General features: G+C 38.5%; 7 protein-coding genes, 1 long non-coding RNA gene and 3 pseudogenes across 25 annotated transcripts; 4 read left to right on the forward strand and 7 right to left on the reverse strand.

The window, feature by feature from the left end:
* Positions 1 to 1583: 1583 nt before the first annotated feature.
* LOC144665699 (myotubularin-related protein 9-like) lies at positions 1584 to 14123 on the reverse strand. The gene is made up of 14 exons (XM_078526990.1): positions 13869 to 14123; positions 12868 to 13027; positions 12591 to 12742; positions 11696 to 11824; positions 11158 to 11314; positions 10180 to 10284; positions 9645 to 9770; positions 8773 to 8875; positions 7917 to 8055; positions 6966 to 7050; positions 5986 to 6055; positions 5309 to 5408; positions 4093 to 4220; positions 1584 to 3475 (listed from the first exon to the last, which is right to left on the reverse strand). Exons 1-14 carry the CDS (start codon positions 14013 to 14015, stop codon positions 3388 to 3390), a joined length of 1689 nt encoding a protein of 562 aa, XP_078383116.1. The 5' UTR covers positions 14016 to 14123; the 3' UTR covers positions 1584 to 3387.
* Positions 14124 to 14146: 23 nt separating this feature from the next.
* Positions 14147 to 17914, forward strand: LOC144665836 (ubiquinol-cytochrome c reductase complex assembly factor 2-like). The gene is made up of 4 exons (XM_078527124.1): positions 14147 to 14332; positions 15431 to 15496; positions 16704 to 16785; positions 17347 to 17914. Exons 1-4 carry the CDS (start codon positions 14180 to 14182, stop codon positions 17415 to 17417), a joined length of 372 nt encoding a protein of 123 aa, XP_078383250.1. The 5' UTR covers positions 14147 to 14179; the 3' UTR covers positions 17418 to 17914.
* A 476-nt stretch (positions 17915 to 18390) lies between these two features.
* On the reverse strand, positions 18391 to 22001 carry LOC144665688 (protein fem-1 homolog B-like). The gene has a single exon (XM_078526976.1). The coding sequence runs from the start codon at positions 21790 to 21792 to the stop codon at positions 19846 to 19848; it is 1947 nt and encodes a 648-aa protein (XP_078383102.1). The 5' UTR covers positions 21793 to 22001; the 3' UTR covers positions 18391 to 19845.
* A 5225-nt stretch (positions 22002 to 27226) lies between these two features.
* Positions 27227 to 30346, forward strand: LOC144665691 (protein fem-1 homolog B pseudogene; annotated as a pseudogene). Its single transcript, XR_013573001.1, has 2 exons — positions 27227 to 29717; positions 30296 to 30346. The product of XR_013573001.1 is annotated as a protein fem-1 homolog B pseudogene (transcript).
* A 1003-nt stretch (positions 30347 to 31349) lies between these two features.
* On the reverse strand, positions 31350 to 38720 carry LOC144665736 (galactosylgalactosylxylosylprotein 3-beta-glucuronosyltransferase 3-like; annotated as a pseudogene). The gene is made up of 5 exons (XR_013573009.1): positions 38683 to 38720; positions 35679 to 35784; positions 34250 to 34861; positions 32986 to 33279; positions 31350 to 32662 (listed from the first exon to the last, which is right to left on the reverse strand). The product of XR_013573009.1 is annotated as a galactosylgalactosylxylosylprotein 3-beta-glucuronosyltransferase 3-like (transcript).
* A 3061-nt stretch (positions 38721 to 41781) lies between these two features.
* LOC144665728 (galactosylgalactosylxylosylprotein 3-beta-glucuronosyltransferase 3-like) lies at positions 41782 to 47834 on the forward strand. Its single transcript, XM_078527023.1, has 5 exons — positions 41782 to 41951; positions 43155 to 43357; positions 45081 to 45700; positions 46192 to 46485; positions 47548 to 47834. Exons 2-5 carry the CDS (start codon positions 43204 to 43206, stop codon positions 47650 to 47652), a joined length of 1173 nt encoding a protein of 390 aa, XP_078383149.1. The 5' UTR covers positions 41782 to 41951; positions 43155 to 43203; the 3' UTR covers positions 47653 to 47834.
* Positions 47835 to 47989: 155 nt separating this feature from the next.
* LOC144665666 (uncharacterized) lies at positions 47990 to 66325 on the reverse strand. Of its 3 annotated transcripts, none has more exons than XM_078526947.1 (9): positions 65932 to 66325; positions 58344 to 58521; positions 55497 to 55722; positions 54895 to 55209; positions 54539 to 54580; positions 51951 to 52049; positions 51291 to 51389; positions 50913 to 51011; positions 47990 to 50099 (listed from the first exon to the last, which is right to left on the reverse strand). In XM_078526947.1, the coding sequence occupies exons 1-9, from the start codon at positions 66269 to 66271 to the stop codon at positions 48768 to 48770; spliced, it is 2730 nt and encodes a 909-aa protein (XP_078383073.1). In that variant the 5' UTR covers positions 66272 to 66325; the 3' UTR covers positions 47990 to 48767. The 3 variants fall into 3 exon arrangements, with proteins under 3 accessions (XP_078383073.1, XP_078383071.1, XP_078383072.1); XM_078526945.1 differs by having other exon boundaries at positions 64711 to 66074; XM_078526946.1 differs by lacking the exon at positions 54539 to 54580 and having other exon boundaries at positions 64711 to 66074.
* An 11596-nt stretch (positions 66326 to 77921) lies between these two features.
* Positions 77922 to 83318, forward strand: LOC144665838 (uncharacterized). The gene is made up of 7 exons (XM_078527126.1): positions 77922 to 78181; positions 78779 to 78826; positions 78941 to 79152; positions 80103 to 80192; positions 81103 to 81418; positions 81546 to 81836; positions 82774 to 83318. The coding sequence occupies exons 1-7, from the start codon at positions 78055 to 78057 to the stop codon at positions 83142 to 83144; spliced, it is 1455 nt and encodes a 484-aa protein (XP_078383252.1). The 5' UTR covers positions 77922 to 78054; the 3' UTR covers positions 83145 to 83318.
* Positions 83319 to 87422: 4104 nt separating this feature from the next.
* Positions 87423 to 116139, reverse strand: LOC144664916 (uncharacterized). The gene is made up of 9 exons (XM_078526117.1): positions 116091 to 116139; positions 115584 to 115927; positions 94627 to 94801; positions 93801 to 93848; positions 91388 to 91599; positions 89873 to 89962; positions 88966 to 89281; positions 88569 to 88859; positions 87423 to 87778 (listed from the first exon to the last, which is right to left on the reverse strand). Exons 1-9 carry the CDS (start codon positions 116137 to 116139, stop codon positions 87423 to 87425), a joined length of 1881 nt encoding a protein of 626 aa, XP_078382243.1.
* Positions 92182 to 93269, reverse strand: LOC144666563 (uncharacterized; annotated as a pseudogene).
* Positions 116140 to 120745: 4606 nt separating the features above from the next.
* Positions 120746 to 131219, reverse strand: LOC144665827 (uncharacterized). Of its 14 annotated transcripts, none has more exons than XR_013573060.1 (12): positions 129803 to 131219; positions 129518 to 129630; positions 128859 to 128959; positions 128571 to 128679; positions 128111 to 128234; positions 124985 to 125074; positions 124525 to 124686; positions 124049 to 124124; positions 123566 to 123688; positions 122640 to 122728; positions 122349 to 122505; positions 120746 to 121943 (listed from the first exon to the last, which is right to left on the reverse strand). It is a non-coding gene; the product is annotated as an uncharacterized LOC144665827 (long non-coding RNA). The 14 variants fall into 14 exon arrangements; XR_013573059.1 differs by having other exon boundaries at positions 122640 to 122738; positions 124525 to 124640; positions 124983 to 125074; positions 129803 to 131216; XR_013573056.1 differs by having other exon boundaries at positions 122640 to 122738; positions 129803 to 131206.
* Positions 131220 to 144179: the final 12960 nt, after the last annotated feature.

The following is a 144179-nucleotide window of genomic DNA, read 5'->3' on the forward strand; positions in this document are numbered from 1 at the left end:
CGCTATTTGTATTTTATTTCTGGTGAAATTGAAATGGCCAAGAAACAAGAGCGTTTATGAGAGTCCAGCTAGTCAAGGGCCCGGAGGTCAAGGGAGATCGCACGACCACGAGCAGTTGTCAGAGACACGAAGCCTTGGTCAATCAGTGGGTCGAATGGCAAATGAATGTTCTTAAAGATCGCTTTTCAGAAATCGAATATCTTTTTCAGACTAAGTAAATGGCTGTTAGAGACGATAATGTCGTCTAGACGACTTTAGCGTCTAAGACGTTAAAGGCGTCTGGTATAAAAATGGGACGCATTTAGTAGACAGCTTTTCAGAAAAAAGAAAAAAACGACTGGGTTCGACACTCGGAGGACACTGGACACGAAGACGTAAAGCCATCAGACGTCAAAGGCGTCTGTATGTCTTATTTACTGTTTTTATACTAGCTAACGACGTCCCCGTTTTTATACTAGACGGCTTTAACATCTGAGACGTTAAAGCTGTCCGATAAGAGCGTCGTTCAGACGCTCTTACGAAAAGACGTTAAAGCCATCAGACGTTAAAGGCGTCTGTCTTATTTACCGTTTATATACTAGACGTTAATGTCGTCTCGAGACAGCTTTAACGTCTAAGTCAGCTTTAACGTCTCCAGCTTAAAAACGGCCAATGTCAAAAAACAAACTGTTACAGGGGATCCCCGGGGCGATCCCCAAAGAAAAGTTTGCGCAACCTTGCTGGGATCTCCTCGCAAAGATACTACTAAAACGTAAAAAAGCCTTGTTCGCAGTTGCATCTCGTCATGTTGTATGGCAAATTAATCAACTTTTTAAACTTTAGCAGAGGAAGACCGAGAACAAACCAAATCTGTAGTTGCAGAATGAAGTGCTTAAACCGGGTTACGGAATCCGGAAGTCCAGTCACATATACACATATTTGCCATCGGATTCCCATACAAGCATTGTAATTTCTGACGGTCTTCTACCCGCCAAGATGGCGGTAAGGTCTATTCAGTTTTACCATGAGCCATTTTCATTCATCATTCTCGTACTTTTCATTTTTTGCCTCTTATTTACCAAAATAGAAACATTATCATAAAGTACAGTAAAAAAAAAATAATAATAACTGGGGATGGGCTCCTGCCGGAAAGCTCCGCTTTTAGGCTTGCCTAAATGCCGTTATTTTCCCATCAATAAGGCCTCTGAGGATTTGTTCTTTATGACAAAATTTTACTCTGACTACACACAGGGTTCTTACCCTTTTCACAAACAATTTTCCAGGATTCAGATTGATTTTTCCAAGGCTCCAAAATTCACATTAACCCTTTCACTCCCCAGATCTCAATATCATTTCTCCTTACTGTGTGCCATACATTTCTTATAATGCTTGTTCTGAGAATTCTGCTGTACCAACCCTGTTAACACACTTATGTAGTCCAGTTCTGGTCTCTTCACGCTACGCTCCCCAGAGCGTACGTTGCGTGACAATGTGAGGGACAAAACTGTTATAGGCTTATGTCGACCTTGAAGGGCTTGAAATATAGAATTTAAACCGCCTAGGATAAACCTAGTTAGGTCAGGCAATAAATATTAAAGAACAAGTTAAGAAAACGCTAATGTATATTTCATATTTCAATTTGTACCAGAGATCTTTTTAACTATAAAAGTTAATTCTATATAAATTATTTACTCTTTCCCAGCTCTAAAACGGGACATTTTTTTCATAACTAGAAATTACTATTGTGCTGAAGTATATACATTTTAGAATGAAAAGTTGAAGATGGCGACAACTGAAACCGAGAACCTGTATTCCGCGATCTAAGTTAAGCATCCTTGAACCTAACCTACAACAACTCTCCGCTAAAAAATTTTTTCGACACTTAAGATGGAAATTTCATCTACAAACCTCTAGGTACTTTGAACTACACAGATAAGGCCAATGTGCCAGCTTGTTGGAAAGGTGGTACTATTGTGTGGATGGCTGTATAATGGATAACGCCGATCCCGCCGGCAAACTTATTTCTCCTTTTAGGTACTTTATATTTAGCATAGTAAAAGGTCTTTTTTTTCTTTAGCGCAATCTTCTGAAGAATTTTGATACCCTTCCTGTAATTAAATAAAAGCGACACCAAAAGTACACGTAGACATTTGGTGAGACAAAATCCCGGGGGGGGGGGGGGTACTCCCATATGTGGCCTATATAGGTATGTGCCGCCCGATAGGGTATGGTTTTTGAGGTTCTCGGTCCTTAAATAGGGTATCATTTTCGCTCCTTTTGGCAATGTGTTCTCGGTGTGATCTTTAGATAGGGTACCTAAATTCTATAAGCTAAAATAAACGCCCAGCTAAACGAAACAAAGATATCTTAAAACTGAATTTTCTGTTCAGGTATTAGAAAAGCGATTGTATAAAGATTTGTGTCTTGCCGTGCGCGGTTAGCCGTTATTTGGGTCGTCACGGAACGCTTCTCCTCCCCTTGAATAGGGTGTCATTTTTCGGTTTTGGGTCTTAAAAAGGGTATCAATTTTCGCCTTTTTTATCCTTAAATAGGGTCAGGGTTTAAGAACCTTGACGGCACACCCTTATCCGAAATTTATGGGAGTACCCCCCCCCCCCGGAGGACAAAATAGTCAACATGTTTATAACTAGAAACAGAAGTCTATAGAGACTTCTGCTAGAGACCTAGCTTCAGATTCAAGTACGACTTTCACTGCGAGATTTGAATGCAAATCCGCATTAAATTATGTCCACGAAATGACGTCCACGTACCAGAACCCACAGGTCTCTAATGACTACTCGAATTGTAACTACCTCCAGTTTGTGCCCCGAAAGCTAACAAATCTTGTCAATGTGGAAATTATTAATAGCTAACGTGTCAACCCTCTCTATTTCGTTAAAATTCCTAAGCGAAAATGAGCAACTTTAAAATATCGATCTATGTGATGTCAGAATCGTCATCAATATTATTTTTAAAAGTATACCTATCTATTCCCGCGGAAAAAAATGGGTTCTGTTACTTACAATGAACTAGGTTTTTCTCACTTGTAACGCAACGCCGTCATTACGAAATGAATAAAGTAAGTTGTAACATGCTGCAATTCTTGACCACCCTCGCACTTCTCCCCCCCCCCCCCCCACCCACCCCTAATGCATAGGGACTGCATACACGTAAAAGTTACTGAGAAAACTTTGTCTCTTATAATTCTTTCCTTGTGTACCATTTTCTCTCTACTTCAATACTAATCATTAACAATACCCTCACAGCTAGCAGGGAAAAATTCTAACTCAAGAAAACTCTCTAAAAATTCTTATTCAAGCCGCCCCAAATTCGCCAGGGTGTGCAAAGCCCTAAGCAGTAGGTGTACAGATGTGTGCTACCAGCCAGCATGCTCGCCGCTTTCTAGTTTCACGATCCTTGTTTTTCTCTCTTTTCTTGTTCCTCAAGCCATTTTCGTCTCTCCTCGAGAACTTTAGCTTGAAGTTCGGCGTACTCTCTGAAACGGAAAAAAAGAAGAATGTCCCTGTTCTGACATGTTCGTTTGCTTGAAAAAGTATACTTCCGTATGTAGATCTCATTTCAAGTAAAAACAAGACATTTTATAAAACCAAGATGTTACGATGTCCACGGATTCGCGCAGTTTAGTAATTCTGAGTCAAGTCAGAAAGATTTAGCTAAACTTGGTTAATAAATCGAATCACACTTTCTTTTCAGTAATCCGTCTGAACCTTGTTCTTTTGACAATCAATTCTTTCTGCACCTTCCTCCTCAGTATTCTTTCATGTTTTTCTAGATACTTTAACTAGCGTTAAATGGGTTTTATCGATTCTGTGATCAGTTTGTCTGTAACAAAAACACTTCAGATAATGTGAGACTCGTTTGGCATGGAACTCTCATGCACTCTCATCGACTCTCATGTGCTCTCATCGACATGGAACTCTCATGCGCTCTCATCGACTTTGAACGTGTTCAAATCAGTTTTCATGACAGTCGATGAGAGTTTTCTCGTTTAGCCCGAGTTGAAGACAGTCGATGAGAGTTGACGAAAATTCTCATGAGAGTCAACTCTCATCAACTCTCATCCTCGTTTGGCCCAGGCTTTAGTTGTGTTACCTCCTTAGTGATATAGCTTTGCTCTTTAGGTCAGTGTTTATCTCTTGTATTCTGCGTACTTCTTCCCATAAAATATCTTCATTTTTGTTGGATTCCCTCCATTTGAGAAATAAGCCCGGCCACAATACCTATGAGAAAAAAAAATATAATACCAGTTCTCCATAATTACTTAAAATGTTGCACTGGGGGAAATATCTCAAGTTGAATCTCTATTCTCATCACACGTCTACTTAAAGGCGCTCTAGAATGGCAAGGGGAAATAAGATTTGGATCGTGCTTGGGGATTACAGTAAACTCGCCGATACCCAAACAATGAAGTACGACTGGAGACTGTTCTATCAGCTAAGTTAAATAACTGGCACGCGATGCATGCAGAAGCGATGGCGTTTCACGAGGGGTCTAATAATTTGAGGAAAACTTAAAGTAAATAATAGTAGCTGACACCTTGTGTGTCGAAATGACTGTTATCCAACTGCATCTTACATTTTTTTAACATAAGAAGCAATGTTAGTGATTGTATAAATAGTATAGTCCGAGGATCTATGGAATTAAATAAATGAATTTTTAATATGAATTCACAGACCAAGGTGCAAATAATACATTTTCTCGTAATTGCCAATAACAACATTACTTTTTTTTTTTATTTTTTTTAGATTTCCTATTTTCCAACAAAGAGTAGGAAAACCGAGGTCACTCTCTTGCTCACAGCGGTTAAAAAACTGCCCAACACATAAAATAATCCGCATTCGCTAATTCCGACGGGCAAGAACGACCGACGGAAAAGGAGTCGCCCGCTGGAGCGCAGCGCACCCGACGATTTTTTCGCGGCGCGCGGCGAGACCGGCGGAAAGCGATCACGCCATCGCTTAAAAAGCCAGAAGCTGAATTTTTTCCGAAAAAGAAAAGAATAATTTCGCGAGAAACGAACTGACTCTTGAGTAATTTTTCGGAAGGCATTTCCCATTAGATGGTTTCGATTTCCATTAATTGATTGGTCTGGTAAAGAATTCGGTGATTTTCACTGATACAGGGCATTACAGTGAACAGCAAGCGAAATGCACGCGTTACTTAACTAGGACATCATTGTTCTGAACTTAGGATCGTAGCGTGATCATACAATCATACAGCAAAAAATAAAGCATGTGCTGATGTGCTTTACTATCCTAACATGTCCATAACACTAGCACACAGTAAGAAACAAAGCAATAGAACTTACAAGACTTTGCGACGCTACGGATGGCCACAGAACAGAGCTGTTCGGCTCGTACATAGGGTTTAGCAGCGGCTTCAGAATATCTGGCTGGTTAAGATATGACCTGCAGAAAGCAGAAAAATAATTATGGAGGTTATAGCCCTGAGAGCAGTGTATTTTTTCGCCGTGTGGGTTTCAGGCACATTCAGAGACAAAGCTGATGTTTCGAGCGTTGGCCCGTCGTCGGAGTAAACTGAGTTCCTCTGACGATAGGCTAACGCTGGAAACATCAGCATTTTTCGAAATTCAGGGTTTGTACACTTTTTCAGGCCAAATTTAATGACTATTCAAGGGCTTTCCAGGACCCTTCTTGGAAATTTCAAGGACTTTTTTTTCATGAAATTTACCCCAAATCGACGATTTCCAGTCTGTTGCGCCGTTGATGTGCTTGCTGAAGAACTAAAAAAATCGCTTATTTTGGAGGTCTTCTCGTTGCCTTGATCTGAAGCCTTTTGACGTTCAATAAAAAAATCAAGGACTTTCAAGGACCGAAAACCAATTTCAAGTACTTTTAAGGCCTTGAAATCGAACTCCTGAAATTCAAGGGTTTTCAAGACGCGTTCGTACCCTGGAAATTTGAAACTAGAAAGTATGCATGCATGCTGGCTATCAAAATAACAATACAGTGATATACAACTTACCACAGAGAAATTGTCTTGGATTTCAGCTTTGCTGCTTGCCTTTCACCCTCGTTGTTACACAGAAATGTTCCTGCAACGACAAAATACCATAGTCAAAGACAGTACGTTTAAAGGTGGCATTGTTCTATTATTTCCTCAAGTTTCTACGCAACCCTAAATCGTTTCCATAGGTTTGGAGTCAGGCTTTCAGCCAGGATTTAAAAAGTGGGAGTCCAAATTTTTATAAGGCCTGACTTTGTCCCCATAAGAGGGCCTGAAGAGCATGCAAGGTGTTTTTCTGCAGTAATGAGTGCAAAGGTATCTAACTATTTCCAAATTTCCTTAAAAAACCTCTGTATACAGTTTTTCATATTAATTTTCTCTGAAAAGTGGCCGTCGATAGGGCTCCTGGACTCCCACCAAAATAGCCTTTTTGGAGTACATGGAGTTTAATTAAACTTTCATAATTTTGATGACGTTTTGCAATGTTTCTGTTTTGTTTTTCATTATGAGGGGAGCGTGGGATAGGGAATTTTAAATAGGGCAAGATTAGAATGTTGAGGTATTAATTCGCAGATGGACATCAAACTACAATAAACTGCTACCAACCCAGAGTTTTCTTCTGTGGGAATAGTCTAATATTGGTGATGTATATTAACCGTTTCATTTTTATTAATTTTATTCCTCCTTTAACTCATATCTCATTTTACACTTGCTGGATGTAAAGAAAGGTTATACTAGGGTTAAAGGCATAAGTATTTTTAAAGTAAACAACAGCCGAATTCAAATTACATGTACGTCTCAACAAAAACAGTCTTACAAACTTATAAACATTACATTGTATACTTGCCAAATCCCTTCTTATTTAATTCCTTCAACCTTTGCCCCCAATTTTAGCAGAAGCATTTCCCTGCTTCCTTGTTTTGCTTCTCAAAATTCAGGACTGTTTGCAGTCAAGGGTCAAATGCACAACCGAATCAAATACATATACATGCACTTACCAAATTGCGAGTAATATGCATGCTCAAACAGTGTTATAAGAAAACGGTCATTGAACTCAAAAGAGCATGGGAACTGCTGGTAAATCTGTTAATAAACAAAAACCAAGATTAACAGAAAATTACATGCAGTTATGCAGTTCATGTTGATTACTATAACAAGTGAAGTTTTTGGTTTAAATGCAGTTTAGGCCATAACTTTCTTCATAACCATGATATATTTGTTTATTAAATACCTTATTATAGGAATATAACGAAGCATTTTAACAAAATTTACACGTAATAATATTTATGCGAATTTAAGAAAAGTCCTGGTTAGATGCTTATAGTAAACGTGTTAACATAAATAAAATTAACGCAAATTTTTGAAATTCGCCTTAATAACATGGGCCCAAGTATGGGGCCCAAGTATTCCAAATCAAGACAACCTTCCCAAGATAATCAGTCCTTTACTCTTGTTCTCAGGATCAATGATGTCAAGCTTAATAAAAAATATTAATACTGTCTTGATGTGCCACCTAATTTCCACAACTAACATTTATTAAAACAATGTAAAATCATAGGTGAAGTTTGCATCGAGACTAGTAGCCCATACAGGCCAGGGCTTATCCAGGTTTCTTGACCATGAAGTGACTAGAAGTATTTTTACTCCCCACTGGATGGGATGCTAGTCCATTGCAGGGTTACCTTCAGCATTAAATTCGCTGGTAACTATTTAATATACACCTGGGTGTAGAGAGACACTGTGAGAGTAAAGTGTCTTGCCCAAGAACACAACACATTTTTTTTTTTAGAACACAACACAATGACCCCGGCCAGGGCTTGAACTCAAACTGCTCAATCCAGAGTCCAGCCTGCTTATCATATTCATAAGGCCACCATACCTTTCATAGAGAAATCATAAGAGGAATAAAACATTTGAGCATGGGATGAAAATGTAATGGCTCAACTGACCTGCCAAACACAGTCAAGGAAGAGAAGAAAAACTGCCCCTTGTCCCTTGTATCTTGTGGGAGACACACCCACTTTCACACAGCGCTCAGCAAATGGATGACCACCACGTAACCACTCCCTGTCAATCAGCTCCTCAAACCTGGAATGCATGGCCAGTAGAAAGTCTCCATTAGCCCTAGCTTAAGTTTACTAGAGAATACACAGTCGAACCCCTATCAAGTGCCCACCCCTATGAAGCGGCCAGTTCTCATAATGTAGCCCTGAAAGTGTTGTCAGTATGGAGTAACTAAAACCCTTATTTAGTGACCACCTTTCGGCCGTCCCAGTGAGGACTTTCACCTCTATTAAGCAGCCACTGAGAATTTAATACACGTAGTTTGGCTTTGTTTTTAACAACCTGATGACTGGTAAAAGTTCAAAATAGGAATTGACTAGTACATAACTGATAAAAACATTCAAACACACGGCTATTATCATCTTGATGGGATTCCATTGTCACTTAGCTAAGTGATGATCTTTTCATTTCTTGGAATTAAGGTAATGTTTCTTACATGCCTTATGACCAATTCTGAGGAACTTCTATTAGGCAGAAATACCTTCCTTCTTCTCTTGTCGTAACAAAAGATTATTTAGGCTTAACACCAGCTACAGTACTTTGAGTTTTGAGCCGCGCACTATTCAGTGATAATTTTATGGCCAACTATGTGTTAAACAAAATAATAATGCTCAACTGGCCGCCTACTTTTTATATTTTAGCCATCTACTTTTACTAAAACTTCATGAGAACCATGGATGTCACATGAAATTACTGGGCACGTCCTCTGAATTAGTATGTCACAGCTACAGTAAGCCTCACCCTTTGGTTGTTCTACAGTAGGGATCCAACAGGACCTGTGCTAATGATGTGACTTGTAATGTAGCATCAGTTCCAGCATCGCCATGTACCAACACAGTTGTTCCTAACATTGTAACAACACTGCACATCAGTCCATTAAACTACAGTGCAATCCTGATTTCTCAAACCTCCAAGGGAAACAGAGACTGGGTCAAGTAATGGGAGAGTTTGAGAAATCATGGGTAACATTGCAGTGTTCAACTGAGGCAAGTGAAGTGACTTTTGGTTCAGTTACTGCCAGATTGGAGAATTGAGGGTTCAAGAAATAGAGATTCCAGTAATAGACTTGACAGCACACTATCTTAACATGCATACAGATGTACATGTTTAGTTGTAAGAGAACCTAAGTCTGGTTTTGTAAAATATGTCATTTTGAACTTGATACTCAAGTCATTGAGAGTGAAGGAATTCTAACATACATAAAGACGTACATACACTTGCTTTCCCCAGTTGTTCTACTAGTGTAAACATAAATTAATAGCCTGCTAGTAAACGGGCATTTAGTGAACATAATAAATTGTTGTCACTGCAACACAGATGTCTCTCTTACATGAGATCAATGAGTGCACAAGAAGACACATTTGTTTACTTGTGCAGGCTAACTCGCAGAATGAAGAAAGAAAGTTCCTAATTTTAGTGATGTTTTTTTGTTATAATTAGTAGATTTTTGGTGGCTTTTGTCTACCTTCATCGGAGTGAAAACAATTTTTTACACTGAGAAAAGGTGAAAAACAGAAGCAACTTATGAGTTAAAAAACAATTTAAAATATGTCTCCTACAAATCGCAATATTGGTTCCAGTATATGTAGCTACACTTTTTAACTTATAAGTACCTTGTGTGTCCAAACACTGGGCAATAAAACAAGCTGTGGATAATACACTTTGAACATAATCCAACCAAGAACTTGACTCCAGTTTAGACAGCCATGAATTCATGCTAAGCTTCGGATCCAAACTGCCTGTAGATACAAAAGATTATACTCAATGGATTAGTATTTTATTAATAACCCCCTTAGAAAGATCAACCCTTACTAATGTGCACCAGATGTCTCACTAAAGGGAATCCTTTAATAAAGACCTAATGTGCATCATGGCCTCCTCCCATCCCATTCTATTCCATCCCATCCACATTATACGATCCTATTTCAGTGCTACACAATACCATTGCTGCTTGACAAAGTTTTGATAAGTTTTGGCAACTTTTTTACAACTTTTTTAATGGATTAAGTTTTAAATGGCCAATCAAGATGCTAGTAGTGAGGTAGTTGGAGTTTACAGTTGTCAGAGAGCAGAGCAGATACTCCAAGAGCTTATAACCTTGAATTTTTATTTATAATATAAAAATTCCCACATTTCTACACTCTGTACCTTCAGCAAGTTTTGCAATGCTGTCATTAAGTGCTGGGTATCTCTCAATATTCTGATGAACTCTTTTCCACTGAGGGTAATTAGATTCTGGTTCCACTCCTCCACCTGTGCAAACAAACAAATAAACACACAAACAAGATCACAAGCATATTCTATTTAGGATGAGCACCAAAGGAACACAGCTTAGTGTCAATAATTTTATTATGGAAGTGTCTGGATTATCTACAAATTGTGGAGGTACATTATAAAATTAATTCTGAATCACTAGATTTCTCAAGGACAAGACGAGCTGTCTGCAATACACATTAACAACAGCTGTACTGGAGGTGTCAGTGGACTATGAATTAATACTGAAAATAACTCACAAGCTTCCAGAATCGAGCCCAGGATTAAAAAAGGCAGGATTTTTATAAGGCCTGACTTTGTCCCCATAGGAGGGCCTGAGGAGCATGCAAGATGTTTTTCTGCAGTTATGAGTGCAAAGGTATATAAAGATTTCCAAATTTTCTTAAAAAACCTGTGTATACAGTTATTCATTATTAATTTTCTCTGAAAAGTGGCCGTCCAAAGGACTCCTGGACTCTCACCTGGCTAAAAGCCTGATCGAGCCTTCAACAAAAGTTCCCGATTTTGTTTCACCCGGTCCAAAAAATGTAAAATTAAATACTAATTGTAATTTATTTACCCACAAAGCACACAAGAGCTCTCAGGAGCTTGCTAGAAAATGTATATGTGCCAAGGATAAGAAACAACAACAACGTGATACAACATACATAATTATGCTGGGTCCTAATTTTGAACCCAGGCCACACAAGTGAGAGACAAGTGCTCTTGTGGCTGCACAGCCCCACTCCCCTAACATCAATACAATTAACACCTTGTGTTCAAGTTGTCACTGTCATCAACTTCTCACCATCAGTACTGCATGCACTTGATATGTTACTAAGCAACACAAAATGTATGACAGTTATGTTGTACCTTTACTCCTACTATTCATGGCTGCAGCTTGTGACCTGGTGTCAATGATGATTCCCTTGGAATCACCTCCTAAGGTAGCATTTACCAACTTTTCATCTTCACGACTTCTTTTACTTCCAATAGAAGTTAATGGCTGGCCACATCGCAGTAGCACAACCTGCATGTAGTGCATAAAATGTATCTTTGAGTATCGTTCAGTGTACATGTGTAGTGTACATGTGGTGGTTTCAATTTATCTTTGGTTTACTTTTTTTTTAATTTTTCATTGTCTCATATTTATTATCATAATCTCAGACAAAAGGAAATAAAAAAATCAAACTGATTTTCTACTTTTTTTAAAAAAAAGCTCTTACTTTTTTATCTCGAAATTTCTTCTTTGATTAGCCAAAAAAGTGAGATCTGTGATGATCTAAATGCTGCATTAAGGAATTCTGGATTTATGTACTCTTGTAACACATGCTGTTTAAGTCAATGGGAGTGCTTGTTAAACTAATTAAAATAACATGTCATCAAGTACATTGTAAACCTGTATCCTTACCCCATTTCTCTTGTGATAATAGCTAAGGACTGGAAACCTTCCAGACTGTCTAAACTGAGCTGACGCTTTCAAAGTATCATCTGAAATTTTAACTGGTACAACAACTCTGGCTGGGTAGCTGGGACACAACTGAAACAACAACAAAGGAAACTAATTAAAATTTCAATACTCTGGCAAGGTAGAAGAGATATAACCACAACTACAACATAAATTGTAATACCGTAAGTACTGCAGAAGACAACACTTAATATCTATCAATTTATATAATTTTATTTCTGTGTATGCAGTACAACTTAGGTCCCAGAAGAGAAAGGTAAAGGATTAGTGTGGGGTTGCATGCATGCAGCAGGGCTTGAAAAAAGTGCCCTGTGGTTGTCTGGGTCAAGTAGATTTTCCCTGCTAGGCAAGGGAACAGGCAAAGTTGTCTGCTGTTAGTAAAAATAAAGACTTATAGTAAGACAAGCACTGCCGAGGACAACCAAAATTGAGAGCTGCTTGTCTGAAGAGCAAGCTCATATATTCAAGTTTTCTTTGAGCCCTGGTTAGCAAAACTACCCAGAACTGTAGACCAAAATCAATATCTAATTAACTAAAACTCATCACCAATAGATGAGTTGGTGGCTAGTTGGGAGCGCAGGGGAGAAGGGGGGACCCGGGAGAAGGGAAAAAAAAGGGGGGGGAACTTAATCATTGTTTAGAGTGACCAGAGTGAAGAGTCCTAAGCTGCCAGGCACATATTAGGGAGTTATTGACATGTAGGGATTAGTTTCTCACAGACCAAAACCCCAGATAATAAAAGACGGAGGAGAATGCAGAAAAACAGCTAGAGGTAATCAGTTAAATGGAACTGGTGAGAGTCAGAGCAATAAAGTGGCACATTAGTCTGTGTACATACCTCGTAATTACTGTTCACATGACTAATTCTCCAGCCTTGAGTAATAGCACACAGTTTGGAGAATTCCATCTCCGTACTGAACAGATCCCAGCCATCTTCCTCAATGGCTCTTAGATGCCGGTAAAAGAAAGGGTACCTCAAATGTGTATTTTCTGGGAATGAAACAACTATGGTGTGAATTTACAAGACATAAAGTTTAAAATTATAAGCTTTACAATAAATAAAATTGAATAACCTTAACCCAATTGGAGCTACATATACATGTATGATGTCTTACCAATTGTTGACAGTACTTCAATGGATGATGCCACATTTAGTGCCTCCTCAATGTTGCTAAACTTCAGTTTCACCAAATCAAAGTTCTTACAACAAAGAGTGAGTGTCGCTTGTTGACCCCTTGCTTTTTTCTCAACATGCTCCACTGCTGAGTGCAAAAGCTAAAGGAAATGGAAGATATTAGACATAAAAATTATTACATATACAGCTAGGTAATACATGTACATACATGTATGTTTAAATCTTTGCAGAGTTTCCACGGGTACTCACTTTTGGACAAGTTCCTATTTTTTTAAGTATATTCTACCACACTCAGACCCTGTTTGTAGGTCTGGTTTCCTAGACAACTCTTTGAATAAACTGCTATTTTTCTAATTAACAATTAGACTACGAGCCCGAGTTTTCTATGAGCAAATAGCCAACGAGGCGCAGCCGAGTTGACTATCGCTCATAGAAAACGAGGGCGAGTAGTCTAATTGTTTTAGTAGATACTCTAAGCCATTGCAGTCCAAAAACTACAATATTGTGCACTTTGAAGACAAAAATCAAGAAAATTTACCGCTTAAAGAACTACTCGCGCGCAACTGTTTTCTATCGGTGAATAGAAAACAGTGAGAGAACCAATCAGATTCGCGCATTTCCGATAGAACACAACTGAGTTTCTACTAATAACATATAGATTTTGTTCAAACAGCATTCTCATCCTCATGAATCTCCAACAGAACATAACGAACAAATATCAACAGGAGGAAATGTGTAATATGCAGTGTACATGTAGTTGATTGGCCCTCCCCCCTCCCCCCCCCCCCCCACCACCACCCCATCAATGCGTTCTATTCTCTTGAGGCGGGCACACGTCACCATAATCCAACGACATTCTGAATGGTCTGTAATGGTCTTCATTCAATATAATGACATGAGATGAATTCTACGAAAATTAAAACTAAATTGAACAGCACACAATAAGATTTTGGCAGTGAATGTTATTTGTTGGTGACTTACGATCAACTCATCCCTGTGCTCCGTTCGAGAAGAAAAGATCAGGTGATGACCTGTCACACACAACGTTCCTTCCAGATAAGCACGCCCTCTGCGCCTCAGAGAAACCTTGTCAATGTTCGGCGATTTGATATACTCCACAAATTCCATGAGGGAGGAAGGTTTGCATTGATAAGGAGAAGGAGGAAACTTCAAAAACAACTCAAAACTCGACTACATCTTTCAAGTCGAGCTTCGACTGCAAATAGCCAAGCAACCAAGCTTTACGAGCCTGTTGCGAGCGCACTGCCAGCGGAGTTATTCATCGATTCAAGATGGCGTCAAGGAGCGCTTTGGCTCCAAAACTTTACAAGAGGTTTTTACAAGTTTGTGAGCAATGGCCAGTTGACCAAAACCGTTTAGGGAGAGATCTTGGAGAGCATCTCAAAGGAAACCTCGTACCACGCATAAAAAATGATCAAATAGACGTGAGTTCAAGTTATTTCTTCTATCATCTTGCAGCTTATGTAACACCATGCATATTTAACTCTTTAATAAGCCAAATGATCGACATAGTTTTCTCTCATATTACACCAGTGTTACGCCTGATTTACTTATCAATGTTTTCCGCGTTGGCTTTTGCATGAGGGCGTAAAGGCAGCGAACTTTGGGGCAGTTACCGTAAACACTACCTCTATTGTTATTCAGGGCTAGGGGCATGTTGTCACCTGTTATCTATTGTTTTAAGAACCAATGAATTCACTCGTTCCGAGAGGCAGTGGGCGCCCCAATGGGCCTTATGCATGATAACGTCATATGCTCAAATTTCACCAGCAAGCCTTGTTTATGCGAATTATTTCTAACCCTCCGTCACCTTTATGCAATTTTCACGTGGGTATTCTTTTCATTTGTGCTGCTTTGTGGATTCATTCATAATAAAATTTACATGTTTGCACTTCAGAAGCGAGGCTTGGTGGTGAAACTGGCCAGTCTGATGTAAACACACATAAGGGCTGTAAGCGCCCACTTCTGAATAAGCGCCCCCCCCCCTTCGAATGTGTTTTTGTCAATAAGCGCCCCTATTCCAATAAGCGCCCCATACTAATAACCTCCCCCATTTTTATAAGCGCCCCTATTGTGGATAACTGTTCCTACTGAAGTCAGCAACATTGAATAGATAAACTCAAGAACATTCACCGTACCGCACCTGCATACATTTGTACTGTATTTTACTGTATTTTTACTGCTAAAATAAACAATTCTTTTAAAAGTAACTGAACTTTCAACAATTTGTAACTCTTACAGTGTCTGTCATTGCTAGTTATCTTTAAATAATATTTATTATAGTTTTGTTTTGAACATTTGGTTGTTTCTCAAAAATTAAATAAGTGCCCTGTCCCGAATAAGCGCCCTGGGTCGAATAAGCGCCCTCCCTCGAGGTGCCAAAAGTAAATAAGCGCCCCGGGTGCTAAATCGAATCATTACGGTACATTAATTGATCTTTATAATAAATGTTAAGATTAGTTAAACAAGTACAGTCCACTTTTGTTTTTTAATTGTAATATTTTTTATATATTTTTCTACAGCCTAAAGAGGCCGAAAAAATGCTTGACAGTCTTATAAAGATAAGCACAAACTACTACAGAAACAAGGTATTGTAAACATAAGTTCTTTAACAGCCCTCCGAGTTTTTTTTTTCTTAAGTGGCCATTTGGCCACCAACTGCTCATGTTTGGTCCCCAGTGAACAATTATAGTCGCTAAGCTCACGCTCACGCTTCCAATCCTTCTTCTCAATTTCAGCCGCCAGGCTGGCAACTTCGGCACCAATGGAGTGTGTTTGTGGCGCCATGTTGGAGGAGTGAAACAATAAAAGATATTTACACAAAAATGATTTTTCCCAAAGGAAAATCACTCTATTGTTTCACTCCTCCAATATGACCGCCATGAACACACTCTTTAGATTCGCCACATCCAAAATTTTAGTCGCCATGGCGACTAAAATGGTCTTAATCTGGAGGGTTGTTTAAGCTTTACAAATGAAGTCTAATCCATGCCAATCATTCAATCAATCATTCACTTCCCACCTACTACCTACATCACTTGTTTCAGCAAGTACTTATTTATTATTCATACAAATTGTCACAAGCCCTCATAATTATTGTCAGAAAGTAATTATTATCCGTCATCGTACATAAAAGATATCCTGTGATATACATAGCTTACCAAGATGTGTCCGAAGTCTTGCAAAGTTCTGCAAAACCAAAGTATCTAAGGCTGTAAAATAGTTTTCGTTGTCAATTTCTTGAATAATAATAAAAACTTACCCTGCTCAATCTTGCATGATATCATCTGATTATAGCCAACTCAGGCTACAGCCACATTGGCTTAGTATCAGCAGCAGGATAATTGTTATATATACATAGTTTGTGCTGCATAACCACAGTACTTTTAGCTGTGAATATTTTGTATTGACAATAATTGAATACTACAACTGTAATAACGTAGTATTAATAATACATAACATTCTTCTTAATCTTGTGGTTAGTGGAATATTGTCTGATTTAGCCAACTCAACCTTTGGTCTTCTCTGCTAAGCATCAGGCAATAATCCATGTGAATTTGCAGGATCAATATATTGTTCAGTATTTGTACTCTAAGAAATCAGTTAAACATATTATTATTTTCTCCTGAGTGCACGCGAAGTGAAACACAGTTGAAAGTTTAGAAACAAATGCATATTGTTATAGATTTACATAGTTTTTTGTTGGTAAAATTAAATAATTTATTTTTATCAAATTTGGTAATTATTATTTAAATGTACAATTTCTCTTTACAATTAATTTATTTTACTCTATAGTACCCCCGCATAAAAGAAACAGCCTTCACTGGAGATAATTTACAGACATGTAAGGCAGCAGCTTCATTCTATTTGTCATCAGGTAATGTATTATAGAAATATGGATTATAATGTTGTTATACTTTTTAGCTGCTTAAACATAAAAAATATTTTAATTACACATTTTACTTAGTAAACAAAGCTTGTTCAGTCTGTAAATGTGGGACCGCTGTTTGTGTTCAGACCTCAAAGTATAGGTACTTATAGTCTACAACACTGAACTCGGTCAAAATTTCTCTCAGATGGTTTTTAGTTTCTCCTCACTATATAAGAAACTTTAATTCTGAACTGAAACAGAAAGAGGCTGTGCATGTTGAGACTGCTGAGCTCTTGAGAACTTAAGATACCCATACATCTCATGATAATTACACCTCCACAGAGATCTATGTAGTCCCAGATTGGTTGCAATTGCTAAAAAAATGAACAAAAAATCCAATCCAATAACAATGGATGGACTCTAAAGCGCTGTATCATCAACATAGAATTATTAGGGTTCTACATGTAATCAGGTACACCTCTTAGGTGGGGGAAGATTTCAGTGTAAAAACAGGGATATCTCTACTCAGGTTACATTACTGTACTTTGTTTTTGTTTTCTTAACCAGATATGCAGAAGAAATCAAAAGAGCAAACTTGGTGGGAGAAATTAATTCGAAAAAATTCACCTAGCAGTTAAAGGGACACTTCAGCTGGTCTGCCTGTCCTACATGTACAGTGACGCCAAACTACTCCATGTTAATGGACAAATTGTCACTTTTGCAGATGTTTTTCTCTGTACCAATTCATTTGTATACAGTGTGTACGCATCAGGGGCATTTGTAGACACCTTTTGTACAGAAGCCTTACTGTATGCCACCACTATTTTTATGGAGATGCAAATAATTATTTTGAGCTGACTGTACCTAAACTGCAGCCAACAAAGAAATTAAGGGGAAAAACTCTAGGATATACACATGTATCTGATGCGATTTTTTTAAAAACTACAAATGGAAGCAACATTTTACAATGTGTTTATCACAATAAAAATTATTTTTATTTTGATCAGTGATATTGTACATGTATGCCTTCAAACACAAAGATCTGTGAAGTAATTATTTAATAAACAGAAATTGAAAGTTGAAGAGTACATTTTCTTAAAATTTTGGTCATCCGTCAAGTGACTCTCTTACAGGGCTCACACAGAAACCCATAAGGGTTGAAACGTGTAACTCCCTATGATTCGCATTGTACAAAGCGAAGTAAGTACCATATTTGGAAAATCACGAGAAACATTTAACCAATCAAACTTACTATAATCCACAGCGCGCGCTAGCTCGCGCTGGATGGCGTAATCTTGTTTTTAAACAAGCTTGGTTGAATAAAGTTAAATTTGGTTAAATTCTCCTGTTTCATCTTCTTGAAGTAGTTTGGAGAACTTCGCTTCGATACACTTAATGTATTTCTTTAGTTTCTGTATGACATTTACGGCGTTTAGGTCAAAATTCAAGCAACTTACCGCAAAACCACAAATTATGTTGCGTATGTCATTACGTGTATAAAGCATTCGCGTACAAATTCTCCGTGTTTCCAAATATGGTACTTAGCAAAATGAATATTCAAACGCTGTGCGCGCGCGTTACACGTTTCAACCCTTATGGGTTTCTGGCTCACATTAATTTAAGGTGGATCAACACAGTTTCCGTGTGCTGCATGCTATTTGGATTCAATGCTGACATGAGTCTGAGTGCATGTGAGTCCAAGCGATCTGCTGTTTTATTGATACATGCTTTCTAACAAACCAGTCATTAGAATTTAAAGAAATTTTAAGTACCAGTATTTTTAAATACTCAGCAACTTATACATTTTTTTGTTTTACTTTTGCACTACCGGTAAAATTGATATCCCTGGGCTAACATTTTCAAACCAATTAAAGGGTATGTGTCACAAGCGCCATGCCTGTTGTTATGTTTAAAGGAACAGACTTATGTTACGTTTTCAAACTTGTCAGCAAGCATTGCCAGCCACTGTTTTGGTAAAAAAGTAAATTAAAATCAAATTACATTAGAATAGATATGATCAAACTGCAGTGTGACCTCAATAACACATTACACCACATTACTACTTTGTTGTAACTTATGCTACATTCTTTTACATTAGGTTTACAGATTAATAAAATTGTCTGTACTTCTCTCGGCTGCCAGAACTGAATGAATACAGTCAAACCTGTATTAAGGAGAACTCTTTATTTACATAAATTATGAAGCTGTCAGTGATTAAGATCCTGGGTCCAATTGCATAAAAGAACTTAAGCTTACACGTGTAAGTAGAATTTTGAGCATCTTTTCTCTGTGTCCTTTGGAATTTTTACACACAAGCATTGTGTTTCTCATACACCTTTGTCCACCTTTGGTTGATTTATTTATAATAGTGTGAAAGAAGACCAATGGGAACACAGGGAATGGTTGCAGAAAATCCCTCTATATGACTGGGTCTTGATAATTGCACGACTCAATTTCTTATTACTGAAACCTACCTAAACCTTTATTCACTGGTCACCTCTTTCTCCCATAACCTTAATTAACATTACTGTGAACTGATTGCCCAGTTGTTTGATGGGTAAACTTGTATTTAAAAGGAAACTTACATTACAAGGCTGACTACAAATAAACTAGGTTTACAGCAAGGCGCCAAAAAGTGTGACCACTTTTAATTTATTCACATTCTTCCGCGAGATTTAATCCAATCAGAAGTCAACTGGAACCTGTCCTTGGCTTCTGATTGGATGGTGGTTGCGCGAAAGAATGTGAATTAATTAAAGGTGGTCACACTTTTGGGCGCCTTGCTGTAAGTGTAAACTAAACCTATTATTTTTTCTGATATACTGGAAAAGTTTAAGTAGAACAAGTGCAGAACTTTATGATATTAACTTTAGCTAAGTAATACAATTTCAGTGGAGTAGCAATACAATCAAAGTACCATTTAATCAAATTCTGTTTAACATTTTAAATTTCTAATAGAGACAGAATAATGAAAATGACATAACTCAATTATTGTCTCAAAGAAAGCAGTTCATTGTATGCACATGTAGAGTGTACCTTGTGACATTCTTTTTTTAACACAGCCCTCTAATGTAAGCTAATGAATTTTTCAACTGTCTTGGGAACTACACCAAAATAAGACAGTCCAAATTTTCTTACAGCTCTGGCGGCAATACACTTTAACTCCAGTCTGCTTTTCACAGAAAGGATCCTGCGTGCCTCATCAGTTTCAGCGATATCCATAGCTGTTTTGCCTTCACTGTTGACTAGGTCCTCATGGACTCCTCCATCTAACAAGGTTTCCAACACATCCCTTAAGATTTGTAATCCTCCAGTACTGGGTTTAAAAGTCACAGCCAAATGAAGAGGAGTGTTGCCCTTGTTATTGACAGCATTGACATATCCACCAGCATTGATAATAAGCTTCATTGTCTCAACGCAAGGGAATTTACACACATCTCGGACATAATGTTCCTCTGTAGGGGTTTTGGACCAAACAGCCAAATGTAGCATGGTATTTCCATCAGTAGTACGAGGGTTTAAACGTAGAAACCTTTCAATGAGATCAAATACACAAGAGTTTTCCTTCTTTCTTGAATCCTGGACTTTGGCAAATATTGTCAAAAGGTACAATGCCCGATAGACCACATTCTCTAGTTCTTCACGGAGTAACTTAGCTTCATGTTCACCTTTTAACTTTTTGGACTGTACTTTATCTGTCAGTCGCTCATATTCACAGATGGCCCTTTCAAATACTTCTTCAATGTACTTCTGTCTCGGAAGACAATTTCTCTGCACCATGTGACAAAAGAAATCTGCAAATATCTTCAAGTCATCTGTGATTGGCTGATTACATCGCTGGCCTATCTCCATAGCATGCCCCCACAAACCAATGCATAGGTCAAAGTTCCCTGAGTCAGCAAACACCGCACCACGGTATCTGATTGGAAAGCGAAGTTCTGTGTTGTCGGTCCCAAGGATTCTTTCCCTGATTATAAGACCCTCCATGTGGATGGTATGATCATCACCTTCTAACAAGGCAAGTTCTGCAAGAGTTTGACTCTCTTTTCTATTCTGGTAAACTTCAAGAGGTTCCATCTGTTTTTTAAGAAGTGGATGTGAGTGGTCTTGAAACCTTTCTTCCATGCCACGTTTCATGTAGGAAAATGCCTTGTCAATGTCATAAACATCAGGCTCGTTAGCGATAGTGGCACCAAGGAGCTCTAGTCCTTCAATCCTCTGTTCCTTTGTACATTCTGGTCTCTTTATAAAATACTCAACCATTTCAATCTTGCAATCATTACTTGCTAAAAGGAGTGGTGTTAAACGTTGAATGTTTGGCAACTGGGACACTCCAAGAGCCAGCAGCTTATTGGCAATCTCAAAGTGTCCCCGTTCAACAGCATAATGAAGGACGGTGTTGCCTTGTTTGTCTTGGAGATCCATGTTTGCGTTGCGTTCGATAAGGTAGGTGACAACATTTATATGCCCATTGTAGCATGCTACCATCAGAGGGGTGTTCTCAAAGTTGTTACGAGCATTTACATCGGCCCCGTTCTCAACTAAACACCTCACAATATCAAGGCGTCCATCGTAAGCAGCCGCTCTCAAAGGAGTCGAATTTGTTATAGTTCTTCCGTCGACGTCCGCGTTTCGTTCGATTAACAGTTCCACAACATCAAGATGTCCAGTAGCAGCAGCGGCCCACAAAGGTGTACAACCCTCAATAACTTGATCGTCAACTTTCACAGTTCCTCGAGCTTCGATGTCCGCTTTGTATCTTAGAAGCATCTTCACAGAATCCAAGTTTCCATTGCGAGCGGCGATGATTAAAGGAGTGGTAATTTGGTCGCCATCTTTGGTTTTTGTTTCTAATGCGGTGCTTCTTTCGTTAATACTCATCCGTTGAAGAACATCACTGAGAACGACAACTGAGCCATCACGGGCAGCTTCATAAATTTTAGGCTTTGGATTGAGCATTTCACGCCATGATTGACCATCCATTGTACAAAGAAGCTTCCTAAAAATAGGCATGCGACAAGGAAGCGTTCGGATCCCTCAAGGAAAGTGAAACGACTTCGTATTGGTCGTACTTATCAAGAAAGAAGCTACGAGTCAAATTATAACTTCTTCGATAAAAATAGTCTTAACTTCTAAGTGTAGATCATCAAAACAACCGTTTCAAATGGTTTGATCGTCAATTTTCACCTGAAATGTTGAGACAAAGAAAGCACCCGCCATCTTTCATGAATCATACTGGCCTCCAGTCCTCCACGTCTTTTTCCCCCTACTACCTCAGGTCTCCCAACCTCATGATGTCCGATACATGATGTCCTAGTTAACTCTAGATAATTGGAGGTAGCATATTCGATCTTTTATGCTACCTCCAATTATCTAGAGTTAACTAGGAGAGTTTATGGTAGGAGAACATTAGCTAAATTACGTATTAGCAATCATAAGTTAATGATCGAACTAGGCAGATATAACAATACGCCCAGACATAATAGGCTCTGCCCGGTCTGTGACTGTAATAAAACCGAAGATGAAATTCATTTTCTCTTTTATTGTTCCAAATATGCAACAATAAGAGATAACTTTTACAAGACAATACAGCCTATCATCTTAAATGTCAGCCAACTACCAGTGCCTGACTTGATTTTAGAATTAATGAATTCTCCCGATCATTTTGTGACCATGCAATTGATTAAATTTATATCATCTTGTTTTGATTTACGTAACAAAATACTATCAATGTAATTAATTTTATATGAATCTTTTTTGTTTTTTACTATATATTATTATTTTATTATTTTTATTCTTATTATTACTAAATAAGTTTACGCTTTTGCAATATTGTAACAAATTTACAGTCATGCAAATAAAGCTTGTTGTTGTTGGTTGGCATCATACAGTTTAGCGTGAAACACGATCGCCCCTAAGAACGACTGCGTGGGAGGCTACATACAGTTATGATCAGTTATAATGTAACGGAACCTGGCTCTCGAGAAGAATACAGGTAAAATTATCCAACAAGCCAGAGACTGCTGCCCTTGCTCTGGTTCTACTCTCTGACGAACGCACCAAGGAGAGAGGCTCGAACGCACTAAGGAGAGAGGCTCGAACGCACCAAGGAGAGAGGCTCGAAAGCACCAAGGAGAGAGGCTCGAACGCACTAAGGAGAGAGGCTCGAAAGCACCAAGGAGAGAGGCTCGAAAGCACCAAGGAGAGAGGCTCGAACGCACCAAGGAGAGAGGCTCGAACGCACTAAGGAGAGAGGCTCGAAAGCACCAAGGAGAGAGGCTCGAACGCACTAAGGAGAGAGGCTCGAAAGCACCAAGGAGAGAGGCTCGAACGCACTAAGGAGAGAGGCTCGAAAGCACCAAGGAGAGAGGCTCGAACGCACTAAGGAGAGAGGCTCGAACGCACCAAGGAGAGAGGCTCGAACGCACTAAGGAGAGAGGCTCGAACGCACTAAGGAGAGAGGCTCGAACGCACCAAGGAGAGAGGCTCGAACGCACCAAGGAGAGAGGCTCGAACGCACTAAGGAGAGAGGCTCGAAAGCACCAAGGAGAGAGGCTCGAACGTACCCAGGAGAGTAACCTGCGATCAGGCGCTCTTTTTTCTCTTTTCGAACCTATGGGAAACACTCGCTAAGATATATCGGACCTATGCTGTGGAATCGAGTCCCAACTAACTAAAAAACTTACCGTCTCTGCAATCTTTTAAAAGACAGATCACTTCAACTAACCTTCCACTGAAAATTGAACACGGATGCGAAAACTGCGTTTTATGTAGTACATGATTTATTTTAAATACGAATTAGGCTATCCCAATAAAATGTTTCGTTTCCCATCGCCCGACCGACCCATTTTTTTCGAAATGCAAAAAAAAAAAAAAAATTCAGATTCACTAGTCAAAGAGTCAAGTACTTTAATTTTCAAGCACATGACTTTGTTTTATTGACAACATTTTGTATGATGTGATGTCCTTGTCTTTAATTAAACATCGATACTAAGTTTTTCAAAGGCTGTTTCGTGCCAAAGACATTAACGATTGTTCCAACAGTCTCAACTGAACCAAAATCTTTCGGTTCTGCATCTCCTGGCTTCTTAAAAGAACCCAGACCCCTTAATTAAGGTGTTCTTCATTCTTTTTTTTTTTTTTCGCCCGACCGACCGACCCACCATCACAAGAGACGGGGCGATGGGAAACGAAACATTTTATTGGTACGGCCATAACTTATTTTAAAATTGTTATTCAAATTATTTGTAAATAGCGTAGTTAAATTTTAGTTTGTTTTTATTGTAAATATTAATTTTAAGTCATTTTATTTTTGCCAACGAGGCAGCCGAGCCAAGAGGCGAGGCTGACTCGGCGGCAGAATCATAGAGCCGTGCGTGTATAGCCGAAAAAATCTCGCCTTGTGCGTAAGGGACTATTTTTTAACCATATTTGGGTGTAAGTTAACCCCATATTTGGGTTGTATTGTTCTTCCCAACTGGTTTCCAGTCTCTCACTCCTTGCTAAAGAGCAAATGACCAAAATGGCGTCCACGCGGCTAGCTGTTAAAATTTTCAATGTGGTTATTCACCCCCTTTTACGATAAATACACCTTTAAGAACTCTAAATGGAAAGAGAATACCCTACAGAATATTCGACCGCCGAAAAAATGAACATCAAGGTCTTCAAAGCGATGAAATAATCTTTAGATTTTGGAGTCCTTTGATTTACGAAGAGAGACCTGAAAATCAAAAGCGGACTGCTGACTTCAAATGGAGTTTTCTTGACTTACGAGAATGCTGAAGTCGGGTAAATGCTACCTTTTAGTGTTGATTGTGTTTATAGTAATTGTTTGAATACCAAATCAAATACCGTTTATATTTCATTTGGCACGCATGACCACGCATTTTCGCTCCGCGCAATACAAAGCGACGCTCACTAAAATTACTGCATGTCATACACGCAAGAAAGTCAAAAGTTTTTTGCTTCTAACGGCAAATGTAATTTTTACTTGAAAAATTTTGTCTCCAAATTTTCCTTGACCGTTTATGTTTTGTTTTCTGTTCATATTTTTGCTTGGGAATCGAGTTTTGTGTAACTGAACATGACACTTCGCATGCGAGACTGAAATCTGACCCGTCCATGCTGGATGACTGTCTCTGATTACTGTAAAGCGTCTTAGCAGTTTTGATTTTGGGAGTTGATTTATGAGAAGTTCTTTCTTGAAATGTAGCCTGCGTGGCAGGCGTAATAAGGGGAGGGTTTTTCCCCTCTCTCACTTTTTCTTCCCAACTCCCCCCTCCCTTCCCTTTCGACGCCTGCTACGCAGGCTACTTGAAATGCAACTATTCCTTTTGTGTTCGGAAACACTTTAACCATCGCGTGTTGTAATTTAAAAAGAGTGATTAAACCTCATTTAGTGCCCACATTTTGTGACATTTTTAACGTTGAAAAAATTAAAAGATTTTGTCAAGAGTTATCAATCTATGGTCATCTATCAAACCCGTAGCCTGCGTAGCAGACATCTGTGTACGTTTTTTTTTTAGTGCGTTTAAAAGAGTGCGCGATCGCGGGGAATACGCGCGCTGGAAACAACGGCGCCTGCTACGCAGGCTATCAAACCTGTGTCATTTATGAGCACCAGAGAAATGGCACTTTTTTCGCATATTACCTAAAATACAATTTACCATATTTTGGTCATTTCAAACAAATATAGTTCTATCGAAAACCATTCAGTATCTGTTCTTATGAACAAACATGAGTATTTCACTCGTTGGCAATTACCGATAGGTACAACAAGTTATTATTTTTATTTATTAGAGTGTTTCACTCTCGGCTAGACGTTTCTGGCCGTGGACAATTTGAGCGCTAGTGTTCAGTTTAATCAGGGAGGCATAATGTATCGGTCAATTCCAAAACCGCCCATCCCCCCCCCCCCCTGGGGAAATCCCCGGGCATTTGACTTTTTCGAAAAATTCTGGTCAAATTCCCCACTATGTGGAATTAAGAGGTCAAATGCCCCACGACTTAGGGCTTCACAGCTTCAATTAAGGTGGTCAAATTCCCCACCCTTTTCAGATTTGAAAGAAAAAAGTGATAAGCTACAACAAAGCGAAGAAAACATCGATGTTTACTTTCGCTCCGTATAGCTTGAAATCGCTCTTTCTAGCTCTGCTAATACGTTATCTGCGAAAGGTTTCTTAAAATATCTTATTGATATAAACACATTAAGAATATTCCCTTCTGACAAAAGATCCACACTTACATGTTTTTTGATAAAGGCAAAAGGATACTGTAACAAAAACAGAGGTGGAATCGCGGAATAACACGAGTACAGTGAACATTCGTAGTCTTAGAGAATGAACGGATGATGAAATCCTTTAATCTGAGAGCGATGACTCTTGTTTCTTCGATGGTCAAATGCCCGGCCTGGCGGGCGAAGTTTTCGGGAGTTTTGGGTCAAATTCCCCGCTATACGGAGCTAACCTAGAGTCAAATGCCCGGGGTATGCCCGGGAGGGGGATGGGCGGTTTTGGAATTGACTGATACATGAGAAGTCTTGATCTATTGCTTTATCCTGGAGAGAGTGACAGTATTCTGATTTTAGTTACCCATAAGTATGTCCTACGTAATGCTAACTGCAACCGATGTAACTTATTATCGCACACCCTATGAATTCATGTGAACATTGAGTGCCTACAAACTGCGAGTTATCGTGGTACGATAACTTCACTCGTACGATCAGTTCAACATAGCGAGCGACTAATTGTATCGACGGCTGTGGCTGATAAATAAACGCAAGCCATGATTTACTGTACTGAAGATTATTAAGGGAAAAAATCAGAATAAATATAAAGATATGGGATTGGATACAGCATTGAGATTGAGACGCAACGCAACCGGATATTATTTTGCCAAAGCTATTAAGTTTGAGCGTCAGTAACCGTCAAAGAGAAACAATTATGAAGCCAGGACATTTGAAAGTTTGTTTTTATGCTAAAACCAGACAGTCAACATTTATGGATAATAAAAATTGGCTAATCAGGCTAGCTTCAGTTGATTATTCAGATTTTGATTATTCTTACACTTCTCAGCCGGCAAAGTGAAACTTTACACCTTTACAGAGAACTGAGAACTTGAGAACTGGAGCTGGAATCCCGCTACTGTTTTGGGGGTGCTATACTGAGTAGCCACGCTTGATGAGGTCCATGCATGCAACTTCCTGTTTCCTCTGAAAAACCGGATAGGACAAAAGAGCTTGAAGGAATCATGCATAACTTGATAGACATGTAGACGGCTCATTGTTTGGATATAACGCAACAGCTTTTATGGTTTTCAAGACATATACGAGCAGAAATCAAAACATCTTGCTGATGACAGATCAAGAGACGGGTAGAAGTCATGCATGTACAAGCCATGTTTTGGCAAACTTCTGACAAAAAGTAGGTTAAGTATAAAACACATCTGTACCGTGACGACTGGATTTGTGAAAGTTTGCATTTCAAATTCACAAAGGTTATGACCTCGAAGGATAGCTGATAAGCAGCTTTCTAGGAAACAATAGACTTGTAGGCATTTCAGGCATTTATATTGACAAAATCAGTCACAGTTCGAATGAAATCTAAAGTTTTTCACAAAGTTTCCGTGTAAAATGGGTAATAATCACTCAAATAGCGAATATCCTAACCCCGAAACTAAAGTTCACGAAGCTGCCCGTGATGGCTCGGTTGTTGTTCTCAGTGATGTTCTTCAGCGGATGAGCATTAACGAAAGAAGCACCGCGTTAGAAACGAAAACCAAAGATGGCGACCAAATTACCACTCCTTTAATCATCGCAGCTCGCAATGGAAACTTGGATTCTGTGAAGATGCTTCTAAGATACAAAGCAGATATCGAGGCTCGAGGAACTGTGAAAGTTGACGATCAAGTTATTGAGGGTTGTACGCCTTTGTGGACCGCTGCTGGTACTGGACATCTTGATGTTGTGGAACTGTTAATCGCGAAGAACGCGGAAGTCGACGGAAGAACCAAGACTAACTCGACTCCTTTGAGAGCGGCTGCTTATGATGGACGCCTTGATATTGTAAAGTGTTTAGTTGAGAACGGGGCCGATGTAAATGCACGTAACAATGTTGGAGAAACCCCTCTGATGGTGGCATGCTACAATGGGCATATTAATGTTGTCACCTACCTTATCGGAAGCGGTGCAAATATAGATATCCAGAGCAAAAAAGGCAACAGTTCTCTTCACGAGGCTCTTTACAAGAATCACGTTCACATTGCTAAAGAACTGTTGGCTCTTGGAGCATCACAGGTGCAAAATGCTCAAGGTTTAACACCACTCCTCTTAGCTAGTAATAAAGGTCAAGTTGAAATGGTGGAGTATTTTATAAATAGACCAGAATGTACAAAGGAACAGAGGATTGAAGGGCTTGAGCTTCTTGGTGCCACTATTGCTAACGAGCCTGATGTTTATGACATTGATAAGGCATTTTCCTACATAAAACGTGGCATGGAAGAAAGGTTTCAAGACCACTCACATCCACTGCTCAAAAAACAAATGGAACCTCTTGAAGTTTATCAGAATAGAAAAGAGAGTCAAACTCTTGAGGAACTTGCCTTGTTAGAAGGTGATGACCATGCCATCCACATGGAGGGTCTTATAATCAGAGAGAGGATCCTTGGGACCGACAATACAGAGCTTCGCTTTCCAATCAAATACCGTAGTGCAGTTTTGGCTGACTCAGAGAAATACGATCTTTGCATTGGTTTGTGGGGACATGCAATGGAGATAAACCAGCGTTGCAATCAGCCAATTACAGATGATTTAGATTTTTTCGCAGCGTTATTTGGCGAGATGTTGGAAAAAAATTGTCTTTTGAGACCGATGTGTATAGGAATGTTTGAAAAACTGGTTTTAGAATGTGAGAGACTGACAGAAGAATCGCCATCCAGTCCAGGGGCCACGGAACGTGAAGTTATTTCTCTTAAAGAGGAACAAGAAAGATTAATTTATTGTGCTTTATATTTTTTATTGATATACACCAAAGTCCACATTCCAGACAATAGAGACGACACAAGCATTTCCTATTTAACTCAAAGATTTCTTTCCTTGAACCCTCGCACTCATGATGGAAATACGCTTCTACACTTGGCTGCGTGGTACAAAACTGAAATTAAAGACGACCATGTGCGACGTGTGTGCAAGCTTCCATGTGTTGAGACAATAAAGCTAATTATACACACAGGGTGTAATGTGAACGCCATTAACAACAAAGGAGACACTCCTCTTCACTTAGCTGTGGCTTTTAAACCCAACAACGAAGGCCGACAGGTTTTAAGAGATATTTTGGAGACCTTGTTAGATGGAGGAGTCCATGAAGACCTGGTCAACAGTGAAGGCAAAACAGCTATGGATATCGCTGAAACTGATGAAGCACGCAGGATCCTTTCTGTGAAGAGCAGACTAGAGTTAAAGTGCATTGCCGCCAGAGCTGTAAAACAATTTGGACTGTCTTATCGTGGTGAAGTTCCCATAACTGTTGAAAAGTTCATTAGTCTGCATTAGGATTGTTAAACAAAAAAGGACACTTGTATTATTGGGAGAAGCTTCGCTTCTTGGAAGCATTTCCTGCCATTTTGAAGACATTTTTATGTAAATATTCTTTGAATTATCGTGACTTGTTTTAAAAGGTCGCGCAGGACCCTTGCAGTCATTATTTATGTATTTATTTAAAGAGTATGCACGAACTGCGACGACTGAAGCCGAAAACAAACGACATATTCATGATATTGGCTGCGGTCACATCTGGACTGCTAACTATAGTTAACACGGCGTTAACTATATTTTGCTATTTCGGGAATGTGACCGCTTCTCCGTTCACCCTAACTATAGTTAGAAAATTTACGCCTCGCTGATCCAAAACAATACACACTAACTATAGTTATACCCAAACAGGGTTCATGGGTTAGTCTTAAAGGAGAAGTTCACTCCAGAATGGCCATTTATTTTTTTTACGCCAATAAAAAGTTTACACAAAGATATGTTTTTCACCAAAATTTCAGCCTCCAAAGTTCACTATAACCCTACGAAATCTTTCCCAAAACTCGACAACTGAACGCCGCCATCTTGGAGCTGGTAATGTATGCGTGACGTCAAAGAGCTCAGCCTGAAGTTTGGCGGGAAAATTTTTATTGTCAAAACTCCTTGTTTTTTTTTAATTTTTTGGAGCTCTGTTTGAGCAAAATGGAGCTGCACAAACAGGCGTTTTGACAAACAAATCCGCTACGAAAAAACAAGGAGTTTCGAGTATTTAAATTTCCCCGCCAACTTTAGGCTGAGCTCTTTGACGTCACGCATACATTACCAGCTCCAAGATGGCGGCGTTCAGTTGTCAAATTTTGGGAAAGATTTCGCAGGGTTATAGCGCACGTTGGAGGCTGAAATTTTGGTGAATAACATATCTTTGTGTAAACGTTTTTTTGGCGTAAAGAAAATAAATGGCCATTCTGGATCGGAGTGAACTTCTCCTTTAAGTTTACAAACGAAAAACCAATCAGAATGCGACAATTCTTTTCGCACGTGCAAGATGGACATAAGTATGCAAAACAAAGCATGAAGGAATGGAGAAAAAGAAAAACAACATGCCAAGAAATTTAAAGTACATATCACCAGTGTTAGCAAAAATAACGCTTGAATTCTTCGGCTTCTAGCATCCTTACTTCATTTTATTTTCTTCAACGCCGAGATGCCGTGCAAAAATAGAAAAAATAGAAGAACAACTAGACACAGATCAACAACAAGGGCTGTCATGAACTAATTTAAATTTGAAATTATTCAAAAGCTAATCAGAACTAACTATAGTTGTAGCACGTTTCAAAGCTTAGATTTCACATTTCTACTCTCTTTAAAGCCATAAACTCCAAGCAGTTTTTGAAATCGAAAATTTCGTTCTTGTCAGAACACAAAAGAGGTTATGATTTATCACTAGGTTATATAATCATTTAATCCGGTGTGCTGTTCTAGCTGAAAACTTGGACACAAAATCGCATTATCTGCAGTTAAACTTTTAAGAGCTTCTTACATCACAGTCAACAGTCATCTCTCAGTAAAAGGACAATCATGATGTAATTCCATCATCCCCTAATATCCTTGATAATTTTTTTAGAGGAATCGATATTCAAAATTTAGCGAATTAAAGCTTTTCAAGATAGCACCCCGTCAGGAAATTTGGCTAATGAATTTATTAATGAGCAAGGGTCCTGCACGACCTTAAAACACATCAAAACAGTCTCGATATATATTACTGGATCCGTATAACCAAAGATAAACTATTGTTTTTGCCCAAGCTTGTTTGGTACTTATGTTGAAATATTGACTTTTTCGTTCATTGGCGAACCGAGATTGATTTGTCCGCTATGAACCCAAAAATGAACAATGTCAACATTTCTACATCTGCACCGAACAAGCTTTATCAAAAAAGATTTTTCTTTTATAATAACAAGGAAAAATTTCTCACACCGGGAGAAACTGCCAAAGTGCCCAGTGTTTATGAGAAAAATTATTACCAATGAATGAGACACAGTTGGAAATTGAATGTCAATTTATTTGTGCTGTCAATTACTTTCATTTCTATAGCTGTTAAAAAAATTAAACAAATAATAAGTTAAAATTTTTTTCTTCATCAAAGATGCTTTTTTAATTGCTTGTTTTCTAGAGTTGCGCGCATCAGGAGAACAAAAAGTTCCAGTGTTTTGAGAGACGAAATGAAGGTATTGTTAAGAATAGGTGCAGATATAGCATGTGCGAACATCGTCAACATCACTAGTCGAACAGCATCCAGTGAACTACATCAAAACTAACGAGGGCCGAATTCTGTTTCTCGCAGACTAACGTACATCGCTGCCAGGCTTGTAAGGATACTTAAAATTTTAGCTTTTAGTTGCTGTTACAATGTAAACACGCGCTGCTTTCCGCTCATTTTTCAGCGACCATACATTCAGAAACCATCAGAGCAAATGCTGCATTATATTACCGCTGCCAAACAGACACAAGCCTTAATACATGATTAACAATGGTTAAATGCATGATTCTGTGCCAAGTGATGGTAACCGCTGCAACAAGCATGACGCCCTTAGGATTGCTAATTGCAAAGGTGGTGAAAGTTTTGTCGCCACTTAGTCAGCGGAAATTTTCCGTTTTTGGACAAACTAGGTAGTCTCTTTAATTGTCTTTCACCTTTCCTACACGCCCCAACTAGGTCGGACAGTTTGATTGTGCGGCACACTCTCCCCCTCTCCGGGCGGCCTTTGAATTCTCTTGCAATACATACTTTACTTGTTATTTTTTTTTTTGTATTCTTAAGGAAGAGGATATTTTAGCCTCAAATACCGAATGATTCCTGGAATTCTTTTAACGACGCAAATTAGAAAATAAAAAAATGCTGTAGCCTAAGACGAGCCATGGCCTAAAGCTTACCCATATTTACAAAATAATTTTTTACTATACGTCGTGTCTGTAAATGTCTTTCTGTAAATTATTATTTCTGCGAAACACGAGTGGTTAACCCTTGACTGAATTCCTGGCTAAGCTAAAGAAAGCTGTCACATGAGCGACTTAGTGATAATTGAACTGGAGACCGTTGGAATACAGTCTGAGATGTGAGCCATTACAGCTACTGTATCTTCCCAGCATATCGGCAGCCTGTTTTTCAAGGCCAGAGTTTGCTGACCAAACCTCGTGGAATGTCACAGATTTGAATAAGAAGCTCAATAATTTGACATTGACCAGTTGCATTGGCTATGTCTCTACTTCGGGATTTGAAGGTTTTCCTTTCTTGATGAGTTGTTTTTCTCCATTGATGTTAACGATCGGCGTCTCCGTCCTCGTGTGCCACACATATATCTAGAAGGTAATGATAAGAAAGATATCACAGGCACATCATTATTTCTTTGTTCATCATGAGGTGCGATGAGGTGCACTAAGCCTACATACCAGGCGCACTAGTTATCTTAAAGTTGAGTGCATGACCACTATCAATAACATTTACTTAAAGGAAAGACATGACAGAAAACTTGATTGTTAGGAAACCAGAGGACGAAGATTCCTTTTCAACCCCTTGCGTTGGTGCTTCGAAATCTACGTTCAAATTTTAATTGGAGCTAGTTGTCCCTTAGTGGCCTCCCTGCCCAACAGACCGCGGTGCACTTTATCCCTACGTTGCTTACCTTTAAACAATTTCCCGCCTTCGGTTCCATCTCCTCCATAGTTGTGACCTGTTCTAAGAACGACGTCTCCAGGAAACCCGGTCTGACATCAGGATCAAAGCGAGCAGTTGGTCTATCCACCAGCAGCTTTCTCAAGTTTATCGCAAAAGCTGCCATATCAATTGGAAAAGTCCTAAATGGTTTCCAGTTTGTGTGGAATCCGACCACGTGACCATGTTTGCAGATGGGTCCAGCCCACCTCGCCGCTCCAGTGAATGCTACAGGCCACACTCCAACTGTCTGTATACCCCGCATCTGGTGAAGAAAAAAAAATCCTGTTACCGTGGACTGCAGTAATGAATGAATGAATGAATGAATGAATGACTTTATTATCGTCAAAAATGTTAGCTGAGGGGAAAAGTCCCCTCACTTTGTGGACACCTGACTAACTTTCCCTATCATGTACACTACATAATTAGAAAAGTTAAAAGAATAAAAAAGGAAAAGTATCTTTTGTGAAAAAAGAATACATGGCGAAAAGAAATACATGGCTAAAAAAAGACAATACATGGCTAAAAAAAGACAATACATGGCTAAAAAAGAATACATGGTAAAAAAAGACTATATACATGGCTAAAAAAGACATATACATGGCTAAAAAAAGATATATACATGGCTAAAAAAAGACTAATATACATGACTATATAATGGACGGCGGTTGTACATAGACAAAAAATGGCAGGTACTCGATCGGATCATCTCTTCCAAACCGCAAGGCTATCAAAAACAGTCTTCAATTTTCCCATACTATCAAAGGACGGAATCCACTAGAGATATAAATTTTACTTCAAAGCTATTATAATATTTGCCATTTATTGTAACGAGAAAGTGGTCTTATCGATAGAGGGATTTTCACTTTAGAGTTTGCTTTAGCATTACTGCACTTATTGATTGATTTAAAATCTCGCGCCACTTTCTTAATCAGTTACAAGTAAAACCAAAACCAATCATAACTCGCTCACACAGAGGTTTTCCTGCGCTTCATGCAGAATACATGTATTTGCTTGGATTTTTTATTGGTAGACTGAATTGCCCGTGTCCTTTGTGATTAGACAGAGTGAGTACTTTGGTACTGTTTTGGTTTTGGTTTTACGACACTCATCGAAAATCGCTTTAATCATGGCCAATTTAGATCACTTTACCATGAAGTTAGTTTTGCTCAATCCATGACAAAATATATACTGAACTTATAATTAATTTAAACCGTTTTGAAGTGCAATCTTACCTCTTCAAATATTCTAATGTCGTAAGTATTATCATCATCAGCGAAGTAAACCACTCCTTTTGTTTCATTAGCTTTCACATTCGTGCGCAGCCAATCAAGTGCTATGTTCCGTTGCTCCACACCTCTAGACTTAGTCCACCGCGGTTTATTTCTCGATCTTCTCATCTCCACTGGAGTTCGTATATTCAAATGAGTGTACTTAAGACCGCAGTTTGTTAAAAACCTTTTTACGAGGTTTGTCTTTTCGTGCGAATCCTCGACAACTATCCAGTGAAAATTTTTCACGTGTTTCAAAGTTTGCGCTAAACGCGTAAGTTCAGCTTTTTGTAGAAAACGTCTGTATGTTGGAGTTATGGCATAAATGGTAGGTAGCTTTGGATCCCAGCCAGCCTTCTGAAAAGCAATTCTTTCTTCCAAATCTTTTAATTTGGCCTGAAGTTCTTGTTGAAGTAGTTTCTGATCTTCAATTCTAGTTTTACTTGACAGCGAAACCTGATCCTTAGTTTCACTAAATTGTGTGTGGACATTGGCAGCGAAAGAGGACTGTGGTAGGTACTGTATGTGAAGGATTTCTTTTGAGCAGTCGAGAATCGTACTGACTTATGTACAGAGCTGGGGAGACAAAAGGTCACAGTCAGTAAACTCATACCCTTTTAAAGAACTGAGAACCTCAAAAACCATACCAATACGCTGTAGCTTTGAAAGTCATTGTTACAGCATTTGTACAAATTGCACTAGTCAGTGGGAATAATCATTCACTGATCCTACTGGCTTAATGAGGCCCTACTACCCTCTCAGAGAATCATCCGCTTTTTATATAATTTAAAGACCAGTGTAATGCTACTCCTTCTGCAAAGCTGAACAAGATTCTAATATAAATGAATACAGACAGGTTGCCCTAAAATTTTGCGATTCGGATTTCTTAGATGTGTCAATTGACGCTTCCCATTACTATAGCTGCAGTGATCTTGATTCAAACAGGTAGCTCATCCGCATGTTTGCTGTTTGTATAGTGTTCAAGACATTCATGATATGGTAGGAAGCATGCTTGCAAGGAAACATGCTTGCAAGCCACTGCATGTGTTAAGCCGTCTCCGACCTATTTCGTTCCCTCGAAAATAAAAAAAAGGGACAGGAGACGGCTGCACTAGACCGCACATGATTTCCTTACTTTGTCTGAAAGAACACTGACCTCGGAGATTTAGTCATGAGTTGGCAGTAAAGCCGGAATAAAGTACGCAAATCAGTACTCGTATTCATAATTGCCAACAGCTAACAAACGAACATTCAATTAATTCTCTTACGTCTGTGATCTAAAGAGCTTCAAATTATTTTTTTTATGTTATTTTAATTCTCAAATACCTTTACATAGCTGGGAAACGCCATGGAAAAGTAGTCAGTTGCAGCTAAATTCGCTTTTTCGGCTTACCTTTAATACTTGTGTTTTCTAAAACTTGTTGTAGAATCTTCGTTATGATTCCAATTCCAAACAGAACTCCAAGAAAAGCTACATATTTGATAACACCACGAAACATCTGCAAATTCAATAGAAATCACGAGATTAGTACGGTTTTTTTGCAAGTAAAATGTCGAGTAAACTGGAGTATGTTACGAAAATAATCGACTGCATGAGTATCATTATCGCAGTTAGTTGAGTTGTAACTGGCCGCAGTCTGTGAATCAAGGCCACTTTGCCAAACATTTGTTGTTTAGTTAGGCCAAAGATCCAGTTCAAGCTAATATTTCCGCTAGATGATCTTTAGAGCTCATCTTGGTGTTTACAACAATGAACATTATAAAAATGGCGAAGTAAACACACAAATTTCCGACCCACATAACCGGTGCTTATCCCGCTTAAAAGAAACAGCGCCCGGCTGGTATATGGCAATTTTGTATGTCCTGTAGCTTGCTATAATCGTGCTTGATTATCTTTCAGTAGAAAGAGAAAAAACACCAAAAGTGGCGAAAACAAAGAAATATTAACTTAAAAGAAAAACATAATAATTAGAAGATTTAAAATTTTACCAGCATGGCAATTTTGATTTGTTGACATCCTGTCACAAAATCATGTCGACATTTGATGAACTGAAATGCACTTCACCCTTTTAATTAATCCTGTACTCCTTCTCCAAACAACTTGTTCTATTTTGGCATTTAAATTTGGAAATACGACATGGAAGTGAGAAAAGAGAACGTTCGATAATCAGCTGGAACAGCTATGTTGCTTCTTCTGCTGGCGGGTTGGATGCTAGTGCAACGCCAGGTTACCCCTTGGAACAGCCGGACCTACAGTACACACGCCTGACTATCAATTGACCGATTCCTTGGTGGAGAGAGGCACTGTGAGAGTAAAGTGCTCTTTATCCAAGAACACAACACGTTATGCAACCTAGCTTTCTTGTAAATGACGCGGTAAACTAAACCGGGTCAAGGGTTTTTCTTACGTTGCTGTACTCAACAGTGTGGTCAACTATATTAAATTTTATTCAAGAACTGAATCAATGGAGTGTAAGGATTATTATTCGTTAGCTTCAGTTTTAAGGTTCGTTGTTTAAAGGCTGTGCAACAACGAAAATGGCGGATGCACTGGTTAAAGGGTTTGATATTTTCTAGACTACGAGCGGTCCTTATCGAGCGATCGAGCGAGAAAAGAAATAAAATCGAGAGGAATATGGGCTAGCAAACTGCTTGTAGTGTTGACATTGTAGTGATCTAACTATGTCAATGGTACAGTCGTTTCATAAACATTCCTGCCTGTTCCAGGCTCTCGGTTTGTGGGGAGAGCGAAAAAAGCGTGAAAGCGAGGAAAAATAGGGGCGACGGAGGCTTGCTCGCCCGCGTTTTTTGCTCTCCCGCAACTACCGAGAGCCTGGAATTTCGAACAGGTTACGTACGAACATTTCAAGACTGAATACAAAAAACATCATAAACACAGCAGAAATGATTACAGACAAGCCATTTGTGAGTACTGGAAACCGTCCCAATTTTACTGATTTCTGATCAGAAACCGATGTAACTTCCCCCCTTTTTAAAGTCAATAAAAGACTCGCATCTCAAAGATGGTCCTAATCTTACCAAAGAGGTCTGAGAAAACGTTAATAAACTCATTGCAGTTGACCGTTCAGTTTGCCAGGCGTGTAAAATCAGCGTTTAAACTATTATAATATTAGAAAACTGACAATAACATGAATTCACGCGGCGGAGTTAAAACATTCAGTTAAACTAACAAGCGAGACAAACAGAGAACTCAAGCGTAGAACAAGTTAATAACGCGTTAATTACCGTCTCGTTGAAGACTCCAAAGCGTAGCATTATGATCATTGAAGTATCAAAGAAAAGAACACTTTCGCGCTATGTTGATCTATTCTCCTTTTCTTATTGGCGATGTCATTTTAAACAAAGATGTAAAAGATCAACAAAGCGTTGTTACCTACCATTAAAAAAGTCGTTGTATAACGTAATATTTCCCTATGTCCGCACAATAATTTTCAGTATTTCTTCGGATGTTTCCTTCGTGCGAACGTTAATTGACTGATGGTATTTTTGTCTTTATCCTTGCGATTATTTTAGTTTCGCAGGAGCCTTTGATATGTTCGTCATCAGCTGAGAGCACATGGGTTTTCTTTCTTTTAGCAGGCACCAATCACATTTGTAAAACAACCTGTCAGCTAGCTCCATTTAAACCGGTACCAGTATCGCCTTTATACCTTTTAACAGCGGACAGCGGATTTTTTTTTCAACGCGAGAATCCAGGCACTTAAAATAAGACAAATGTTTGAAATATTTTTTTAAAACGAGTTCTTTTTTTCGTTCTAAATAATCAAAAAGCATTATAGCAAGACACCGAGGAACCCCGTGTCAGTTCTCATTTGTAAACAAATTTAGCTAATTTAAAGTATACAAATGACAGCTTTATGGTTTTACCGACTAAACCCGGCCCATTGAATCCATTTGGTTGGTTTGAGCGAAGAAATTTTCAGAAGTCTGTCTAAACTAAGATCTCTTTAAAAAGATCTCTAAACTTCTTACCGCTCTTAGAAGGCGTAAAATTAAATTCAAATTCTTCTCCATGACGACAGATACCAAATCTAATTAATTGTTTTGATCGTATATATATTGATCTCCTAGCTTTGGTTACCTAGCGCCAAGTCTTCTGTTAGTGCATGTCAGATTCAGCTCGACATAAGAATCTTAATTTACGCTACCATCCGTTTACTTGCTGATAAATAACTATTTCCTAGCTTCATAATTATTATGGAAAATACTTGCTGTTAAAACTGATCACATTAGTAAGCGGCAGGGTCGTAGATATCTAATCAGTCAAAACACTTGAACACAATGTCCAGCGCTGCGAAAGGGCGACTAAATCGGACGTCTCGACATAAAGTGCAAAAATCCAGACGGAAAAAGATGTTCAAAAAACTTCCACATACCGGCAACTCCATAACCGCGGACAGCCGCTCTGTCGAGAGAAAAGGAATAAAAGCGCGCATGCGCAGCCTATAAGCAACCGTGTTTGATTACAGTGTTTTTTCATGATCTCATATCCGGGCCTTTCTCGGCGTTCAAACGGTCTCTTGTTTCTGCTTGTTTACAGCGGCCCTGTATTATAAGAATTAGAAATTTGGTCATATTTGATTATTATGGTGTATTTTGGCAAAAATTGAACATTGGCTTGCCAGAGAATTTTAATTTTCAAAACAACCACCCTTCGGCTAAAAAAAACTACAACGAGCCTCCTTAAGTGGCGGATTTTGTACCTTGTTCACTGATGATTTGAAGGGGTCAGAAAATTAATAAAATGGGGGTTTTGATATTAAAAGAAATTACAAATCGGTTAAGTACTAGGCCAATAACGGTATTCCAGCATCTTTCCAGCTCTTCTACTTTGACGGGTCATTACTACAAATCTTTATCAGCTGATTCTACAATAATGGTATGAAATTAATGCCCAATGATTGGCTGAATATGTTGTGACTATTTTCATGCCGTCAGTGGTTACTATACAACAATATAACACTGTCAAAAATACCCTAAATTGTGGCTTTCTGTGCTTATAGACTTCAACAACAACTGGTGACGTCCTATTTTATAGTATGCGACCATTGTTCAGACATGTTAGAGATGACAACTTCCTGCAAAGTATAAATATAAAATTCATACGAAGGGTATCAGAGCCACCTTATATATTTGAAAATTTCTGTCCCTTCTGTCGTTTGCAAAGTCTGAGGTGATTGGACTAAGCAAACCTATTGAAGCGACAGAGGCGACAGAGACGATCGGGGCGATCATATGAGTACCAGCCTTAAGCAATAACAAGAGGAAAAAATGACAAGCGAAAACTACATAACTAGCAAGCGAGGATCCTCACTTGCTAGTTATCGCCCCGGTGTTGTTGTTTGGTAAGGTACTAAAGGCGCCGTACATTTCCTCGTGCTAGGTTTTACCATAATTTGTGACCGTCTGTTGGGTTTGCTTAAATATTGTGTTTTTATACTTTTATCATTTTATATTTATATTTTAGCAGGATAGTTTAGGCAGGGCGACGACGACGCCGACAGTGGCGAGCCAGGACCAATGGGAGTGCGGGAGCCAAGCGCCGAGAGGAAGGAAGGGGAGACGAAGAAGTGAAAATGGCCAGACAAGGTGGCGAACGCCAGCACCAGCCAACTTGACGGTCAACACAAATCTCAGTTGATGCACAAAATGGTATGAAATTAATGCCCAATAATAAAGTTATCGAACATGATTGCATAACGAGGATTCCCGACAGTTAAAGGTAAAAGTACTTCTTCTCAATACTCGGTTTTACATTCCAAGGCCTTTTTTTGTGTGAGCACTCACTCTCTCAGCCTTTTCGGTATCATGAACAAAGTTAAAGGGCAGTTTCTAAGGTAAAACTATTCTTTAATAACAGTTTTTCGCAAAGGAACCAAGGTCAAATGCGGGTAAGAAACCATATTTTTGAGGCAGTTAATCTCGGTTTGATACTAAATACTGAATAATCATGAATAATTATCTTGGCAAAATTTCCATTTAATCTTATACTTCATTATGCAATCATGCATACAATTCTTTGTTCAAAGAATACAACTGAAAGCCCAAACCACCCAAACAGTTATACTTCGCACTTGCCACTAGCACATATTGTTCTGACTGATCTGACTATAACTTTATTTTGTTTAAGTTACATAAAACTGTATTAAACAATCCTGTAGATACAAGTAAATTGATAACAACGGTGTAATTTAGACTAAGAGAAACACGAAAGGAATGATTAAGGGCCTGATTACATGGAGAATTTCAGCCCGGGCTGAACACTTTTAAAACTGAATAATTATCGTGGCCGCCATTTTCTTTCGTTGAAAACCATCACTCCGCATCCGTAAGCTCATTTTCAGCCCGGGCTGAAATTGAAAACGCGATTACATAAGGTTTTTCACCCCGTTTGCCTGGGCTGTAATTCGGCTTGGGATGAAACTATTCTCATGTAATCGCAAATGTCTTTTTAAGGGCCCACTGAGCGGACGGCGCGGAAGGACAGATGACGTCTCAAAGGAATTAGCCCGGGAGGGGAATAGAAACGAACCAAATTGCCGCGACACATGAAGTTGACTGCGACATCGTAGCTATCGACCCTGTACAAGCAATCGTTGAAGTGGAATTTCCAGGCAATAATGTCATTTGACCTCCCAGACGAAAGGGAAGCCAAAAGGTGCGCCGGCGGGCTGAAGTGATGGGCCGGACCGAACGGGAACGGAACGGAGGCGGCCCGCCCCAATGAACACCAAAAATTACAAAGAAAATAGAAGGAGCCGAATCTCGGAACGGGCCAACCCGGTCAACCGGGATCATATGAAGAGGCCCTAAGAAGATTTGTTCAGGAAGCCGGGCTGAAATCTCAGCCCGGCAAACCGGGCTGAAATTTGCCATGTAATCAGACCCTAAGAAAAGATTGCATGGCTATGTTTGGCCATATATGTAATAATTGACAAACGTCTGAAAATCAAAGTGTTGCAGGTTTTGAATGCATCGTTAGAAACAGGGATGATTTCGACCTGTTTCCTTTCAAAGTTAACCCCACAACTAAATTTGCACGATTTCTCTAGTTTTATCACTAACGATGCTCGAGAAAAGAATTTTTTATTTCAGATCATGTGATACTCTCCAGACAGTTGTTCTTTTGTCAATCTGGAATTTATTCACTCATTTCCACGCGAATTTGTTTAAAGTTGAAAGAAGTTACTCTCAAGGGTGACATCACGTGGTGTGAAATGGGTCAACAAACAAACGAAGCTAAAGAGGTCTATTAGTGACGCCAGAAGAGATCGCCCCAGACTCCCAACATTGACAAACGAGGGGGGGGGGGGGGGGGGGAGCTCTTAAAACTGTGGTATAAAACTGAAAGCTTATCCGAATAACGCACGCGCAGTAAATACTAGAGGTCTTTCCGGTTGTACCTGCCCGAACGACTGATTATAGACTTTTACACTAGCAGGTGGTCCTTTGAGACCAAGTCCTGCTTTGAGAAACAAAGGCTGGACATGAAGCGTGCATTTGAATGTCGCTGTTAAAGAAAAAATTCATTCAGTTGAATGGATATGTTATGTTTTCGTATCGTTAATAGGGTCATAAATTCCAGAAGTCCGCATTTACACCGATGACTTGTGGTATAACACTGGACAAGTCACCACATCACTAGGTGAGTGAATTTATTTGGATACAAACAGTGTTATATTTTTGATGTTAATCACCTCTCTTCGCAAGCTTAGATACTGTGTTGATCTTGTCGATCCGGCATAAAGAAAGATCGGGCTCTTTTATGATAACATCTTTATTTGTCGATCCGATGACTTAAGTCACAATTTTTATTCCACTGGTATTTAGTTTCTCGTGGTTAGTGAAGTTAGCATACACTGTTCACAATAATATCATCATCACTATACTTCTAGATGTCAAGAGCAATAAATATCATAAGTTATAGCCAACAACTTATTGTTATTAAAATCAACAACGCGCATAAAGCCTTTTTACTTCCGGTTTGACCAGCAGTACATGTGGGAGAGAGGGGAGGTACTCTTCGAAATTTTGGGTGGGGTGTGTGATGCGCTTCCTAAAATCCATATCCTATTTCCAGTAAACCACTTCTTCTATGGACCCTCTCTTTACCTTCGTTACAAACGCTTTCTCCATTTTTTTCCAAGCCAAGGGGTATTGTTTTGACCTGTTGTGTATTGTTTGAAGAGCCAATAACCGGCCTTTTTCCAAGTGGTAGTAGGCGACCCTCTATTTCAGATCAAAATATACGATTCTCCCTACCTTGTTTCTTACCTGATCTGAAAATCGATACTCTATTCCAGACCCGATCCTACCCAGGAACTACTTTGGTTTGTGTAATCAGTTGATATGACATACAGATGAATAGTTTCTTCCAAAAAATTATACCTACACTTGCCCTTTTTCAGGCCAAAATTGTCAAAATCCGTACCCGAGAGACCAAAACGGCTCGAAAACCATAGCCTTTTGGTACCACACATACTAATACAACTTATGTTCGAAATATCTTTTAGGTGTACAGCCGTCGGTTCATTAATCATAGGAAACCCCCGAGGGGTTACTCAAAAAAGTTTTATACGGGGAGGCTCCTCCCGGAGCTACAACCCCTTACCTTTTACATACCATTTTGACAGAAATTGTACCCCTTTCGTATACCTTTCACTGAAAAAAGGTACCCCTTTCATATACCTGAAAGACATGGCATAGACTTAGAACACGACGTTTTCTGGAAGCGTCCCCAATTAGTTTCTCTGGAGCTAAACCCATTTAACACTCAAATTAAGGGTTTAAATTCTCTTTTTACCTACTTTCCAAATTGTATTCCCCTAATTTCCCGTTTGATTTTCAGTGCCAAATGCTATGATACTCTTCAATTCAAGCTCAATGCGGCCCAAATAATGAATCGAATACGATGTACCAAACTGCTATTACTTATAGTGTTCGTCAGCTTGTTCGCATATCTTATGCTCAAAGACGAGCCGATGTGCACATCTGTGGCCGCGTCTCACGGTCGAATAACTTCGCGAGAAATTGGCAGTATGTTGTTCGAAGGTGAGTACAAATGTGATTTTATTAAGTAAACATCTAGGAACGATTTGCCGGAGTATCTTTTTCCGTAAGTTGGCGTCAAGCGCTAAGTTGCTAGGCCACTACTTTGTAGTCAATGCATTTGTTGACCTTGTTTTATTACGATAAGCCTCGATATTTTCGTTATGTTACACTGTCACGTGTTGTGATGTAGGTTAATGCTATAAGCACTATTTCACGAACCTGGCTTAATTTCAAACACGTTTTGAGCACATGCATGTAGCACGTAAAAGCTCTATTACCCCCCCCCCCCCCTCTAACAAGCCATCCTCTGGAAATCCAAGTTTGTTTAATAAGCCCCCCCCCCCCACTATTTAGTCCCCTCCCCCACTCCCGAGATGGCAGATCATGACTGATCATATGGTAACTTTGGGCTTTTATACTTTTTCATGCACATACACTGTACGATAGTCGAATCTTTTCAGTTATTGTTACTTTTGTGCGAAAATGTGTCACTAAACAGCATTAAAACGTTAGATTGTTTTTATTTCTTTAAGCAGAATTTGGAATAAAATGCTAATGGGGAGGGCGGGGGGTATTTTCTTGCGGGTTAGTTATACATTTTGCAACCAATAAACAGAAGCACCGCGTACAGTATGTGGCCCTAAATCCGGACAGCCCTTGGTCCGGACACTTTCGGTTCATCGTGAATTTTTCCGATAGGAAATACAGTTTTGATAAAACCGAACCTTTCCAAAGATTTCTTGATCTGTTTGCTGTCTTAACCTCGCTAGAAGGCTTTCCTGCTGGCGGTGAAGTCGAGAATTTTAAGTGGACGTGAAGGTAGGTGAAGTTTGTTTTGGCGCCTCAAATTAACTGGTTTTCTTTACATTCCTGTATATCCGAATTGAGCAGGTTAAAAGAGGTAATTTTTGGTAGAATTGTTGTATATGAAATATTCTTCCGACAAGTGCAAAAAATTTGATTGACCGCTTGAGTTTCCGTCCAAAGTAACAAATAAGTAATTTTCCTGTCTAGGTCCTTGGTCAAGACCCTGACGGCAACCAAATATAACTTCAAACTTCTGAAGGTGGCAAGCTAAATAATACTGAAAGAAAACGAGTCTAACACAATTAACACCTTTCGTTTGAGTTCTAAGGCATTAATAAACTTAATTTTACAACAGTAAAACTAAAACGAGAAGTTTTAATTCAAACTTTGCAAATCACGCTTATCAATGTGATAAGCGTTATAGTTAAAATTCACTGTACTTCTTGATAAGATGAAATACAACTCTCTTCCCTAAAATTTTTATTTCATTTTTCTGAATTTCACTAAAACATATTAAAAATGTGCAAGGAGCTTCTTTAGATTAGATTTTGAACAATTGTTGCGTTAATTTTGCGTGCTGTCCGGACTGAGGACCCGCTGTACGGACCAAGGGCCGTCAAACCGAACCACCGTTTTCGATATTACAGGGAAATCAAGTAAGCACAGAAGCTGTTATCTTTTCACATTTTAGCTGGATGGCACGGTAACGTACAGGACAAATCTCAGCTCTCTGCTCTTCTTCTAAGCTGAGAAATTCACGTTCGCGTCTTTTTCGTCCGGACCAAGGGCCACATACTGTACGTTTGCTTCTTTAGGGAGCACGCAAATTATTACATTAGGTATTCTCAGTGTGGTAGCTTTCAATTTCAATATTTAGCAATTATGATGAAAACTTTATTTGTTTTTTACATCACAGATTCAGGAAATGATACAGAGGAACCTTTGAAAAAGACAAAAGAAACAAAAACACAAAACAATTTTGAATCAAGAAAAGAGCTGCAGAGAATGAAGGAAAAACAACAGAAACTTCTCAAGTATTTGATAAAAGCAAAGAAGACTGAAGAGGAGCTGAAACGCAATCTCATTCAGTTATCTCGCGATCTTCGAACAAATAAACAAATTAACAATAAACTACAAAGGTCCAACGCACGCGAGGATTTTAACTTGCCCACAGTTTTTGTTATCACCCCTACGTTTAAACGCTTTGTACAGAAAGCCGAACTTACGCGAGTCTCTCAAGCTTTGAAGCCCGTCGAAAATCTTCACTGGATTGTGGTCGAGGACTCCATCAACAAAACAGACTTAGTAGCTAACTTCCTGAGGAATTCAGGGTTAAAGTTTACTCATCTTAACGTTAGGACCCCTGACATGCTGCGACGCCATCGAAACGAAATACGAAGGCTAAAACCCCGTGGGGTGGTACAGAGGAATCTTGGTATTCAATGGTTAAGAGAAAACATTGATCCCCACAGGACTACTGGAGTGGTTTATTTTGCAGATGATGACAACACATACGATAGTCGAATCTTTGACGAGGTAATGTGACTAACTTTTTTGAACGTAGATTTAACATTGCTTAAATTCAAGTGGGGGATAGGAAATCCTAAACTGCATTAAAAAGAAAAAAAAAACTGTAATTTCGATAAATTTTAACAGAAGGAGTCAAAAATTGTTTTATCTTGAGAATCGCAGATATCTTTTACAAAAATCCTTCTCTCGATCTGGTATGGTGTGCTTTGCTAGTCAAGATCTTTTATTTTGCCTTTTCAGTAGGAGAACATGTACGTTATCGTACGTTATTCCTCAGACGCTTATGAAAGCCAAATAGTGTAAAATGACAAAGAGCTGATGTCTATGGTTTCCAATGCAATAAGTAGCCAAAACAATAAGAACACTAACTTTTAGTTTCTGTCGAGTTCAGTCAATAATTAGCTCGGAGCTTCGCCCCTTGGCAAATGTCAGCCACCAAACAGCCTCGAGCTCGCGGTTGTATTATTGTTATTACAATAGTTCTTATTTATCTTTAGATGCGCTGGATACAAGGTGTTGGTGTTTGGCCAGTGGCATTCACTGGCGCCGTTCGTTGGGCGGGTCCCGTGTGTAAGAATGGTCAGGTCGTTGGTTTCCATGCCAAGTGGGGTCTGTTTCGTCCATTTCCTATCGACATGGCTGCATTCGCTGTGAATATCAACAAGTTGTTAGTTGAGTTCCCCAAAGCTAAGTTCCTGGCACCAAAGAAAGCAGGGATGCTAGAATCTTCTTTACTAAGTCAAATAACAACAAGGAAAGAGTTGGAGCCTGTTACGCCCAATTGTAGCAAGGTAAGAGTGTTAGTAAATAGTGTTATTCATTTTGGCATGGACCCTCTCAGGCCCAAGAGAGAATTTCTTGTTATTTCTTTTGAGGGGCCAGTGAAGGGGTAAAATGGGAACTGGGATTTGGGTAAATTTTCACTGGGAAAATGAGATTTGGGTCACTGGGACTTCACAAACAAATAAACAATGGAACTAGAAATAAGACTTGACAAATCGGAAAACAATAGGCTGTGAAATGGGATTTGGGCAAAATTTGGGCTAGGAAATGGGATTTGGTACCCCCCCCCCCCCCTTCAGGATCCTCTCTTTTCATATATTCTTTGAAATAAAAAGAGAATTTAATGGTGCATCCAGATATCCCCTGTTGAATATGCCAGTCTTTATTGTAATCGAGTCTTCTTTACGATAATGTTTAAATATTTGTCTAAATAATGTAAAACGTAAGCAAGCACGAAAAAAGCCACGGGATGTTTGCACGCACGCGCAGTACTTTAGGGATTCTGATTGTGATTTGACATCCTTCAAGAGAGAATATAAGAAGGAAGTAGTTACGCTTCAGGGACCAGTTTAATGAAGTTCTCTTTAGTTAAAATGCATCCTTAGTAATGTTTGTTTACAACAAGCTTTTGTATTCCAAAACTACTTAGGATTCATGTTTTAAGCTAAGAAGGCCTCGCGAATCCGGCCCTTGGTGCTTATGCTTGCATTGCTCCAGTAAGGTGTTTTGCACTCATGTCTTCGTCGTGCGAAAGGGAGAAAACCTATCAATATAGTAGAAATTTCGAGGGATTCGCTCTCCTGACAGCTGCCGGGGGAAGTAAGGTAAAGTCTGTGTTCGAGCCAACTGGCCCAACAGGCTGGAACGCATCTCGGTTTCAGTAGCATGAAACGACTAGTCCATTGCAGGGCTACCCCCAGCATTACATTTGCCCATGCCCATTTACAACCTGGGTAGAGAAAGCCACTATGACCCCGATCCAGACCGCTCGCTAGGGTGTCCCTCTCTGGAGGAGATCCTGTCAATATTGTGTTTGGTAATTTTATTCTCTGTTTGTGATCTCTCATTAGGTGTATGTATGGCACACGAGAACGGAAACACCAAAAGACAGCATTGTGGGGGAAAGACAACTGACAAAAGAAGGGAGGCCCTCGGATAAAAGCATCGAGACGTAACCAGGACTACACACAAGCCTCAAACTGTTAAATAAGATGGTTCTTGTTACTAATTTACCATACCTTATTAACTGTCATTTTCTGATGGGGACTTGGAGGCCTACGAAGATTTTTCCATGCTGATTATTCAGTCCAGTAATTCTCAATGCCTAACATGGTGTACTTAGAATTGTTATGGCAAATGGCAAATAACGCGGGAAAACAAACAAACAAACGCAAAGGAGCTTACAACAAAAGGTCATAGTGAAACGTTAGCATGTTAGCTATTAAGTTATGATTTCTTGGAAACTCTGAACACGGATTGAAGCAGCGATACAGCATAGTTCGAAAACAGAAATATCGTATCATTGACATTTTATTCACGCCCTAGGATTAATTAGTCCTTGAAGGGGCGACTAGCAGTCACATTAAACAAGTAAAGAATTATTTAAGAAAACATTGCGATAGTCTCTTTCAGTTAACTTGGCTTTAATTGTACAATGTCCTTACACCTATCCACAGTGCTGAGTAAGAAAATATGTCAAGATGCTCACAATTGAAATCAAGAAACTATATTGAACATGGGGGGAGTTTTTACTTTCAAAAATACGCAACCGAAATGGAGTCTGGTCGTCATTTGACTAGTTATATCAATAATAGTTGTTTTAGTAGCTTAACATCCTGGAATTCAATGGGAAGATCAACTACACATTAATTGGTTTTGTCTTCATACTTTTTGGCAGTCAATATTAACTTGTCCAATACAACAATTGAAATAATCAGTCAAGAACCTCAACTCTGGTGGCAGAAACGTTTCAAACATAGTTAAAATGGATTAGTGGAATGGCACTTTTCCAAAGCGGAACAGCTTCGGTCCATTTCCATGCAAAAGATGAATTGGTCGTGTAAGTTCGTTCTTATAGAATTTTGTTTTCATACAACTAATCAGCGAGCCGAACTTAATTTAATATTGCCGGATGCCATTTTAACTTTCTGTGCCTCTTCTTATCTTTCCACTCTTTCTTTTATGTATGCTTTTCTTAGCACAAGTATCCAGAATATAAGAATTTTCAATCAGTATTGCAGCACCAGTTTGTATTAGAATCAGCAAACGTTTTTGATGGTGTTTATCAGTTTCATAATCTTTTTACCAATGTATTCCAAAGTTTTTTGAGTGAACTTCTCTTCAACTTAAGCAACTCTTCAATTTCAGTTTCTTCATTTAATTGAGCCAGGTCAGCCGCATCTCTTCCATCCATTGTGGTTAAGTTGACGTCAGCTTTGAGCTCAACAAGCTTTAAGACAAGTTTTATCTTTCCACGAATCGCCGCCATCTGCAAAGACGTGAAACCATCTCCGTCGCGAGTATCAATGTCTGCACTGTGCTTCACAAGAAGCTCGATAATTTCAAGGTTTTCATTGTTCATTTCGCAAGCGACATCAAGAGGTGTCTTGCCTTGCACATCCTTCTGAAACCCGATCGATTTGTCCACAATTTCTGCAATTTTCCTCTCTGGAGGATTCTCTCCCCATCCTGATTCAACAACTGTTCCAAAGTCCGCTACGTCGAGTTTGCCTCCGTTTGTCCGTTTATGAAACAGACCCAGTAACGGTTTCTCCACCATGACATAGTGCCAGGCCGGCCTTCCTTTGTCCTTTCCACGAACAAGAAATAATCTTTCTTTTGGATCGTGCTTGTTGCGAATCGTCACATCAGCACCGTTTTCTAGCAAAACTTCTACTAAGTGTTTGTGTCCATTTTGAACTGCCAGATGAAGTGGTGTTTTACCGCTGTTGGTCTGCAAGTTAACGTTGCATCCTGACTCAATCAAAAGCTTTGAAATGGTAATAAATCCTTTCTTTGCTGAGACATGAAGTGCTGCATCACTCGAGTCACATTGAACATCTGGATCCACTCCTGTCTCAGTAAGAAGGCGGACGGCCATGCAGTTGTTCCAGTAAGACGCCATTATTAAAGGCGTGCACTGGTCTTCTCGTTGAAAATTTGCGTCAGCTCCAAGATCAAGAAGTGTCTTAAAAAACACACTGGAGGATCGCAGGCTCGCCCATAGCAGAGGTGTGCGACTTCCATTTGCCGTGATGTTTACATCCGTGCCGTAATGCAAAACCAGCTCAACAGCCATTTCTGCATCATTGTTGTCAGAACATTTGTGCAGCTCTGTTAAAGTGGCGGCTTTCTCTGCATGTTTCTCGTACAACTGTTTAATGTTGGCGTGACCATTTTTGTACAAGCTAAAAAGGATATTACTAGCGGTTTTTCCTGAAAAAATCTTCGCATTACTTTGCGTTGATACCTTATCCATCTCCATTAAGAAATTGTCAAGGTATACGCTGGCAGCAAGAACTGTGTTATAATCCCCTTCGTACACAGAGGCTTGTAGAAGATTGAAGCCAGATCTCTGGTCAACTGCCAGGAATGCCATTTTTGAAAGCGACTGAAGACTGAGCTACAATGAATTCATAAAAATATTAAGTAACCATACAAAGCTGTGCAATTGTTAAAGGTACGGGTGTGCTTCTATAGGAGTAGTTACCAAGGAATTGACAATTGTCAAGCACATAATCTGTTGGTATATTTTTGGCGCAATATAAGAACAGAGTTGTGGCGACCAATAGCAAATTGTATTTTAGTACAGTGTCCTTAACTTTTCAGCTAACAGAAGCATAACAGGTAATGGTAGTACTGAATTCGGTTTGAAGACTGGTAAACTCTGGGACCGAGTTGCCGAGTTAGGTGACTTTCATCCGTGCACACTTGAACTGGTCAGATTTCTTATACAGCAACTAGTGTATAAACGGTATCACATCCCAATTTGTACCATTTTATTACTTTTCTCCCCAACAACCATGGATAAACTTAATATTCATCAAACAATCGTAAGCCGTAATGACACTTGTGGCATCTAGAGTATGACACTTGGTGTGGAATGTTAGGCAGGGGCGTAGCCAGCTTTTTGAAAAGTTGTAGGCCTTTCTATTTCAGCTTGAAAGCGTTTTAGCCTGAAGTTTTGTTATCGTCAAAATACGAGCGGGTCGAAAGGTTTGTAGGCCCGGGCCAACAGGCCTATAGGCTGGCTACGCTCCTGTTAGGTATGAATGTATCGATGTCTAAACTGTAAAACAAAGATTGGGTTTGACGTCTGCTTTAAGCCGTACAAAAAAGAACGTTAAGAAAACCCTTCAGTTATAGCAAAACGATCTGGTTGTAGATATCTGTCTCTAGTAGTACTAGCAATAATTGTATAACACTGTATCCATACCGGCTGTTGATAGGTTGGATTTGCACCGAACCTAAGAAGAAGCTGTACTATTGATTGATGGTTGTGACGTTCAGCCTTTTGAAGAGGTGTTTTCTGAAACTTGAATAGCAAGAATTTTAATTTTCCAAAAGTTAAACCACATTAAATTTTGATTCTGTACAGCTACGCAGTTCCACACAGTTTGTCCTTGGTGAAAGCCTCTCTCAAATAAGTAATCACTGACACGGCGTTGTGTGATAAAAAAAATTTGTAAGAAATTGAATAACATCCCTTAAATGGTCTAGCGCGTTCTCGCTACCACACAAGCATGAAGATGATTAAATATTTCATTAATTTGAGAAGCGATGAACGAGTGACCTTAATAAAGAATTAACTTACTCTGTCTACAGCATTGGCATTTGCGCCGTGTTCTAACAACAATTGGGCAACAGACTCGTGTCCATACCAAGCTGCTAGGTGAAGGGGCGTCAGTGAAAACTGCAAAAGAGACATGCCAATTAAGAACAGGACGCTTTTACTTATTTAAATAGTTTTTGTTGTTCTTGACAAGGTATTACAGTTTCCAAGTTTACTCTATTTGAAAATTGACTTTTCAATTACGTTTCAAATACCGGTACCGGTATACCGGTATATGTTTATAGTGGTCATGCAACAATGATTAGCTTCATATCTCAACGAGATAGCTAGTTTACAGGCATGCCACTGAAACAGAGGAAACAAATAATTTTTAAATGAACATAACAAGGTTAAAAATCCCAACTGGCAGGAGGCAGACCAGTTGGCTATATACAAAGCGTGGTCGAGGATTTGAACTCGGGACAACCGAGAAACAAATCCAGCTAATGGCAAGGGCAAGTCTTGAACCGGGGACCTCCGGATTACAACACCAGCGCCCTAAACCACTCGGCCACGCTTGCCTCCTGAATATTAAATTTTGGCTGTCAGGCTAGTCTTCAAATAAAAACAACAAAACGTAGTTTGCAAACAAATCTCGGAATGTAGTGTACCATAACCCATGACTGTGTTGACAAACATTACCTTATCCCTTTGGTCTACATCTTTCCCCTCTCTAAGAAGCATCTTCACTTTGTTCCATTCTCCATTAATCGAAGCCTTGTGTAGTGGATGTCTCGATGCCTGTTACCATACAAAATAATTAATATATGTCAAGGCCTCGTAAAAGTGTTCAATAAGTGTTCTTGGAGTGCAAAATAGTTTTTTTTTTTAAAAAAAATACTATCACGATCAAGCGTTCCTTTTAAGACATCACATTTACACTGATGAAGGGGTTTCCCCGAAACGTCTGTTTTTAAAAAAACTATTTTGCACTCCAAGAACACTTATTGGACACTTATTGTAACAATTGAGTGCTACGCAGCAAAACTCCTCGTAAAAGTGACTTGTTATGTTTACGTTAAAAATGTTAGCCTTAATATGTCTAGTTCTTCCCCCGTAAAAGTAACTAGTGTCAACTATTTCCAGTCACATCTCTACCATTCTTGTTTCGTTTTGACTTATTATTTATTTCAGAGATTTTACTGAGATTAACTGAGATATTATTTTTTATTAAAAACTAGCAATGGTATATTGCAATTCCCGCGTTCTGATTGGTCAACAGGCAATGGTATATGAGCTCATATACCACTGACCACAAGTATGAAAGCCGATACGCGTCAACGAAAACAGCTGGGGAGCTCAAATATTGCAATTCTTTGAGCGTTTTTAATAAAACAATTATTCCACTCGTGCTTGTTGGATATGGGATCGTTATAGCCAACTCGGCGCCATGTTGGCTATCTACCTTCTCATATCCAACGCGCGCTCGTGGAATAATTGTTAAATATATTTTATTATTTCGTTTTGACTCTTTGTTATCTGAATTGTTGGCCATTTTCCAGACCTTGGTTAAGATACTCAGTAATTCAGTTGATGTTTTACCCAGTTATGTATGGCAACAAATGACTTAAATCTGTGGCAAAGAGCTGGTATTTTCAATGAATAAAGAAATGGCATGATAAGATTTAAACGAAAACACGTTAGGTAGGTGGCCAATAACGAAAGCACAGTATTCCGCATTAGGGCCGAATCGCACTAGCGGACAAGTTTTAAATGTCATGACATTTTTGACAAAAACAAAATTGTCGCGACAAGTCAGAGACATCTTGAAGAGAACAAAAGGTGAAATTATTAGTACAATAGCTTTGCACGTGCTTCTGGCATCCCTGTACATTTCTCAGCACGGCCGTCTTGGGCAAACATTTAATATGCAGTACCACGCGGTAAGAAAATTCTAAAAAAATTTGCATTTAGAGTACCGTGTTCTCATGCAGTGGAATAATGAGTCGTCTCAAGATAACTTTTTCTTTTCTCATTCTTACATTGGGTAAATACTTCGCTTATAAACATGCCTTGCCTATCGCGGAAAGATTTTGCGGCTGAATTATGATAGTGAGAGCCACATCACGGTGCATACAATCGCAAACATTTTGGTGTACGTGTTGTTATTAGGTCCAGTTTGGGCCAAACACAATAGCCAATCAACAACGTATTGTTATCTGGCATTACGAGGGCATGGGAATGCGACTTGTCATGAAATGTCCTGCCTCGAGGCAGGACTTCGGCCCCTTTGATGATTTGTCCGTTTTGACAAAATTTGCCCTTGTCCAACAAGTCGTACGCACTTGTTTTTGCAATTGTTTGACAAAATGTATCGCGCGTGCAACGCGGACCAATCATAAGACAGCTGCTTCTTTGTTTTCCTAAAATGTTGGACAAGTTGTAGGTCTCGAAAAACGTAATCGCACTTGTGTTCTGCAACAAGTGACTCATTAATGATGAAATCTACCATTTGTTACAAAATTTGTCCGCTAGTGCGATTCGGCCCTTACTTAAGACTAAGGGAAAGATTTTTAATTCTAAATTCCTGCACATTTCTACTCCTTTACTCCATGCTAAATAAATGTGTTAGGAGGGTCTTGGTGGGGTTTAACTGATAGCAGAGAATTGGTCAAAATGTTTACTGTGAGCTAAGAAATAAAGCGTTTTTAACTAATAACAGAGATCTGCAAACTTTAGTGATAGCTGAGAAATGGGCTGAAATTTTAACTGATTACAGAGATTTCTTCGTCCCTATCCAGACCCTCTGATAGTTTTCACAAAACAGTCTCGTCAGAGAAGCTTTACAATGACCGTCTGCTATCGTAAGATTTAACTTTTGTAGAAATTCTAAGAGTTCTGCACCAGCTGCGCAAGAAGCAAAGAAACGGCAGAGATATAGAGTACATACAATCCAAGCAAAACGTGAATATATGTTTCTTATATATAAAGCCTGAGTCATTTTAAAACAAACAGTTCCGAGGGGTTTGCTGCTTAAATCCAACACTAGATATTTACATTACTGTATGGTGATAAATAAAGAAACAAGGTAAATTTTTGTGATGACGATGAGTACACTCTCGACATAGCTAATCCTAGCAGTATGCAGGACGCGTGTCACATATGAACCAAGAAAATGCACTTGTTTACTATGGGTCTCCATAGCTGAGTAGATAATGCGCAACCCTATCTCTGAAAGGTCATGGGTTCGATTCCTTTCTTTGTCTGACATTTAAGGAAATGTTACTTACCTTTGTCTCCTCAGCCCTCGTTTTCCACTGATCATTTGAGTGCTAAATTATTTGAAAAAAAAGCAGTATAATAAAAAATCGTTTAAGTGACCAGAAGATGCGTTGCGAGAAGCCCCTCACTTTTCTCTGGGTCAGTCGAGTGGGTGAGAACTCGAGAAAGTGACTTCGCACGATTCGGCGCGAGAATAAACGTTCTGGCTTTGTCTTCGTTCCCCACTCTAATTGTCTCGCGCCCTCGCGTGATGTTCCACTCAGTTGGCTAACCCTGAGAAAAATGATGCACTGCTCAAAGTCTAAACAGATGAAAAATGTCGTGTTTCCGTTAGAGAAATGACTGTTTACATGTGCATATATACCTTAAGTAAATCTTGCGAAGTCCCAGCTGCATCACTTAAGGGAATCGACCCTGGCTCAACTCTTCCAGCAACTCTCTGGGACATTAAGTCCCTTACACCAGATGCAGCACTCGGCGGGCAAGTGTTACGATTGTCATCTGTCATAGTTGGAGACTGCTGTATCTCTGCATCAGCTTTAGACGACAGAGTAAGACTCGTTAATTCCTCTCTGATTTGTACTGTTTCGTCTAATATCTGTTGAGTGGGTCCGAGTTTTGGTAAATGTGATTTGTAGAGGAGACCACCAGACCCTGCAGTTACGCATATCAAGTCCACCTGAGTAGGCAATAAAACACATGTTGATTGGTTGGTAATCCTTGTGTATTTAATGAACGGTCTCAAATAACCTGTTTCCTGATCAATTCCTGTATCAAAATATCGAGACACTTTTTTGCGATGTACCAAGTCAAGCCTTCAATAAATCGAAGGTATCCACAAAATAACACTTTTACTGAGGTATTGGCCCAGGAAGAAAGCGTTTTAAACCAGTTTAGATAGTGTGCGATTTAGACCGTGACGAATTTAAAAAGGCTTAACGTCGCTATAGAATTCAGGTGACTCACCTTTCCTTGGTAGCCTAGCCTATAAGTGCCCTCTGTACCAGACTCCCATGAGACATCAGCTCCACTAGCTGGGTTTCCCTGCCAGTTTGTTATTTTCGTCACGGTACCAAACGTTCCGCCATCATGGTTACCATATTCCCAGTCTGGACCCCTTGAAACCTTGGCACCTGGATAAATCCCTCGTGCTTGCGTTTTTCTCGTGGCACTCCTTTTTTCAACGGGAATTCTACATAGAAATGACCACAATTATGCTCAAAACTTAAGTGGAACCACCAGCTTTAATTAGGTTCCCGTTATCCGATACTTTTACGGGATGGGGTGATTGGCCCCATGCCCAATCCCCAACCTGTAGGGGTTTCCTTGTGTTAAACCATAAAAAGTTGATGTTTTTGAACGGTTATTTTGCATAACAATTTTAAGTTTTCGCGTAATACATTCTTTTCGTTGACACCTTTTGTGAAGTTATTTTTATCATCAAACACTTATTTCATCTTTGATTACGATATCAATTATATACTGATTTTTGGGAATGTTTGAATTGAGTGCAATTTTGGTTGAAGTTATCTTTCTTATCTAGTGTGTGTTTTTTTGTAACGAGAGTCAAGGTTTCTTGTGAGTTAGTTGCCGGAAAACAGTTTTGTTCGACTATTGAACGACAAAGTAAATTCATAATATTTATTCATTCCTAGGTAACCTACATTGTCAACCATTGTTCTAAGAACAAGGGACATACTTGTTTGCTTATTTATGATTAAATAGATCTTGACCTTTTTGACCTTAGATTGGTCAACCACGGATTCTTCCTGGAATAACTTGTTTCTGACCTTAAGTTGTTTTATACACTTGTATTCGGTGATATTTTTCTAGCAGGAAACCTTGACCTTATTTTTCCACGTTTTGTAAGGACAAAGAACCTTTTTAACTATTGTACAATGTTTATCCACCTTTTTGTACATCCTTGTTTGAACAACCATGTACGCAAATATTCTTTTAAATTCGGCTTGCACAAACGACTGCTCTGAACTCGTAAACAACTTAGTATTCATTTATGGAAAGGGGTCGGACTGTAGTTACCGAATAACACGCCCCTTCTTCTTCAAGTTTAGTGGAAAAGTTGTTGTTTGAACTTTGTTAACAAGAAAACCTATTTTCGGCTCTAACTGTACAACTGTATTACCTGTAACTGTTTTTGTTGTAGAACAACAATGTTTGTAATTTTTACATAGCTCGCGCTGTTTTATTTTGGCCAGTTCACGTTTGGTTCGTAACGAAATTTTGGAAAGAAAAGCGTTTTCGACATCGCAAATAGCTCGAAGGTTTACCTTAAACGCGCAGTCGTACTTCAACGAAAACTAACTGCGCAAGTCATTACGTAAGCTTAGACACATCAAATTTGGCGTTTTGACAGAGATTGACAGTTAAAGAATCTGCCTATCATAAAAGAGCGCGAGCTGCTTTACACACCAGAGATTTGAGAACAACATTGTCAGTGAAGGTTCTACGCCTGAGGTAGAGTTGATTAAAGAAGATTGAATCAAGACGAAGTTGACCGTCATTGCTGTTAAAGTGGGAACTGCTAGTCCCCCTTAAATCCCGCTTATAACACTTGACTTAGCCACAGTTATCAGATTTTCAAAGGCGCTGGAAGCTCGCCTTTTGCATTTTGCCATTGTCACTCAGCAACACTGTATTACCAGGGTCACCAATCGTGGAGGAATGACATATGACTTGCTGGCAGAACCTGTTTGAGACTGTAGGCATTTCTCGGCACTCCATAAGTCTAGACCATGAAAAAATGTGCTCGATGTTTTTTTACAACATTAAAATTTACGGTCGTATTCTAAAATCAATGTGAAATCTCGCGTGCTCACTTTTTCTGCCTTCAATTGCGTTACACGTTACGTCGTTTTCATAGTTTATACTTTATACCATAACTCTCGACCAATGAACACGCAATAAATTTCGCTATTAAAATCGGTACAACTGATCATTATACTCACGTTTGAAATCAAGCTATACCGATTTCTTCCGGCTTGAAAATTACGTAACAATTGTGTTATGACTTTGACGACCCGTATCAATCTTACCTTTGCGTAAAACAACGTGACTTACAAAACTAGTTGAGACAAACGAAAATCACACAGTTTCTGCGAATGTCTTGCTTCCAAACGGGTAAAAAATGTTTTATCCTCATCTCCCCTGCCCAATATTATTTCTTGGTGATTTCAACTGACCCCACTTTGATTACACAACACTGATAACGTTTAATTTACTCATTGAAATTGGGGAGGAATGGGGGTAATATGCTGTGGTACCCAGATTGGTGGATATTTGGCCAAGTGTTTCTTGAGGTTTGTCCAATGTTGTATTAAGTTACAGAATTACTCACTCAATATAGCACTAGTGAGTCTTGGTGAAGATAAACTGATAAACATCTCTCTTAAAGAGATGATTCTTTTCATAATGAAATGGGATGGATTAATTATTTATTTATGAATAATCAACCAAAAATTCCTACAAAGTTAAATCGCCATTTTTCTCTTTTGTCTCAATACACCAACCTCATTTTCTCCCCTTCTTCTTTATAAACCATAATGATCAGAGTACATGTATAGTTTATGGGACTAACTACAAACATAGCAGTGTATAATTTGATTGCACCAAATTTCATGGCGAATAGGGCTTTCAAGTATGAAAAACATATCAGTTGGAAGTTAAAAATGATCGAGGAATGAAATCTAGTTTCCAGTAAGGAAGGCCGTATTAGATTCCTTGCACTATCGAGAAATACGTGACATGATTGGGCATAAACAAAAATCGCGTCACGCATCGATGTCACACTCTTACCCATTGACTCCTGAAGCATCATATCTCTTGAAAGCATGGTCTGTACTGTGTTCATCGCCCATGTAACATGATGTACACAGGTTTATGAAGGAATCCTTGCAATCTGAGCAGTTCCAACGTATTCCAAAAATTGGGTCTTGCTTGCATGCACAGCACATGAAGCCTGAATGCTTTATACCTTAAAGAAAGCGAAAGGTTGTAATCAGAGATCAGTCATCAGCCGCTACACTATAATGAAAACAATTCCTCTCTGAACTCCGGTGATGAGAATAGGAGTCAAGCAGACAGCTTAACGTCATTTATTAAGTAGAATAGTAGACTTTCAATAAAGTCCTTCGTCTTGTTTATTATGGCGCGCCGGGACGAACTTGAATCGCGCCATTTTTAGCGACCCAAAACGGGTCGCTGAGCGTAGACCAATCTGTCATAATGTGTGAAATTCCTGCGAGTTCACGCTCTCAAGTAATATATGTAAATTCTAGGTTAATTACTATTCTAAGAAACTTGTGATAGCGTCAGTTGAATTCTTGTACGAACTCGGTTAGGATCTCTAGATTAAAAGGGGCATAACTACTAGAATACAGGGCCACTATTGAAGACGGAAAAATCTGGTGGCTCGTTTGGCTCGGTAGTCACTGCCGAGCCAAACGAGCCACTAAATCTTTACACCGAATACTTCCACTGCCGAGCCAAACGAGCCAAACGAGCCAAACGAGCCACTAATCTACACACAGGAGACTGACTGCCGAGCCACGAGCCAAACGAGCCCAATCTACACACCGAAGACTTAGCGCACAATGCAATAACGCACAATACAATAATTCTCGTTCTTTCATCCACTGCCGAGCCAAAGGAGACTGCCGAGCCAAACGAGCCCTCTTTACACCGACTTCCACTGCCGAGCCACGAGCCAAACGAGCCACTAAATCTACACACAGGAGACTTGACTGCCGAGCCAAACGAGCCAAACGAGCCACTAAATCTACACACCGAAGACTTAGCGCACAATGCAGCTCAGCCACAAACATCGCAAGCTACAATGTTTCACCAAATTTTGCCGCCACAACATTTAGATCTCAAGACATCTGGAGAAGTCGCCGAAAATTGGAAGTTGTGGAAAGAAAAATACAACAATTATTTTGTGATTTCTCGCTTGGAGAGAGAAAGTGCGGAGTATCAGCTCGCTATGTTCAAGCACGCAATCGGCGATGATGGTCTCAAGGTGATCAAAACCTTCAGTTATTCCGAAGCGGAGAATGCGAACGACTGGCGTGTGGTTATGGGCAAGATGGAAAAGCATTGCATCGGCGAAGTGAACGAGATTTATGAGAGATATTGTTTCAACAAGAGGGACAAGCTTCCGACGGAAACGGTCGATAATTTCGTCGCTGAGTTGAAAACCTTGGCGAAGACCTGCAACTTTTGTGATTGTTTACGCGATAGTCTCATACGCGATCGTATCGTACTGGGAATCAAGTGCGAGCAAACCACCAAAAAGCTTCTAAGGATGAGAGACCTCACCTTAAATAAATGCATTGATGTTTGTCGCAGTGAAGAGGTTACTGCAATGCAGATGAAGTCGCTCGCCGAGCCCGTTGACAGCGTTAATCAGGTCAAGTCGAAGAAAACAAAATCGGATAAATCTTCTGATGCAAAGTCAAACATGGAATCGAAGAAGATCTCCTGTAAGTTTTGTGGATATGAGCATATATTGGCGAAGAAGAAATGCCCAGCGTGGGGGAAGACGTGTAAAAAGTGCAAAGAAAAGAATCATTTTGCCAAGAAATGTACCAAGAGAGTGCCTGTTTACAATATTGAAAGCGAAGAAGAGCTTGAAGAGATCAGTGTCGCGAGAATACAAGCTGTGAAAGAGAGGGCTGTATTTGCTGAGATGTTGGTTAAACAGCGACCATTACGATTTCAAATAGATTGTGGTGCAAGCGCGAACATTTTACCTCTCAGATATGCCGAAGGCGAGGAACTCGCTCCGTGTTCGCAAACTTTGGTTATGTGGAATGGTACCAAAGTGAAGCCCGTTGGCACCTGTGCTTTGTTGGTCGTGAATCCTAAGAACAATGAGAAGTTCAAGGTCAGATTTGTGGTCAGGTCGGTCGTTAAAGAAAATCTGACGCCTTTGCTTGGTTTAAACACGACGGAAAAGATGAAGCTGTTAACTATTCACAAAGAGAATGTCGTAAATGTTGTGGAGAATGTGAGCGGTGGCCTAGTAGATAAGTACCCGGATGTTTTTGATAAGGGTCTTGGAACGCTACCTGGTAAAGTGCACCTCCAGATTGACCCTGACTCTAAGCCTGTGATACTGCCAGCGAGGAAAGTTCCTGTGTCTATTCGTGAGAAGTTCAAAGAGGAACTGCAAAGGCTGGAAAGTCTGAAAGTCATTGCTCCTGTTGATGAACCGAACCAGTGGGTTAGTCAGATTGTTGTTGCTGTTAAGAAGTCTGGTGAGCTGCGTGTTTGCATCGATCCGAAACCTCTCAATGCTGCTTTAAAGAGGGAACATTACCAAATTCCTGTTATTGATGATTTGTTGCCTGACCTCACAGATGCACGTGTGTTTACCAAGGCCGATTTAGCATCAGCCTTTTGGCACTTAGAGCTAGATCATGAATCTAGCATGCTCACAACCTTCTCTACACCGTATGGGCGATATCGTTGGCTTCGTTTACCCTTTGGTCTCAGCGTCTCAAGTGAAATATTTCAGAAGCGTCTCCACCAAGAGTTAGATGGTCTTTCCGGTGTTAAGTGCATTGCAGATGATGTTCTGATCCATGGCACGAATGAGGCCGATCATGACAGCAATTTGGAAGCGTTTATGAGCAGATGTCAGCAGAAAGGCATCAAGCTCAACAGTCAGAAGCTAGAATTCAAGTGTGATGAAGTTCCATTCCATGGACACCTGCTAACCACCGAGGGTCTGAAACCGGACCCTGAGAAAGTTAGGGCGATCGTTGAGATGCCACGCCCTGAGAAACGAGATGACATACTGCGGCTTAATGGAATGGTTAACTATCTTAGTCGTTTTCTTCCTAATCTGTCTGATGTCATGAAGCCTCTCCGTGATCTTACCCACAAAGATGCGGTATGGTGTTGGGATGACCCGCAAGAAAAGGCATGGAATGATGTCAAGAATCTCATTGTATCTGCACCCGTTTTGGCGTACTACAAGCCCAGTGAAGTGCTTAAAATCCAGTGTGATAGCAGTCAGAGTGGTCTGGGCGCAGCGCTCATGCAAAATGGGCACCCCATTGCGTACGCCAGTAGAGCCTTAACAGAAACTGAATCACGCTATGCGCAGATTGAGAAGGAGATGATGGCAATCGTTTTCTCAGTTGAGAAGTTCAATGATTACACGTTCGGCAGAAGGACAATCGTCCACACTGATCATAAGCCCCTAGAATCGATCGTCAAGAAGCCACTTCATCGTGCTCCTAAGAGATTGCAAGGAATGATGATCCGTTTGCAGAAGTACGACTTAGAAGTCCGATACGAGCGAGGAAACAAAATGTTTCTGGCGGACACACTCTCCAGAGCGTACCTTCCATCGTGTACACAAGTTGAGTCAGAATTTGAAACCATCAACATGATGAAATATCTGCCAATTTCTGAAGCGAGGCTCTTGCAGATCCAGCGTGAAACAGAGAAGGACGAGTCCCTTCAAGCTTTAAAGGCCGTAATCCAGCGGGGCTGGCCGGAGGAAAAAAGTGCCCTGCCACCTGTTGTCTCTCCGTATTACAACATGAGAGACGAAATGTCCGTTCAAGATGGGCTTATTTTCAAGGGAGAGAGAGTGGTGGTCCCGAAAGCTGCAAGAGGCGAACTACTCCAGAGAATTCACAACTCGCACCTGGGAGTTAATGGTTGCCTTAGCAGAGCGCGCGAGTGTCTTTATTGGCCTGGTATGACAGGGGACATTAAGAATCACGTGTCAACCTGCGAAGCCTGAGTTGACCTCGAGTCTTAGTGCTGTTATTACACAATCAGAGCAGCCCTTAGGACAGAAGTGTCAATCACAAGGGATTAAGCGCAGTGAAACGTGACTTGCGGTCAAACATTCAACATGGGGTCAATTTCGAAAGCGATAAATGATGCTGTCAAGGCCACCAGTTATACAAGTTTGTGTGACTACCAGCGAAAAACAATATATTATATTGTTTTTCGCTGGAGATTTTAAATCTTAACTGGTGTTTGGAAGTCCCGTGGCGATTCTTAATAACTATCGGCACATTTTTCGTCGGTTAAAAAAAAACAATTTAAAATGTGTATTCATCGATGAGAGTCATTGCATTGTCAAATTTGCTCTCTGGACGCAGGAGAAACGCACACACGTTCGATTGTTTTCGTCGGAGTTGAGTCGTTTACTGGTTCCGCCATTAGAGTCAAGGACTTGCAACGAAATCCGAGATACCAGGCGTAAGTCACGCAACAGCTAAACTCCACCCCTTGAAAAATAATACTCCCCATTTTTGGCGCGAAACGCAAACGAAAACCCTTCAAGCGAGACAAGTCGACCTCTCGCGACTTCGTCGCTCGATCTCGCGCCGACGGCCGCTTCGCGACCTAAAAGGCTCGCTTCGCTCGCTTATTTACTCTGAAAACTCGCGAGGTCGACTTGTGGCAAGTCTAGTAGAATAGTTGCGGGACACTTTTCAATTTATGCAACCATTACGTTTACAAATTACCATGTCGAAAGCCGGTAATCTATGTTTAGCGGAAGGAGACATAGAATTCATTGTGTCAAGGATGCGACGGAGAAAGGTGCGTCCGCCATAAACCACTCGACAAGCCCAATTGAGTTTGCCTGCTAGCCGTTGCAATTGGTTTTTTGTAGCGCGACGCTTGTTTTGAAAATTAGAAATGATGTTGTAGAGGTCCGCCAGTTTCTCTGCCGGCAGTGTCATCGTACACTCCACGGTGTCGAGTTGCACGCCTAGGAACACAAGTCGCTGCGTCGGGGGTACAAGTTTGTGCTGGCTGATGGTAAAACCCAGGTCTTGAAGCAATTCCAGTAGAACACGAAATGCTCGTTCGCACTCCGTTTGAGTGTCCCCAATAACTAGAAAGTCGTCAAGGTAAACCACGATTCCATGGAAGCCTCGTTTGGCCATCATACGGCGAACAGCCTGCGTGATGCGATGGAAAATTCCGGGAGAGCTCTTAGCCCCGAAGGGTAAACGCGTGTCATAGAAAAACGTGTCGAAGTTATCCCCAGCGAACCGCCACTTACAGCCAGTTGCTTGGTAGTTCGCCGGATGAATAGGAACAGAACGGTAAGCGTGCTTAAGGTCAATCTTGGCCATGTAACAATTTGGTTTGATTAATTTAATCGCGTCATCAAGCGTCTGAAATTTGAAAGAGCTTGAAGTGATGTAATCGTTGACCGCTTGCCCATGCGGTCGCGAGCAATCATGAATGAGCCGTATTTCAGTTGAATTAGGCTTAGGAATAGCTCCTAACGCGCTTACAACTGTAGGTTTAGAAGCAGCAATAACGTAATTGCCCTGCAAAATTTCTTCGCGAATGGTTTCCTCCACTTTAGCCTTTATGGAGGGGTTAGTAGCCGATTTGTAATTATCCATGTTCACTGCTGTGAACGAAGCGCTTATGGGTGCCAAATGAAAGCCATAAATAATGCCATCTGCTAAAAAAGTTTCATCCTCGTCGCCCGCGAGTTCCCTTACCCACAGCGTTTGGTTAAGGGGAGAATTGGAAAGTGGTAGTCACAGGTTTTGGGGCCTTGTTTGCTGCTGATTCTGGGAACTGTGGGAAAACCCGGAGTGATTTTGGCCACAGGCCTTGCCCCCAGCTACGCGGCGATTGCAAGCATGCTCATACACGCAGTTGGGAAGACTACAACCCCGAGAACTGTTAAAATTCCGGCAAATTGTGCGCCCGTCGTTAGTAGTGGCTACGAATAGTGCGTTCTGGTTAGGGCGATTAATGCGTGGCGTTAGTGGCGTTTTGGGAATGGGCTCTAATAACACAGTATGTAAATGATTGGAGTCGAAGCTCCACGGATAATTATAAGTGCCTTGTAGAAGACGAAATTCATCGTCATACTTTAAGACAGAGACCCACTGAAAGCGATTAGCTAATTCCATAATCTTAATGGTATACGCAAGGTAATGTTGGATGTCTACATAAGAATGTAATTTACGAGTAGCTAACAAATTATAAAATATCCTGGTGTTACTAACTACCCATTGCTGTAATGACACTTGCTCTAATTTTGGCTTTTTAGGGCCATAGGAAACTATTAGTTTAGTGTTCCCACCATCGGAGATGGTTTTCTCGTCATCTCTGGGGACAATGTTGTCAACAAAGTCTACAATTCGTAAGATTCTCTCACCCTTTGGTAGTTGGGCCGGTTTTAAGAACATCTCTGAGGTTCCTGTGAGCTGACTTTGCTGCCATCCATTTCCTTGTGGGGCCATTGTCTGGTCTACACCGGGCTGCCAACACGGGGCTGAACTGGTTCCTGCCTGTTGCAGCGGCTGGAGAAGTCCATCCAGTGGCGTTTCCGGAATTTTTTGTTTTAAGTCCGTGATGTTTGCCGGAGGAATCCCTGGCGCCGGGAGGAAACCTTGCTGGTTGGCGGACTGGAGCTTCGCGCGTTTCTCCTCGATGCTGCGTTGAAGAGAGGCCAATTTTCGTTGTTTGGCTTGCAGCTGCTCCTCTATTTCTAGACTGGCAAGCTCCTCTTCCAACCCAGATATCTGGTCATCAATTTCGATCATTGGTGATGCTGGTGCCTGTTTTCGCGGGGAGCTCTTTTCCTCGCCTTCACAAAACTTGCTGGGTATTCCCCAGCTATGTTCGCTCGCTGGAACACCGCATCCAGGGCATTTGGATGTCCTCTTTGTTTCTAGGGTTTCCATACTGTTTGAAGCTGAAGCTGCCATTGCTGAAGCTAGAATGCTGACTAAAAGTGCTATAATAAGCTAATAATTGCGAATGCTGATGCTGTAATGCTCGGTAGTTAGACTAATAATGAAATAGCTAGATTACTACAAAGTATCAAGTACAAAGTATGTTGCAATATCGCTAAGTGACTTTATACGTAATTGAACATTATTGGCTTGCAGTAGTCTTATGACTTTCATGTATAAAAATTGCTCAATCGATAAAATTAGACTGCACCTTGCCTGAACCCAACTGTGAACGTTCGAGTGGTTGTCATGTCTAGATTCATATTAATAGTATTAATATTCAACAACAAACCGCCTTGACAAAAACATATTCTGCTCGCCAATTTAAAGCTGTTTTGATTCTTTCCATTTTTCCATATTAGAGGACAGTCGATCTCCCTCGTATTTCTTCCCAAAAGCCGAGTCTTTATTGAAGTGTTTAGGTTGTTTACGTTCATGTTACTTTCGATTCATTCGAATTCCTCGGAAACCGGAAGTAATAAACGAAGGACCGGTTTAGTCAGATACCACTTATCTGATTCGTTGCAGTATTTGCACTATACACTAAAATCATCTCTACTAACTAAGGCTAAAATACATTTAAAAAACGCTGAACTTTAAAATAGAACTTTCTCTACAGCAAAACACAGTCGTTTTCTTACCAACGGAAGAGTAATCCAAAACACAAAGATCAAAGTGTCCATTACAGCCCGCTCTGTAGACTTCACGAGTTCCCATATCCCACTGTATCACTACCATGTTCTCAGCTACACTGGCAGAATTCCTTCCGACTTCAATAACTGTTCCTACGAATTCTTCTCCGCCATCAGTTTCGATATCATCAGGCGGCCAGTCAACTCCACGAACAACTCGAACGCCCACCCTGAATGTGCTGGCTGCATATTCTGGTTCTTGCTCGTGCTCCCGTGCACTTTCATGCTGAAGGGTCTGAAGGGACGTGTCCTTCTGCACATAAGAAAGTGTGCTTGAAGATGTTGGCATTGGACTGAACAAAAACAGAAAAGAAACTGAACTGATTCACTCGACAAGCCAGTGCAAAGGCCAAAGAAAAATTACTTATTGCTGAACAACCGCTGACCTAAACAACTTAGAGGCGAAACTTACGTGACTGGGAATAAGTCACGCAAGTCACGCAAATATCTCTGGGAGAGGCAACTACATATGTAAACTGCCCATTTCAGATCATGTGATACTCTCCAGAGATTTGTTCTTTTGTCAATCTGGAAAATAATTCATTCATTTCCACGTGAAACTGAAAGAAATTACAGTAGAACCCCGGTAACTCAAACTCGGAAGGGAAAAGAAAAACAGTTCGAGTTAGCGGGGTTTCGAGTTATTGCGGGGTCGATTGAATATTTTGATATAGTTTACTGATTTTGTAGCACTTCAGTATACAGTACAGTGTAAATCAGACTTATCTTGTCAGAAACTCTAACACGATCAAAAATTCTTATGATAAGAGTGAAAAATGGCTGTCAAATGTGTGATTAACCAACATTTTGATCAAAGGAAACAAAATTTAGTTCGAGTTAGCGGCGTTTTCGAGTTATCTGAGTTCGAGATAACCGAGTAAAAATGACTGAAAAGTGGGGTCAAATCCAAGAAAGATTCCTCACTCGCCAGATAAGCTTCCAGGATAAGTTAGAATGGTCGATTTTCTTGTAGAATAACATCACATGATCGGATCATGTTGACCAGAAGGAAAGACTTACTAATGTCAAGGCTTAAATTAGACAAAACTTTGAAGACAAATAAAACAAGAACTAGCACCGTATAATATTAATTCTGTATAAAACAAAGACGACAGCCAGTTACTGAAATGATAAACATTAAGTTTGAATCAAGCCTGATGTGAAACATAATCGACGCCCCTATCACACAGAATAACGAAATATGTAAAAGCAGGGGGGGGGGGGGGTGGGGGGTGAAAAAGTGAGACGGTTTATTTCAATCAAGCCATTATCATCATCATCATCATTGTCACTTTTTATTCCCCAACTGGAAAAGACGGCCTTTATAAAAATACGAAAAAGTGTGGCTAGGCTAGTAATATCAGGCTACTTTTTATTTTCTATCTCATGATGTCCCAGTCAGCACCAGCTCTTTTGAAGCCTCCTAAGGGAGGGGCCCCGCCGTGGCAGAAGGCAGTCGAGGAGTAGGGATCGAAACTGTCTGTCATGGTTCCTCCTGACGACTTCTGAGTTGGACCTAGGATTGGAGCTGCTGGCTGGGAAGTACAGGAGTGGTTGTTTTGCTTCTTAATTGACCAAACATTTAGTTCGAGTCCAGCCGGATGCGACTCTGTGCTCTCTGCCGGGACAATATGACATTGTTTTAAACAAACATTTTAAAATTTTAACACTTTTAGCATTCTTTTAACATTCTTTTTACACATATTTTAGCTGTTTAATTTATGCGATTCTCTTGTTATATTCAAATTTCGGTCCATTTTATCACATAGTTTTTTATCCGTCAAGACAGCAGACAAAACAATTTTTTACCAGAGAACGCCTTTTAACAATTTTATAATGAATCCTGGTATCGGATCTTTGCTATTTTTACGAACAGAAACTTGTTAAAAATCCCAGCTGGTAGGAGGCTGACAGTTGGCTATATACAAAGCGCGAAGGAGTTAAATTTAGGACCACAAAACACAAGTCCCTCTGGTGACAGGGAAAATGATTTGAACCCGGATCTCCGTATTAGTCCAGCGCCCTAACCACTGGGGCACGCTGCTGCAGGGAAGTGCAGTTAAAGTGAATAGATCGATACTGAACGACTGATAAAAGTCTTACTGAACTTTTAGAGTTTAGTCTATCAAGAGTCTAACTTATTACTGCGGCCTCAATTTATTCATATGTGGGAAGGTAGATAAGGGTAAAGGTAGATGGAAAGCCTCAGCCACCATCATTTTTGTCTTTATATTAAAAATTTCAAATGAAATTAACCCCATATCATAAGCCGTACAGACTGTCAAAGTATAAGCTTAGTCGATTGTTTTGACTGTGGCCATTATTGGAAGGGGGGGGTTTTCTTTGATTTTTCCCCCGACACTCATAAACGCACTCAAAGACAAGAACGGTGATTTGCTAACGCGAAGAGTGATAGGGGCTCATAATTTCGGACATTTTGTGAACCAGACAGAGGCAACCAATTTTCTTTCTTTTTTTTTTCGGATTAAAAGAATTCTAGCGGGAGAAACTCAGGGTTATTTTATGAGCAGATAGTAATACCTCGATTTTCAGCATCTGCCAAAAGATTTAGCAACGTTAATGCCACTCCAATCAGATAAAACTCAAGGTAACGTCGGTTTTGTAAAAGATTTTGATGTTACCTTTTCAACCGTCACTTCTAAATTTTTTACCCAATGCAATAGTCAAATTGAACAAAATTTGCCAGAATGATCAGGGTGCATGTCTTATTTCAAAGTGAGTGGTCCGTATATTAAAAATAAACTAGATCCAGCCATTAAAAGTCAACCGTTCGATGGTCAATTACATCCCTTAAAATACACTATCCGCTAGCGCTCCCTACAAATATTATTTATAACACCTGTAATACGAATAACAAATGTAAACGACATTCCTTCCAATGAAGTCTCATTCTCCATATCAACAAAGAACTTATAAACACAAGTTATCAAGGCATCCAGACTGAGATTATTCCAAAGGTTAGGCGAACATAACATTTCTGGTGATGAGTGTCATTTTGTGGAACTTTGATAGCCGTTCCTTCAAAGCATCTTACAGGTTGCACACATGTGAAACCGTAAACTGTTATTCATAACGATATATGAATGAACTTTATGCGGTTGAAATTTCAGAAGTTATGAGTTAATACAGATCTGCATCTTGTCCCACTGGATCGGCCTTACTTTTAACATTTACTTAAATCAGAAGAAAGTTCTTCTAACTACTTCCGGCTTCAATTTGCATTGTTCAAAATTTCAAAATGAGCAGAAGATAACCACATGTCTGCTAAAGAAGGTAGGGGGCTAATGCATGCAATTTGTAAAAAAATTGAGAAAGCTGATTTTAACGTTAGTTGCGCGATATCGTAAAAGAAGCAAAAGCAAGGTCACTCACCAGATTAAAGAAATTGGGCTTCCAGTATAATGACCCGTTTCTTACCGATTTCTATCTACAATCATTGACAGAAGTGTTGACACATAATCAATTTAGGCCCTATTTTATTGTTATTTGGACTAATTTCATCGTTTTGCCCCACTTTTCCAACCCCCCTTCCCCCAATCAATGTTGTAGTTTGTTTCTTGTAGCCCTTTGCTACAGTTTTACAACATTGGATGGGGGAGGGGGGTATTTTAGCAGACAGCCATGAAATTTAAAAACTATAGTGGTAAATTTGCCATAAATCAGCAGAGCGAAGTCAAAATGTCAACTATTTTTGTCAAAGATTGTAGCTTTTGGATATTTCAAAAACTCAACCAATATTCTTCAATTTGAGTAATAATCTGGTAAACCCTCTTGTATAGAGGGTTTCACAAATTTATCGCAGCGCTTCCTAAATGTCACTGGTAAATTCTTTATTATAAGCAATAACCTCCTTGGACAAAATAACGAGAACATCAATAAAGGTTTTGCCCCTTCAAAGGCGGTTTAACAACTGGTACCAGTAGTTTGCATGTCTTATTTCAAATCGTATTTCAAATTTCAACCGCCACATTATTCAGTTATAATCAGACGTTCATGTTCAATTGCACTCCCTGAAACGACCTATTCGCAGTAGTTGTCACTCATTTCTTGTGTGTTGCATGGAAAACATTCCTGTACCTATTCTTAAGCCACGATCGACTTGATTGGATAATCAAATAAATTTTTTGTGTTACAAAGAATGTTCGTTTCACTCTTAGCTACGATAGCTGTGCGAACTTACCAAATTTTGATGGTCTTATGTTTTGCCTTCATTGTGAAACACGCGCCTCTACATGAGGCGTTACACCCACTCGCAGACACTTGTATTTAGCACTACTATTTTTTCCGTCGCTCTTACAGTGAGACAAAAAGCTTGTCTGTAACGTCTTAAATATTTTGGTGTTTTTACCACAGAGGTTCCACCGTTGTTATAAAAGTAGGGATTCACATGTTTATAGATGAACGATAATAAAGCTCAACAAAGTGTGTCACTATCACAAGGCAATGTTTTGTTTTTCTAACAATTGGAATAATCGCTTGATGCCCTGTTAACTTGTATTTAAGTTCTATGCAAATGAGTCTCCTTGCAAGAAATATCGTCGGCCTATTCTTAACTGTTCTCTCCAAGTGAAATCGACCTTCCAACACAATAACGGTTTTTAGGGATTTCTGCCTGTCTTTTCAATAGTTCAAAAACTCCACCCATATCCTTCACAAATTTGAGTTAAAATTTGGTAAACCTTCTCGTATAGACGGTTTCACAAAAAAAATTAACGTCACTGGTAAATTCTTTAAGCAATAAAAATTACGCTCCTTGGACAAAATTATCGGAACATCAATAAGGGTCTTGCCCCGTTAAAGCCTGTTTAACAACTGGTACCAGTGATCTGTAATAAAAGGACATAAGAGCTGAATAAAAGTCGGATTCCTTGATAACTTGTGCTTAAGTCGTGTGTTGATGTGGAAAACGAGACTTTATTGGAAGATGTACATAATCTTGATTTGCTATTCTTAACACAGGTAATATAATGTTAACAAATACGATAATATCTGTAGGCAGCGGATAGATTATTTTAAGAGATGAAATTGACCATTAAACCGTTGATTTTAAATGGCTGGATTTATATATAATTAGGTTATTGAAATTAAATATATGGACCTCTGACTTTGAACTTAATGTGTAACTCTTGGTTCAAATCATCTCCCTGCCACCAGTCGATGGACTTGTGTTTTGTGTCCCAAATTCAACTATTCGCGCTTTGTTAAATTAATAGCCAACTGGTCAGTCTCCACCAAAATAGGTTTTTTAACCAGTTTCATTTCGCGAGTTTTAATATTTGTTTATTTATTGTCGGTGTTCTTTAATTAGCACAGTATCAATATCATCTCTAAAGAAGGACCACTGCATGTAATTAAACTTGAGAAGTGATCACATCAATGCAAACGTTAGTGTCGCAAGAACCTAAAGAGTGCAAAATTAAGGGTTCTCGCCATGTGAAATTAAGCTTCCGGTACGGTGAACAATTTAAAGATTTCCGTCTGTATTTAAAATATTTCAAAAAGTAATCCTTCATACTTCAATTAGAGTTCATTCTGGAAAAACTTCAGGTAACGATGGTTTCATGTAACTAAATTTTCTAACCAGTAATCTCTTTGCACAAATTTGATCAGACGATCAATAAATTTCTTGCCCCGATAAAGACAACTCTACAACTGGTACAAGTGATTTCCCTGTCGAATTTCAAAAATCTTTCAAGATTAGAAGCTCATGTTTCAATTTTTTACCCGCTTAATCCAGCCATTTGCAATCAAGCGTTCATTGTCAATTATTTCATTTCTTGAAACAACCTATCCGCTGCTCTGAACACATTGTCCCACATGCTCATCACATGTCACAGTGATAAGAATAGCAAATGAAGACTATATATTCCTCGCAACAAAGCAAATTTTTTTATGTCAACACACAGCTTGAATACAAGATATCAAGGCATCAAACGAGACTGATTCTAAAGGTTAGTGAAAAACAACATTCCCTTATGTTGTGTTATCCTTCTATTTAAAAAGGTTGATTTTAAAAGTATTAAGAGACAGTCCATGTAAAATCCGTCTTCAGTGTCGATTTGGCTTGAAAAATATCTCCCTCTCAATACTTGTGCGATGCAAAACGACATTTACTTTTTATCGGGTTTTTTAATACCTTATTGTGTTTTAAAAAAAATTGGCACAACTTTGAAAATAAACAAGAACTAACATCCTCTGTACAAAACAAACACCACACTTAGTGTCATTTTTCTTTACCAAACCGACTTCATGAACATTGAGTTTGAATCAAGCCAGATGCGAGGCATTAACGACAGCCCTATCACTCAGATTGACGAAACACGCAAAAGCGGATCAGATTGAAAAGTTTGAGGTGGCCCTTTTTCAATCAAGCCAACGAAAAAAAAATGCCACTACAAAAAGAAACCTTGCAATATCTCCTTGATAAATTATTCATAGCTTTGTGAGCTTACCAATTTCGATGATCTCATGTTTTGACTCGTCTTGCAGACAAATGTAGAATCATCAGCAATAAATAAAAATTAATATACGGGCATGGAAGGTCAATTAAAGCGAATAACAGTTCATCTTTTTGTCTATAAAGAAACTATTTAAATTTCTCCGGGCTCATACGATGAACGGCAGAAAGTTCACGATTTCTTTGATTTTTGCCGACTGTTAAGTGAACTCGAACACAAGGACGGTGATTTGCGAACCTCAGGAGTGTTTATGATACAGAGTTGGGCTTTCACAATTTCGAACAACTTGCGAATCAGACCAAGGAAAATGACTTTCTTTTTTTTTCTCAATTAAATCAGAATTCTTTTCTTCGTAATAGCTGTTAATAAGCGAAATTTTTTTTCCTGACTTTCGCCGGATTTTAATCTGATAAATTGCTAGGAAATAACTGCATCACAAAAAAAATGATGTAACTATTTTCAAACATCAAGGCTAGGTCACCTTTTTTTAGCAATAATCTCTTTAGACAATATTCGCCAGAACGTCTGCCGGAAGGTCGTGCCGGCAAAACAAATTTGACAACTGGTACCAGTGATTTGCATGTTTTATTTCAAGAAATCAGGGCTCATATACTAAATTTTATCCTACTAAATCCATCCATTTAAATTCAAAAATTAATTCAAAGTTATATCCCTTGATATAACCAACATATCCCAACAAACCTGGAGACGCACGAGAATGGCAGAGTTAGAGGGTAAAAACCTTGGAATGAGGCAAAGGCTACTGCACAAAATAGGTTAGGTGGCGCATAGGCTAGGCCCAGACAGATTGTGCTCGGCAACTTTTGAGCAACTTTTGGCGTTTGGAGCAACTTTTTCCAATTTTAGCAACCTTGAGCAACTTTTAGCTTTCTGAGCAACTTTTGAGCAACTTTGTATTGATATGCCTAATAAGAATCACAAAAATTAACATGTGGTTGAAATTTTGAAAAGGAAACATCTTTTTTTGTAAAAACATTGATACTTTGCATACTAGCAGGGAACGGGTGTTAAGGAGATGTTGAGAGGACATCATAAACCCACCTCGTCCCCAGTTATTTTCGGTTCACTACCACTACCTGGTCGCCCAGGATTTCTTGGCCTGGTTGCCCAGCGTCGGCAGCGTGTTCTTCCTCAAAATGGCGGACGGCGATTTAATAGATTTAATATCGCAGGACGCCGGAGAAAACGACTGAACAGAGTATTTAGCACGCACATTGGCGTTATTTTCTTTAATTTGTCGACATTGCTCAATAAGATACAAGAGCATTTAATATATTAAGTTTTGTTCTGCAACTGTGCAAACCTTTTATAATATACATGTGCCCAAGATATACACTTCAGATTAATATATTGAACTTTCTTAAGTTCCAATTATCCAAAAAGAACAATGATTGATGATATTTAATAATATCGGTATGAAATATTGATATATTAAAGTAGCAACTTTTGAAGTTTTAGTAGCAATTTTTTGGGTTTTTGGGCAACATTTTAGCAACTTTTTGGCTTTAAAAAGAGCAACTTTTCATGATTTTGCGAGCACAATCTGTCTAGGCCTAGTGGCGCACACTAGTTAAGGACCTATGTTCCACGAAGAGGATTAAGTAAGTAAGTATATCCCTTGAAATAATTCTTTCCCTGTACACTTCAATAAGAATAGTAAAGGAAGACAATATTCCTTGCAAGGGAAACTCATTTTCATATCAACATAGAACCTAAACACAAGTTATGAAGGCATTTCAGCAATTATTCCAAATGTAAGAAAATCACAACATTGCCTTGTGATAGTGTCACTTTGTTAAACTTGATTATCGTTCATCTTAAAATATCTTATGCATGGGTTGCACACATGTGAAACCCTACTTTAATAACAATGACTAAACTTTCTGTGCTTAAACTATCAGGATATTTGTGAAATTACAGATAAGTTTTTTTGTCCAACTGGATTGGGCTTATTTTCGGCATTAAATGTGCAAAGTCTTTCTTATTACTCGATTAAATCAAGTAACCATTTATCGGCTAAACAAGGACCGCTGCATGCAATTAAACTTGCGAAAGGATGACATCAATACTAATGTTAGTGTCGAGAGAACAACAAAAGTGAAAAATTAAGGGACTTCGTTGTGTCATGATCGAAATTGAGCTTCCGGTAGGATGGCCGTTTTTTTTTTTTTACCGATTTCTGTTTTGAATACTTGTAAAATTAACCTCATATCCTTCAGTGAGAGTTCAAATCTAGCAAAACGTCAGGTAATGACGGTTTCATAAAAGCATTCAACGTGACGTTTTTGAAATGCCACAGGTCAATTCTTTGAGCAATAATCTCTTTCGAAAAAAAAGTCAGAACATTCATGAACTTCATGCATGTTTCTCTTTCAATTAGTGCGGAACAGCTATAATTTTCCCAGCAACTGAAAACAATCTCTTAAAAGCGTTTACTCACTGTTTCACTTTGTAACCTATACGTTTCCTGATAATTTCTACGAAATTTCCTCGTTTGATGTCCCTGGTGAACAAAGACTGAATGGTGACTTGCATTCACAACGTCCGTTAAATTCTTTAATGATTGCCTGTACATACTGAAAGGGATTTTGGGGCTCCCTGACGGTGAAAGTCAACTACAAACTGCGGATACACTTTGGGGTGCCAGAGGTTATACTGGGTTACAAGGTAACTGTATCCGTGAGCTCCATATTATTTGTCAGTTGATGGTAATTAAGTACTCAACGTCTGTTGGCGATAGTTCAACCTAAAAGTTAAACAGAAAAAGGAAAACACTACGCGGACAAGTTCATAACAAAACAATTATGGTATACCCTACCCGGCCTCAGAAATAGATATATCAACGGATCCATTCTCTAAGTATACCTTAGTTTCATTTTTAGTTTTTCATCTCTTTGTAGGTTTACTGTGTAAAACAACAAAATACAAGCAATGAAGCGTTAAACATATTTTTTAGTATTGTCTTGTTTATTGATAGCGGTGACTTATTTTGGTGTCAGGGATTTTTGTTGTCGAGGTATAATTTATTATTTTGGAATATTATCTTTAAGGATTTTGAGGATTTGTTGTTGGAAAAGAAAACGTTGGTGTCCTAGTACTAAATTAGCGCGCGTGGCCACCTGCTATGGTTTAGCCACCTGTTGTGTTTAGCGCGATCTCGATGTGAACCTTAGTTTAGTTTTCTAATGGATATTTGTTGTAAATTAGATTTTCAGTAGAAATAATGGTTAATCATATTAATTATCTGATGGCCAAAACCAATGCAGGATATCAGTTGCCACTCGCTAATATTTTTGGATACCTGCTAGTTTTTAATTTTTCACCTGTTGTTTTAGTCGCCTACGCCCTTCGTTTCAGTAAACAGGGCTATGATCTCATTGTTTTTTGATCAGTTCTTTGCACGCTGCGCTAGGTTCCGACCTAGCCCAAACCTGCCTTCCCTTCAAGTTCATTAGCTATTCACCCTTATAACCAATCCGTTAAGTCTAAAGTTGTTTAATTATTACTTAAGTTTTTCTGAGGTAACCACCGTTACCCACCATTGATTCTGAGCCTGGTATTTTCATCCTGGAAGTGGTTACTTAGCTAAAATTAGCGTTGATGCAAGTTCTGAGATAATTTCTTATAAAATAACTAATAAATAGAGTTGAGTAACTGTTAACCGTTAGAGAGTAGAGAATTGTAAAACCAGAGACGAGTAGACTAGTGAACTACATTAGAGACAGCACCAACCAATATGCCGTAGTTCGAGATCTGAATTGAGTGTTGAAGTGAGGCGCTAATTCCCCATCAAAAACTCGCTTTAACAACTGTCTTTTCTTTTGCAAAAAGAAGTAAAGAAGAGCGTTTAAGTTTTCAAAATAAAGGACAAAATTTACTTTAGATTTTTACTCTTATTTCAGATTGACAGTAACAATTGTCAAAAGTTTGAATATTTTTCCTACGTAAAAGAGTCATTGTGATCGTTTGTTTTTGTTTTGAACTGCTGTATTGTTCAAACGCGTAATGTGATTGGCTGTACGCACTCATGCGTCTCACGCGGGTTTCCTTTAAGAATTATTTCTCAGTCGTCATTTTTTGCTCGCTGGCAGCAAACTGTCTATGCCACTGGCAGCCGAGAATGTATGCTGACGATACCAGCATTACTTTTGCGAGCAATAGTGTCGAAGAAATAAATGAATGTATAAATTCTGATCTAGAAGAAATTCGATTATGGCTTGCAGCCAATAAACTTACACTAAACTTGACAAAAACGGAATTTTTATTAATTGGATCTAGACAAAGGCTATCTAATCTACCTGAAATCCCTAAATAAATAAATTCTGTGAACAAGTACTACTACGAAAAATCTCTCGGCGTATATATTGATCAAAATCTAAATTGGGAATTTCACATAAAGGAAATTTCAAAAAAGATTGCCTCAGGCGTAAGCGCCATTAAACGCATAAGGGATTTTGTTCCACGTGAGATACTTCTCACCGTTTACAATTCATTAATTCAGCCTCATTTCGATTACTGTAGTGTAGTGTGGGGATGCTGTTCAAAGGGGCTCTCCCAGAAACTACAAAAGCTACAGAACCGTGCTGCGCGTATTATAACCTTCTCTAATTATGATAGAAATACTGATGAACTCTTACATAGTTTAAATTGGCACAAACTTGATCATCAAAGGGCCGTGAGTAAATCGATTATGATGTATAATGCTGTGAACAACCTGACTCCGAATTATTTGAGTTCTCGGCGGTTTTTCCCGCGTAATGAAGCCTTGACATACAATCTCAAGAATACTGAAGGAAAGCTATCCATACCGCAGCCGCGCACTAATTATTGTAAACGAAGCTTTAGCTACAGGGGGGCTGTGTTATGGAATGGCTTACCGAATGAAATAAAACTATCCACCACACTTTACGTATTTAAGAACAAATTGAAAAATCACAAGTTCGGCTCATTTTACATTTAAATTATAAATACACGGCATCCTTGTAAAGCAGGTTTTTGTTTGTTTGTTCTTACTAGTAGTTAGCCTCTCTTAGTTAGTGTAGTTAGTGTTTTATCCCTTGTTCCTTTTTTATTATGTATACCTGAATGGAATTTACCGTGTTTTAGATAAAGTATTACCTCCTCCTACCTACCTACCTACCTACCTACCTACCTACCTACCTACCTACCTACCTTTCTTTATGTCATCAGAAATGATTTCCCGAACTTTTTCGCCTCTAGGATGTTAAAAAAATGTAAATTTCCCTCGCATGCAGAACTTCGGTAAACGAACCAGAAAGAAATGGTAAATTCAAACTGCATTTTGACTGTTCAGTCAATTCCCTTTTTTTCTCTTCACAGGGAAGCCATGCAGCTTTCCATTTTTTTCATCGTTCTTGGTTTTGTGGTTATCACCCATGCTTCCAAGGATTTAGCCAAGGCCAAAGGCCTTACGTATTTAGGTGTTGGCTACGACATCCTTAAGGGAAATCCTGAAGGCGGCCAAGGAAAGGGTGGCATCGACCCAGGACTGCTTTCCTCTAGAAAGATACTCAGACTGACATGGAATACAAAGAAGACTTCTTCTGATGGAATGTACCAAGTACCTGACCAGGTTGTCTATGCCCATCACACGTCCTGTGTTGAAACTACCACACACAAAATGTTTTCCGGCACCAAGTCTTATCAAGACAAACTCAAGGTTGATGTGGAAGCCAGCAGTGAGTACAAATGATATAGTTCGAATTGATGTATCTACCTACATGCGTGTAATTTTCATATCCTTCCTTCAAGGAGAAAACTCTGGTTACCTTCCTCCAAACGCACATCGACAGATCACTCTCAGGATAAATTGATAAACTTGGAAATGATTTTGCCAGATAATTAAACTCTAAAAGATTTTTAAAACACATTTCACGTTTCGACCTTACTTACAGTCATTATCAAGTCAAAAAGTAACTTGTAACTAAATGTAATTTAAGCTTTGTTTTGTATGATTTGTGTTAATGGTTTTGCAAAAATAGGTAAAAAAGTAAAAATTGAAACAAGTACATATTAAATTTGAACCAATGCCACTGAAGTTGGTGAAATGCAAAGCCGTTTATAAAATTCCTATTAAAAAGCTTCTATTTTTTTTATTTTTTTTTTAATTGATAAGAAACGTCGTTGATGTGTACACAAATTTACCTATACCTATACCTTTACCTATAGTAAACTAACACATTAACGGGATCACTTGGGCTTGCTTGCTTGTATGCTTGATTTCTTATGTTGTTCATTTATTTGCATATGTTTTTTTTTTCTTTATCTTTTTTTAGCTAGTTACGACTCAGGATTATGGAGTTTCGCATTCAGTCTAAGTACAAGTAAGAAGAATAATTTAACATTTGTTAATTTCTCTGACTTATATCAAACTTTTCAGTCAGCATGATTAACAAACTTCTTGCTTTTTTTTTCTTTTTTTTTTCTTGTTCCTGCAGGATATGACAACGTGAATAAAGAGACAAAAACAAAGAAGAACGTGTTTTTTGAGAACAAAAAGGTGTGCAATAATGGAAGAGCTCGATATCAGCTGGGCTTAGCTCGAGCTAACAATTTTTCAGTTACAGAAGAGTTTGCTTCTGCTGTATGTGCATTACCTGAGACGTACAAACAGGAAGATTACCTCAGATTCATTGATGATTGGGGAACGGTTAGTGTGTTTAATTGCCCTTTAAACTACCTACACGGAATAGCTTCTATTAGTATATACTCAAACAGTAGATAGCGTTTTTGGCGCGCGCTGATTGGCTACTCAAACTCCGAATATCCTTGCTTCCCATCCACTCCCGAGCAACTCACACACGAAAACTGTTCTCGGTAACGTAATAAACTAGTCAAAAGTCATCCTTTCGCGCTATTTTATCTCACTGTTTGAGTATATACTAAAACAACTATTCACCTCAGTGTCGGTGGCTAGTGTTGGATATTTACCTCGCCGCTTGGCGGCTCGTTAAATATCAACCACTAGCCACGTCCCTCCACTTCGGTAAATAGTTGTTAATTGCCGCTTATGTAGTGAGTGACGTCGTGACACGACATGTCGTGAAACGAAAGAGCAACGTTTCATCTTCAAATATATGCAATAAACCTTTTTTGTTCTACTGCAACAACAAAATTTGACAGCGTAAGCTTTGATGTGCTCAAAAATCTATATATTTAAAATTGTGTCACATCTGCGAAGCGATGGCCAAGATACTGATCTCAAAAGGACTTCCGTATTGAGCTTTTAAATTTTTAAGTAGCCCAAAAATATTTTCGCAGTTATTTCAAAAAGAAACACTGCTCTTTTTCTGGGTTATTTATATATGACTTTTTGTATTGTGGTTAATTTTCCAGCCCTCGCGAGAGCTGTCAAGCAACCACCGTCGCTGTTCGTTCGAGTAAAATAAAGATTTTGACTGAACTTAAATTATTGTTTTAGGAATAGTTCCAATAGGACTACATTTTCGATCCTTTTTTTTTATTTTGCACACCAACGTAGATGACCAGGTATCACAGCTCCTATTGAATCAAAACTGCTGCCTATTAGCGAGGCTTATTCTGCCCGCTATGAAAAGTAAAACTACTTTTCACAATAAGCCGTTTGGTTCATTTTTTTAGGATATTGTTTTGGAGGTGGAACTGGGCAACAAGAGGACGGAACGCTTTGAAAGTTCTTACGCTGAAATTGCCAAGTATGCCATGGAAAATGTAAGAAATCATCATCGTCATCATCAACGACAAAACTTTTCACGCGACTGATAATGTCACAAACTGCAAATTCGTATTGAGCGTATTTCCATAAGATATTTACTAACATACATTTGTTTATAGTCAAAGCTACAACCAAGAGACGATATACGCTGGGACCTCAAATGAACAATATTTTTTGAAACTTAAACTTTTTTCTGTGCAAAATATGCTGGTAAGGTTATTATTATTATTATCATTATCATTTCATCCTCCTCCTCCTCCTCCTCCTCCTCCTCCTCCTCATCATCATCATCATCATCATCATCATCAGCTCTGTATTTGCTCATCTCCAGACTGAAGTACACACAGGCCTAGCAGTGGACAGCCTCTTCGTCCAACATGAAAATCATCAACAGTGTGGGTGGCGCGGTAGAAAACGGGATAACATTTGTATTACTCCCACCTCAATAAACCAACACATGTCGTACATTTGGTGGTTCAGTCAGAGTTATGAAAATTTAGTGTTGTTCGTAAAGCGTTATGTTCTTGGTTCCAATGTTTTGAGGGGGATTAACAGTTGTAATTACAATTAAAGCAGTTTTCAATTGAGTGTCGTAAAACCAAAACCAAAGTAATTACTCTGGCCAATCACAAAGGACGCAGACAATACAGTGAACCAATCAAAACTCGAAGCAAATACATGTAGTTGGCACAAAACGCGAGAAAACGTGCGCGAGCTAGTCACGATTGGTTTTGGTTTTACTCCAGATTGGCTGAGAAAGTGGCGCGAGATTTTTAAGCCAATCACTAAGCGTAGTAATGCAAAACCAAAGCAAACGCAATTTACTTTCGACACTCAAGTGAAAACCGCTCTATTTAGGTGAGTAGACACTTATATAAAATCGGCATTTGCTGCTTTTGTTTTCAGTTCGGATCAACATTGTCTGTGTCGGGTGGTTACATGGGTCTAAGTGCCTCTTTGTCTGTTGCCTTCGATAAGTTCAAGGAATCCAGTGAAGATTCAGCAGAATTAACTAAGAACAAGGTGGTATTCTCCTCCGGAGAAGCCAACAAGCCAGCTCCTATTGGATTGAAACTGCTTCCCATTGACGAGGCTTTTAATGCTAGTTACTTCAGGCTCCTCAGCCAGCAACTTCAATGTGAGAATTTGGCACAGCGGAAGGAAAACGTGAAACAGCTCTTGACGAAATATCCAAGTCTAAAGGGAGCTAGAAATCCGCATGGTATGATCAATTTATTAAGGGAAATTGACAGCAAAATAATAATAATAATAATAATAATAATAATAATAAATAACATTACTAAATGTAACGGCAACCTGTGTAATTGAATTTCTCCGAAAATTTTCAGATCCCGATGTGCGTATTCCTCTGACTTGGCCACTGGGTACCTATGGTCTGCCCATGACAATTTATGGATGTCCTAAAGGATCCTTTTGGCACTTGGGGACGCGTTATCATGATACTGAAGATAGCAATTCAAGAAATGCTTGGTCAAATCCCTATAGCTTGGCTGGACAAATTGGTAAAAACAACATGGAACAGAGGTTTTGCATGAAGACAGAATATAAGACGTCTGAATACAGCTTTCCTTGGCCTAAAGGAAGATACTGCATCTTTAAGAAAGGGAAATGCCCAAAAGGTCAGTGTATTAAACCGAGCACAAAGGCTATGTTAGGGAAAATTATATGGCAAAATAATGATGATAAGGGACCTTTTAATTTTGATTGGGTGCAATTAAGTAATGAACAGTTCATTAAATGTTAGCAATTGATCATTTTCGATTATGCCTTTTTGCGTGATGCCTATTCGCGTTATGGCTTTCTGCCTTATGGTTTTGAGCAAAGAGTGGAACTCTTTGTCTCAATCTCTTCTTTGCATTTAGTTTCAGATCTAAGGGTTTATGGTTTGGGTGATTTTTATTTAAAAAACAGAGGATTGGATTTTTGCACACACATACCTTCATACACTGTTCAGGCGCATGGTAACACTTAAGGGAAACAAACTCTCTTTAAAGTGATTTATAGTTTTAAAGAATACTTCGTTTTTACTGCCACATCTGTCTGTAGTCATCCAGTACTGATTGAAAACGTGAGCTTAGGTTACGGTTTAATGTGTAAACCTATAGATTTTTACCAGAGCTTAACAAACACAATTTTAATCTTAGGATTTCAAGAAGATATGCCCGCGTGTAGAATGAACAGATCGAAAAAAGCTTTTTAAATAGTAATTGTATACAGTCGTTGTTTGTTTTTTAATTTATAGCCCTTCTAATTAACTTAACTTTTATCATTCTGTTTTTAATGTAAAAAGGTCATCTTTTAGACTAGTTTCAGGGTTTCAAATTTTGTAAAGTTTTATCTAATTCAGCTTCTCAGCTTTAAATTTTAAAACTTCAATAGCAAGCCAAAATACTCAAGTAATTCCATACTATTTAGCTCCAGTTGCAAAGTGTCACATACGCTGTCGTTATTTTTGCTCACGGCAATGCTCCTTATGGGAAATTCAATTAAACAGGTCACCGGCAATTTCTTTATTTATTCTTATTAAATAATTTATGGCATATTTGTCCAACACAGGTTTCGTGAAAGCAACTGTTAAGTGGCAAGATGAATACAAGAATAACGAGAACCGCATCAGCGGTCAGATACCAGACGGTGTCTATAACCAAGGCCGAGGAGTAACAATAATCGAGTACTGCTGCCGTACAGATGGATACGCCACAAACGAAATTATTCTGCCAACTGACAAGCCTTTTGCGCTTGTAAAGGCCAACACCCATCTGTGTCAGAAAGTGAAAGGCATGCATGTGAGAAGCGAATTCTTTTTCTGGGACAGTGACGATTATTACATCAAGTCAGCCAAGGTTTCTGGACCAATAGGTGCGGAACTTATTGATGCAAAGTGGATGTGCGATTTAAAAGTTCATTATTGTTTTTATTATAAATAAAACGGAAAATGGAGTTGCAGTTAAGCTTGAGCTTAAATTTGTGCCACGTATCTCGCACTATAATTTCTTGGTTCCATTTCCGACGTATAACCAGTGTTAATCATAAGTATATACTACGTACTGCTGGAAAAATGTCATTCGTAAAGTTAAGAGTTGAAAGAGAACAAAAAAATAAAGAGCAAATAAACACATAAAATGTTCAGTGTTCTTTTTTTTGCAGCTGTATCGAAACTATACCTTTAATAATTTACAAAATATTTCTCCGATTACAGTACAGTAGAGATAAATAAAAATAAACACTGAATCAGTTCAGTTGCAGGAGAGAATTTTACCTAAACCTTAGAATATCCCTTGAAGTTAATTCGCGGCGGTGGAACTGCTGTACTGTTAAGTAATTTTGGATTTCTTAATTTCTAGACTGCAATCGGTCGGTTTTGGTCCCTGTAATCTTGCTTGTGAAAAGTTTAAATTATGCGGAGAAAAACGAGGTTGGACTGGTGGCAAGGCAACTCCGAGCTCTGAACACTGTTGGACGATCACTTTCTTTGTCTTTCAATCCACGCCCATGCTTCTAGCAGCTCACGGCTTCGCTGCTCGTTGCTCGATCCCGATTTGTGTACAATTGCGTTTTTCGCGTCGCACGCTTGGTAAAGAAGGAGACTGCACGCAGCCTACTTAAGTTTATTAATATAACTTTGGATTTCTTTTTTTGCAACATTCAGGGCGGACTTCACCTGGTCTTTCACGACTCTGGGGGAAATCCATTATCTGTAGAAACTTAGAGGGTGAGTGGGTGGGCAAGAAAAACATTCTTTTAAGGTGGCTCCATATAGTTTCATTACCGCGCGCGCTGCTAGTGCAAGCTTGTCAAATCCTGCGCGCGCGAGCTGACGCAAGCTCAGGCAAAAATGATTAATTGCGGATTTATGTTAGCGTTTGAAAAAAAAAACTTTATCCATAACAGAATTTTAAGAGCAGATAACGTTTTAACTTTCAAAGATTATAAGTTTGTAAATTTCTCCCTAAATTTGCTTTTAACACCTCATAAACAAGTGCGAAGCAAAGTTAGCGAGCCGTGAGCAAGCGCAACACCATAATTCGAAGAATTTCTATTTCAGGTTGACGTCAAGAAAACCAGGCGTTTTGAAGCGATCTAAAAAGGTGCGTTCCAAACGGTATATTTTTTTACAATTGGCTCATGGGTAGGATTTTTCTGTTTTACGCACATATGAAAAAATCATCAAATTTTATACATGTACATTAATGCAGCGAGCGTAATAAACCAAAAGTGCGAAAACCATAGAAAATTATGTACAAATTTTCTCATGGCTTTGATGTAGAACCGCCAAAAAGCTCAATAAAAGCAAATCGTATATTTAATCGGCTTGTCCGTTACACAGCACATTTCATACTACAACTCGATTCCCCTTATAATATATCTTTGAGAAGCAATAGCTGACATGCGATTGGCTCTAACAACCTTCTCTTGACAATCCACGCACGCTCGACACTACATTTGTTATCTGAAACTCTTCAGATGTTTACTTTGTTATGCCAAAACAGGGAAAATACGGCTAGAAGCTTGTGGTGTCGTGTATTGCCGTTCGAATTAAAATTTCGAAGTGTTGGCTTTTGTTGACAGAAGAAAACTGGAGAACCCGATGCAAGGAAGAGAACGAACAACAAACACAACCCACATGGGATTTAAACCCGGATCACCGCTAGCGCTGCTGGGAGCCGAGTGATTCACCAATGCGCCACCCCTGCTATCAAGTTTCTAGTCCTGACTGATTTGGTTGAATATTAACGTTAATATTTCTTTGTTTCTTAACATATTGCAGCTTTTATCCCCTCTCCACACCTCTTTCAGTCCCGCTCGTATTTCGATCCACCCTCCGTTTCCGAACCATGCCCGAGCCTTCCATTTTTCACTTTCTCTCCGCTCAAGCGTGTTTTGAAGCAAGCAACTGATACGAAAATATACGTAAGGGTTAATTTGATAGATACTGACATTACAAAAACACAAAAACAATAAGAAACAAATTTAACTTAAAGCAGTATAGCTCTCTGAAGAGTTTAGTCTTCTCGTAGATTCTGTAGATGCTGTAATAAGTACAAGGGGGTGGTCCGGAGCATTTCTAAAGTGGTGGTTGCAAAACATGTTACCCACCCCTTCCTTTTTGGCTCAAAATTGACAGAACCACCCCTGATTGAAAGTATGAAATTACATGAATCACTCCCTCACAACCAACCCCTCCTATTGGCATATACATGCATAAATTATTTCTTGATTTCCCCCTGTTGCTCACAATATAAACAAACTTAGTAACGCGGGGAACACTTAATTGCAAATCACTCCCACTGTCACTTCCTCTACATTTTTATTTATAAAGTGTTGAAGACCTGCACAACTCCTGCATTTCGCAAAAAAAAAATACAAAAAATACCTGGTATTTTAGGGAAATGCTCAGTCTTACCCTTCAAGAAAACTCGTTCAACGGTAAAGATTATCTTGAAACCCAGGAACTAGCTATGGGGCCGAAAATGACCGTTCACGTCTGAAATCTCAGAAACAGAAACTTCGATCTAGATATTGTACACGATAGTGAATAATTCAAGGGTGACAGATTCCACAAGGAGTCTAGCACATTACAAACCTACAGAGACCTTACAAAACGGATTACTATTTGTGTCACCAAAACTTTTCAAGGAGAAAGTGGTAAGGCTTCTATTAAAGAACAATTTTTTTCACAGTTTGCTATGGAGGAAAACATTAGAAATTCCGAAACATGTTTTAATACTCGGACAGACAAGGAAGGCGGGGTGGATGCCACCGCCATCCCCCACCCCATTTTTCCAATTGTTTAAAACAAAACTTTATAATTTGTATATTTTTACAGCCCATTGAATAGCATTTTTGCTTGAGGATAACGAACTTAGTCACATTTTGTAGAAGTGCGTCTGTTGCGTAAATAATTCCTAGTATTGCAATCTTTTTTTTTTAAACTTAACCCTGGAAAAACGCATTTGAAACTGTCGTACGGCAAAAAGGACAGCTCAAAAAGTGGAATTCCAACCGTCAGTGTGAAAAAAAAAATCAAACTTCCACTCGATAGATTTGTTTTCATTTTCTCGCAAAACGTAGATATTAATATACACAAGTGATCCGTTAAGAAAAACGTAGGGGCCACCGACCATTTAAGAGAGCAAATTGCAAGCAAAGCTAGCCGAAAGGCAACTCACCCGATATGTTCTTAGAAGTTTTACTCAGCGCGCGCTCAAAGTATGACGTGGCATGGCGTTGCGACATGAATTACGTGCGCAGTAGGGATGCGCATAAATAATTAGCGCGAACGTCCTTAACTATCTATAGCAAACACTACGTCGGAGAAGATCTAACGCCACAAGCTGAATGCACAGTCCAATATTTTATTCGAGGAAATACTGGAAGTAGCAAAAAGTGTGAATATACATATTCCGAGTATAAGTTTCGATGAGTTTCGATGTGTTATGTGCTTTGAGATTCGAGCTAAAAATGGTTACAATAAAGAATATCATTAATTCTTGCGAAATAAATGGACGAAAGTTGAACTAGCGAAATCAATCAACAAAAGTAAACAATTAAATTCCCTGGTGCGTTAGCAGGAATACCAATTCCTAGCGGAGCTCAAGCGCGTGATGCGCGCCAGCGGAGTACATAGGAAAAACATTTTGGCAATCTATGGATGCGAGAAATTTTTGTTATAACGTCGCCGTACGCCTTCCGCCCTCCGTCCGTACAGCCTCGAGTGGAGGGGGATTCCCAAGGTAAACTTTGTTGCGGGGTGTTCACTGCGTGAGTTGAATGAAACGGGATGAAAAGCGAGCGCGAAAGAAGTTTCTTCTGAAGTATTCTTCGAACAATGTCCTCTAATGTAGTGGGTATTCCGCGAAATTGTGACAAACAACAAAGGTTTATGGGAAGATCAAAAAGAAATTACGTTGTTGAAGGTTACATTTCTTGTGCAAGTTGACTCACTATTGTCGAATGAAACAGTTTTGTAAACCATGCTAAAAACCACTGAACATTTTCGTGAGTTGATTTGCTCTTTTATTCTCAAGGTTTCTTTGTCCGCGCGCTTAGTTTTTATGTATGACATATTTCAAGCTGAGTTATCTGTTTTATTCTGAAGTTTGACACGTTCTTTAAATATTTCAAAAATATTATCAAAAACTTATTTACTAAGAAATATTTGACAAAGCTTCATCTCAGCGCGTCTGCGGACTCTACGTTCTATTTTACTTATGATAATAACAGTAGTGAATTTTTATATCGCCAGCATCCGACCTCTCTGCATTCACTGCTCCTGCAACTTGGGATATCACACCAAACATATTGTCATTGTCCCAGCGAAAGTATTCACTTGTCACTTGCATGCCTTTGACTTTCTGACACAGGTGGGAAGACTTAAGAAGCACAAAGGGAGACTCAGTGGGCAGGAATATCTCGTTGGTGGCGTATCCGTCCGTGCGACAGCAGTATTCGATAGCTGTGAATGGTGGCTCGTTAAAGGAACCGTCTGGTATTTGACCGCTGAAGGAATTCTCGATATCACTCATTTCATCAGTCCACAAAACAGTTGCATTGTTGAGACCTGTGTGGCACAAAACAGTCGTTAATGAGATTATTTATTGCAGAGAAATAAGGAACGTTCCATCGAGGCACCAGGACAGCGTTTCTGAGACAGAACAGTAAAGGATTAAAAATCAATTAATTTGTCGATTCTTTAAAGATTTGCATGTATATTTCACCTATTTTACGTTTCGTTTTGTTAAAAAGTAAACCTGAGGCATACAACCATAACGTTAGCTCGCCTTTTCAACTCAGTCAAACTGGATGATTACAGACAATTAATTGTAAGCTTACATGCTCGTCAATAAAATAAGTAGTTATTTGAATCAAACACTTCAGAGAAAGTTACTTTTCCTTATGTTACTACATGCCGAAACAGTGTTTGAGGTATGTCGGCGGCGTATCAGGGCTAGCCTTGACACTGTGGTAATGGTCTACAGCATTTCCTATTCGTAAGCCTTTTCAAACTTGCATTTGGAAGATGTTTCAAACCTTCGGCTTTCTCCAGAAATATTCAGTGCACTATACTGAACAAAAGCATTCGTATCGTCTTTGAAACTTCTTAATAATATTCGAAAAGTTGTCGAGAAATGGTTGGAAATAATCCGCATTAGTCGTTATATGACAATTTATGAATTGTCCATCACATTGAATTTTTTGCGGCCAATTGAAATCAAACGTTGCTTTATTGTAAATATCGTGGCATATAATAAACTATAATGGGAATATTGGCTTGGGTAGGTCTGTACTAAGACTCAACCTCGGCCTAATTTTCTCTGGTACAGTCCTCGTGCTCGGTTTGTTACACTGACCTTCAGGGCATTCCCCTTTCTTGAAGATACAGTATCTTCCTTTGGGCCAGGGAAGGTTGTAGCCAGACGTCTTGTCTTTTGTCTTCATGCAAAACTTTTGTTCCATGTTGTTTTTAGCAGCTCTTCCAGCCAAGTCATAGGGATTTGACCAATAATTGTTTGAATCGTCATCTTCGGTGTCATGATAACGAGTCCCCTCGTGCCAAAAGGATCCTTCAGGACATCCTGACTTTGTCATGGGCAGACCATAGGTACCCAGTGGCCACGTCAGAGGTATACGCACATCGGGATCTGAAAATTTTCGAAGAAATTTACTTACACAGGTATCCGTTACATTAAATAATGATCTTTATACTTTTTATTTCCCTGTCAATTTCTTTTAATGATTCGATCATACCGTGAGGATTTCTAGCTCCTTTTAGATTTGGATAATTGCTCAAGAGCTGCCTCACGTTTTCCTTCCGCTGTAGCAAATTTTCACATTGAAATTGCTGACTGAGGACCCTGAAGTAACTATCAGAAAAAGCCTCGTCAATGGGAAGCAGCTTCAATCCAATAGGAGCTGGCATGTCGGCTCCTCCAGAGGAAAATTCCACTTTGTTTTTAGTTAATTCACTTGTATCTTCACTGGATTCCTTGAACTTATCGAAGGCAACAGACAAAGAGGCACTTAGTCCCATGTAGCCACCAGACACAGACACGGTTGCTCCTATCTGAAAGACAAAAGCGTCAAATGCCGATTTAATTTAACTGTCCACTTACCCAGCTAATTGCAATTGCAAAAACTTAGTTAATACAATAAGGAAAAAGTATTTTGAGTCCAGAGCTATAGGTGAGGACATTCGTAATTATTTTTAAAGATGACTATTGTGATTATTACTCACGGAACTAACTCACTTGGACTTTCATGCAGACATCATTCTATTTGAAATTATTTTTCTTATTTATTATTTATCTTAGTGGCATTCCCCGTGAATAAGCTGGTGTAATAAGAAGCGGCGTTAAATCTGCATGTAGCCAAGTGCATGTCCAATGTCTTATGCCTTGCCATAACCTCTGATAGAGCCTACACGTGTATAACATGCACATATGTTGGGTCAATGTGAAGTGGGAGTAATGAAAAGTTTCGTCCATTTTCTAACACCCGTGCCTTAAGAAGTGTTGACGAGTGTCAAATAGGACGAACCGACTTTCCATCGCTAGGCTTGTAGGTCTGAAGATGAGCCCGTGTTCAGTGAGCCCATTCTTACTAACATGACAGTAGTAATAGCAGTGATGATGATAAAAGCTTTTTTGGTTCTTACGTTTTCCATGGCATACTTTGCAATTTCTGTGTAAGAACTTTCAAAGCGTTCCGTTGTCTTGGTACCCAGTTCCACCTCCAAAACGATATCCTTAAAGAAAGAAAACCAAATCGACCATGAAAAAAGACTGCGAGCAACGAGGAACGACTCCACTGAAAACATCTTCAATTATACATGTTTATAAAAGTTATGAAACGTTGGGACACATCGAAAAGCGAAGTGAACAACAAAGCAGTAAAAACCTCATACATCTCATATATCTAGCCAAGCGGTTAAAATCTCTAAATTATCGGTTTTTTTTAGATCTAGTTTTTATCTCTCAACTCCTTCTCTCCGCATTTATATAACGCAATGATACTTCCATACCTTAATTACTTAATTTAGTCTGGGGATCAACTTATAAAACTAATCTTCAACGAATTTAATTTTGCAAAAACGTGTGATTAGGATGGTGAACAAGTCCTATTATAATGCCCATACCGAACCTATTTTCAAGAAGCTTAACTTGCTTAAATTTCAAGATATTCATTTAATGCACTTGGGTCAGTTTATGTTCTCGCTTAAAAACGCTATTCTCCCTCAAAAATTTGAGAATATATTCACAATCAACAATCAAATCCATCGTTATAACACAAGGCATGCAAACTCCTTCCGTCTACCATTATGTAGAACAAATATCCGACAATTCTCCGTATTCTTTCAAGGTCCTAAATTTTTTAATTCTCTTTCACCTGAAATTTCGGGCTCTTCATCACTGGCAGCTTTTAAAAGAAAACTTAAAGCATATATTATTGATAACTATTAACTCTGTCTTCTATTAAGTCTTGTCATTATTTCAGTACACGAACCAGTCATCTGTTTTTTTCTTGTGAGGAAACCTAAGCTTACAAGCCCCGTGGTTTTTATTAGGTTTCCTCGCCATTTTGTAAGTTTCTATCTTAAATAATCTTATATTATAGTCTTGCATATTAATTATTATCTTGTATATTGATTTGTATTATCTATTTCTTCATAATTATATTTTTTGTTTGTGTGGCAAAACCTGACGCGCTTAAATGGATTGGGAAACTTGAAAGAATTCAACTAATGCTCACACCGCAAAGACCAAATTATCACGGCCTAACGGAATTTTTTTGCGAAGGCTTCGCTTTAAAAAGGTAAAGTCCAGATGGGGCAGACCTTCCAGCACCACCATCCAGACTCTCGTTTGATGCTACAACACGTACATATTATGCGAAGTTCCGGCGTCAAACGAGGGTTGAAGGTCTGACTGGTAGTGCTGGAATTTCAGTTATCAAATAAAAGTTTCGACGATTTTTCAGCTATCAGGCTATTTCAGTATTTTTTACAGATCTCAGCTATCAGTAAAAAAAAATGCATCGTTTGCAACCAGCATTTGAACTGTTGACCACTTCTTTCTCAATCTTGCAATTGTTATTTTCCCGTCGAGTCAAGTGTCGAATACAACGACAGACAGAAGAAGATGTGAGTTACTTTCCTAGGACCGTCACTAACCGTCCCCCAGTTTTCAACGAATCTGAGGTAATCTTGCTGTTCAAACGTCTCAGGTAATGCACATACCGCAGCTGCAAAGTCTTCTGTAACGGAATAATTTTTAGCTCGAGCTAAGTCCAGTTGATATCGAGCTCTTCCATTATTGCACACCTTTTTATTCTCAAAAAACACGTTTTTATTTGTTGTCGTTTCTTTATTCACCTTCTCATATCCTGCAGTGACAAAAAAAAAGGAAAAACAAAGCAAGGAGTTTGTTAATTATTACGTTAAACATGACGCATTGCATTTTTGTGACACACACATTTGGCTCTGTGTGTGCTCATCCGACAACAGCACTCAATAAGTGTATATCGACGTCATACATAACATTGGCCATTCCTTCTAATTAAAAACGAAGCCGTTGTCTAAATGGGGTGGTTGGGGGGAGGGGGGAATTTGTAATATAACTGTAGTGTTCTGACACTGACTGTAACAACCGTGAACTATGCGTCTTAACGACAACAAACTTCGTCAACTACATCTGATAACGTGGCGCTGTAAAGTGCTGCTTATGCCCATGTGTAAATGAACTCTGCTGAAATTGTTGAAATGCTGGGCTGGAAACTACCTTTCTCCCTTTTAAGAGACAGTCTCGTCCCCGAGTAAAAACAAAACGGGAAAAAATGTCGTACACTTCTCACTAGATCATTATACTAGTGTCCCGCGATGTTAAGGAGTAGTCGGACACTCTTTGAAATTTTTTTTTTTTTTTTTTTTTTTTTAAAAAAAAAATTAAGTAGAAGTTTAGTACAATTTCAGGTAACACAGTCTGGTCTTCTCCGATCACGCCTTGGTCTGCTTACAGCTGCTGGCCATCTGATGCTTTGCTCTGTTCCGTTTTGTCATCGCTGCTGGTTTCAGCTGTTTTCTTTGTACTGGTGTTGATTCTTCTCTTGGACTAACTGGTATGGGCTACTAGCATTCAGCACAGTTTTCTCTCTCCAATCTTTCGGGGTTGTTATTTCTTCCTGCTCTTCACGTTCTTTGCTAGAATTTTCCATGATCAATGTGTTGGCAATCTCGAACTACCTTGCATCGCAATACACTTACCGTTTATCTTTAATCCTCCTTGCCGCAATGCTCGATCCATCTGTTCGAGTTACGATGTTAAATACCGGTTAATTTACCAGAGATTATTTGATTTTCTTCTTTCACTTTAATACCACGAGGTCACCGACTATGCATGAAATTGTGTTCCTTAGTGTTCCTGTTCTCAGCGTTCTGTTTGATCTTTTCTTTGTGTATCTCATCCCCTTATTGATGGCTTCTTTGGTATGTCTGTGACTTTGATGGGTTTCTGTCTCTGTTGCTTTCTAACGACCTGGCATTCTCAACACTGACCGATATTCTGTCCTATCATACTGTTCTTGAGATTGGGTATACTTATTTAGTTGTTTTTTTGGGGGGGGTGAAAAATTAGGCAAACTACAGGATACAACTAATTATGCACACTAGCGGATGGTGGAATATCTGGGTCCTTTCTGTGCTGTTTCCAGTCTTCTGTGAGTATCCTGATGGACAGTTTCTGATGTTGGGTATCTTTGCAATTTTCTTCCTTGATGTGATTTATGGCAACAGCATGTTCGGCCGTCAAAACGCACTCGATTTACTCTCCTGGACATCTTTTCCTGTCTCTGCTAACAAGTGTTTTGAATGGAAGTCGAGTGGAACTGCTTCATCTTTTCCGGACTTGTTAAGTCGATATCTTGCTTTCGATTCCCATGTGTCGCATGGCTGCCTTGTTGAATAGTGGGAACAATGACGTGTGGGCTGTGATGACCTTCAATTCTGGTGCTCCAAGGAATGAAATGCTAAACCTGTTTTTCGCCCAATGACAGGGCATCTTTCTCTGTCTGGCTATACCTTTTCATGGTGTCGAACATGGTGAGACTAGTGAAGTGAGCTAACTGGAGACGGCTGCTTGTTTCCTGAAATAATCCGGCTGTGAGTTTTTCGTGCTAGCTGACCTCCATTCTCAAGGCGCCTGATTACGTCGAGCAGAAGTATGCCTCACTTGTTACGCTTGCTTTTACTGAGATTCTCAAATGCTTCATATTCTACTCTACTCCTCATGAACTTTGTAACTATGTGGGTTAACTTTGGTTAGTAATTTAAATATCTTGGGGTAAACTTTGACAGAAAACCTTGGGCCTTCTTTGGTTTCTATTGTTCTCAATACGCTATGATTGGTCATTTTTCCAAGTGGCCCGACGTGGGTAAGATAACGATGACGTACTCCCGTCCCTTTATTGTCTACTTTCTTTATTTTGTTGTTACACATTTTCTGTGCCTTCACCTAAACTACACTGACGCGGCCTGAGGAGTTTAATAGAAGTCAGAGAAGTTGTAATAGTATTCAAATCATTTTTCTTACTTGCACTTAGACTGAAGGCGACATTCCACAATCCTCCGTCGTAACCCGCTGTATAAGAAAGGTAAAAATAAACAATAAATATTCTGTGCTTTGCCACTCAAAAATCAGGTGTGCTACCCTGGTTTTGCTGTTGATGTGTTACTACGTAAGGGTTAAATCAGCGTTCAAGCTTACATGCCCATCAGGCCGGCACTAATCCGCCGGTTTTTTTTTCGTAGCATGAAACGAAGAGCAATATCCTAACTCCGCTAATAAATGGCATGCTACAGTCGGACACAGGGTTACCCCCGACATTGAAAAGAAATGGCAATGATCATAATTAACATTCGAGCATTAATGGCAAAAATTCAGTTACGAAAATTACCTCATAGCATGGTCACAGTTTTGAAACTGTTAAAAAAGAACTTAAAAAATTTAGTTTTCAAGTTGACCCCACGAGACGGAAAAACAAATTTGAAGCTCTCATTTTTTAGTTCATCCGATTCACGTCCGTTTACAAGAAAATAACACGTGTTTTAAGCCTTTTTTATGAGGTTTGACATTATCCTTCTCGAGAATGCTTTAGAATTTCATAGCGGGGTCAATTAAGGAAATGAATAACAGTAAGATATTTCAAACAGTATAAAAATGTTTCCATGCTATAAGTAGATTGTTTGTAATTTATGTTTGAACTTTCAGTGGATCCGTTTTAATTTTTTTATCATTTTTTTGGAAAATTCTCTTTCGTTGTGTGGTTGGAATAAGGTGCCCACAGTTAATTTTCTCCATGAAGGAAGGATAAAAAATACTCGCAGGTAACTGTTTGAACCATATCAGTTGTACTCACCGCTGGCTTCTACATCAACCTTGAGTTTGTCTTGATAAGACTTGGTGCCGGAAAACATTTTGTGTGTGGTAGTTTCAACACAGGACGTGTGATGAGCAAAGACAACCTGGTCAGGTACTTTGTACTTCCCATCAACAGAGGTCTTATCTGTATCCCAATACAATTCCAAGCCATTCTGTATAGTACTAGATTACCTAGGGCCAGTATTCATGTATTTTCACTTTTCACGGGCATTTAGAACAATTACTTTGTACTTATCAATCGCCGTTTTCAAGTTTACGAAGCTACCTTTACAAGCATTAGTGCTTCAATTAATGTAGTAAGAGAGGGTGACACTAAAGAATTTGTGGCCTTCTTTGCTGGAGTGAGTATAAATTCAATGATACTCAGTGCTGAACTTATTGAAGAACCTTAATCATCATCATCATCATCATATCCTTTATTTAAACACGATCACATTTTAAGCACAATGCTTGTGGGGTCGTGTTCGAAACTAAACTAAAATTTATTTTATTTGTCGTGCTTAACTACTACTACTACTACTACTACTACTACTACTACTACTACTACTACTACTGCTACTGCTACTGCTACTGCTACTGCTACTGCTACTGCTACTGCTACTGCTATTGCTGCTGCTGCTGCTGCTGCTACTACTACTACTACTACTGCTACTGCTACTGCTACTGCTACTGCTACTGCTACTGCTACTGCTACTGCTACTGCTACTGCTATTGCTGCTGCTGCTGCTGCTGCTACTACTACTACTACTGCTACTGCTACTGCTACTGCTACTGCTACTGCTACTGCTGCTGCTGCTGCTACTGCTATTGCTGCTGCTGCTGCTGCTGCTGCTACTACTACTACTACTACTACTACTACTGCTACTGCTACTGCTACTGCTACTGCTGCTGCTACTGCTGCTGCTGCTGCTACTGCTGCTGCTGCTGCTGCTGCTGCTACTACTACTACTACTACTACTGCTACTGCTACTGCTACTGCTACTGCTACTGCTACTGCTACTGCTACTGCTACTGCTACTGCTACTGCTACTGCTACTGCTATTGCTGCTGCTGCTGCTGCTGCTACTACTGCTACTACTACTACTACTGCTGCTGCTGCTACTACTACTACTGCTACTACTACTGCTACTGCTACTACTACTTCAACTTTATTTTATTATTCCCATTTCTTTAGATGGTATTACTGATACAACTACAAGAAAAATGGGAATAAGTGTAGATACATGTATTTGCATTTTTATCATAATGAGCATGCTTCATTCGTTTTTCAATTGATCGAAAGACAAAAACAGAAGTTACTCAAATAATCAAAATTTTAAATAATCTTTTTCATTTACTTATTTTGTTGAAAAGGCTATTTCTTAATAGATCCTTAAATAACGTACAATGAAATAAGAACTTTAGTTTTCAAGGGTGTATTGAGAACAAATGTGTACATTTTCTGGAGTTTTAGAGGTTGTAAACCTTCATGTTTCGATTCGTAAAGTGCGATTGCCGATCCTTAATTAAGAAGTAATTCTTCTACGATCACGGTTTTAATCTGATTAATTTAATCAGAGAATTTGTTTTTAAAGTCGAACAAATTGTAACCTTTTTAGCTGCATTTATTGGATATCAAATGATATTATTTGCTTTTGGTAGGAAAATAGAAGGTTCGCTTAAGTTTAGTGAGGCGTCTGAGTGAGGCGTCTGATTCGTACATAGAAAAAATATCTTATTGATCAAACATGTTTTATTTTCTTGAGCCATTTTATTGAAAATGGTTAAAAAAAATTAAAGAAAGAACTTTTGATTAAATAAGAGATAAATACCGAGAACGGAGGTATTAATTGAAAATCAGAATTTTGTCTTGTATTTGCCTAGCTGATAAGTGGAATGGCGACTCGGATGAAATGAATTAATAAAAAGCGCGTACTCAAGTGATAAAACGGAAGTCGTCTTCATTTTGTATTCATGATCTTTCTGATACTAGTTGAACTCTCTAGTGTAGTTTGCGACTTCGCTCACCACGAAGAGCAGTGGTTAGAGCAACCAACCGTGAATCTGGAGGGTCACGGGTAAGACTCTCGTTGGGGAATCAGAAACTTTTTTTTTCAAGTAAATACGACTGCACTTTTCTATGATACATGAATAGTGACTGAAAAGTAACTTTAGAAATTAAGTAGTCAAGTCGAATTTAATTAAAAAATAAGCTAAGCTTTGTGCTCCCCCAACGGGTGTCTAACTCGTGAACTTTCAGCTACCGGTTGGATGCCCTTATCATTTAGGTTTGAGAGACTCTTGGTGAGGAAGGTAGTAACCTACCAGCTTGAGCGTACAAAGGGCACCTGGAAGGTCATAGAGACGGCTCCCGTACGAGATCTCAGAAATTCTTTTCTCTAAGTAAAATGGACTTGAGTAGCTTGTTTATTTGTTAATTTCATCCGAGTGGTTGAAGAATTTCGAACCTAGTTAAAACTTTGCTTCCCACGAGTCTCTCATAGCTCAGTGGTCAGAGCGTCCAGCCGGTATCTGGAAAGTCATGGGTTAAACTCCTGTTAGGGACTTAGAAATTTATTTTATAAGTTAATTCATCTAGAATACTTTTTTCCTTTATAATTGTTTTAAGCTTAGTTATCATCTTTTTTGTAACTGCGATTTATTTCTAGATTGGAAAAAAATTGTTACGTTTGTTTTTTGCCATCTTGACCCGCCTTATTTTTGATAGAAACATCGCATTTAATCCCATAAATTTTAATCATTCCTTTTTCAAGCAGAATATGTGGCTTAATTTCGTGTCTAGCTATTAGCCATGTAAGCTCATGTAGTAACTTGTGTTCAGCCCTTCAGTGTATGGCTTGCTTTAGCTTTTTCTCTTTCTTCAAAGGATTAAGCTTTCCCCCTAACTACTTTGAGTAACTGAATCATGTAATTTAAACGAATACGAGGAAACGTTTGATATAAAATGGCATATTTAGTCAAGGAGATAAAAGTGAAGAAAACTTAATTAAGCTGGATGTAAAAAACCAATTTTCCATTTAGATTTCATTGAAAATCATTTTTACAATGTACAAAATTAGAAAAGAAATGTAGTTAAGACTCTTAAATTAACCAACGTTACTGCATTGCAACTGTGTTCTACTAACCTTTTGTATTCACTGAATGCCTTCGATATCTTAGGGACCGGTCATTATTTATGTAGAGGGGGGGAGGGAAAAATATGTTGGAAAGGTCAAAATTTCTGTAAGGCCCCCCCTCCAGGCCATGTAAGTAGCAAGTGACCCCCCCTTCTTTATTCAATATTTACGTTATGACCCCCCCCCCTCACCTCATATCTTCTTTATATGCCTTAAGTAATTATTAAATGCATGTTACATACCATCTTAATTGCACACTTGTTCTGATGCACAAAGGCTGGATCAACACTTAGTCAGCCAAGGCTTCTTTGCTATGGATACTCTTCCAGCAATAGGGCAAATTTTGGACGAGTTATGTGTATAGTAAACATACCTCAATTATTAACTCCTCAACTTTGGAAAAGTGATAGTTTTTACAAATTATGCTCTCATGGTGAACACAAATGTAATAACCATGCAAAATATAATCTTTTCCAATGATTTTCCTAAAGTGTAAAAGAACTACTTTCTTGTTGTTATATCATGTTTTATTACTTCTTGGGCTATTGCAGTGATAATCATTTTGTAAAAAGAAATAATTTCAGTCAAACCAGATATTAAAGCAGATAGGTCTGGATTCTTTTAATATTTAACTAAAATTTGAGATAACAATGGAGTTTAGAGTGCAAACAGTATTTCTGTAAAATACAAATCACTATAAAAGTTGTACATAATTAGTGGAGTTTAAACAAAAGAAAACAATAGAAATAGCATAAAATTGTACAATTTAGCGTCACTGTTTCACTTATAGTGTTTGCACTCTTCTATTTAACTGTTTTACCCACCTCAAACTGCTGATCCCCCCCTAAACTTCTTTATAAAAATTTTTAGCCCCCCCCTCTTGCCACTCTGAAATAGCCTTGACCCCCCCCCCCTTCTTTTTTCCCTCCCCCCTCCCCCTCTACATAAATAATGACTGGTCCCTTATGTGTTCTAATTCAACTTGCGTGTAGAAATGAAAATAGTGTTTTGTCTCCTGAAATATATTCTTCATTTGCTATTCCTATCACAGTTGGTTTAAGCATGTGGGATAACTTGTGTAGGCGGCGGATAGGTTATTTTAAGGGAGGTTCTTGACATTGCACGCATGATTGTAAATCGCTTGATTTAACAGATTAATAAAATATATCGTGTCTTGAATTAAAATCATCGATTCTTGAATTAAAAATAGGTCATCCTACAAAGCTCTTTATCAAATTTCCGAGTGGCTAAAGGTGGGTTTTGGTAAAGACTTAATGAAAAAGCGTACCATTCGAATTAACTCGAAAAAACTAAATCGTCTTATCCCCCAGCGGGAGTTTAACCCATGACCTTCGAGATACCAGTTGAATGCTTAGCTTGGGAGACTTGTGATAAAGAAGGCTTTTAACTGTTTTTTTGCGTGACACATGCCCTGACATAACTCTAAGACTGGCTCGATAATGTTGAAAAGAGAAATGTCAATAATGGCATGATAAGTGCAATGGCGACTCGGATTAAATGATTAAATAATGAAGCGCGTACTTACGTGATAAAACGGAAGTCGTATCCATTTGATCTCCGTGAACTTTCTGATACCCGTTGGACACTCTAGTGTAATTATAACGTCGCTCGACACGAATCTTACATGGCTCAGTGGTTAGAGCAACCAACCGGTATCTGGAGGCTCATGGGTTAGACTTCCTTTGGGGGACCAAAAATCTTTCTTTTCCCAGTAAATTCGACTGCACTTTTTCCTGATAAGTGGAATGGTGAATCAATGAGAATATTAGTCGAACTAACTTTGAAAATAAAATTTGTGATCCCTCAACGGGAGTCTGTCTTATGACCTTTCAGCTACCGGTTGGAAGCCCTTGCCATTGAGGTTTGGGAGACTCCTGGCAAGCGAGGTCGTAACCTACCGGTAATAGAGCACACCGGATATCTCAAAGGTCATGGAGAAGTTTTATTTTCTAAGTAAATTTGGACTTCTCGAGTAGCTTGGTTATTGTTCATTTCATCCGAGTGCCCGTTTCACTTATTGCGGGCCCAAGAGAGGCCCGCAACCCTAATCTTGACAGTGACCAGCGGATTGCGTATGACGCGTGCGCGCCACGTTTACAAAAGACTAGCTGCAAAGCGGAAGTTGAAAATTTTGTTTTTCCACCAAAAACGATCAGAATGCGAAAAATGTGTCAATCACAACAGTTTGTCAAAACACCGGAAGTTGAAAAGTCTGTTCATCAAGACGATAAGAATGCGAAAAATGTGTCAGTGTCAACAGTTTGTCACATAAGATCGAGGCTTCTGTCACATGGAAGAAACATTACGTTTTGCAGACGTTGTTCAGGCGTTGCTGTGTTCAGATTTGCTGTGATTGTATCACAGATAAACCAGAGCAAAACGAATGATTCCAACAACAGTTATTTAATCTCGAAAAACTCCTTACAACACTGACAACATAGCGAGTTCACCGACAGAGGAAAATCACATCTTAATTGCACCGCATGCTCGATTAAATCATGCATTCCTCGCGTGACGCGTTACTTTTGTCCAGTGATTTGTCAATTATCAATCCGTAATCTTCCACCATGAACGGTTAAAATGCAAAAGGATCCGAAAATGTATCGTTCAAACACTGGGAAGTTGAGAATTTTTTTCCTCCACAAAGAACGATTAGAATCCGAAAACAAAAGTTTGTCGAGGCCCGCACTTTCTAATCTGTGGTTACCACTAGTCCTATCATTATTTAAATTATCACGAGACTTGCAGTTATAGCGCTGTCATACAAGAACCAAATTAAAATTTTGCTTCCCATGATCCTAGTGATTTGAGCGTCAAGTCGGTATCTGGAAAGTCACGGCTTTGACTCCAGCGGGGGGCTCAGAAATTTTATTTTCTGAGTACTGGGATTCGACTTGAATATATACTCATTTATTCAAGTCACTTTCCCGTACATAATGTAGCGTTTGAAACATTATGGCCTAAACGGTTGGACGAGATCGAGCTACGAAAAAGGGTTGAAAATATGAGGTGGACCAATAGCCTATGGCCGGGTGCGTTAGATTTACCCTAATTTCGGAATTATGGATTATTGCAGAATAACCTTTCCTTTCGTTCCATGACAAACGATTTGAACGGCACTGGCGGATATTGAAGGTAATTCTTTAGTACCAGACATTTTCTTGCATACTGTATGACATCACTTATTTATCGACGGACAAAAGCCAAGACTGCAAAGATCTAGATTTAGTTTGTTTTCCTATTCTAGCATAGATATAGATTCGATTCGGGACTTTTTTAAAAAATCGGCCATTACAACTCTATAAAAACGTTTGTCGAATTGCATGTAAGATAGATGATAAGTGAAATGGTAACTTGGATAAAGTGATTGAAATCAATGAAGAAGTGCTCTCACGTCAATTTGCTGAGAAAATTATATTTCTGAGGCCCCAAACGGGAGTCGACGAACTCTAACACGATTTTCAACGCGAAGTCCAACTCGAAGTGTAACTCGAACTCGAATGCAATTCCAATTCTGCCGTAACTTACTCCAAAATACCGGTTGGACGCTCTAACAACTGAGCTATGGGCGACTCGTGGTGAAGTCACAAAGATCCATAAACTAGCCATAACTGCAAGGCTCAATAGTCGGAATGATAAATGTGGATAAATGATAAGTGGAATGGCGACTTGGATAAAGTGAAATAAACGAGGAAGCGTTCTCAGGTCAATTTAATTAAAAACATGGACATGTGTCACACATAAGAACCAAGATTTATCATTTCTACTGATATGGAGCCTTGCAGTTATGGCAGGAAATGTGTCGCACATAAAAACGTAGTTTCTGATCTCGCTCACCACGATTCTCCCATAGCTCAGTGGTTAGAGCGTCCAACCGGTATCTGGAAGGACATGGGTTAGACTCCCGTTGGGCGCCTCAGAAATTTTGCTTTCTGAGTTAATTGACTTGAGAACGCTTCTCTGTTTACCGTATTTACTCGAATAAGCGCCGCATTTGAGACAAAAAAGTTAACAAGCGCCGCAGTCCCGATGCCGCAGTTATTCGAGGAAGTCCGTTAAATTAAAAACCGCACTGCGAAGTAACTCTAAAAAAAACTTGCACATTTCTTTTCATCAAAAGCGATGTTTTGCGTTCAAAGTGATTGTTTTACCACTCGTCTATTAGTTTTTCTACCCAACATTCTTACAATACATAGATTTGAGGCCGAGAACTTTGCCAGGACAGCTAGCGCGACTTCTATCTTCAGCAAGTGACGAAGACTGACAATCAAAATATGCTGTTTTCAATTACTGTAAAAGATTAGATTCTTTGTGGTGTCCAATTTTTAAATAAGCGCCGCCCTCGAATAAACGCCGGACTTGAAGCGCGAAAAATTTAATAAGCGTCGCGGCGCTTATTCGAGTAAATACGGTACTTCACTTTATACAGGTCACCATTCCTCTTATCATTTGTACACATTTATCATTTCAACATATTGAGCCTTGCAGTTTTGGTAGGAAATGTGTCGCACATAAAAAGACAAGTTTCTGGTCTCGCTTAACACGAATCTCCCATAGCTCGCTCACCACGATTCTCCCATATCATAGCTCAGTGGTTAGAGCGTCCAACCGGTATCTGGAAGGACATGGGTTAGATTCCCGTTGGGCGCCTCATAAATTTTACTTTTTGAGTTAATTGACTTGAGAACGCTTCTTCGTTACTTCGCTTCATACAGGTCACAATTCCACTTATCATTTGTCCACATTTATCATTTCAACATATCGAGCCTTGCAGTTATGGCAGAAAGTGTGTCGCACTGACATAAAAACCTAGTTTCTGATCTCGCTCAACACGAGTTTCCCATAGCTCGCTCACCACGAGTCTCCCATAGCTCAGTGCATGGTTAGAGCGTCCAACCGGTATCTGGAAGGACATGGGTTAAATTGACCTGAGAACGCTTCTTTGTTTACTTCACTTTATACAGGTCACTTATCATTGCCCACATTTATCATTTCGACATATTGCTTGTCGTTTTGGCAAGAAGTGTGTCGCACATGAAAACCTAGTTTATGACCTCCGCTCACCACGAGTTTCCCATAGCTTTGTGTTTAGAGCGTCCAGCCGGTGTCTGCACCTGGAAGGTCAAGGGTTTTACTCCCGTTAAGGTCGCGTGGGACACCTTAGGCTCATCATTATGCATTTATTTAAAGCGTATGCACGAAGTACAACGACTCACATCAACAACTTTACGAGATATATATGAATGGAGAAAAATATGGGCGCGTGCGCGTGATTTGTAAAAAATCCCTGTTTCTTTGATATTTTAACCAATTTAAAACAACGTACACTTAGCGATATATGTTCATATAGATTGTAGTATTTCTTTGAGCTTTAATATTTTCACTTAAATTTGAATATTTCTGCAACTCAGAGTAATCACAAAAATATTCGGCATAAACAATCGTGTCCTTTTTGAAAACGCATTGTTCTCACCATAAAAGCGTGGAATATAATTACCATAATTACATCTCTCCTTGGCAAAATGATCGTATTTAGGTCGGGACACCTTCGGAAATCTCAAAGTTTGAACTTTTCCGACAATTTTGTGGCAGAGAATACAGCGCGGATACAGAACTTCATGATTTGCCACTGCAGATAGGTAAACTATGAATACTGTAGTGTGTCATAACAGAAGCGGAATTTTAAAAGAGCGCTTTTAGAAAGAGGTAGAAGACATTAAATTCAAATTTGCGCACTTAAACCACCATAGCTTGCTGGCAAACTTTAAATTAAAAAATCCGCTTCTGTTATGACACTCTAGAGGTATTGACTGATTAGTTTTTGTCAAAATCGCAGTGTGCTGTCTTCTACTCGTTCCGCAAACTCTGCCACAAAATCATGTTTTTCCCAATTTGGCACTAACGAGGCTATAACATCGCCGTAAAATGCAATCTACCAAATAAAAGATGACATTCACAATCTTTCATCATTTCGTTATGTCTCTGTAAATTTTGAGCTTAATCGCACCCATAACAGCCGAGAAATAAGCGTTTTAAATGATGCAGGTCAAGCAAAATTTCCCTTCATGAATTTATTCATGATGTTGGTATCCCCCGCGACCTTAAGGGCTTCAGAAATTTTATTTTCTAAGTATACCGTAAAATTCCGGTTATAAGCCCTGGGCTTATACAAGTTCGTAAGAGGTTTTGGGTGGGCTTATAGGGGAACGGAGGGGCGTATATCCGGGAGGGCTTATAAGCGGAATGAAAAGAACGTTTCGAAATGAGCCACGGTAGTGTTAAACGAAATACGTTTTTCAGTAAAAACGCATAATAAAGCAACATTTAGCTCTGTTCAGTACTGTCATCCGGCAGAGGGGGGCTTATATCCGGGAGGGCTTATAATCGGATGTATTTTTTTGTTTCCCGATAGATGGGCCTATAACCGGGGGGGCTTTTAAGCGGGAGGGCTTATAACCGGAATTTTACGGTATTGACTTGGGAATTGTAATATCTTGAAAAGAACAGCGCGTGTTTATTATGCAAATTGATGAGTATCTAAGAAGCAAGAAAAGAGTAACACCATTGGCAAACTGGGATTGAGAGAGGAGTCCAGTTGATTTCATGACCTGTTTAGTGATGAAACGTGTGATCCTATTTTTATTAATTACGAAAGTCGATGGTGATTTATTTGTTCGTAATGAAACCCTCACGGTGAAATATTCTTTTCCACAATAGTTTGACAGTTAAACATAAATTTTAAAATTAATAGTGTTATCACAGGCTTACCATCTTATGGTCATATTCAAATTTCTTCAGTTACTACTACTGCAAATATTAAAGCTTCCTAAACTCGGCTTTTTACGGCTGTGTATTTGTTATAAAGTAATGTAGACACAATATCACATAGTCAGTTTGTTTTCATGCGGTTTTTGGCGATTTGAATTGCGCGACAACAGTTGTGTGAGTTTAAGTTCTCGACTTCTTTAACAGAATATGATTATCTACACTTCGACATCAAAGAATTGAGTACCCACTCTGGAATGGAGCTGAACAAAACCTTTTTTTTCTTTTCTTGCTTATATCTGAGCTCCCGGTCCTCGAAGGAACTGATTTCGAACTATAGCCTGGCTTGATTTGAGTCCGATCAGTCAGAAGATTGCTCTTTAAACCTAGCTTAAATATCCACGAAAGTCTTTAATTTGCTGATTTACTATGATCTGTTCCACCAGCTGAGAATACTTTATGCAATCTTTACTGAAATTGGTAAAAATCACTGCCTATGCTCTCCCCAGAAACTTATCCTGTTTCAATTCAAAACGTTCTCTAGAGGTACCCAAAAGGAATACTTCGGTCATCACGAGGGCGAAACCGAAGAGAACGTGAGTAGAAAATTACTTTGAACTACAACTTCATAAGATATTTATGAAATTAACATTTCGTTACAATATCATTTGCAGTAGTTCACTCAACAAATCTACGTTAGATCGAGTATGAATTATTTTTCGATGTCAGTTCCACGATCTTTTTGAACTATTTCAACAAGGTCTTTGATCCCAATGACAACTTTGATAATTCTCTCTCTGTTTAAATATTGAAATTCCATGGCTCACTACCAAACAAATTTCATATCGGATGCAAAGCTATATTCTGAAAAGACTGATTTGAAACTAAATTAACCACGTTAAACCAATTTACAAAGCAATTATGTCTGTTGTGGTACATACCTAGCATTGAGGTAACATAGACATGGTACTTTTCTTCTTACCTTTTAAAAATCTAAGCAATTTCTTTACCACAAAATCCTCCTCTAAGTCCAATAAGTATAGCGCAAATGCGATCTTATTGAATGGCTCAACTAGATAGCTACTAATACTGGGTATGTACTGGGTATGTACCACAACAGACATAACTGCTTTGTAAATTGGTTTAACTTGGTAATTTAGTTTAAAATCAGTTTTTTCAGATTAAAGCTTTTGATCTGATATGAAATTTGCTTGGTAGTGAGCCATGGGACTTTTAACGGAAATTAGAAAATTATCAAAGTTGTCATTGGGATCAACGACCTTGTTGAAATAATTCAAAACGTTCGTAGAACTGACATCGAAAAATAGTTCATACTCGATCTAACGTAGATTTGTCGAGTGAACTACTGCAGCGCAAATGATATTGTAACGAAATGTTTATTTCATAAATATCTTATATAAATTATGAACTAATTTTCTACACACGCCACAGAAACGTGAAAAATACATCATAATATAACAAGATTAGCGCGCAATAGGAACAAATAAAATACAACATAATATAACAAGATAATCCTGGTCTTTCTAAGATTGCGGACAAGGCGAGGAAAGCTAAGATGGTATTCTGCGCCGTGCATCTTGAAAAGGACTCATAATGTACGGCGCTCTCGTCCAGTCCCTGAACCCTACCTACACCCGCCTCGACCGCGGTCCAACGGACAGAAATTTGCAAGAACTAGAAAAGTACTTCGCAGATCATAGTTTGATACATTACCGGTATCTTGCTGACGATTTACCCAATTTTCTGGAACTTTATTAAAAATGATTTTTAAAAAAGTAAATAGCGGTATGCGGACTTGGCGGCGCCATTTGTCGAAGCACTCTGATTCGGATGGGTAACATTTAAAAAGTAAAAACATTAGTTTGCCTGTGGAAATGGGAATATGTTTGCACTCAGCATCTATTGTATCAATCTTTTCTCTTACTTACACTTTACACTGCCTAAGACGTTTCACCTCTGTAAAACCCCCACCCTACATAGCGCTCAAAAATACAGACAGAAACTAGAGTTGTGCCAGGAAGAGTTTTTACACGTTAAAAGATTCTGAAGGTGGACTTTGATGTCGACTCATAATTATTCTCGTGACTGCGCGTCGCGTCTCCTTGTGCGACGTGCCGCCCACTCGAGTCACCCTGAGAAAAATCAAAGCCTTTTGGGCAGCCTCAAATGATGAAGGAACAGAGGACGAAGTTTCGTAACGGAATTATAAATAATGCGTATGGTATGTTTTAGAGTAAGGTCGTGTTTGATTTTCTCAAGCCGGTATCCTAGCCGATTTGGACCCCCCGGTCCAAATCCGCTAGCGGATATGTAACCCCGGTCCAAATCCGCTAGCAGAACTGACCGGCCGGCACGATGGTTTAGAATGTGAAATGGGCCTTTTGCACGAGATTTTACTTCAAATTCGCCATAACAATTTATAATATTTATGTATTGACCGTTTTGACAGGACAAAACTGACTAACAACGGAATTCTGGTCTCGAATAGACTATACGGTTTGGTCGGCTAGTTCTCAAATGGAAAGCGTTAGAACGTGAAGTATTTTGATTGAAACGTGCATATCCCCCTTGGAAGACCCTTTCTAAAAGTGGGTTTGTTGCGATTTCATTTTTCATTTCCATTTCCTTGGAACTCTCCCTTCCTCGCCTTATATACGGGTTGAATGAAATCAGGCGCAAGAAGAGAGAGTCTCTCTCTTCTCGCCCCCGAGTTCAACCCTTATCCAGGCGCGCAAGAGAGAGGACTGGACTATCGTTCCCTTGACGAGGGGTGACCGTAAAAAAAACCGCTGGTGAGCTCCAGTCCGCCGTCGCGCTCAGATTCAAGCGTTTGAGTTTAATATCAGATATTCCGTCTACAGCGCGTAGACAGAATCTGTGTAGGGGTGTAGTGTGAAAATAACAAATGATTTTAATGGAGAAATTCTGGCGCACTTTTCTCACACAATCCTCAGACTTTTTTGTGACTGGCGTGACGGGCGTGACGGGCGTGACACGCGGTCAAGCTTCCAGGCCCAGTACTAGCCTCTGTGGAACCCTTCTCAATACTTATTAGCAGCCTCGCTACATGGACACAAAGTTCACATCAGAGGTCTCATATGTACGGTGGCCCATAAGGGACATCGGGATTTGGTTGTTTTGTTTATTTTATTTTAAAATCAACGTTTTAATTCATGTTCCGGTTTAATTTTATAAGGCTGCCCAGAGTTTTTTTTAAGAAACCTCGAAATTTTTTTAAAGGAAACTCAATATTTTTTGGAAATACAAGTTTTTTCCCGAAAACTCATGTATTTTTTAGAAAACTCAACTTTTTCTAATAACTCAGGTTTATTTAAGAAAACTCAACTTTTTTAGAAACTTAGGTTTATTGGAGCAAACTCAACTTTTTTAAAAACTCAGGTTTATTTTAAAAACTCAACTTTTTCAAAAACTGAGGTTTATTTTAGAAAACTCCTTTTTTTCAAAAACTCAGGTTTATTTTAGAAAACTCAACTATTTTAAAAAACTCAGGGTTTTTTTCGAAAACTCAACTTTCTTGTTGAAAACTCAACTTTTTTATTGAAGCTCAAGAATTGGTACCGCAAACCTTTCTAACGTGGGCTCATTTCGATCCAAGATGGCGGAAGGGACAGATCCCCTCAACATGAGAGGTTAACATAAGGGTTAGGGTTAGGGTTTAGGGTTAGAAGCAGACAAGCCATCGATGTGATTTCTTCTCCTACATAAATCTTTCGCAAAAAGTACTTCCTTAAGCTGACGAACGCTTGAGCGTATGCCATGTTGAAGTAAAAAAGCTTAGTAATTTCAAGTAGTCAAATTCAAGACTGCACCAGCATTCGATCAAAGAATTTTGATCAGAAATTCCTGGTGCCACCTGAATGTACGCTGGCATTGTGCTTGTACTCCTCAACAGGAATAAGAGAAAACAGAAGATACTGAAAAGTAATCTCACTTTCTTCAACGTTAGGGAGAGTTCATAATTTATGTATAGGGGAGGCTTTAGGTTCATTTGTTTTTGGGGGGGTGGGGGTGGGGGGAAGGAGGGGGTATTGAAAATTGCTCCCGATGTGAAAGATGGTATAGGAGGTGCATCAAAAAACAATTCCATAAAAAGTGCCATCTGTTTACTAATATTTATTAGTAGAAACTCGGCTGTATTCTATTGGAAATCCGCGAATCTGATTGGTTCTCCCACTGTTTTCTATTTAACAATTAGATTATGAGCTCGAGATTTCTATCGTGTGTTATAGTTCACCACTAAATTTTCTCCGATTCTGATTGGTTTAAATTGAACACGTGACGCGATAGTGCCCGTCCGGCGGAGGGCACTATCAGCCCATAGTGCCCTCCCGAGAAAAATGCCCGGATCGATAGTGCCCGCCCGTGACTTTTTTTTGTAAACAAGCTGCCTGCAGACAAAAAAACCCAACCAAATTCACTGCATTTAGTGGGTTTCTCGTCTGGTTTTGTTTCGTTTGTTAAATTTCGGCTTTCAATTGAGTTTTTTATCCTCAAAAGTAAAAATAATTCACGATGCTTGTTTTTGTATGTGCGCGCGGAAGAAAATTTAGTGGTTAACAATAAAGACAATAGAGTGTTTCTGTCTCGGAACTATCGGTCTGATAGTTGCCCCTTGGAAATTTGATGTTCTTAAAACTAGCATATTTGCCCTCGAAGCTTCGCTTCTCGGGCTAATATTTGTTTTAAGAACATCAAATTTCCGCGGGGCAACTATCAGCCGATAGTTCCTCGACAGAAGCACTCTATTGTTAAAATAGTTGATGAGGGCGAAGCCCGAATCAACTATCACACATAGAAATCGAGAGCGAATAATCTAATTGTTTTAGTATAAATCTACTAGACGTTCAAAACTTAACAACAAGACAGGCTCTCGTTTTTATTGAATAATGATATAAATAAGTCACACATCACGCGGATAATTGACAACTGCACCACATTGCATTGGCTTCTGTGTGCGCGTTTGCATTTCATTCACGATTTATTGAAACCGTTATATGCCCGAAACTGAAGGAAAAGCCAAGTTTTTTATTGTAAAATGACGATTGAAAGATGTACTGACGCACAAGGGCCTTTGGAAGTCAAGTTTTTTTTTAAATTCGAAAACGTAAAAGATTAAAAAAAGTTAAGCGAGTTGTTCGCAAGGAAGAAACCACATTGCACTGTTTAGCTTCTGCGTGCGCCTTTGCATTTCATTCACGATTTATTTAAACCGTCGTTTGCTCGAAATTGAACTAAAAGCCGGATTTTCACTGTAAAATGACAATTTAAAGATAGACTGACTTACAAAAGCCCTTTGGAAGTCAAGTTGTTTTAAATGTAGGAAACGTGAACGATAAGAAATTTATGAAAGTTGAACGAGTCGCCCGCAGCCTTGAATTCGCTTTCAATTTTGTTGTTTTATTTAAGTCTTATTGATGCATAAAAAAACTTGGAGGTCGAATCTGTTTAGCCTTTCTTTTACTGCTCCTTGATGGGACGATGAAACTGTGTTAGTTCGCAAAGACATTTTAAACTTTATTTCCACAAAATGTCTCGGTGAAACGCATCTCTGAATGTTATAAAATTATAGATTCGCCCGCTTTTAAGAGCGTAAATGAATATTAATGGCTTTTCTTACCGTGTAAAATCTTCCTTACATATTTCGGTACAGTCTTTATCTTCTCCAACATCGCCCGGAATAGTAAATAATCCAAGTCCTTCTTTACGGTCAATTTAAAAGCGAAAAAGCGGCGACCATTCTGTTGACAACCGCACGCTGTTTCGCTACTCACCTTCTACAACAGAATAGAAGGTGAGTAGCGTAGCCAATCAGAGAACAGCATTCGTGATAGAACGCTAGTAGATTTATACTAATTAACAATTAGATTATGAGCTCGAGATTTCTATCGTGTGATAGTTGATGAGGGCGAAGCCCGAATCAACTATCACACTTAGAAATCGAGAGCGAATAATCTAATTGTTTTAGTATAAATCTACTAGACGTTCAAAACTTAACAACAAGACAGGTTCTCGTTTTTATTAAATAATGATGTAAATAAGTCACACAACACGCGGATAATTGACAACTTCACCACATTGCATTGGCTTCTGTGTGCGCGTTTGCATTTCATTCACGATTTATTGAAACCGTTATATGCCCGAAACTGAAGGAAAAGCCAAGTTTTTGTCTCGTGTCGTATGACGTTGTCATGACGACACGAGATAATTGTACAGGGGGATATTTTCCCGCCATGTCAATATTTTTCCCGCCATGTCAACATTTTTCCCGCCATGTCAACATTTGCTTTGTGAGGCCGCGGAATTTTCCCGCCATGTCAACATTTGCTTTGTGATCTGAGGCCGCCGGAATTTCGTAATCAAAGAACAGATAATGTTTCTTAACAAAGGTCGCAACTAACGCGCTGGTTTATCAAACTGTAGATTAGGAGTATTTATTGTAAAAGGCTTATTATGTAAAAATACAGGCACGCTTTACTGTTCTTAAAATTTTTTTTCGTTTATTGCTGTAGTTAGTTCACAGTCCTCTTCGGGTTTTCTGATCGGTGCACTCCCACGATGATATTAAGCGTTGACCTTTTCTGTTAATAAAGGACACACAATGCAGGCAGAAGAGATGACGTTTTTTTCTGAACTTGCAGCAAACGAGCAAATTATTAGTGATCCAACAGGCAATATAAATGGAACAGAAATAAGGCCCCTTTTAGCTGGCGACATTGCCTATCCACTAACGAACTGGCTAGTGAAACTTTACCCGGACAGAGGACGCCTGACTCAGGAGCAGAGAAAGTTAAACCTAAAGTTCGGTGAGCTACGATCTGTAGCATTTGGCATGTTGAAAGTACGCTGGAGAATTGCGTTGAAAAAGGTTGAACAAAAAACGAGCATCCTAAAATAGACTATGATTGCTACGTGAGTTTTGCAGTATTAAAAGGGGTGACAACGATAACAACGATTCAATAACAGAAGATAAACGATTAGATAAAGACAATTATTTTGATGCTAAATCTTAAAAATGTCAACTGTGGCGTTTGTTTGTTCCATTTGCCTGCTGCGTCATGGAACATTTCAGCCGATCGTTCAAATCTTGCGTTGTGCTGTTCCATACTTTTTTCCCACATTTCAATAAAAGAACTCTGCCAGTCTGGAGTCGTACTTTTCTGCCTTTCTTTTCTCAGGCGGTTCTGATTCATCGAGAGAAACATTTACACTTTCGATTTGCGAACCCTCGTTTACACTCGGCTCTGAGGTATAAAGGTAGAACTCGTTGCCATTTTAATAATCGGCCATAGGAATCGGCCATTTTAGAGGGATCGATGATGTGGCGGTGTCCCATCACCTCAACAAAGACGTCGAAATAGGGAAGCCTTCTTTAATTTTCTGAATTCCATCTTCTCCAGTCGAGCGAGATCGCTGCTTGAACTGCTTGAACTCGTACTCTAGATTCTTCACCTGCTGTAGCATTCTCTGGCTTTCTGGACAACTTTCTTTATACAAAGAATAGATATCGTTCCAGATTTTGATTTTTTTCTCTTTGTGAAACTCCCCACAGCTTACTGAATTTGGGGGCCCACGCTTCAAGAAGTTCGTGCGTTTCTTTCTCAGTCCTATCAGCAGCCTTAACGCGAGGTTTTTTCGTTTTGTGTTTGCCGTAGCAAGTACTTCGACATCACTTGCAACTGAAGACTGAGGCGATGGCAGCGATGGCGTGCTTCTTGCCAGTAGAATTAGTGATTGCAAGCGAATTGGATCATGTGCAGGCTCTGGACCTGCTGGCAGGCTTCGCAGTTCAGCTGGATTATAAAATGTGGCGCTTTTCAATGGAAATGGCCAATATTGGCCGCCGTTCATTGGCTGATCTGAATTTGCTCCTCTTGCAAACCGTCGATTTAAGTTATCGCGAAAGGAACAAAATGCGTGATTTGTGATTGTATGAATTTTCTTTTTACAAAAAGAAATGAGCGTGTCATACAAGTCTTGCGTGTTCTGATAACGCATTTGATTGACATTCCGCGATTTCCTGAAATTGTTTTGATAGCGCGTAAGATATATTCGCCGTGATTCACTGAGCCTGAGGCGAATAATTGTTTTGAAAGTGCACTTCGGTTCTTTTGAACACGATACGTTGCCACGGCTACAAAGTAGGCTACTTTTTAACTGTTTTCTAAAAGTTGAAATTAGACCTGTTCACATCTGAAGTAATTTTTACTAAGCTAGAGTATTAACCCAACTACTTTTAAGGAATTTTTTCAAAAAATTAACAAATAAAAGAGGCTGACAAATGCGGTGTTGAATGACTGTTCAACAAAAGTTGATATACGATACAAGGTCAAACGGTGTCTTGTCAGTTGTTTACATCGAATGTAAGAATTTCTGTCTACCTAATCATGATAGAACTCGTCAAATATAAGTTATCTCTTTCGTTAATACTTTGCATTAGTTCTTTCTAACTGCCAGAGAGTAGTTTGCTTTCATGTGCTTTGTGTTCTACGCGGCGATAACTTGATTTCTGTTCGAAAAGTAGCCGGGCAGTGGCTTTGCCATAAACATTGGGTAGCAGTGTAGCGTTTCAAGAAAAGAATAGCTTAGTGTAGTGTGTCAAACTTATACAGATGCGATAACGCATCGTCCTTTTACCGTGGTAAAAGGGCTCTTTACTTCGGGAAACTCACAAATCGTGTGTGACCGACATTTCTCAAGGTAAATTTACCGCGGTGTTTTTCCCTGGATACATAAAAAAGAACAAAAGAATTGCCCATGAAAGTTACCATGGATACTATCCATGAAGTTACCGAGGTAAAGAGGTAGGTTTTTCAAGTACCCCAAGATAAAATTACCGAATGCGAGGCAAACTCAAAGATAAGCAAATAAAATAAACAGAGAAATTTATAATTAAATATATGATGGCGTGAGGTTAAGATTTCCGGAGGTCAACTAAAAAAAATTGATTGATAAACTCTTATCAGTGGAGTGCCCGGAAACATGCACGCTAACTTTCATTTTTCGGTATTCACGCTTATTATTACCATTTAGGACTGTAGAACATTTTAAATTCTCACCAATCAAACAAACTAAATGTAAAACCAATGGAATGAATTTAAGTTTGGTGACAAACTAATGAACAGCTCGAACAGGATCGGAGATGACATTTCTTTTACATATTATCTCCCGAAATTATCGGAAAGGTATGGCCATAATGGAAAACCTTCAATTCTTGATCTTATTGCCTTGCTGTGTGTTCAGATTACATGCCCAAGATAATAAAATAATTGAAGAATTTTCTTTCGCCAGCTTTTCTTTTTTTTCAGTAAAGCGTTGCGTGAGACGGCTAAATGAAGGTCCCGCTCCTTGTATTCTTGGGTTTTTAAGAGGTGACTACCAACAGCGCTCTCTGTACTGAGACCCTCCCATCCTTTCGTACAGAAAAGGGAAGTTGCTAAAGGATATACTCGTTAGAGCAAAACTTTGAAAGTCTACAATACAAATCTCGACCAATGGGCGTCGTGTTTGGCCTGTCTCTGTTAATTGCCCTCATACGCTCAAATGACTACGGTTACACCCTGCTTTAGAGCTGGAGGTCCAGTATTGCACAGCTTCCAAAAATACCAAATAAACCAGAGACAACTGTTTGCCTGTATCCAATGTTATTTTATTATCTTGGGCATGTAATGAACACACAGCAAGGCAATGAAGATCATTGAAGATTTTTCATTATGGCCATACCTTTCCGATAATTTCGGGAGATAATATGTAAAAGAAATGCCATCTCCTGTTCATTAGTTTGCCACCAAACGTAAATTCATTCCGTTGGTTTTACATTTAGTTTGTTTGATTGGTGAGAATTTAAAATGTTCTACAGTCCTAAATGGTAATAATAAGCGTGAATACCGAAAAATGAAAGTTAGCGTGCATGTTTCCGGGCACTCCACTGATAAGAGTTTATCAATCAATTCTTTTATACCCATACCACGTTTGCGTGACAGTACAGAGAGCGCAGTTGGTAGTCATCTCTTAAAAAGCCAAGAATACAAGGAGCCGGACGTCATTTGGCCCGGCGTGTCACGCAACGCTTTATTGAAAAAGAGAAAAACTGGCGAAATTTTCTCTTTTTCAATAAAGCGTTGCGTGACACGCCGGGCCAAATGACGTCCGGCTCCTGTTTATTATTCCTGGACTGTTGAAACAGCATGAATAATAAATGCGAGATGATGCTAGCAAGCACCCTCGAATTATCCACTTTCGCATTTCGCGCCGAAAACAGTATGAAAGATTGACCTTGGTAAAGTGTTAAGTGTGTGACCGCAAACACCTCGGTAACGTACCTGGGGGAATGTATGTGTAAAACGTTCGTTACAAACATACCGGCATTTCTATTTTCAGCGTTTTCGTCACAAAAAACATGTATGAAATACAGTAGAACTGTATGCGGCCATCCTCGGGGAATTGCAACTGGCCGCTTAATAGGGGTTGGCCGCTTATTAGCATAAGACATTATAAAAAGGTTACGTTTCTTCAATACAATATAGCATGAAAAGGAATAACGGAATCACATGAAGACGACAATAAACCTGTGTTTGAAGGATTTTATCAGCCGTCACTCTCATTTTTGTTGAAAACAAAACCAAACATCGTGAATTACATTCTTACTGGCCGCTAAATAGGGGCAAAAGCAATAGAAAAACGCTCATCGGGACGGCAAAAAGGTGGCCGCGGCCGCTTAATAGGATTGGCCGCTTAAGAGGGGTTTTATTAACAGTATTTTACTGACAGTAGTTTCGGGACTTTAGTAACTGGCCGCTAAACAGGAGGTGGCCGCTTAATGGGTGGCCGCTTAATAGGGGTTCGACAGTACTCTATTTTCTAATATTGTTCTTTGATCGTTAAAAGCGGGCAATGAATCGCAAAAGAAATCGAAAACAGCGCAAAACGGTCGGCGCAAGGTGACGTAGAGAGCAGAGGTGTAGTCTCCTAGTGAATGTTGTGTAACCCTCACTTCATGGTTGTTGTTAGTGGTCAATAGATGCTCACCAAACAGTTTCCGTCTTATTTCAAGTGCACCCTTCTTAAACTCGATAGCAGAGTTGTAGTCTCCAACTGGATGTTGTGTAGCCCCCACTGAAAGATAACTGTCAGCAGTCTCTATATGTTCTTCACCAAACAGTTTCCGTCTGATATGCTTCTTGGGCTCAAGAACGGAGATGTAGTCGCCTAGTGAATGTTGGGTAACCCCTGCCCCAAACAGCCTCAGTCTGATGTCGAGTACACGCTTCTCTGACTTAAAAGCTTCTGAGCAGTCCCCTGTCCTGTGTTGAATGGCGGCTTGATCTAAATAGATGTCTGGAAAAACCGAATAGCGAATAGTCGCGAATAGTACGAATACTCCCGAATAGTCGCGAATAGTATGTGATAAGTCGTGAATAATGGCCAATAGAAGCGAATAGTAGTTGGATATATAGTGACGAATAGTAACAAATAATGACAAATAGTTTCAAATACTAACGAAGAGTTGCGAATAGTGACGAATAGTCCTGAATAGCGACGAATACCATATTATATCAAAACAGTAAAAATTTTTAAATGTTTGAAACTGCAGCTATTTATCCTGGAAAATACATTTCCGTCTTGTTTTCGACTAGCACCCTTCATCTGATTATTGTTATCTTCAATTTGTAAATCGGCCAAAACCTCTTTAGTACAGTCACCAAAGTTTCCGTTTGCCGAGACTCCTTGAACCAGATCTTTGTATATGTCTAGTAGTTTCTTAGTCTTTGACCACTGTGCTATAAAACACTGACAAAATCGCAAAATTTAATACACTTTTGCCTTAATTTTTTTTTGCAATCGCGCAAATTAATACTCGCGAAATTTAATTAAGTACGCGCAAAATTAGTAAGAATAAGGTAATTTGGAATGCCCCTTCTTTATAATCCTCTGCACCCTTAGCGAATTGAAACTGTGAAGTTGCTTTAAGACGAAACAGAACTACCTGGTAGAAAACTAGCCTTTGAGCCTGAGAACTTTACAAAAAAAAGAAACAAGACCTCAATACATCAAAAAGAATTATAAACGAACAATCACTATATGAATTTATAGAACGAAAACAAGCTTAGCACCAAAACGAGGCTATACCTCGTGGTTTAACATAGACTACGAGCAGTCCCTATTTTTTCGCAGAGTCCGTCGAGCTTGAAGCAAATTTTTTTTTCGAAGAGTTCGTCGAGCTTATAGCGAAAAAAAATTACGCGCGGGGGGAGGAGGCGGGGCGAGGCGAGAAGCGAAAGTTTAAATCGCAAATTACACATATTGAAAAGAGAGTGACACGAGACAGCCCAAAGGGCCTTTGATTTATTGTAAAATGACGATTGAAAGATGTACTGGCGTACAAGGGCCCTTGGAAGTCAAGTTTTTTTTAAATTTCGAAAACGTAAAAGATCAAAAAAAAGTTAAGCGAGTTGTTCGCAAGGAAGAAACCACATTGCACTGTTTAGCTTCTGTGTGCGCCTTTGCATTTCATTCACGATTTATTTAAACCGTCGTTTGCTCGAAATTGAACTAAAAGCCGGATTTTCATCGTGAAATGACAATTTAAAGATAGACTGACTTACAAAGGCCCTTTGGAAGTCAAGTTGTTTTATATGTAGGAAACTTGAACGATAAGAAATTTATGAAAAGTTGAACGATTCGCCCGCAACCTTGAATTCGCTTTCAATTTTGTTGTTTTATTTAAGTCTTATTGATGCATAAAAAAACTTGGAGGTCGAATCTGTTTAGCCTTTCTTTTACTGCTCCTTGATGGGACGATGAAACTGTGTTAGTTCGCAAAGACATTTTAAACTTTATTTCCACAAAATGTCTCGGTGAAACGCATCTCTGAATGTTATAAAATTATAGATTCGCCCGCTTTTAAGAGCGTAAATGAATATTAATTGCTTTTCTTACCGTGTAAAATCTTCATTACATATTTCGGTACAGTCTTTATCTTCTCCAACATCGCCCGGAATACTAAATAATCCAAGTCCTTCTTTACGGTCAATTTAAAAGCGAAAAAGCGGCGACCATTCTGTTGACAACCGCACGCTGTTTCGCTACTCACCTTCTACAACAGAATAGAAGGTGAGTAGCGTAGCCAATCAGAGAACAGCATTCGTGATAGAACGCTAGTAGATTTATACTAATTAACAATTAGACTACGAGCCTGAGTTTTCTATGAGCAAATAGTCAACGAGGCGCAGCCGAGTTGACTATCGCTCATAGAAAACGAGGGCGAGTAGTCTAATTGTTTTAGTAGAAACTCTAAAGGATTGCAGTCCAAAACCTACAATATTGTGCAGTTTGAAGACAAAAATAAAGAAAATTTACCGCTTAAAGAGATACGTGCGCGCGCGACTGATTTCTATCGGCGAATAGAAAACAGTGGGAGAACCAATCAGATTCGCGGATTTCCAATAGAACACAGCTGAGTTTCTACTAATCGCCGATAGAAAACAGTCGCGCGCGCGAGTAGCTGTAATGTTTTTTTTATTTTTGTCTTCAAAGTGCATAATATTGTAGGTTTTGGACTGCAATCCTTTAGAGTTTCTACTAAAACAATTAGACTACTCGCCCTCGTTTTCTATGAGCGATAGTCAACTCGGCAACGCCTCGTTGACTATTTGCTCATAGAAAACTCGGGCTTGTAGTCTAATTGTTAAGTAGAAGGATCAAGTTAGCTAGAGCTTATAAATAGAAGTCGAAGTCAATGAATAATAAATTCACACTCATGCTTTCTCAGAACATTTATTTATAATTCCGTGTTCCTCTCTTCTCCGCATAGGTCTCTTTGCGTTACTTTGAGCCGGGGATGGGGAAAGAGAAGGGGGGAGACCGCACCTTTCCCTCTTCCAACCGTCACCCGCACGCTTATAAATTTTTAATTGCGGGCCCAAGAGAGGCCCGCAACCCTAATCTTGACAGTGACCAGCGGATTGCGTATTACGCGTGCGCGCCACGTTTATAAAGGCTATCTGCAAACCGGAAGTTGAAAATTTTGTTCTTCCACTAAGAACGATCGGAATGCAAAAAATGTGTCAATCACGACAGTTTGTCGTAACACCGGAAGAGTAAATATGTTCTCCAAGAAGGATTGTCACATAAGATCTAGGCTTCTGTCACACGGAAGATTGAAAACATTACATATTTGCAGACTTGTTTTACGGGTGTTGCTTTTGCGAAAATTTGCTCTTATTGATTGTATCACGCATAAGCCACGGCAAAGCGAATGATTCCAACAACGGTTATTCTCGAGAAATTCGTTATAACACTGACAACATAGCGAGTTTATCGACGGAGGAAATCACATCTCAATTCACACCGCGTGCTCGACTACAGTTCACTAAACTGTCAATCAGACAAAAAACAACTCTGACTGGTTCGCGGCCGGCTAGCGGCAATTAAGCGTGATTTATCATTAATCGCGCCACGTTAATTAAAGGCGAGTACAACATAGCGAGTTTACCGACTGAGAAAAATGACATCTCATTATTCACACCGCGTGCTCGATTACACTTCCCAAAACGATAAAAACATGCATTCCTGGCGTGACGCGTTACTCGGGATAATTGTCTTTTGTCCATTTAATCATTTATTTATCGACACTGTCATCTAAAATTACGCATTCTCGTACCAGTATCTTTTCTTAGTGCGTCAAGGCCCGCACTTTCTAACCTGTGGTTACCACTAGTTTTTATATAAAATTTTATTAATGGGATACCAGCGGGAGCCTCTGCAGAGGAGGGAGTCCTTGTTCTTAAGTTAATATTCCAACTGGTGGTGAGGCATGACGGCCTCGAAATGTGCCAACTTGTACAAAACTCAACGGAAAGCAGAAAGCAGTGGCACTCCGTCCACTTCTGGTACTGTACCTTCTTCAGCTGGTGATAATGGAGGTTCAATGTCACTACTAACACTCTCATTACAAATGTCTTGCTTTAGTCATCAGGGGTTTTTGGGTGGTAGTGGTGGTAGTGGTAGTGGTGGAGGATGGGGGGTTATGGTATTCTGCTCACGGTGGTAGGTTTTGCAATGAGGGGGGTCAGGGAAAAACACACCAATGGTGGGGGGGGGAGGCTTCCAAAAAATGCAAGGGAAAAAAGTATGAAATCACCATAGCCCTCCTCCCCCACCTCTACATAAATTATGAACCCTCCCTAAACGCCATCTTGTCTCGATGTGAGCCTGCATTCAACGGGTTTGCGGTGTTAGTTATATTAACATAATCCTGCTTTCTAAAAAAGTTATCTCAAAAAAGCACTTGCGTTTTTTTAAAAAAGTTGAGTTTTCTAAAATAAACCTGAGTTTTTGAAAAAAATGAGTTTTCTTAAATAAACCTGAGTTTTTTAAAAAAGTTGAGTTTTCGAAAAAAAAACTTGAGTTTTTGGAAAGAAACTTGTATCTATTTAAATATTGGGTTTCCTTTAAAAAAAATTAGCGTTTTCCAAAAAACAAATTCTAAGTTTCAAAAAAATCTAAAGGTTTATTTAAAAAAACCTTTGGGCAGCCTTATAAAATAAAACCGAACCTGAATTAAAACTTTGAAATTTTAAATAAAATAAAACAAAACAACCAAATCTCGATGTCCCTCTATATGGGCCATCGTACATATGCGGGATTTCCACTGACGTACAATTTTTTACGTGCGTTTATGTGCGTGAAAAAATTTAGAGTCAACGACTTGCGTAAAATGTACGCAAGTCGTTCATACACTGTCTCTAGAGCTTCTAGATTTCAAATCTCCAAGCATTATCTTGGTTCGTCTGTTGCAAATGTCTAGTTACGGCCCTCAACATGGTGAGGAATTTGACCGAAGTTTTTCAAAGTAAACAATATCCAGGGCTTGCCCGAAGGGGGGAAGGGGGCAACCTCGTTCCCAGGGTCTCTCTCTCATTTGAATGATTCGTTAAGGGAAGAAAGAAAAGAAATCGTCAGCTTATAAGAGTGTATTTAAGCTTGGAGGAATAAGAAGGCACAGCATTGCACATTAGGAAACAAAATACACATGAAAGAGCTAACGCACAGAAATACCAAAAAGGTCATGTGAACAGTTTCTCTTTACGTTTAGTTTTTACACAACAGATTAGGTTTAAGTGTATTTGTGTATTAGGTATGGCGTGGCAAATGTCGATTTTGTAAACTTTATTTCCATTTCACAAAAACGTAATTTAAAAATAGTTTGGACATCACGATTACACGAGTAAGACAGCTTCAAGTACACTTCAGGTGCATTTATTTCCATTTGAATTATGATCTTTCATCTGTTATAATTTCTGTGTATCCAGAATAAAGAATACTTACATTTGGATACTAGATTTACTGGCCTAGTAAAAACCTGATCGATTAATACCTCGATCAGGAACGACCGTACTTACATTTAATTTCAACACGCATTCACGAGGAATATGCAACTACAGAGCTAGTTCAGTCTGTGACCTCTTCTGTTGGTTGCCATGTAAGAGTTGAATCTGGGATGACTTCATGTAACCACATATGAAAAGTATACCTAGATATCAAGTTCCAAACTGTTTTAATTTATTTAATTTTTAAATAGTTATATTTAATAGTGATTTAAGTTATTATTTCTAACAACTAAAGATATTGAATAAATACATTAAGTTTAAGAGGAGCGATTAAACTACATAAGGTTTCAATGAATGCTAAACCCTGCACATTTACATTTGTAAAATTTTCAAATGTAAATGTGAATGGCGTGGTTCACCAAAATGTTATGTAATTTTATTGCTCATCTATCTCTTAAAGTATTCATTAATATATTTTTTTATAGTTATCAATGTTTCTGTTGGTTATTTTTTTAACATAGTTGTCATTTGGAAGCTGCATGATTATAAGGTTTACTTTCCATGCATGGATGCATGAAGTCGTCCCAGATTTAAATCTATTATGGCAACCAACTGAAGAGGTCATAGAGGAAACAGGTTGTGTAGTCACATATGCTACATAAATGTGTGTTGAAAGTAAATGCAGTCGAGATCTTTCCTTATCAAGATGCTGTTTAGTTACACTTTCTTTTCATATCAGTTCTGCTTACTAATTCCCATACATTAATTTTCTTTTAGTGTTCATTATGAGAAAAGGGTTGTATACATCAAGACAGTATCCCTGAGCTGATGAATGTCTTTGTTCTCGCCACTTGACTGATGGATAATAGACTAACAATGTGAGGAGAAACCAGTTGTTAATCACTTGATCTCAATCATGCATGTTTGTGAGTAGAGACAGGAATCTTGTCTGGACTCCAAGTCAATAAAGGCTGGGCCTTCTTCTTAGGATTGTGTTAGACTGGGATCCGCTGAAATAGAACCTGCAAAGACAAAAAACTGAATTTTTGCACGCAAAAGATAGCTAGAACTGATGTTCATATAAGTGTGGCTACTTGAATGGGGTCACTTGGGAAAACATTACTTGAGAACACACGACAGCAACCTTTTTTGTAAATGAACTAATAATATTGAAGAATGGTAAAAGGTTAAGTCTGCGTTCATGCCTAGTGGCCTATCAGGCCAGGGCTTATCCCGGTTTCAATAGCATGAAGTGACTAGGAGCCTAAGTATTTCTACTCCCTCCTGGATGGGATGCTAGTCCATTGCAGGGTTACCCTCTAGCATTAAATTCACTGGTACCCATTTATACATCTGGGTGAAGAGAGGCACTATAAGAGTAATGGAGTGTCTTGGCTAAGAACACAATGCATGAAGAATGCAATTACCTAACACTGGCACTTCACAGTTCATTGCCTCACAGTTCGTTGCCTCACAGTTCGTTGCCTCACAGTTCGTTGCTTCACAGTTTGTTGCTTCTTAGTACATTGCTCCTTCAAGCTAATGCCTCCTTCTCTTGACAACACATTTGCACATTTGCAATTCCTAAAAGAAAAGTTGCATGTTACTTTTACAGCACAACTACTAATTAAAGCCTGGTGTAACATTGCAACCCAAAGCAAATCATGTTAATAATTTTGATATCACATGAAAGAACCACAGTTAGCATAAAAACTTACACTGCAATAATGACAGACAAATCCACTCTCTGAAGATTGGGATTTTAGTTTCTGGCAGAAGGTTAGTTCTCTTCTAACATCAGGCACACCTACACCAAACTAGAAAGCCCAATATTTATTTAGGCAGTAAATGTTGAAGGCACATGCAGTTTAAGGAATTACAACAAAGTTTTGCTAAAGCGAGGCCCTACTCCGATAAGTGGCATGGCCCAAAAAGTAGCAACAGCACATTGAATGAAATTGCAACAAAAGACACCTTTCAGGCCAAAATAATTATTATAACAGTAATGTCGTGCGACATTAAGCAATTGATTCATAAAACACTAACATGGGACATTTTTAAACTCAGATAAGCAACACAGGACTCTCCCCTGACAGGGTCTCAAATGTGACGACACTCAAAACTTACTCCAACTAACCACCTTTAGAAAAGGTCAGGAAAGGCCCCGGGGGGGGCACCCGGTATATTTTTGGGTGGGGGTGTGCCGCTGGGAATTTGAAGCCCTTACCCTATACCAGACCATGTTCAGCTGATTTTTGCAACCCTATACTAGACTAGACACTGAAAATCCCTACCCTATCCCAGACTTGCATTTTGTTAGAACTGTATCATTATCAGTGTTTTAATGGAAAACCATCTGTGAACAACGATGCCGCGATGATTTTATTTACGTTTAGGAAAGCCTCTTTCTCTTCCGAGTTTCTGGACTATATTTGTCATACCGTCGATCGGTTTCCCGGCAAATGCTACCCTTTTCTAGACCAAAACTCTCTGATTTCTATACCCTATCCCAGACTAAACTGCTTGAAAACCATACCCTTCACAGCGGCACATACCTATATAGCTCATGTATGGGAGTGCCCCCCCCGGGGGAAAGGCAAAAAGACGTGATAATAACAAAAAGCATACAGATTGAAATAAATACCATTTTTCTTAGGTCCTCTATCTTCACACGACAGCATCATCTCTGCTATTTAGCAAGGAACCTACTGACATAACAGCAAGTCATTTGATCCTTGTCTGATAGTGTGTTGATTAAGGAACCCAACTAAGAAAAAAGATTAAAAATAATGATCACTTAAAACTCAGTCAATTAAGAGGCAAGCTTTAATAACAACATACAGAAATGGGGAAATGAGACGTGTGTAGACAGGAACTCAACTAAGAAAAAAGATTAAAAATAATGATCACTTAAAACTTGGTCAATAAAGGCAAGCTTTTTTTTTTTTTTTTTTTTTTTTTTAAAGATAACAACATACAGAAATGAGGAAATTAAACACGTCTCATTTCTTACAAGATGTTGGACCTAACTTACACTGAGCAGTACTGTATTTATACCAATTGTAAGTTATAAATTGTTAAGTCAAAAAACATCAACAGATAATTACTAACTATATATAATACTCACCCAGAAGAACATTGCTGTTGGGTAATATGTCTTTTTCCTCCTGACAGATTCACTGTTCTTGGAAAAGTAACCCAGCCTGGAAGATCAAAGAAAACACAGTGAAGATTGACCATTTATAAAATGGATCCATGCAGTCATTCTGCTGTAACAACACATTTCTTGAGGACCCAATTTAACATCAATTTTACAACTCAGTCTACTGAAACATTAATGCCTGCATGGCTAAATGTTGATTAATGGAAGGAATGTGTGGGGTATATGTGAAAAGTTTTTTCTTTTGCTCTTTTCTTCCCTACTCTAAAATAAGTACCGTTAACACCCGCAGATAAGCCACACCCTGAGATTAACAACTCAAATTTTGGAGTAAAAAATTTTTGAAAGTAAATCAAAGGAAATCCAAAGTCGAGTCTTTAGAAAGTCATCCTCATGGAACGTAAACTCAATGAACATTGAAACGGAAAATACTTCAGTCTTACCCACAATTTGAGCTCTTTAATAGAATGAAAACCAACTTTGACATACGGTTAATCTTTTTCTGTTATTTGGTGAGAGGTTTTCCTTCACACCACAGCATCATCTCTTTTAGCAAGGAACCCTTTTGACATAACAGCAACTCAATGATGCAGAATGGAACCCAACTAAGAAAAAATTGGTCACATGATCAGTAAAAATGTAGCATTATATAATTATACAAACTCAGGCAATACAGGCAAGCTCTGATGAAGGGGAAGCCTCGAGCCATGCGCTCATACTTATCATTAAGTGCCTAGGAATATTTCTACTCCCCACTGAATGGGATGCTAGTCCATCGCAGGGTAGTACATTATAACATTATAATAATGTTGTATACCACTTGAAAGTTTGTAATAAATTGTTTATTCAAAAACATCCAAAGGCCATTATAACTAACTATAATTTTATTATATCATGACTCACCCAGAAGAACACTGGTGTAATTGTCTTTTCCCTCCACATTCATCATTCTTGAAATACTTGCCTACTTAAGTCAACATCCAGTAACCTAGCCTGGAAGATCAAAGAAAAGACAATGAAGATTGACCGTTTGTAAATGGATTTATGTTGTTTTGCTAAAATGACACTTTTTGAAGACACAATTTGATAATATATTTATGAAGAATGACAATACAGACCCTGCGAAGTTGTATTAATAAACTAACTATCTAATCTACCTTAAGTAATGTTCCATGTTGTTTTGCCGTAATATTAAATACATTCTAAAAGACACAATTTAACCTCTCTCAAGTCTAGAGTAAATGTACATTTTTTATTATAAGCCTTTTTGTGGTTATACATGTAAACAAAAGCACTTGGGAGGGACAAGCAGCACAACACCATAGACTCAACCACCCCCCCCCCCCTACATCCAGCACCAGTCATGATCTACAGCAAAGAAAATCCTCAGTTGTGATCTTTGTTCTGGATCACACATCAAGTGATCATGATCGATCACTTTCCTACTACATTAAAATAACCGGTATGCAATGCATACTAAGGCGAGGACGTTCCAGTAAAGCAAGACAGTATGTTAAAAATTCCAGACAAAGAACTGAGAAGGGACCTTTCAGGCTTCGTTTTTTTGTTGTCCTATTTCAGACTGTGACATCACTCTTGAGAATCACTACTTTCAAATTCAGAAAAAAATTCTCTTGGTATTCAGCATCATGTGATTTTGAAATGGGCTACTTACACTGACAAAGCCAAAAATGTCTATTGAGTGAAAATGCGAGTCCAAAAGATGTGTGATTTACAGCAAGGAGCCCAAATGTGTGACCACTTTTAATGAATTCACATTCTTTCGTGCAAGGCAAAAATTGTTAGTACAGTAAAAGTGGTCACCCTTTTGGGCTCCTCACTGTAAGTCGAAAGTTGAGACACTGAGACATTTGCTATAAAAGGGGGGGGGGGGATGGGTTTGTCAGGTAAATAAAATTTTAAAATACAGTACTTTGTTTCCGGTGGTGTTTTTAGTTGTGCATTCCAAGGAAAGGTTAGTTTCTAACCAATGTTACTGTAATTAATAAAAGGCAAATTGTAAGCTGTTTTGATCACAAAATTGGCACGATTTAATTCGTACAACTCTAATAAGATGTCTTTTTTCACGACTTTTCACAATGGAAGGCAACATATTTTGTAACTTTACTAGACAGCTAGGAAACTTCCACAACTTTGGCAAGAATAAAATGTCTTGAAATAATGTATCTAGATTGCCTCTTGTTTAAATGTGGCTTAAAGTTGTCTGCACTGACTGTACAATCTGTAATGTAAATTTTGTGCAGTAAGTCCAAAAACTTAATATCACTTAAAACACGCAGTGCAAGCTTAAGCAAGTACAAGTTTCCAGGAAGTAAAGTTGATATAGCATATTGATTTACTCTTGTTAAATTTAAATGGGGCTGAAAGTTGTTTGCACTTTCTGTACAATTTGTGATGCAAGTAAGTCCAATAAGTCCAACATCTTGATACAGTACATGTGGAGTCTAGGAAGTAGAGTTGATACAGTGGTTTGCCAGTAATGAATTTGAATTGAGAGTCTTTCAGTAGCAAATCCAGAGATGTTTTACACAGTTTATTTTTTTAACTTAGGTGTTATTGCTACATGGTTTTCGCTGTGTTTTTTTTTTAATATATCTGCCATTCATAGTGAGGATTGGGCTTTCTATATATTGCATAGAGGCAGAATAGAGGCCAATAACCAGTTCCAGTCAAAGCAGTTCCAATGCAATAGCCACATTCACACATTCATGCTGCTTCTTGACAAAGTGCAGATTAAACATATTGAAGCAATTAGGACAAAACACAGCTGTCAGTGGATTCTTTGAAAACTGTATTTTGGATGTTTTCTGTTGTTTTTTAATTCTGTTCTGTAAACATAATAAAAGAAAGAATCAATTGTTAAAATTGATTGCAACATTGCAACAATTTATTGCAACATAAGTAGTTACTTAAAATTTTCTTTTTTCTGAAACACATCTTTCTACATGTACACTATGCTTCTTAAATCATTTAGTAGTTATTATGGTCTACAAAAATGTATATACTCTTTTTTGGTTGCTATTAAACCACCCAGCTTTAAGGTCACTTTAGTGTGTCTTGAGAACACCAGTTTGGACTCTTGATTTATCAGTATTTATTTAGATTTGTATAAATGTGATCAATTGTAGTTCTTTTGTCAGTGGTAAAGCCTGAAATAAGTTTGTTTCTATCCATATTTTACAATCACTTGTTTATAATTATTTACTGCTGCTTTGCACACCATTATTAAGATCAATGTTGAAATCTGACCTAGTAGTATACGAAAACGTTCTGTTGACAGAAGGGATCGCGAATGAATCTCTCTCAATGCTTATTAGTAATCTATAAATTCCAGCAAATTAAATATAACAACATCTAGCAGATATTTAGCCTTTTAAAATCGTTATTTCGATTCCATAAATACTTATGTTATTCAATAAAGTACATGTACAAGCAAACTGATATAAATTTTTGATCGCTCACCTCAGCAGTTGTGGCAATATATTCTTCTGCACTTCTCCTCTTCAGTTAAAGGTCAGGTTACAATGTCGCCAGTAGTTCAGATCACAAATATATCAATCCTGATGTTTAATTAGCCGTGTTTATATTGCTTTCAATGCTTTATATCCAGTTCAACTTCAGTCTTGAAAGGCAAAGGTCTGCCGAAACAGCACTCGCCAGCTGACTCCAAGCTCGTAAACCACAATTTAGTTCGGTGTGTCGATAAGGTTTTTGTGTACTATGATATCTCAATATGTTTGTAAGTGAGCGCAATTTAAGCTACTAATCTTACTTCGAGTCAAGGCTTCTGGCTGCGAAAAAGTCTCGAATAACCAAGATGGCGGAGGAAAACAGTCTCAAGCCATATTCTTAGTTACCAATCCCCCTCGGTTCGAATCATCACATCGCCCGTTGTAAACCCAACCAATTTATCGCTTCATAACATAAGGCTCGAGACTAACGTCCTCGCCTAAAAACAACAACAACAAGACCTTAAAATTTAAAAGTAACACACACTTGAAAAAATACCATTTTTCTTAGGTCCTCTATCTTCACTCCATAGCATCATCTCTGCTATTTAGCAAGGAATCTATTGACACATAACAGCAAGTCATTTGCAATTTGTCCTTCGTCCAGGTCGACTGGAACCCAACTACAAAAAAGGTTACCGGTATTATAAATGATACATCATCCTTGGGCTTTTTGTTGGTATACAGTGTACACGTAGCTATTAACAAAAGTACTTGTGAGGGACAGGCACAAGGCCACAGACTCCCCTTGATCCAGCACCAGTCAAGATCTACTGGGAAGGAAACCCTTGGATGTGACCAAATGTTTTTTTCAGATCAATCATCATTGATGTGATCACTTCCCAGCTACTTCAGTGCAGCAAAAATTCTGATAATAACAAGGTCCTCGATCCTTCTCCTCAAAAACAAGTCCCATAAATTTGAAAGTAACACAAATTAATTTGAGTAAAAATATTTACCAGTTTTCTTTAGGTCCTCTATCTTCACACCACAGCATCATCTCTGCTATTTAAGCAAGAAACCTATTGACAAAGCAGCAAGTCCTTGTCTGTGTAGACTGCAACCCAACTGAGAAGAAAAGGTTACTTGATCAGTAGAAATGTAGTATGAGAATGTGCAAGCTTAGGCAATTAAGACAAGCTCTTAAAACAACATATTTATACCAGTGGTCATAAACTGTGAATTCAAAAACATCCATTACTCTCAGTACTATAATTTTATTTTAATTTTTTTTTATTGTGACTCACTCTGAAGCCACTGCCATAATAAATCTTTTCCCTTCGCATCCATCATTCTTGGAATACTAATGGCCCACATACAGCAAGGAGTCAACATCCAGTATTTCAATCTGGAAGATCAAAGAAAACACAAAGCAGATAAACCATTTATAGCATATGATATCCATGTTGTTTTGCTGTAAACAAAAACACAATTGAACCTCAATTTTACAACTCTTACGTAAAGCACATATCCCTATTCATACCTTGCTTAATGTTGCTTTGTAGAACAAATGATCAACAAATATATATTGTGGTTTAATTTTTTATTTCCCTTTCTTTCAGATTTGTATGATAATGATCAATATAAAAGACAATCAACAAACTGGTTGATTGAAATAAACTTTAATAACCAAAGAAAAAGGGAAATCTGCAGAAAATGTTTTTTGACTTTTAACGGATTCTATACTTACGTTACTTTTTTCCAAAAAGTTGGGGAGGTGTTTATACCCTGTCAAAATTCGTGCAAAATAACACAATACTTTAGTCTTTAGAATTCGCAAAGAGGAAACACAACATGCATGCACAACTTGGCATTCCGGATTCCAGAGAGAGAGAGAGAAAAAAGAATTGTTTTTGAAAAACTAACGAGAAAGAATGGTGTTATTTTCAAGAAAAGCGTAACTTACCGTCCGCCATCTTGAATATAAAAGTGAAACTGCTGGTCATCTACCACTTTATACTGCCGTCTCAAGAACCTCTAATTCCGCCCCAGGCTCCTCTCTTCTTTTCAGGTTGCAAGCTGTGAAAACACACAAAATCACATATTTTAAACTAGTATAAACTATGTCATTAAAGATGTGAATATTGTTCATCGTGGTGTAAGATAGGTAATGAACGTTTATTCGTTTGTCTCACGATAAACTAGGTATTCATATTCCCACATAGCCTTTCAAAGCAACACTTAACCATACCTTACACATCTAGATCCAGAAATAACGCTACAGGTGGATATCGATAGTCATCCAGGCGATCCATGCAAAAACGTGAAAAAATAAAAGAATAAAATGCAAACTTATCCGCACAGCAAGGAGAAGAGATCGATCAGATGAATACAAGACAAATATCGTCGATTTATTTAATATCATTTTCTCTCAATCTCTTCTCCTTACTATGATTACCCATCAGTTTTCAACAACTAATAAAGGAGGTTGACCGTGCGGTTGGGATGATAAACTGTAATTTCCAATATTTTGTCAGGCAAGGCCTGAATTCTTCAGGGATGAACTGTGAAGTTCATTCCCTGAAAAAGTCAGAACAAAGCCTGACAAGGTCGGAATTCTTCGGGGAATGAACCGAAGAGTTCATTCCCCGAAGAAGTCAAGGCCATGTCAGGCCGTGCCGTGACTTCTTCAGCAAATGAACTGCATAGTTCGTCTACTGAAGAAGTCACGGCCCGGCCTAACACAGCCTGACTTCTTCAGGAAATGAGCACAGTTCATTTCCTGAAGAAGTCAGGCCATGCCTGACGGAATATTCAGATTTATAGTTTATTATCCTAAAGTGCACGGTTGGCCTGCCTTTGTTAGTTGTTTGTCCTTGTTTGAATTCTTGCTGCCTATAGATACAAAACGATCGAGTACCTTTGTATTGTCCAATGGCCCTATTCATAGACTTTGTATAGTCCGATGGCCCTTGCAAAATTTTGAGTGTTCAGAATCTATTTACCGTTTTTGCTAAGTATATATACCCTTTTTAACTGATTCAGGACTGCAAAAGGTTTGCCACCCTTTATTGGTTTGTAGTGTGGTTTTGCCTTTATTAGAGTTTTAGCCAAAAAAATAGGTCCGCAGTGCAAACATGCGTGCGCTAATATAAATATTAAATAAGCCGACAATTCCGACTTCCGAAAATTGTCGAAAATGTCTATAGATGTTATGACGATTTCTGTAAGTTGTCGAAGCAAGACCGGAATATACTCTGAGTCATGAGTTCGTGGCATCGTGCCCAATCGGGTATACCTGCCAAGTCTTTAATGAGATTTTTGTCTTCAGAGTACCCAGAACTCCAAAGATGTTTCTGACGTTTTTAAATATATTCTGAGATGTTCGAAGATGTTCGGAAAACGATGTACAGAAAATGCCGAAAATGTCCGAAGCTTTCCGAAGTCATAGTAACCAGAATTTTGAAGAAAAGTGTTTCCGACTTTTCTCGAATGCATTCTGAGGTGTTCGAATAATACAACATAATATAACAAGATCAGCGCGCAATAGAAGACAAAAAAATACAACATAATAGAACAAAATTAATGTGCAGCAGATACCAGAAAATACAACACAACATAACAAGATGAGTGCGCAATAGCAACCAGAATAATATAACATTAAATAAGAAGATGAGTGCGCAAAAGTAACCAGAATAATATAACATAAAATATAACAACATGAGTGCACAATAGCAACCAGAATAATCAAACATAATATAACAACATAAGTGCGCAATAGCAACCAGAATAATATAACATAAAATAAGAAGATGAGTGCGCAAAAGCAACCAGAATAATATAACATAAAATATAACATCATGACTGCGCAATAGAAACCAGAATAATATAACAAAATATAACAACATGAATGCGCAATAGCAACCAGAATAATACAACATAATTATAACAACTATGAATGCGCGATAGCAATCAGAATAATATAACAAAATATAACAACATGAGTGCGCAAGGGCAACCAGAATAATATAATAAAATATAACAACATGAATGCGCAATAGCAACCAGAATAATATAGCAAAATATAACAACATAAGTGTGCGATAGCAATCAGAATAATATAACAAAATATAACAACATGAATGCGCAATAGCAACCAGAATAATATAGCAAAATATAACAACATAAGTGTGCGATAGCAATCAGAATAATATAACAAAATATAACAACATAAATGCGCAATAGCAACCAGAATAATATAACATAATATAACAAGATAAGTGCGAAATAGAAACCCGAATAATATAACAAAATATAACAACATGAGTGCGCAATAGCAACCAGAATAATATAACAAAATATAACAACATGAATGCGCAATAGCAATCAGAATAATATAACAAAATATAACAACATGAGTGCGCAATAGCAACCAGAATAATATAACAAAATATAACAACATGAATGCGCAATAGCTACCAGAATAATATAACAAAATATAACAACATGAGTGCGCAATAGCAATCAGAATAATATAACATAATATAACAACATAAATGCGCAATAGCAACCAGAATAATATAACATAATATAACAACATGAATGCGAAATGGAAACCAGAATAATGTAACAAAATATAACAAGATGAGTGCGAAGTAGAAACCCGAATAATATAACAAAATATAACAACATGAGTGCGCAATAGCAACCAGAATAATATAATAAAATATAACAACATGAATGCGCAATAGTAACCATAACAGTATAACATAAAATAACAAGATAAGTGCGCAATAGCACACAGAACGACGATAATCAACAGAATAAATGTGACGACCAAACAGCAACAGAGTAAACAAGATAAGCGCAACAGAACAAGAAAAATACAACATATTATAACAAGATATGTGCGCAATAGGAACAAGAAAATACAACATAATTTTACAAGATATGTGCGCAATAAAAACCAGAATAATATAACATAATATAAGAGGATGAGTACGCAATAGCAAACAGAACTACCACAAATATAACAAGATTACGTCCACAGCCACTAAAAATATACAAAACAAAAAGTGCGAAGAACACAATTGTACGATGACAAAAAAATATAACAAAAGTGCGCAAAAAAGACTAAATAATATAACAAGTTGTCCCGACCGAAGTATACATCAAATATAACAACAGAAGTGCGCAATAGCACACAGAAAAGTACCAAAAATATAACAGCATTAGGAGAGAGAGCGAGTAGAATAATATAACAAGATATATCCGCAATAAGAACAAGAAAAATACAAAATATAACAACATAAGTGCGCGATAGCAACCAGAATAATATAACAAAATATAACAACATGAGTGCGCAAGAGCAACCAGAATAATATAACAAAATATAACAACATGAATGCGCAATAGAAACCAGAATAATATAGCAAAATATAACAACATAAGTGTGCGATAGCAATCAGAATAATATAACAAAATATAACAATATGAATGCGCAATGGAAACCAGAATAATATAACAAAATATAACAACATAAGTGCGCGATAGCAATCAGAATAATATAACAAAATATAACAACATGAATGCGCAATAGCTACCAGAAAAATATACCAAAATATAACAACATGAATGCGCAATAGCAACAAGAATAATATAACATGAATGCGCAATAGAAACCAGAATAATATAACAAAATATAACAACATGAGTGCGCAATAGCAATCAGAATAATATATCAAAATATAACAACATGAGTGCGCAATAGCAATCAGAATAATATAACATAATATAACAACATGGATGCGCAATAGAAACCAGAATATTATAACATAATATAACAACATGAATGCGCAATAGAAACCAGAATAATATAACAAAATATAACAACATGAGTGCGCAATAGCAACCAGAATAATATAACAAAATATAACAACATGAATGCGCAATAGAAACCAGAATAATATAACAAAATATAGCAACATGAGCGCGCGATAGAAACCAGAATAATATAACATAATATAACAACATGAGTGCGCAATAGCAATCAGAATAATATAACATAATATAACAACATGAATGCGCAATAGAAACAAGAATAATTTAACATAATATAACAACATGAATGCGCAATGGATACCAGAATAATATAACAAAATATAACAAGATAAGTGCGAAATAGAAATCCGAATAATATAACATAATATAACAACATGAATGCGCAATAGCAACCAGAATAATATAACAAAATATAACAACATGAATGCGCAATAGTAACCATAATAGTATAACATAAAATAACAAGATAAGTGCGCAATAGCACACAGAAACGTACCACATAATTTAACAGCATAAATGTGCACAAGACACCTTAAACATGCAAGAGAGTATAACAAGATAATTGCGCAACAGAAAATGAAAAGTACATCATAATATAACAAGATTTGCACGCAATAGGAACAAGAAAATGCAACATAATAAAAAATAATAATAATAAATATGTGTTTATAGTGGTCATGCACTTATCTTCATATCTCAACGAGATATCTATTTTACAGGCATGCCACTAAAAAAGAAAAAAAAAATATTTTATAAATAAAAAAAAAAATATAAAAAATCCCAACGGGGGGGGGGGAGAACAGTTGCATATAAAAAAAAGGGGGGGGGGATTTAAAACCGGGAAAAACAAAAAAAAAAAAAAAGGAGGGCGGCCCAAACCAAACAAAAAAAAAAAAACCCCAAAAAAAAAAAAATTACAAGATATGTGCGCAATAAAAACCAGAATAATATTACATAATATAAGAGGATGAGTGCGCAATAGCAACTACAACTTAGCATAATATAACAACAGAAGTGCGCAATAGCAAACAGAAACTTACCACACAATATAACAAGATTAACGTCCACCAGTCACCTAAAAATATACATCATAACATAACAACAAAGGTGCGCAATAGCAAACAGAAACTTACCACATAATGTTACAAGATTAACGTCCACCAGACACCTGAAAATATACATCATAATATAACAACAAAGGTGCGCAATAGCAAACAGAAACTTACCACATAATGTAACAAGATTAACGTCCACCAGACACCTGAAAATATACACCATAATATAACAAAAAAGGTGCGCAATAACAAACAGAAACTTACCACATAATATAACAAGATTAACGTCCACCAGACACCTGAAAGTATACATCATAATATAACAACAGAAGTGCGCAATAGCACACAGAAACTTACCACAAAATATAACAGCATTAACGTGCACAAGACACCTTAAACATACAAAAGAGTATAACGAGATAATTGCGCAACAGAATGTGAAAAGTACGTCATAATATAACAAGATATATCCGCAATAAGACACAAGAAAATATACAAAATAATTTTACAAGATATGTGCGCAATAAAAACCAGAATAATATTACATAATATAAGAGGATGAGTGCGCAATAGCAACCAGAATATAGCATAATATAACAACAGAAGTGCGCAATAGCAAACAGAAACTTACCACATAATGTAACAAGATTAACGTCCACCAGACACCTGAAAATATACATCATAATATAACAACAAAGGTGCGCAATAGCAAACAGAAACTTACCACATAATGTAACAAGATTAACGTCCACCAGTCACCTGAAAATATACATCATAATATAACAACAAAGGTGCGCAATAGCAAACAGAAACTTACCACATAATGTAACAAGATTAACGTCCACCAGTCACCTGAAAATATACATCATAATATAACAACAAAGGTGCGCAATAGCAAACAGAAACTTACTACATAATGTAACAAGATTAACGTCCACCAGTCACCTGAAAATATACATCATAATATAACAACAAAGGTGCGCAATAGCAAACAGAAACTCACCACATAATGTAACAAGATTAACGTCCACCAGAAACCTAAAAATATACATCATAATATAACAACAAAGGTGCGCAATAGCAAACAGAAACTTACCACATAATGTAACAAGATTAACGTCCACCAGACACCTGAAAATATACATCATAATATAACAACAAAGGTGCGCAATAGCAAACAGAAACTTACCACATAATGTAACAAGATTAACGTCCACCAGACACCTGAAAATATACATCATAATATAACAACAAAGGTGCGCAATAGCAAACAGAAACTTACCACATAATGTAACAAGATTAACGTCCACCAGACACCTGAAAATATACATCATAATATAACAACAAAGGTGCGCAATAGCAAACAGAAACTTACCCCATAATGTAACAAGATTAACGTCCACCAGACACCTGAAAATATACATCATAATATAACAACAAAGGTGCACAATAGCAAACAGAAACTTACCACATAATGTAACAAGATTAACGTCCACCAGACACCTGAAAATATACATCATAATATAACAACAAAGGTGCGCAATAGCAAAAAGAAACTTACCACATAATGTAACAAGATTAACGTCCACCAGACACCTGAAAATATACATCATAATATAACAACAAAGGTGCGCAATAGCAAACAGAAACTTACCACATAATGTAACAAGATTAACGTCCACCAGACACCTGAAAATATACATCATAATATAACAACAAAGGTGCGCAATAGCAAACAGAAACTTACCACATAATGTAACAAGATTAACGTCCACCAGACACCTGAAAATATACATCATAATATAACAACAAAGGTGCGCAATAGCAAACAGAAACTTACCACATAATGTAACAAGATTAACGTCCACCAGACACCTGAAAATATACGTCATAATATAACAACAAAGGTGCGCAATAGCAAACAGAAACTTACCCCATAATGTAACAAGATTAACGTCCACCAGACACCTGAAAATATACATCATAATATAACAACAAAGGTGCGCTATAGCAAACAGAAACTTACCACATAATGTAACAAGATTAACTTCCACCAGACACCTGAAAATATACATCATAATATAACAACAAAGGTGCGCAATAGCAAACAGAAACTTACCACATAATGTAACAAGATTAACGTCCACTAGACACCTGAAAATATACATCATAATATAAAAACAAAGGTGCGCAATAGCAAACAGAAACTTACCACATAATGTAACAAGATTAACATCCACCAGACACCTGAAAATATACGTCATAATATAACAACAAAGGTGCGCAATAGCAAACAGAAACTTACCACATAATATAACAAGATAACCGTCCACCAGACACCTGAAAATATACGTCATAATATAACAACAAAGGTGCGCAATAGCAAACAGAAACTTACCACATAATGTAACAAGATTAACGTCCACCAGACACCTGAAAATATACATCATAATATAACAACAAAGGTGCGCAATAGCAAACAGAAACTTACCACATAATGTAACAAGATTAACGTCCACCAGACACCTGAAAATATACATCATAATATAACAACAAAGGTGCGCAATAGCAAACAGAAACTTACCACATAATTTAACAAGGTTAACGTCCACCAGACACCTGAAAATATACATCATAATATAACAAAAAAGGTGCGCAATAGCAAACAGAAACGTACCACATAATATAACTGCATTAATGTGCACAAGACACCTTAAACATGCAAAAGAGTATAACGAGATAATTGCGCAACAGAACGTGAAAAGTACGTCATAATATAACAAGATATATCCGCAATAGGAACAAGAAAAATACAAAATACAGTATTACAAGATATGTGCGCAATAATAACCAGAATAATTTAACAAAATATAACAACCTAAGTGCACAATAGCAACCAGAATATTATAGCACAATACAATAAGACAAGTACGCAATAGCACACAGAAACTTACCATATAATATAACAGCATTAATGTGCACCAGACACCTAAAAAACTTCAACAGAGTATAACAGGATATATGCGCAACAAAATGTGAAAAATACATCATAATATAACACGATTTGCGCGCGATGGGAACAAGAAGCAAGATAACAAGGAAATAGTGCGCAATAGCAAACAGAATAATATAACATAATATAAGAAAATGAGTGCGCAATAGCAACGAGAATAATATAACACAATATAACAAGATAAGTGTGCAATAGGAAACAGAATAATACGAAATTATAAGAAGATGAGGACGCAACAGCAACCAGAATAATATAACTTAATATAACAACAAAGGTGCGCAATAGCAAACAGAAACTTACCACATAATGTAACAAGATTAACGTCCACCAGACACCTGAAATATACATCATAATATAACAAAAAAGGTGCGCAATAGCAAACAGAAACTTACCACATAATGTAACAGGATTAATGTGGACCAGACACCTGAAAAATACAACAGAAAAATACATAATTTCGTAACAGAAACAGCTTATTTACCTTGCCGCCTATGGTTTTTTCCGAAAAGAGTTTTCGTAGCCTGTTTGTTTTCTCCTTTCTTTTAATTTCTTTCCTTTTCAAGTACGCTCAAACCTGAGAAATGAACACCCAGTTATTAAGCAGCCACATGTACAGTTGCCGAAACTGTTAAAGTTAAAAACCTTTTTGTCTACTTTAATTCAGCGTTGTACCTTCTTCAGTTTGCTGCCTTCCAAAGCCGTCAGTCTCAATCCAGGTACTCATAAAGTTGGCTTGCCGTTAGCTTCATCGTCACCAAGATGTACGTTTTCGGCTACTGGTGTATTTGGCGCAACGGATTCGAATAAACAAATTTGAAAAAAAAAAAGAATTAGCATAAACGATCATGTCTCCTCCAATCAAGTGACCGTGCCAATAGCAACGCACGAGAAAAATTCGCAAGATGGACAAGAAGCATTAATTACATTGCATGCTCATTTGGGTATTTTTCGAGTAATTTTTAATAACCCTCCTCCGGGAATTATTCACTGGTCTGGAGTGCACTGAAGTTACCAAGGTTACTCCATTCTATTAAAAGTTGAGTAGCAAACGAAAGCTCGCATGATGATCTGGACACTTGATTTCCATGTTTAGAAGTGGATGATTAGCTGTTATATTCTCGCATAAATGATCATTACTCGATACAAGTTTTACTATCTTACAACTGTTTTTTCTTACCAGATGTTTCTTTCTAGTTCTTGAATGCTAAGTGATTCTTGTCGGATGATCAACCTGTATAGTGAACATACCATAACAAGATTAGTAACTCATGACAAACCTTTAAAGTAATAAAACCTATCCAAATTAGGAACTCGGCTTACCTCGAAGAATGAATGAAATCCTTAAAGGGACTATGTCACGGAGATTTCGCAGATTTTTGTTCTAATCTGTTCTGGAAGGCAACTTTACCCATAAAAAGCAATATCTTTGAACATGTAAAGGAAGACATAACCGTAATGTGCGGATAGAAATCAAGCTACGGCTTTAAATATCGATTTTTTTTTTGAAGACGCGCGAAAACAATTTGAAAACGTTTGCCTGACGTTTTCAAATTGCAATCGGTTTTCATCCGCGTCATCCGCGGCCAATAATGCTAGTTAACAGTGTCAGTGCTCTAATATAGCAACTTTTAATAATCAAAGGCTCTTTGAGCAACCTCGTGGTAATTCGATGAATGAAGTGCCGACCTCCGCATTTTTTTTCTAAATAAGTGTCCAATAAGGAAAAGCAATCTCACTTTGCTTTATTTTTCCACGTGAGTTGCGTCATTGATGACTCGTGCTCTCAGGCGTCGTAGCGCTATTCAGTTTTCACAACCAAAATATTTATCGGTCAGTGTATTATCTTTAATCCTTTTAAGCATTAAGTGAATTTGTTTTGTCAATATGTTTACTTTTCTGTCAGCACATATAGATAAAATGTGAGAGAAAAGATACGCCCGAGCACTTCGTGTATCTGCTCGACTCCAAAAGATGAAAAACGGATGACATGACACGAGGTGACGTGTAGTTCATAGCTGCTTTCAGTAATGTCACAATCTCACTTAATTTGCCTTTAATTTTTTTCTTGCGTGAATGGGTCATTGCTAGATTCATTAATAGTTTTTTTTCTTTAAATAAGCGTTCAATAATGTAACACAATCTCACTTTATTTCCCTGTGATGTTTTATTTTTCCATGGAAATTGCGTCATGATGGTTCGTGCCCTCAGGCTTCGTAGCGCGAATTCTATTTCATCACAAAAATATTTAAGTGTAACCTTTGATCCTTTTTAGTGTTAAGTAAATTTGTTTTGTGAATATGTTTATTTTTCTGCCAGCACGTGTAGCGTTATTTTGAGCAGCTAATAAAATTTGAGAGAAAGATGCGCGTTTCTACACGACTCAAAAAGATGAAGAACGGATGACGTGACACGAAGATGATGTGACGCAAAACAAAAACGTGCGTGAATGTTGTGTTTACTAAAACGAGTCTTTGAATGTTTTCTTACGTGAATGGGTCATTAATAGCCTATGCTCTGAGGCTTCGTAGAGCGGATTCTATTCTCTTTTATCACCAGAGGATAAGTGTTACTGATCCTCTTTCGATTTGTTTTGTGAAAATTCAATTCAGTTCCCTGAAAGAGAGAGACCCTGGGAACGAGGTTGGAGAATAATTTGTTTAGACATGCATTGAATGGCGTTTTTGTAGAACCTTCTGTTAGCACGTTCACCGTTGAATGCATGAATTAATTGCGGTTTAATATCAGAATGGAGTGAGCGAGTGGTCGAGTGAGGGGAACACGTCACTTCAAGAATGATCACTACACCTCATTACCATTCGGTAAAAATGGACTAATATTTCTAGGTTTCATGCGACAAAAATATACATTTGGCTGTTCAAAAATATCCGTGACATAGTCCCTTTAAGAGACTGTTTACAGCTACACAATCAAACTGTAAAATAATCTGTAAACAATCTTTGGATGTTGTCCTTCAGTAGCATGTTCAATTTTGAAAAGTTGTTAAAAGTTCAACTGAGGCCTTACACTACTGACGTTTTGTAAAAAGTTTTATAAAAGTTGATTAAGATCCAAGCTTTCGCGCGATCTACGGCATCATGTTTAGCAGTGGATAATAAGGAAATATTCTCGCATAAATGATCATTACTCGACACAAGTTTTACTATCTTACAACTTTTTTTTTTCTTTTTTTTTTTTTTTTATTTTTTTTTTCAATGATCAACCGCGAGACTTATAAACAGATGTAAAATAAAACGTGAGAAAAGCGAAAGAATGTGGGCGGTAAATGTAAATGCTAATTAATAAGATACAAATATGAATAAAAATTGAAAACGTGTGGTCTAACGGGCGAGTGTCAAAGTACAATTGTTTGTAGAGTCTCTAGATATGTTAAAATTTTAAAGTATTTGAATAACAAGTCCGCGAATTCACTGCACTCTTCTCGTGAGTTGAGGGCAGGTTTGTAGAATTCCGTATATAAAAAGCTTCAAACAGTCGTAGATTTGCGGGGTCGTTTTCTAGTACAATGGTCATTGATTTCGATGCCTTTGTGGACTTTGTTTTGGCACTTTGAATGACAGAGCACAGGCCTACCATCCTATGTTTGTGAGTTCACAGCATGCCCATGTGAATATTCAAATTTCTTCACTAATTGCTATTGTAAATGTTGAAGCTTTTTAAAATCGGCTTTTACGACTTGTATTTGTAATAAAATGAAGTAGAAATATTTTCGCATTGTTTTTATACCGTTTTCTTGGCGTTTTGTAACGCGCAAGAGTAGTTTTAGGAGTTTAAAACTTCGACTCGTCTATCGAATATATATATATATTTACACAAGGCGTGCAGCTTCGACATCAAAGAATCCGGTACCGCCTCTGGAATGTAGCCGAAAAATCAAATTTCCTCGACTCGCTTTCATCGGAGATCCCGGTCCTCGAAAGAACAGTCCTCGAACTATAGTCTGGCCTAATTTGAGTGCGATCGGTTCGCCCCGTTGCTGTTTCAAACTAGCTGGAGTATCAAATTAGGTCGTAAAAATTGCCGATTTACGATGATCTGTACCACCTACTTGGACAATTTATGCAATATTCGCTGAAATTGGTCAAAATTATTACCTATGCTCTCCCCAGAAAGCAAAACGTGTTTCACTACAAAAGTCCTCTTGGGTACCCCAAAGAAATACTGCTCGGAAATCACGACGGCGAAGCCAAAGACAACGTGAACTGAAAATTTATTTGCACCTCGACTTCTTATTTTTTTAATTATATAAAAAAAAAAATTTACACTCAAATTCGATAGTTTACTCAACAACATTCACGTTATAGCGAGTACAGATAAATTTCCCAGCTCACGTTGTCTTCGGCCTCGCCGTCGTGATTTCCCGAGCAGTATTTCTTTTGCAAGTAAATGAACAAAAGTTTTGAATTTCTATGCGTACGCGGGGAAGACACAATATAATTATTAACATTTACAAATTCTTGATGTGACGTCCGATTTTAGGCTTGCCTCAATCCATCCAAATCCTGCCTTTAGTAAATCTAGTTCCAAAGAATGAGATTGAATTAAGCTGGCTAGTCATTCACCATTGTGAAAGAATCTTTGCTGATGAGAATTTATTTTCCTTGTTGTTTAAATGCGTTTTGTCACGGATTTATCAATCAAAATCTGTCGTAAGAAACCTAAGGATAATGATCCACTTTTATTAACAATTGCTAGGTTAGTTTACTGGAACTGTTCACAAGCGCCTTTGGATGCGGCCAGATGGCTAGGATGGGAATGGTTTGCAGCTAGAAAGTGAGTTGAGCTTAAACCTCAAGTTTTATTTATAGTCATATCTTGATTTCTATCCGCATATTGAGGTTGTATCTTCCTTTTTGGAGTGAAAAGATAAAAGTTATTCATGAGTAAAGTTTACTACCACTAATTCAAGAGCAGATTGGACCGAGAATCTGCGAATTCCTCGTGACAAATACACTATACATAGGATATTCAGAGAAATTAGAAAAACGAACAAGCTCTGAAAAAAGTCATGGCTTATTTACCTTGTTGCCTGTAGTTTTGTTTTGTTGCATATTTTGTCGTTCGCTTGAGCTCCCTCCACGAGCTCGTCTAGCGCTCACGATCATTGAAGCAGGCAAAGCGCTGTGGTTCTTCTTTCTTTTGCTTTTTTCCTCGGGCTAATGTAGGAAGAGAAAGCCGGAACACATATCAAAATTTGGTATTGTTTTCCATTCCTTTAATATTTTTACTTGACATTACTTTACAAGTCTTTTTGGCAGTTTTAACTTACAATGTTTTTAAATTGTGCCGGGAAACACAGAAACCGTGACGTCACAACCGTGTTTACATACTCTCATCTAAACACACCTATCGACCAATGAGAGCGCGCGTAGTATCTTAATTATTTTATAAATAAACGTATGAGTTTTTGATGTGATCTACTGGAAGGTTGTTTTGTGATTCCAGCAAATCTTTGAGTTTTTAAATAAAAATAAAAATAAAATAAAAACTAATATCTTTGATAATTGTGAACGTCATCGCCACCGCATGCATGCATGCATGCAAGATAATTGCGTAACAGAAACAGCTTATTTACCTTGCCGCCTGTGATTTTTTTCCGAAACGAGTATTCGTAGCCTGTTTGTTTTCTCTTTTCTTTTAATTTCCTTCCTTTTCAAGTACGCTCAAACCTGAGAAATGAACACCCAGTTATTAAGCAGCCACATGTACAGTTGCCGAAACTGTTAAAGTTAAAAACCTTTTTGTCTACTATAATTCAGCGTTGTACCTACTTCAGTTTGCTGCCTTCCAAAGCCGCGAGTCTCAATCCAGGTACTCATAAAGTTGGCTTGCCGTTAGCTTCATTGTCACCAAGATGTACGCTCAACTCATGCACGTTTTCGGCTACTGGTGTATTTGGCGCAACTGATTCGAATAAACAAAATTGTAAAAAAAAAAAGAATTAGCATAAACGATCATGTTTCTTCCAATCAAGTGACCGTGCCTATAGCAACGCACGATAAAAAAATCGCAAGATGGACAAGAAGCATTAATTACATTGCATGCTCATTTGGGTATTTTCCGAGTAATTTTTAATAACTCTCCTCCGGGAATTATTCACTGGTCTGGAGTGCACTGAAGTTACCAAGGTTACTCCATTTTACTAAAAGTTATGTAGCAAACGAAAGCTCGCAGGATGATCTGGACACTTGATTTCCATGTTTAGAAGTGGATGATTAGCTGTTATATTCTCGCATAAATGATCATTATTCGACACAAGTTTTACTATCTTACAACTGTTTTTTCTTACCAGATGTTTCTTTCTAGTTCTTGAATGCTAAGTGATTCTTGTCGGATGATCAACCTGTATAGTGAACATACCATAACAAGATTAGTAACTCATGACAAACCTTTAAAGTAATAAAACCTATCCAAATTAGGAACTCGGCTTACCTCGAAGAATGAATGAAATCCTTAAAGGGACTATGTCACGGAGATTTCGCAGATTTTTGTTCTAATCTGTTCTGGAAGGCAACTTTACCCATAAAAAGCAATATCTTTGAACATGTAAAGGAAAACACGCATAACCGTAATTTGCGGATAGAAATCAAGCTACGGCTTTAAATATCGATTTTTTTGAAGACGCGCGGAAACAATTTGAAAACGTTTGCCTAACGTTTTCAAATTGCAATTTGTTTCCATCCGCGTCATCCGCGGCCAAT

The sequence above is a fragment of the Oculina patagonica genome, chromosome 9 (assembly GCF_052425735.1).
Source record: "Oculina patagonica isolate OP01 chromosome 9, crgOcupat, whole genome shotgun sequence".
Lineage (NCBI taxonomy): Eukaryota > Metazoa > Cnidaria > Anthozoa > Scleractinia > Oculinidae > Oculina > Oculina patagonica.

Coding starts and splice junctions, on each gene's coding strand:
- LOC144665699 (XM_078526990.1), bottom strand. CDS start 14,015: ATGGAATTTGTGGAGTATATCAAATCGCCGAACATTGACAAGGTTTCT. Junction 11,825..12,590: donor ATGTGAACAGTAATTACGAG/GTATGTACACAG, acceptor TTGTTGTTTCAG/TTGTGTCCCAGCTACCCAGC. Junction 3,476..4,092: donor AAAGCTATATCACTAAGGAG/GTAACACAACTA, acceptor TTTCCGTTTCAG/AGAGTACGCCGAACTTCAAG.
- LOC144665836 (XM_078527124.1), top strand. CDS start 14,180: ATGGCGTCAAGGAGCGCTTTGGCTCCAAAACTTTACAAGAGGTTTTTA. Junction 14,333..15,430: donor TAAAAAATGATCAAATAGAC/GTGAGTTCAAGT, acceptor ATTTTTCTACAG/CCTAAAGAGGCCGAAAAAAT. Junction 16,786..17,346: donor TTCATTCTATTTGTCATCAG/GTAATGTATTAT, acceptor TTTCTTAACCAG/ATATGCAGAAGAAATCAAAA.
- LOC144665688 (XM_078526976.1), bottom strand. CDS start 21,792: ATGCCTATTTTTAGGAAGCTTCTTTGTACAATGGATGGTCAATCATGG.
- LOC144665728 (XM_078527023.1), top strand. CDS start 43,204: ATGAATCGAATACGATGTACCAAACTGCTATTACTTATAGTGTTCGTC. Junction 45,701..46,191: donor ATAGTCGAATCTTTGACGAG/GTAATGTGACTA, acceptor ATTTATCTTTAG/ATGCGCTGGATACAAGGTGT. Junction 46,486..47,547: donor TTACGCCCAATTGTAGCAAG/GTAAGAGTGTTA, acceptor ATCTCTCATTAG/GTGTATGTATGGCACACGAG.
- LOC144665666 (XM_078526945.1), bottom strand. CDS start 65,263: ATGGCAGCTTCAGCTTCAAACAGTATGGAAACCCTAGAAACAAAGAGG. Junction 58,522..64,710: donor ACCGGCCCAACTACCAAAGG/GTGAGAGAATCT, acceptor GCTTTCTTTAAG/GTATAAAGCATTCAGGCTTC. Junction 54,581..54,894: donor CTTCGCAAGATTTACTTAAG/GTATATATGCAC, acceptor CAAATAATTTAG/CACTCAAATGATCAGTGGAA.
- LOC144665838 (XM_078527126.1), top strand. CDS start 78,055: ATGTACCAAGTACCTGACCAGGTTGTCTATGCCCATCACACGTCCTGT. Junction 78,827..78,940: donor CGCATTCAGTCTAAGTACAA/GTAAGAAGAATA, acceptor TTGTTCCTGCAG/GATATGACAACGTGAATAAA. Junction 79,153..80,102: donor TCATTGATGATTGGGGAACG/GTTAGTGTGTTT, acceptor TCATTTTTTTAG/GATATTGTTTTGGAGGTGGA.
- LOC144664916 (XM_078526117.1), bottom strand. CDS start 116,139: ATGGTATTCGTCGCTATTCAGGACTATTCGTCACTATTCGCAACTCTT. Junction 94,802..115,583: donor CCACTAACAACAACCATGAA/GTGAGGGTTACA, acceptor AGTACTATACAG/AATGGCTTGGAATTGTATTG. Junction 89,963..91,387: donor TCGTTGAAAACTGGGGGACG/GTTAGTGACGGT, acceptor TCTTTCTTTAAG/GATATCGTTTTGGAGGTGGA.